Source organism: Notamacropus eugenii, chromosome 5, assembly GCF_028372415.1.
Source record: "Notamacropus eugenii isolate mMacEug1 chromosome 5, mMacEug1.pri_v2, whole genome shotgun sequence".
In the NCBI taxonomy this organism is placed as follows: Eukaryota; Metazoa; Chordata; class Mammalia; order Diprotodontia; family Macropodidae; genus Notamacropus; species Notamacropus eugenii.
In genome coordinates, this window is record NC_092876.1 from 254,668,222 (window position 1) to 254,812,400 (window position 144,179).

A 144,179-nucleotide genomic window follows, 5' to 3' on the forward strand; every position below is an offset into this window, starting at 1 on the left:
ACTTGGAATGCTGAAATGGCAGTAGGTGGTACAAGAATGGAAGAGGAGAGAGGGTCAGGTTTGGATTTGGAATTCATGAATAAAAAGACAACAATTAAACCTGAGTGATAAGATGAAGTCACCAAAAAAGATAATGGAAATAGAAGGCTAAAGCAGAGCCTTGGAGTACACCCGTGGATCAGGGGAATTACGTGGATGTTGGATGACTGAGAAGGAATGGTTAGAGAGGTAAGAGAAAAGCAAAGCGAGACAGACAGAGACACAGAGAGAGACCAAAAGAACACAGTGCCATGAAAACCCAAAAAAGGTAACAAGAAGGAGATGGTTGTCAATCACAATAAATATTGCAAAACAGTTAAACAGGATGAACTTTGAAAAAATTCCTCAGACTTGACAACTAAAAGATCACTTATGACTGAAACAGATGCTTCAGTTAAGTGGTACCTTTGGAGGTCAAACTGCAAAGGACTGAGATGTGAGTGAGGTAAGAGGTGGAGGCAATGAGTACAGAATACTTTTGTTTTTCCTCTAGCACCTTGATTTTGATTAAGAAAGGGAGAAGAAATATAGGCCAATAGTTTGAGAGGATGATAGCAGAAAGGATCTGTTAAGGGGTTTGTTTGTTTCTTTGTCTGAAAGCTAGCAGATATTTGGTTTGTAGGCAGTAGAAAAAGAGCTAACAATAAAGAAATTTGAAGTTTAAAAAGAATATGGAGGATTAAAAGAGCAGTCTTCAGAAGATGAGTGAAGAAGGGATCAAGCGTGCCTAGTGGATTGGCCTTGGTGAGGATAAGAGTCATCTCTTAATCAGATTCCATGCTTTTAATCATTATGGGTTCCTGGCACATGGGAGGTCCTTAAAAAATACTTAGGTGCTTGTTTTGTGGATCTTTCTATGACATTTGGGGGTAGGGCACTACTTAGGGTGCCTTCTACTTACACCAGTACTTTCCCATATAGCCTTCTGGAGTTTCAAGTGGTACTTCTGCTATCTTTTAGTTTCTCTTCCTTTCTCCAGCCTTCTTCCACAGAGGATGAGTTGGGTTATGCAAATTACCTCCAGCACCATCTCTGAAATTGTCTAAAATGAATGGAGAGTGGGTAGGTCAGGACTGACAACTCCCTGAGGCTATTCACAGAGCAGGAACCTTTCACTCAAAGAGAAAGAGGCAACCCCTGGGTATGAGCATATTATATAAATAATATGCGAAATTGAAGCAGGAATGCTAAGTAAACATGTTGGCATTCCTTTTATCTATAAAAATAACAGGTAGTTAAAAATGAACAATCCTCTCTAAACTTGCATTATTCATCATGTTATACAACATAACAACTTCTCCATGTCCAATTACTCCATTGTTAAAGAATCCAGAGAAGAGATCCCTGAATATTTTTAGTTTCCTTCTTCATTCAAGGTAAATTGGAGTTATTTATTTAGCTGAAGCTTCATTAGCCAATGTAAGTATGGCATGTTGTACTCGTCAACTCATCAAGCCTGCATGTCTCCATGAAGTGGTTTAAAAATAGAAGAATGCAGATAAAAAATGACAGTTAAAAGGGCTTGGGGAAGTTTAGAAATACCTAGATTCTAGCTGGTGATATAAACACATTGCAAAAAATTAAACTATTCAGGTAACAGACCCTTAAAAAGATAAAACAAACAATCTTAAGTTTAGATCAATTAACTCACATTTTGCATACAATTTTAAAATTGTATCCTATTATCTGCTATGAAAAGAAAAAATAGAAACAGTTCCTAATTTTGGCGAATTTTATTTAAGATAGAATTGCACACAGAATCTGATTATTATCTTCTTTAACGGGCACCATTTTCTAATTATCTCTCTCTGAAAGAGAGGCTTGACTGATACATGTCTGAAATCAATTCATTTCAGCCTATAAGGGAAAAAACACTCCAAAGAGTCTAGGAAGATAACTCTACCTTTATAATGTGTCTTTATGCCTTTAAAAGTCCTGTTTAAAATAATTATTTTAAAAACTTCTAAAATAAGAGATACCACATTTGGTATAAGAATTTCTCCAGATTTTTAGATAGCAAATTTTGGGTATCTAGATTATAAAGTTTGAATTATCATTCTAAATTTATTATCTAATTCAATAGGCAGATCTGATTTCTGGAGCCACTTAATTCATTAATAAGAATAGTAATTCTTTTAAAAAAAAATACTGCTGTTCCAAGAAGAATCACATTTACTTTATTAAGGATCTCGCTCCCAAGTTATTTTCTATCAAATATGACCACAACAAAGTAAAATAACATCTTCCTTCTCAAAAACACAGGACCATATTTTTTTTTACATGTTTAAAAGCCAGTTGTGATATTTGTCCTCAATATACCAGGCCTAGGAAAATAGAAGAATAAAGAAAAAGCACAACTAGAATTCATTCCACTACCTATCTATCTTGTTGGAAGGGAAATACTGATAACTATATAATGGGTGACAGGGATGGTAGGGGACAAGGAAGAAGAATTGAGAATCCATGTTTTTAATCAATATGGGTTCCCATCACATGAGGTACTTAATAAATACTATGGTGCTTGTTTGGTGGATAGAGCTTCTATTTATGATAATGTTGGGGGGGGCGCTACTGAGTTTTGTTCATGTATATTAAGCATGTTCATATGGGTCTGTCTAGATGAGGCTTTCAGGGAGGTATGAATAGATGTATCTCTTTTCTCCTCCATTGACCCTTCTCCAAAGGAAACCATGTTTCTTCCCAGGAGGGGAAGTAGGATGTTGGAACAAGAAGCTGGCTGCTCTGCACTCCTCAAAGAATGGGGATTAATCTAGAATATGTATAAACCCCTAAATATTGTTGATCTAAAGTAAATATTTTCTGGAACCAAACTAAGTTCCTGATTGCTATCCCTTAATAGGGATGCAACTATATATCCAAGGCTTGTCTCTTGACAGTTCCACAAAGAACACAAGTAGTAAATAACCAATAAATCCATTTATCAAGGCAGAAATAAGAGAAAGCAAGATGAGAATATATAATAAAATGAACAGAGTAAATGAGCTCTCCAACTGGGAGTGAGATGAGAGACAGAGACAGAGAGACACACAAAAACACAGAGAGAGAGAGAGACAGAAGACAGTTTTATGCTAAGGAGCTTTGAGCTATGGCTTATAATAGTAAACTATCTAATCCCCAGAAGACAAGATTCTTGAGTAAATCTGACCAAGAGTATTTATCCCAGACTGGCAAGCCTAATAACAAACCTCTTTGAAATTAGCAACGCCAGCCTCAGACCACAGATATGTTGATGACAAACAGACACTTCCAATTTCACAAAGTTGTTCCAAAAAGATAGGCCCTGCCAGCACTTCCCAGTATTTGAACTGTCATAGTTCTCACAAAACCTAAGGTTTTTTCCATGCCATAACAGTGCATCAGAGTAGGAGAGTAAAAATAGTTGGAAGAAATTCACATTTCAAATGTTCTGAGCACAAACCATATATTAAAAGAATTAGGGTAAGTATCAAAGTTAAGATAATGGTTGCTGTTATTCTTGTTCAATCATATCTAACTCATCATAACTGAAAGGACCATAGCATACTAATGCTTTCCATGGGGTTTTCTTGGCAAAGATATTGGATTGGTTTACTATTTCTTTATCCAGTGGATTGAGGCAGACAGGTTAAGTCACACAGGTAGTAAGTGTCTAAGGCTGAGTCTGAACTCAGATCATCCTGACTCCAGACCCAGTACTCTATCCAGTGAGTCACCTAGCTGCCCCATAGCAGTGGTACTACATCAGATAGATTAGTCCTAAAGGTAGTCAGATACTTCCAGAAATACTGCCTCTTTTTCACCTTCTATTGCCATTTAAAATTTCTTTAATTAAGTTCTCCACTCCCTTTGTATTATACACTGCTTTCTCAAAAGTCACTAATGAGTTTCTTTTTAGCAGAGGGTAGAAGCACAAAATTTCACTTCCATGATAATAAAGGTTATGATGTCATACTCAAAGAAAATTCTCTGTATACCTACCCTGATAAGTGGTCATCCTGCCTTTTCTTGGAGGCTTCAGATTGAGGCCTACCCCACTGACTCCTAAGGCAGTCTCTTCTACTTTGGAAGGCTCCAATTATAAGGAAGTTTTCTCCTTTAGCAAGCCTAAATTTTCATCTTTAAATCGTCTAACCATTGCTTTTTTATCGGACCTCTGAAACCAAATAGAGTAAGTCTACTCTCTCTTCCATCTGATAGCCCTCCAAATACTGGAGAGAGTTAATGGTTCCCTGGGTCTTTTCTGTTCCAGTCTAAGCACCCCCATTCCTTCAGCCCATATGAATATGTCATGAACTTAAGGTACTTTACTATCTGGGTTGGCCCATTCTGCACACTGTACAACTTTTACTCCTAAGATGTGTCATGCAGGGCTGAATACAATATTCTAGATATGGCCAGACTAGAACATTTGACCTTTTCTTAGTTGTTTATTTTCTTTGACTTCTTTGCTGCATGTGACCACCTAGGAACCCTTCTTAAATGTTCTCCCTTAATTTCCATTTCACAACATCCTCCTCAATGCCTCCACCTTCTTTTTCATTAGACTATTTGGACTATATGCTACATATACATATTCATATTATATATATATTTATATATATGCTTTTCCTTTGTAACTATGAATATTCAAAGGAAAAAATAATGCCCTCTGCACTCACTTTTCATTGAACTCAAGTTTTTTTGTGAGCTCATTTACTCTCATAACTTCAGCCGTCTCCTCTATGCCAATGATTCTCAGTTTTTTATTTACAATCCTGATCTCATATTCTCAACCTCCAACTGCCTAGAAGACATTAAATTTGCATATATTGACATTAACTTAACCTCAATATGTCTGGAACTGAACTAATTAACATTTCTCCTAAAGTCAACCTGCCTAACTAATTTCCCTTTCCTACTAGGAACCAACCAACCAATCAATCAAAAATTGTTTATTAAGTACCTACTATCTTCCAGGCACTGTGCTAGTTGATGGGTATACAAGCAGAAAGAAGAATGAAACAATCCTTACTTGCAAGGAGATTAGGCTTTAGACTTAGAGACAACTTTGACTCCTCTTTCCCTTTTCCACTTATATCCAATTTATCATTCAGTTATAGCCATGTTTCCTCCAAATTACTTACAAGAGTCATCCTACTTTCGCTACTCACAATATCAAAATAATAGCATTGGTACTTAAAAATAACCATAATAACTCATTTATCTGCAGATTTATTATTACATGATGAACTACATGCCTGATTTCATTTATTCTTTATAAAAACCCTGTGGAATCATAAAGTGTCAGCCCCATTTGAGAGATGAGAAAAATGACACTCAGAAAAGTGACTTTTCCAAGACCATTCATTTAATAAATGGGAGAACCTTGAATTAAATCAAGGTCATGGATTCATAGATATACACCTAGTAGAAATATCCAAAGCCATCTAAGCCAACTTGCACATTTTATAGTAGAAAACTGAGGCTCAGGGAGGCTGAGACTTGCCCAATGACAAAGAGGTAATAAATATCTGAGACAGGATTTGTATCTAGTTCCAGATCTTCTGATTCCAATAGCATTTTCTTTCTTCTAGTATTTCCTACATGCCTCTAGGATTTCTGACTATAAATTATGTTCTCTTCAGGTCACACAGTAACTTCTAATTAATCTTTCCAACCCATTTTTCTCAGGATTTTCAACAGATGCATGATCACAGCTGTTAGAGTATATAAAAGATCTATTTGCCATCAAGAAATAAAGGGAAAGTGGATGTGTGTGGCCAATGTCCTGTTCCCAGCAGAGAGATATCAGTGAGTATTTTCAAATATTTTTGTTAATTGATACTATTAATAAATGGTTCTCAGAAAGAAAAAAAAGTACACACAACACACCTTTAAGTTTAATCTGCATTATTCACATTTTCTCCATCACATTTTTAAATCTACACAATCAACAAATCAGTAAATAGAGCCCTAATTTGTCTCATTTGCTGATTTCCAAGGTGTGAATGTTCACACTAAACAGTTCAGATTGGTTAGAGTGTACCAGAGGTCCTTGCATAAGTAAGATCCATGAATATGAAAAACTAATGCAAAACCTATTTGACAGTCACTCCTTTTCCAGATCACATTCTGCTCTGGCTCTGGCTCTGGCTCTGATTCCACTGTGTTTCACTTTCCCTGGAAATTCCTTCTGCTCAGACTTTCAGTCCTTCTTTTGAATTATTTTTGGTTACTTAAAATTTAGTTAAGTTTAATTCAAAAATATTCAAATGCTTACAAAGTACAAGTCATTTCCCCAGGATTGGGTAAACAGTGGCCAAGAATAAATTAGTTCACATTTTACTTGACCTTGCTTGTAGTCTAGTCTCAGATGTCCTTACCTCTGAGTCAAACAAGGCTGACTTGACCCTGGTCTATTTTTCTTTTGTTCCACATCTCCCTACAATACTGTTCCAGCTTCCCTCAATCCCACTTGTCAGCAATTCCTGGCTTGAGGTCTAGAATTGATTTATAGTCTACCCATCTAATTGACTTTCCTACAACTCAGACTACATGTAGTTCCAGCTCTTTTTTCAAAGCATTGTCTAGGACATGAATTACTCTGAAGTATAATTTTCATCATGTCATTTTCACAAAAACCTATGTTGTCTCCCCATTGTTCATAAAATCAAATTCAAACTCCTCATTAAAGACATTTAATATTGATTAGAAAAGTGTAGAGGAGATTGGGTTTAGAGCCAAAGGAAATGAGCACAAACCCTGGTCCTGTCACTTACAACCTTGGGCGAATCATTTAACCTCTCTTGGACTGTTTTCTCCTCTGTAAATGTGAAAATTGGACTAACAGTCTCTAAGGTCACTTCCTTCTGTAAATCTATGATCTTATACTTCATATTTATTTCCCATTACTCTTTAATTGGTTTCTCATTCAATCAGGTAGTCTCTTTAACCTCTTTTACAAATTACCCCCCCCCCCTTTTTTTTGGTTCATGTTTCTTCTTCCTCAAATACAATCCTTCTTTCTCTTCATCTTGTGAAATCCTTCAAGACTCCAGTTTCTTCCAAGAACTCTTTCCTGCCCAAATAGGCTCCTTTTTCTGCACTGTCAAATTTTATTGTTCATTCCATTCATTTGACTATAAGTAAAGTGTTACTAAATGTTTCATTTGTGTATGTCTTATCTCCGCAAGATAACAGTAAATTTCAAGAACCCAAGGATTTCTAGCTTATGCTTCTTCATATACCCCAAACCCCAAGTCAGTGTCTAACACAATGCCTAGTAAGTATTAGGTACTCAGTAAATAGGTGTTCTATTTGTATTAGAAATAATAAATTCAGAAATTGTTAATGTTAAAGACCAGATTTTATAAGATGGTGAGGAGACAATTACATACTTTAGAGAAAAACAAACTTGGCTTTTATTCAGTTCTACTGAAAATTCTATCATACTAAGATGTAGTGAATAAACTAAAATACAAAATTTTATTAACTCAAGATGTTTGTATTGAACAAAGTAAAATGAAGATCAACAATCTTAGTTACTAAAGAATCAATATATTTACTATAGCTTATGTTGTATTGGTAAAAATATGGATGGAAATACTTATATTTACTGAGAATATGATTTTGTAAATAATCTTTGGATATTTTGTAAGTAAAAGTAAAATTTTATTTATAGTAAAGTTGACTGCTAATACTGGTAAGACATTTTCTATTCTTCTTTCAAAGGTTACTTCAAGCTCTAAAATTGAATAATTCTAACATAAGACATTTCCCTCCCTATGTTTCCCCACAGTTATACAGTAGGGTGAATACTATCACCTTCAGGTTCTCCATTCTCTTTGAATTTCCATATTTCAAACTGACAGCCTTCTTTTGTAATGTTGAAAAGACAAAGTGTAGCTGTTAAACTCACTAGGTTTTTGCGTGGTTCTTATTCCTGGCTAATTCTGTTGGCAAATGACCCAACCTATTATAAGACCTGAAACAGACACAGCTGAAAAGATTTCATAACATTACTCACTTTAAAAACCAAACAAAATATCTAAATGATCATTGTCAGTTTGGATAAAGACTTGAATATGACTTCATAGGAAATGCCAAGGCACAATTTAAAATCATGAATATGAAATATTATTTATATGTGCTGGCAGCTTTATAATAAGAAAATATGTTCACAAGTATTTATTTAAAATACAAAATTTTAACCCTGAGCCAGTGTTTTCTTCCAAGTTCCAAATGTGTAAAAATAGAATTTAAAAATAGAATCGTCAAAATTTTCACTCCATGGCACAGTGAAAAGCACTGCTATAGTGCAAAATATCAACAGCATGATTGTAATCTGTCCCTTTTATAAGAAGGTTCTCAGAACTGGAAAACAACAACATGTACTATATAAAAGATGGGGTCTATCTCTTTCCAATAGAAGATGAACACATTCTAACCCTTAAGAGTATCCAGCATTTACATTTATCAAATAATTTTAGTGTTACTTACTGAATCTATCCATTTTGACATTTGTAATGTCTCTAGAAGTATAGACTGAATTCTTGTAAAATAGATTTGAAACTAAGCAAATAAAAGATGGTTACCTAAAGGCAACCAGAGAGAAGAGAAAACATGAATTCGTAGTAATTGCATTTCTGCTTGATATTTGCAAATTGCTAAGTAAAAACTAGGTTAGCAACAAATCAAGACAAAATATATTTTTAAATATGTTACATATATCACAATTTGTTTATGTTTTCCCTCAATTAAAAGGGCATACCCAGCTTCTAATTATCAGATATTACAAAAAGATAAATATTTTTATACATATAAAACCCTTTCCTCTTTCCTTGATTTCTTTGTGTGATAGGCCTAGTAGAGGCAGAGTTGTGTCAAAGGGCAGTGTATACTATGTTGTAACTTTGGGGGCACAGTTCTAAACTGATTTTTTAAATTATTGGAACTATTCACCACTATACAAACAACTAACAGTGCTTATGGTTGGTTTTTTCCCACAGTCTTCAAAATTTTGTGTTCTGGGGGAGAGAAGGAGTTGGCATTTGTTTTTTTTTTTTCTTTGCATCCTTGGTCAGCTAGGCAGCTAGGTGGTACCATGGATAGAGCACCTGACCTGGAGTCAGGAAGACTCATCTTCTTGAGCTCAAATTTGACCTCAGATACCTACTAGCTGTGTGACCCTGGACAAATCATTTAACCCTTTTTGCCTCAATTTTTCTCATCTACAAAAAGATCTAGAGAAGGAAATGGCAAACCACTCCAGTATCTTTTTCAAGGAAACTCCAATGAGGTAGAACCTCTTAGTTTCTTTCATTTTCATTTCTCTAATTATTAGTGACTTAGAGCATTTTTTAAATATGATTATTGATTAGTTTTTGGAAACTGCTTTTTCATTTCCTTTAACCATTTATCTTTTGGGGGAATGGCTCTTGGTCTAATAAATTTGAAACATTTCCTTCTATATCTTGAATATGATACCTTTATCAGAAACTGTAACTGCATAATCAAAATAATTCACTGTTTTGTGTAAAATTCTCTCTATCACTTGTTAAGTCATAAACTCTTCCTCTATCCACAGATCCAATTTCTTCCTTACTACCTAGGTCATGAATCAATTTAGAGCTTTTGTTGGTATATGGCATGAGATGTTATTTTAAACATAATGTTGTTTTAATTTTTGCCAAATGTACTATCCAGTTTTTCTTGGAATTTTAGTCAGATGTGAGTCATTTCCCAGTAACTGGGGCCTTTGAATCTATCAAACACTAGGCTATTATTTCTTTCTTTCACTATGTTTTGTGCCTATGTTCCACTAAACAATTTTTTTTAAAAAAAGGGAACCAAATCAGGTTAATAATTACTGCTTTGTAGTACAGTTTGAGGTCTGGTACCAATAGGCCCATTTTCTTCTCACTTTTAAAAATTATTGTTCTTGAGATTCTTGATCTTTGCTTCTCTAGATGAATTTTTTATTTATTATTTTTCAAGTGGTATAAAGTTATTATTTGTTAGTTTGATTGCTATGACACCAACCAAGAATATTTGGGTAGTATTGTCATTTGTATCAAATTAAATTGACCAAACCATGAAGTTAATGTTTCTCTAATTATTTCAGTCTATACTTCTTAAAAGGATGCTTCACAGATATACTGCCTAGATGGGTTCTGCAGGAACCCTCAGTGACAGACACATTCTATTAGTCTTACTCACAATGTAGTACAAAGGCTGGCTGCTGTAAGAGAGTCATTCACTTTGCCACAGCAGTTCATCATGAAAGTTAGTTAGGGAATCTACCCAGTAGAGTAACAACATAATGAGAATCTTGATTCCAGAAAGTACAGGGACCAAGGAGAAATTTTCAATAACTTATAGAGTGCTATGCTTGTATTTCAACTACTGTTAAGTAAGAGCTGATGGCCCATACATAGATAAAGTCTAGGTTTGTCTTCCACTTATATTTGAAAATTAAACAGATAGAGAGACACCTCCCTATTCACCAGACCATCAGGAAAAATGAAGGATTCTTTTAAAGAATGGAAAAAAGTATTTCAAGAAACACTCAAATGCTGAAAAATATATATGATCCCATAAATGTGGAACTTCTCTTGAATGATGCAGATCAGATTCCTTCCCCATCCATGCCTCCTCCTCCTCTGTGATTCTCATCTATATCCCATAAGTCTGTGTATGGGGTTAATCCATAGTACATGGGGGGCGGGGCTTTCTAACTTTCTCCTGATATTTTAAGGCCAACCATCAAAACACATTGGCTATCTCCTATCCTTGCTCTCATCATGAGTTTATCCCAAATTCACTGATCATATATTTCTTTCTCTTATGACATCTTCTGCTCTATTTTCCCCCCAAAATTCCATACTTAACACATGTTGCTTCCTGCTAATGCCTAAAATGTATTTTTATTTCCAAGTAAAAATAAGGAAGAAAAAGAACCTAAATAGGGAAAGAAGTCTAACTTTTTTTTCAGGAGGTTGAAAAATGGATGGATGTGACATAGAGAAGGAAAGAAAAGAGAATCATTGAACATTTGGAGTTAAATAATACTTCTCCCAAGGGGCAATGGAAGGGAGTAAGGCAATACTACCTGAATTACCAGAAAGAAGCAGCTTTATGGACTCCAAAGAATAATGATGTGGCTGTATAGGTGTAATAAGGATACAGCACCATTTACTAATGGTCAAAGGAAGAAGATATGAGTAGATACAGCTGGCAACATCATGAAAAGTCTCCCTTGAGAAAACCATTTTTTTACCTGACATTAAACCAAAAGTAAGATGTATGATTTTCCCAGCACATGACTATGGGACTTGAAGTCTCCCAAGCCTTACCGTACATGTTGATCATGAGTCACTTTTGGTCATTCAATATAAAATTCAACTTTAATGTAATTGTGATTTTTGTCACTGGTATAGATTGTAACCCATTCAGACCTCATCAGTGCAACTCTGGTCCACATTTCTCTCTTAGACACCCCACAAAGGATATATCCTATGTGCTATCTTATGGAAATGATACCAGTGAAGCAACTGTACTGTCCATCTATTATCTCTCACTCTTGTCACATGACAATCTGACTCCTTTTACATTTCTTCTATGATATCCCTTATGCTACAACTTGAGCCCAGGTTATCTTTGAAGATAAATTGTAGCCCACTTTCACTCACCCTGTATATCTCTAATGTCCTTTGAACAACACAATCTTCATTAGGAAAGTTAATGTTCCAAGATTTGAAACCAGATAGCATACAGTCCAGAGGACATTTACGATGAAAAGACAAATTTGAATGGAAGGGAGCAGTGTGGGATTGCTAGGCATAGAAAAACAATCATGACCGTCTTCATGTATCTGGATATTTGCTGGCATTTTTCCTCTGTCAAAAAAGAACAACTAATAAATTCTTGATTCAGTCAATGATCATTTCATGTATTAAAACATGGAGGAAGGGGGAATAATATTATGTCATGGATTCTTAAAGAAAAAGAGAAACTGATTACTAAAGCAAAAATGATGGCCAACTTGGGGACTAAAGAAGAGGAAAAGGAGTGAATGCTTCTTGGAAATTAATGATACAGAAGAGAAAAGCCAAGTATTATATGCTGTAGAATTTAGATTTTAAGAAATCCATGTTCAAAGGATTCAGATAATATATAGGCTCTCTAATTCAGAACTTCAGGTAAATTTAGGAAAAGAGAGATGAGAAACTCACAGACTCTGAAAATGATAGTGACAAAGAAGAAAAGATGAAGCTTTGTGAGAGATGGTTGTGAATACCCAAGGAGCATATAAATAGGAGATCAAAATGCAAACCTGACCATGCAATAAGAATAGGGAGAGGTGCTGTAAAGCTTAGAATGAACTGGGACTGACACTGAATACTAAAAATGAACGAAAGGACTGTCAGCTATATTGAGTATATACTGTTAGTATAATAAAGAAAAGTGGTAGGGCTGTTATTTGGGGTATGATGATTAAACAGAAGGAAAAAACTTCTCTGACATGAGAAATGATCTTTAGACCAAGAAGAACAGAGTAAAATGGTTAACTTGGCTTTGAAATTCAAGATAAGAAAATGGCAAAATTCTTTGTGACCTCTCAGAGGTCAAGTGATAACTTAAGGTACTGAAAGATATGGCAGATTAGATTGCTGAACTGCTGGCAGTAATCTTTCAAAAATAATGAAAAAAAATTTTGAAGGACTGGAGAAGGGTAAATGCTCTCTCTCTCTCTCTCTCTCTCTCTCTCTCTCTCTCTCTCTCTCTCTCTCTCTCTCTTTCTCTCTCTCATAAGTTTAAATTCAAATCTAACAAAATTTTAGAAAAAAATATTAAAAGATAGTTTGTGAGCCTGTATGAAGAGGGGTAATGTTCACTTAGAATAGTTCTTACCAAACTAAGCTCACCTTCCTTCATTTTAAATATTACAAGCCTGGTAGATGAAGGGATTACTGTAGACATATGATATGAATTAATTTGACATTGTTGATGCCATCTTTCTGAACAAACTACAATGGTATGGATTACTTGGAGGTACTGTTAAGCAGATTTGTTTCTAGGCTGATGGCAACTTTATAGAAAGTCTCTAGTTAACCCCTGCTTGACATATTTGTCTTTGAACCACGGCTTTCAAAACTTCTCCATTTGTTGCAACCACTGGTTCTTGTATGGATGGTGTGGTGGTGGCTGATGGAACACCTATGTTTTCTTGGTGTTATTTGACCAAAAGTAGCACAGACAGAAGAGAATTGATCCATACTTTGTTGCATCTCAGCTTCAGTGGCTGCATTGAGTGCATAATCATCTGCAAACAGAAAATCATGCACCAGCACTCCTTTCACTTTGGTCTTGGCTTGTAGTCTTTTCAAATTGAAGAACTTGCCATTGGTCTGGTAGTTGACCTTGATGCCATGTTCATCCTCATTGAAAGCATTTGTCAACGTGACTGAAAACATCACGCTAAAAAGCATGGGAGCAAGCACACAGCCCTATTCAATAAATATTTATTGATCAGCTATAGCAAATATTGCTCTTCATTTGAGAAAGACTTTAATAAAATATAAAACACCAATATTAAGTACAATTAGTGTATAGAGGTACCTATATAGAATTTTTTCACTTACAGCTTCCAGTTTGTTGTTCAAACATGATTTCATCCATAGCTTAAAATATTAGACAATGTTCATTTACTATTTAAAATCACAGATGGGTTTGTCAGATTTCACCAAACTTTGGGAACTAAACTACTTTTCTTTTTTTCAAATTTTCAAATATGAGTACCTCAAAAGGTGTTAGGGAGTTAAGAGAGGGAAGAACAAGAAATGCTTTCTTCAGCTTTCTATTTTTATTGAAAAGCTCTGCAAACCCAAGAATATTTTTCTACTAATGGATGATAGGCATCATTTGGAACCAGGTCAATACATGATATAATTAGCCTCTCTTTCAAAATTGCAACATAACATATTCTTTTCACCAAAAATTTAAATTTAAAAATAAACTAGTTTAAGTGTGTGTGTGTACGTGTGTGTGTGACTGAAAGAGAGACAGAGAGAGAGAGACAGAGACAGAAAGAGAAAAAGAGAGAGAGAGAGAGAGAATGAGAGTGGAAATTCAGGCCACTAGCTGAAGCAGTTTTCTCATGCAATATTTTTAAATTTCTTTAACTTCAGCTTTAGTAATGCCTATATCATTGGGCAGATCATCAGGTTACAAGTACTTTATTAAACACAAAGATTCACAGATTGTTCCTGGGACATCAGAGATATTCAAGCTTCATTCCTTCATTTTACAGAGGAAAAGATTGAGTCACGAGAAGCAAATGACTTGCCTAAGGTCATACAACACATCAGCTGAAGAGTAGAAGATTCAGACCCAGGTATCTGGATGCCATTCTCGTGCTATGCCCACTGCACCAAGCTCTCATAAATAAGTACTCCAATATCTTAGTGCTTCAATGTAGTTAGTAATTACTTCATCAATGAGTGCACTACCTATTAAAATGCAGATTGAAATTTTCTCTTGTCTACCAGTCTCAGAATGCTATTTACCTAGCCATGTCTATCAGTCCTCACAAACTAGCCATGCCTTTGCATAAATTTGCTGTGGGGGGGGCTACAAAGAGCAGGGTGCACCCAAGGTGCAAGTTGTCTTCCTCTCATTCTTATGATACTCTCTGAATACCAATGAATCGCATGGGCTATCTACAAGTTAGACCTTTCTCCAGTGATTTCTCTAATGATATGCCTTACATTATTTCTGTATAAGTCTTCATTGGTAACTTTTCGTGATATGTTTACTCCCAACCTGTGCCTCTTTGTTGACATTTGAACAATCCTCAGTGGATATTATAGCATTTCATGACTCTCATTCATATGTTACCATGTGAAGAATATTGATGTGAAAAAGATGGATCTTGGTTTCAGGAAAAAGCTTAGAATCAATAAAAACCTATAAAATTTCCCAAAGATAAGGCAGCCTTGTTGTGGGTCAGAAAACTGATAGAACTAGGTTAACTCAGAAGCAATTAACCCTCCATATTCCCATGACACCAGCATACAGAGTTATAAGAAAGGAAGTTATGGTGCAGACCTGAAGAAGTTAGGGTTAACTTTGCTGCCATGTGGATTTATCTGGGTACCAGCTAGGGGACTTCTGGATAAGAAGAGTATAAAGGCAATTTTTAAAACTTTAATGGAGGGCTTCTTAAATCCCAGGGAACATCCTTGCCACCTGATTTTAACCATCTCATTAGTGACTTATCTCCTTTTATTTTCCTGACCTTTTTAACTATCTATAGTACTACTTTCCCTGGGGTTGAGGGAGAGGAGATTTGAATAGAATTTTATAAATGAATTGCTTGTTTGAACTCCAGGGTTCCAAGTGATCCATTCTACCAAATGTGAAAGAGTTTCTAGGACAAGCCTTTTTTTTTCAGTTCCAGGCACAGCCTATTATCCATTATCACCATATATCCAAGATATGTATACTATGTATTTACTAATGGAATAGCTCTATGGGTTGTATATTCAACTGCATATCTGGCCTAGAAAATAGTCACTTCATTTTTACTTTGTTGACAGTCAACTCAAACTAGTTTGAGTGATTATGGATCTCATTTAGGAATACTCATAATATTTCAAAGCTTTCTGTAATCAGCTCAATGTCATTTGCAAAGAACACCTGGAGGACTTCATCATCTACAGTGAATTTCTCCTCCATTTGCACTCTGTACAAATAAATGTGTCCTCCACCAAAGTGGCAAGCACTTTTGATAGGCATATAATTCATGGTTTTGTGATGTATTTTTTTTCAGTCTGTTTGCCAATAATCATTAGATGGCCATCAGGTAAAATTATCTTTGTTTTTCATTTTCCAAGGAATTTTATGTAATTTTAAAATATTCTTGAAAGAGTCCTGATGGAAAGACATCTGGAAAGTACCACTTTGCTCTATAGAATCAATTTTTTAAAAATAGTTCAGCATAGTACAATCTTGTATTCCTCAACCTTTAAGTCAATTGTGTGCTAAGAGGTGGTCTAATACAGAATACTACTTATGAAAACATATATGCTCCTTTCTTGTAACTTCATCACGAATGACATTGATGTCTATGCAAATTATTCTAAAAAAAATTGAGAGAGATATAATTAATATAAGGGTTGATTTTGTTTTGGATTTTTTTTTTTGGTCTCCCACAGGTATTTCAACTATAATTTTTAGTCTTACAGGGCACAGAGAGGTTAAGTTACAAGCCCATGGTCAAATAGCCAGTATGTACCAAAGACAAGACCTGAATTTAAAGAATAAAGAGGAGGAAGAAGAGGAGAAAGCACAATTCTGACAATGATACTACTTGAATGAAAGCTTCAATGAGTACTTATAACCATTAGGAGATAAACTACAAATTTCTCTGTCTGGCACTTTACATTATGGTTCCAAACTCATTTTCCAGACTGATTGTATTTTACTCTTGAAAGTCACTTCCAGAAAAACTAGACAATGAGTGATTCTCTATACACAGCATTTCATCTCCCAACTTTGTACCTTTGTACAGTTTATTCTTAATACTTTAAAGGCTAACCTCCCTCAATTCTACCTTGTACAATCTCCACCTTCTTCAAATAATAGCTCACATGTCACCTTCTGGAAGAATCCATTCCTCATTCCTACTCCCCTTCCCCCAGATCCTGGTTGCAAGTGCTCTCACTCTAAAATTATTCTGTATTTATTCTGTTCATAAATTTGTTACAGGGCTATGCTGATGAATGTTTAACAACCTACTCTCCAGAACTGCATAGCTTACTTTTAAGTTTAATCTGCATTATTAACATTTTATCTGCCTCTTTATAAGTTTAGATAACCAACAAAACAATAAATCAAGCCCTGATTTGTAGCATTTGCTAATTTCTGAGGTATAAATGCTTACTCTGAAAATTTAAAAATTAGCTCTCGTAAGCAAGTTAGAACTGGCTCCAGCATACCTCTAAAATTGTGTATCCTTATCTATATACATATTGCTTCCCTTACGTAGAATCTAAGTTTCAGGCACCACTTCATTTTTTTTTCTTTTGCCTTTATATCACCAGTGCCAGTCTTGTCATATAGTATTCTTACTGAATTCCAGATTCTAGGTTGACTCCACTGTTGCACTGCTATAATTATCATTTTTTGGTACCAAGATACAAGATTTATTTTTAATCCTTTGTTATCTATCTCTTTATCAAATACTTTTTATAATAAATCATTCAGGACTCTGCAAATTATGTTTTTCTCCTGTAAAAACCATTTATGTATACACTCAAACTAGCCCAACAACCTGATATATTTGTGTTTGTGTTCATTTTTTATTTTGTCCTTTCCATTTCCTCAAGTGCACATTAGGAAATGTGGTATGAGTTCAAATAGGTCCTTTCTGTGAAAAGAGTTATGGTGGGGGAAGTCAAGAAGACAAAATTCCCCCCAAATTCCTCTGAATACCTTTATATAATGTCACAAAACAATTCCTGAAGTGGCAGTACGTACAAAAGGATGGGGTAAAATAATTTTCCAGCCAACGGCAACTTAGAAGGTTGGCAGGAAAGGCCTGTCACGCTAGGGGAGAATGCAGTACAGTGCAGTGCAGGCTGTGCCATCACAGGCCTGACCCTAGCAAGCCAAGAACGGGTCATGGCATCCACTGAATCAGCAGTGGCAACAGTGGCTTCCAGGGCTCTTAACCCAATGATAGTAAGATGATCTGGTCAGAAGGAGATCACAGGGGCCTCTTTGCTAGCACTGAGGCAGTACTCCATGTTTTGTCATACTAGGATCAAGGTTGCAGTCTTGGGTGGCAATCTCAGGTTAAGGAGAAGCACTAGCACACCAGAGCTTGTGGCTACAGCAGAGCAGGGGTGCTTGTCACAGTTCTAGGTCTGAAAATAGTATGTGTGGTCACTCACAGATCAGAGGAGAGGCCATGAAAGTAGCAAACACTTTTCCTTGGAATAACTGAAAACTTACAGTTTTCTAGAAGAATCTGAAAACAGCTGTGTGAAACCCTTAAAACCTGGGAGAGTGCACCCTGTCCATCCTAGCAAAAGAGCCCTACTTTAACAATGAGTTAAAAGTAAAAAAAAAATAGCCTGGAAAAATGAACAAACAATGGGAAAAAAAATCTGATCATAGAAAGTTACTGCCGTGATGAGAAAGGTCAAAATACACTCAGAAGATAACGAAGTCAAAGCTCCTACATCCAAAGCCTCCAAGAAAAATATGAATTGGTCTCAGGTCATGGAAGGGCTCAAAAAGTATTTTAGAAACCAAGTAAGAAAGGCAGGGGGGAAATTTAGAAGAGAAATAAGAGTGATTCAATAAAATAACAAAAAAGAAATCAACAGCTTGACAAAGGAGATACAAAAAAATTCTGAAGAAAATAACACCTTAAAACACAGACCAGGCCAATTGGTAAAAGAGGTGCAAAAATCCAATAAGGAGAAGAATGCATTGGAAAGCAGAATTGTCCAAATGGAAAAAGAGGCACAAAAACTCATGAAAAAGCTCCTTAAAAAGTAGAATTGCAAGGAGAGGATTCTGGGAAGATGGTGAAGTACATCAGAAAAACCCAAGCTCTCCAGATTTTCCCTGTAAATAAGAAAAACATAACACCTCAGGCTGAAGATGTAGCAGTAAAAATAAACAAGCTTTGGCGTAGAACAGTAGTCCTCCCTGAACAACAGAGAAGAACAGAAGAAAAATCCAAGGACTGAGGTTTGGGTTCTGTGAAGTGTAAACACCACCACAGCAAGGGGCAAGCCCTGGAGCTGGCTAGGTTGGGATATAGCCTCAGCCCCAGTCGCAGGACTTTTTACCTCCTGGACAGTGTGTGGGGTTGGGCATCTTGGGAGAAGATTAAGGTAACCTTTACTCATAAGGGATTGTACTGCCAAGAAGCGTCCCTGGGTGAGAAGAAACCAGCACACATCTGGTGAGTGCAGAAGCAGTAGGGCAGGGTCTCTGCTGACTGTGCAGCAAAAAAGGTAATTATCTTATACAAATGAAGTACAAGAGGAAGAAATGACACAGAAGAATTAGATGGGGGAGGAGGGCTGGTTCTGGAATCCTACTCTCATCAGGAATGGGTTAAAAAGGGAATAACACATATACATATACATATATACATACATACATATATATGTGTGTGTATACATATATGTGTGTGTATATATATGTGTGTGTGTGTGTGTGTATATATATATATGTATGTATGTATGTATATCCAGAAAGGTATAAAAGTCTTCTAATTTCAGAAAAAAATCAAAGGCTGAAAGGATGGGGTAGGGGGATAAACACATCATATGTGGGTTAAACAGAGAACAATATATCCACTTAAAAGGGAATAAATGTCTTCTAAATTTATAAAGAAATCAGGGTGAGGGAATAGGATAGGGGTACAGAAGGGGGTCTAGAATAATGGGAATGGGATAAAGAGGAAACACCATATATATTTAGAAGGCTATGAAAGTCTTCTAATTCAGATAGAAACAGGAGGGCAAGGGGAAAGGGGAGAAGAATAAGGGAGGGATTCTTGAGAGGGGTAGGTTAAGTAATAGGAGAGCAAGGTAGCAGATAGAAGTAAAGTAGAAGAGTCAGGAGGGATAGGAAATAAGAGGTACACACAAACATAAAATAAAGATCAGGAATAGAAATTTTTAGGGAAAAAACAGTGAAGTAATCGTGATCCCAGACAAAGTTAAAGTTAAAGTAGATTTAATCAAAAGAGAATGGTAGGGAAACTATACTATACAAGCCATGTTAATCAATATAGGTTTAGAACATTTAAAGGAACTAGTCCAGGGATGGGGAACCTGAGGTCTTGAGGCCACAGGTAGCCTTCTAGGTTCTTGGGTGCAGCCTTTTGACTGAGTCCAAGTTTTACAGAAGAAATCCTTTTATTAAGGAGATTTGTTCTGTGAAGTTTGGATTCAGTCAAAGGGCTACATTTCAGGACCTAGAGGGACACATGTGGCCTCGAGGCCACAGGTTCCCCATCACTACTTTAGACAGAACAAGGACTGTTACTGTGGTGAAGGAAATGATGAGTTGATGGATTTAGAAAAATATGGAGAGACTTGGACTTATGAAGAAAGATGTTATCCACTTTCAGAGAAATGGAGCACAAACAAGTACAGCATGGTCTTACATAGATACATATGAATGTATATGTCTATGATTCTAGATATTTATGTAAATGTATATATGTTGTGTGTGTGAGAGAGAGTCCATGCTTAATTGTAGCCCTAAGAGTGGGGACATGGGGTGAACGAAGAGTGGAAAAAAGAACAAAGCAAAAATTACACCACAGAGAACAAAATAAAACCTGCAAGGAAGTAAAGAAATGATGGAAATATCTGAACAAAATGTGTATCATTTATTATATAGGTTTTCTTCTGCTGTGAATATGGCAAAAAAAATTTTCTTATTTCATATTTAAGTTTCAGTAGTCAAGCTTGTTTTTTGTTTTCTTCTTTTGTATTTGTTTCAAATTTACCTCACAAAAAGTAGAATTGGCCAAATGGAAAAGAAGGTATGAAAGTTCACTGAAGAAAATTAGAAATTTAGAATTGAGCAAATGGCAGTTAATGACTTTATGAGAAATTAAGAAACAATAAAACAAAACCAAAAGAATGAAAAAGGTAGAAGATAATGTGAAATATCTCATCGGAAAAATAAATAACCTGGAAAATAGATCCAGGAGAGATGTTTTAAAAATTGTTGGACTACCTGAAAGCCAAGATCAAAAAGAAGCCTAGATATTATTTTTCAAGAAATTATCAAGGAAAACTGCCCTGATATTCTAGAACCAGAAGCTAAAATAGTAATTGAAAGAATCCACCAATCACCTCCTGAAAGACATCCCAAAATGAAAACTCCAAGTAATATTACAAACAAATTCCAGAGCTCCCAGGTCAAAGAGAAAATATTACAAACAGCCAGAAAAAAAACAATTCAAGTATCAAGAAGCAACAGTCAGGATAATGTAAGATTTTGTAGCTTCTACCTTAAAAGATCATAGAGCTTAGAATATGATAATCTAGAGGACAAAGGAGTTAGGATTACAGTCAAGAATCACTTAGTCAGCAAAATTGAATGTAATCCTTCTGGGGGGAAACGGATACTCAATGAAATAGAGGACTTTAAAGAATTCTTGATGAAAAGACTAGAGCTAAATACAAAACATGACTCGAATACAAGACTCAAGAAAAGCAAAAAAATGTAAACAGGAAAGGGAAATCATAAGGGATTTAATAAGGTTAAACTATTTACATTCCTACCTGGGAAGATGATACTTGTAACTTAGAATTTTCTCATTATTGGGGCAGTTAGGAGTATATATAGATAGAGGGAACAGGTGTGAATTGAAAATTAAGGGATAATATCTTAAAGAATAAAATTAAGGGGTGAGACAGGAATACACTGGGAGAAACAGAAAGGGAAAGTTACAATGGTGCAAATTATCTCACATAAAAGGGGCAAGAAAAGGCATTTGCAGTGGAGGGAAAGATAGGGCAGGGGACAGAGAGTGAGTAAACCTTACTCTTATCAGAATTGGCTGAAAGAGGGAATAATATACACACTTAATTGGGTACAGATATTTATCTTAGTCTACAGAAAAATAGGAGGGGAAGTGGATAAGAGAAGGGGTTGACAGAATGTAGAGCAGATTGGAGGGAGTTGGTAGTCAGGAGTAAAACATTTTTGAGGAGGGACAAAGTAGAAGGAAAGGGAGGACAGAATAAACAGAGGGGGAAATAGGATGGAGGGAAATACAGTTAGCAATCATAAACGTGAAAAAGTTTTGATACAAGTTTCTCTTATAAAGGTCTCATTTCTCATACATATAAAGATCTAAGTCAAATGTATAAAAGTAAGAGCCATTCCTCAATTGATAAATGATCAAATATGTGAACTGTTTTCATACGAGGTAATCTAAAGTATCTATAGTCCTATGAAAAATGCTATAACTCACTATTGACTGAGGAAAGGCAAATTAAAACCATTCTGAGGTACTACCTCATACCTATTAGATTACCCAATTAACACAGAAAAAGGAAATGACAAATGTTGGAGGGCATGTGGGAAAAATTAGAAATTAATGAACTATTAGTGATGTTATGACCTGATTCAACCATTTTGTAGAACAATTTGGAACTATGCCCAAAGGGCTATAAAACCATGCATACCCTTTAACCTTGCAATACCACTACTAGGTCTGTATCCAAAAAGTGATTTAAAAAAAGAAAAAGAAAAAGTACGTACATGTACAAAAATATTTATAGCAGCTCTTTTCTGGTGGCAAAGGACTAGGAAATGAGAGGATGTCCATCAATTGGGGAATGGCTGTACAATTGTGGCATGTGATTCTAATAGAATATTATTATGCTATAAGAAATAATGAGCAGAAAACTCTCAGAAAAAATCTGGAAAGACTTATAGAAGCTGATACAAAGTGATATGTATGGTGTACAAAGTAACAGCAATATTGTAAGATGGCCAGTTGTGAATCCCTAGGGGAGAAAAGAAAAACTGATGATGTCTGAATACAGACTGAAGCATGCTTTTTTATTTTGTTTTTCTTGAGGTTTTTTTGTCTGTTTTCTTTTACAACATGACTAACATGGAAATTTGTTTTGCACAATTATACACATATAACATGTATTTAATTTCTTGCTTTCTCATGGGGGGACAGGAAAAGGAGGAAGGAAGGGAGAGAATTTGCAACTCACAGTTTAAAACATAAATGTTAAAATTTATTTTTACATGTAATAGGGGAAAAATAAAATACTAAACAAAGAGTTATAAAAATCTTAACCAATCTTTTCCATTTTTGTCTATATGTTCTTCTTTCAGTTTCACCCTTAAGAGCCTCCTTGGGAACAAGTCTGCTCCACTGAGTCCCTCACCAAACTCTCCTTAAATTTATTTTCCTTTTACTGTTTCTCATTATTTTATGAGACAATCCTGCTCATAATTTTTCACCATCCTTTCCCATTGTTTTTTATAGACGTTTATATTTGGAACCTATGTTGTCCCAGGTTACCATGTCTTGCTGCTTGACAAGTAGGTTGTATTTGATAGCTGAGGCAGTATCAATGCTCTTTTGACTCCCTCTTGATGACCATTGATATACTTTGGTTAAATTTCTTTAGCAAAAATACTAGAGACATATTTTATTGCTAATTTTGACCCAAGGGAGAGGGACAAATTATTTTTGTAGTTGTTAACTAGGATTTAAACTAAATATTATATTTATACATATATACACATATAACAAATCATATATAGCAGATTGAATATTAGTTTACATATATGTATATCAGTGAATGCATTCATAGATACCAAATATGTATGTGTACAGTCATATATACATACCTACACATGTATACATCAAATTACATAGAATCTAAATATTTAAAGGAAAAGTTAAACAAATTATAGGGAGAAGCCAACAGCAAAACTATAAGAAAAACTGCAACTATTTTCTTCAGATCTACACAAATTTAAGGACAAAAATGAAATTGGGTACATTCAATTTGAAAAGTAGGAAATCAAATTACCAATGAGCTTCATCTAAATATAAAATGGCAATTCTGAAAGTCAGAGAAAAATTAGCAAAATTATAAGCCATAGAATTGAAAAAAAATAGTTTTTAAAAAGCTAATAAAATAGATTAAATATTAACTAGTATGATTAAGACAGAGAAGAAACCAAATTGACAGTATTAAAAATAAAAAAATGGTTTGTCAACAAATGAAAAACAAAAGAAATTATGAGAAACTATTTTGTCCTGTTTTATACAAATTTTAAACATGCATCCATTTAATTTATTGAATTATAATTATTGAATTATAGAAAAAGAAATGGAGAGTTGAAATAACCCAAAAAAACCTTAGAAAAAGAAATGAAACAAGCAAGAAATAAACTCTAAAATTAAAACATCTAGGATTATATAGATTTTCAAATTAATGATTCCAAAGATTCAAAGAGAAATTATTTCTGATACTGCATAATCTCTGTTCTAAAATAATAAAAGAAGTGCTGCAACCATATTCACTCTATGATACAAATTTGTTCTTGATAACTAGCAAGAGAACATAAAAATAAAGAAAGATACAGATGAATATTCCTAATACATATTGGCACAAAAATATTCAATTATATATTAGCAAAAAGATGATAGCAACATAAGGAAACAATTAAATAGTATGAGAAGATTATATTTATACCAGGAATTCAAGATTGGCTCAGATTTGGAAAAGTATAAAAATAATAGATCATACTATTAAAAACAGTTATCATAGTAATAGGCACATAAGATGATTTTTACAAAATATTATGCACATTCCTTTTAAAAACACTAAAAATCATAGGAATAAATGAGCTTTTCTCAATATAATAAATAGCATCTCCCTAAGCCAAGTTCTATCACTATATATAATGGAAACAAATCTAAAAACCTTTTCAGTAAGATCAAGGGAAAAGCAAGGCCATGTATTACCAATAAATATAGTGCTAGAAATATTATCTATAACAATAATAAAAAATAAATGAAAGGAATAAGATAAAAAGGAAACAAAATGTACCATTAGCAGATGGGATGTTCTATTTGTTTTTGCTATTGTTGTTCAATCATTTCAGTTCTGTCTATCTCTTCATAGCCTCATTTTGGCATTTTCTTGGCAAAGAAACTTGAGTGGTTTGCCATTTCTTTCTCTAGTTCATTTTATAGATGAGGAACTGAGGCAAACAAAATCAAATGACTTACTCAGGATATAGGTAGTAAGTATCTGAGCCCAGATTTGAACTGAGAAAGATGAGTCTTTCTAATTCCAATCCCAGAGCTCCACCCACTGCACTGCCTAGCTACCCTGCTGTATATGGAGAACTCTAGACATTCAACCAGAAATATCTAAAATAAATTCAGCACAATAGTAGGATATAAAATAAAATCACATAGATCAGAAGTTTTTTCTGTATCTTATCAACAAAATCTAAGAGGAAAAGATAAAAGAGAAAATCCATTCAAAATAACTATAGAATATGCAGAATATATGAGTGTCCACCTACCAAGATACATACTGGAACTACATACACATGACTACAGAACATTTTAATAGACATAAAGATTTATGTTAATAATTAGAGAAATATTAATAGTTCAAAGTTTGACTATGGCAATATTATAACAAATGGAATGCCACCTAAATCAATTTATTCAGTCATACCAAATAAACTAATAACAAATTATTTTATGGACCAAATAAAAACAATGACAAAAGTCCTTTGAAGAAATAAGAAGAAAATTTTAAAAATTCTTAAAGAAAATAATGGAAGACAAAATTGGAAAGAAAAAGGATTTAGCAATGTTCCTTCTAAAAGTAACCTACAAACCAGGAATAATCAAAATAATTTAATAATGGTTTAAAAAGAAAGGGGTTGATCAATGGAAAAGATTAGATATAGTGCATATGAAGAAAATGAACAAATTAACATTGTGTGGAACTGAAAATTGGTTTTTAATTGTTTCTTATTCATGCCAGCATAGATTTAAATTTTCCTTCCCTTTGTGTCTAAATGTTTTATCCTTGTAAGTGTACTCAGATAACCTCAAGTCACTTGAATCATAATTTTATTCTTGTGATTCAGGTAACCTGGGATCTTTTAGTCACGATTCTGTACTTATGACTTGTACCTCCACCTTTGTAACATCACCCACAACACCCATTCTAGGGAAATTCACCACAAGGTAATGCTCATCAATCTAAACTATTGTAGCAACTCCCATTGCCTGCAGACTAATCATATCACCTGAGGACTATTCCCACTACTTGATAACTGATCTCACCTCCCAATCTTTAACAGGGAGGAACTGAGATGACACTTCCTCATTGAAATGTTTAGCCAATGAGAAGACATACCTATGGTGACTGAGATTTTGTTCTATTATCTTGTTAATCACTATAAAAAATCTGATCATCCCTAACTCTGGGTTTTGACTGCTGAAGATTCATTGACCACTTTTATTGGGAAATGCTTGTCTTGTTAATAAAGGAAACCTTCTCAGAACTTCATTGCCTAACTTTACCTTGATTTGTAATGTGACAACAACTGTATTTAATAAATTCCACAATCCTAACTACCAACATAAGGACTCATCATTCAAAATAACTACTGAGAAAACTTGATAGAAATGAGGCGTAGGCCAACATGTCATAATATATAGCAAAATAAGTTCTAAGTGAATACCTAAGATTATAAAGGGTTACATCATAAACAAATTACAGGAGTGATAAAGGAGATATTTTTAGCAACTATGGTTAAAGGATGATTTCATAATAAAAAAAGTGGGGGGATGGAATCATAAATGAATAATTTTGATTACATATAATTGAAACTTTTTTGCCCAAACAAAATCAATGCACTTAAGAACAGAAAGGAAGTACCTGGGGGAAATATTATCAGGTAGTTTCTTGGATAAAAAGTTTTTTATCCAAGATTCTTAAGAAACTGATTGGAATATGTAAGAATAAAATTAATTTCTCAACAGATGAATGACCAAAGGGTATGAATAAGCAATTCTCCAAGGAATAAAAACCAAACTGCAAACAACCATATGAAAAAGACACCAAATTACTATTACTGAAATGCCAGTTTCAAACATTTTGAGACTCTACTTTATTCCCAGTTTACTGGCAAAGATTATTTTTAAAGTAAAATATCAATTGTTACAAGGGCTACAGGATGACAGACAAACTAATGCAATGTTTGTGAAGCTGAAAATTAGTCCAGCCACTCTGGAACTAAACTACAAAAATCATTCAGCTGTACACACCCTTTGACTGTGCAGTATTGCTATTAGGCTTGCACTACAAAGAAATCAAAGAAAGAAGGAAAAGACCCACATATACAAAGATATTTGTAGTAGTAGTTTCATTGTAGTAAAAAACTAGAAGCAAAGTGATTATCTATCAACTGGGGCATAGTTAAAGAATATAGATAGAATAGAATAGTTTGTGCCATAAGAAATAATGAAAGGGAAGACAGAAACCAGAGAAGACTTCTATGAACTAATGCAGTACGAAAAGAACAGAACCAGAATAGAAATTATACAATAATTATCATATCACAAACCAAAAAGATTGAAATATTTCAGAACTCTAATCAACTAAATGACCAATGATGAAATTTGCTATCCACTGTATGACAAAGAGGTGGGGGACTCAATGTGTGTATTTAGACATTCATTTTACACATGGAAATAATGTGAATTTGTTCTATATAAGTAAGTTTATTTGTTAGAAGTTTTTTACTTGATTTAGTCTTGGTTTTGATGAGGGGGAATTAAGTGAAAGAAGAAATAAAGAACATAATGGTGCCCACCTCCCTAAGAAAGAAAAGAAAATTAACTTTTAAAAATGAACAGAGAAGAAAAAGCAGGTTAAAAGGTAGACTGATGTAAGCAGGACAGCTTTAAAACAGATATGAGATTTATTATATTATCTGGAAAAGAAATGCAACTTAGGTGTGATGAAGATACAGAGTTTTATAAGTAATCTTTTTTATTCTTTATATATGGAAATGCTCATGTTTGTCATGTGAGGAATAGCAAGTTAAGCAGATAAATTAATTAATTTATGAAAACTGGAAGAATTGAAATATACCTCCATGATGCAATGAGGAAATAGAAAATGACTTTCTGTAAGTGATAAGTTAAATAGCTTGTATAAACATTTTTCTTTATCCTTCTAGAATGTAGTATATAATGAGGCATAATTCTATACTGGAAAAAACATCTGACTGGATGTCAAAATATCTTTTACCAAATCTGCTGTGTGACTCTGGACAGCTCATCCTAGTTCTTTGGTGGTCAAATTTATCAATAAATATCAGAGGCTTTATTAAACAGTCTCTAAGGTTCCTTCCAGTTTTAATATTCAGTGAATCTAAATTAATATTACTTTAAATTGTCCATCATTGATTATTCTTCCTGGTTAAAAATATAAATGTCTTTTTTTTCCACAGCTGGTTAATACCTCCAGTAATTCATATTGAGGGGTTTTTTTTAAGTTCCAAGAAATCCCTGCATTAAAACTACTTCATATGAATCCTTTGGCTTGCAAGAAAAGTGCTGAGTCCAATCCTAGAAGTGAGAAGGGATTAAATGAGTCATATGTTGGACGTTCCATGCCAAAAATGAACTGATTCTCCCCATGACACATTTAGGCAGAGAAAGAAGCAACATTAATGCTGTCTACAGGGAAGTATTGACAAACATTTTTGTCAAAGCAGTTATCTGGAGCCTAACTCCAATAGCAAGGGGAAAATGTTTTCAAGGGTAAAAGCACAAACAAATTTTTTGTGAGTACGGTGGATCTGACCTATATAGTTCCCTAAGCCCTTAATAAATCACGAAAATCAAGTCTAAAGCCTGCTAAAGGTTATGTGTTATATTTACACAATACTTCATAAAGAGCTGCCACAATGCGATTGGTCATGTCTGTCAATCATTTCCAGATACTAACCAGATATCAAATAAGAGAGTACAAAATTGAAAGAGAATAGGGAGTGAGACCTGGTCAAACTTATTTGACAACGTTTCAAAAATTTCTGAAACAAATGGAAATTATGTAGATATAGTCTGACTAAACTGGAACCACATGACAAGCCAAATGACTTTCACTGGATGGGACAAGTTCATGCATGTGCATGTGTATGTGCAAATATGTGTGTTTATTATGAGCAATTCCCTTCTCACCAGCAGTAAAATATTTTTCCTGCTGTTTGAAACAGTGCTACATAATGAGAAAAGTACTGAGTTGTTCTCTTGGTTTTGACAACTAATAAATAGTTTTGATAGCCTAGGTAAATAACCTCTTTGGGTTCAGTTCCTCAACTTTTCAAATACTAAAAATGAACTCAATAATCAACTTCTAAAGTTCCGTTCTGATCAAAAGTTTTGTTATTCCGTGTTTTCAAATAATGTATTAAAATATTATTGTGATAATATAAGGTCATTGCACACTTTTGTTAATTAGTAAATAGCTACAGATACTAGATGATAGATGGATAGTTAGATAGGCAGATGGATAGATAGATGAATGGATATAGATATATTGTTTCAAAAGTATTCAATAAATATTTAACAAGAGAGTAATATGAAGGTACTGGATTGGATTCTAGAGAAGTAAAGGCAAGAAATGATACAGCCCCTTGCCCTTAGAAAGACTAGTTTCTATTGGAGTGAAAACATATTCAAAAATGAACATGCTACAAGGAAAACTGACAAGGGTATATCTGTAACAAGTAGAGTAGGATGAGGAGTATTATAGGAGGAAGAATGAGGCTTAACTGGTAAGAGTACTACCTCACTTGAGCCTTAAAGGAAGATGATGATTCGGCAAGTCAAAAATAATAACATGCTTGACAGGCAGAAAACACTTTTTGGAAATAAGTAGCAATAGAAAATAAAGAATCATGACGAAGAAATCATTAGTAATCTTGTTTTCATGAATTTGAACAATATTTCTAACCCCATACTGTAGATTTCTACTGGCTTCATGCTTTCTTCTCCCTATTATTAATGACAAGAGCATGTTTGTCATAAACCTAACAACTCATTCTCACTCAGAAAGCTGGGATACTGTAGAACTGCCAGCAAAAAGGCTTCTCCAATAAGGACACTCATCAAACATTCTGAAATTGAGCTTCATTCGTGACTGGACCAACAAATTATAGTACATAGAATATCACAGTGCCATCAGAATGATAAATTAGGTGAATAAAGGAACCCAGAGAAGAATTCTATGAACTGCTGCAAATGAAGAAAGCAAAATGAGAAAAATAATTTGATGACTCTAATAATGAAAATAGAAAGGATTACAATAATAATATAACTGAAGCTGAGTGTTGGAAAAAATCTAGAAAATACAGAGGTGGAAGTGGAAGTTTTAAAGTAAGCTCTTTCCCATAACTACTGTAATAAAGACCTGGAAAGAACACTGGGCTAAATCATACTTGAGAAATCCAAACAAATGCAGACAAGATGGCAGGGAAGAGGAAGTGCTACAAATGAATTCTCCTAACATTCCCCTCTAAATCATGCTAAAATTGTGCATTAAACTGAATTCTGGGGAAGTAGAACCAACAAAAGTTTGAGGTGAGAGATTTTTCCAGGCCAAGACAACTTAGGAGGTAAGATGGAGAAGTATGTGATGCTGGGATGAGGAGCCCATACAGTTGAAATACCAATCATGGGCATTAGAAGTGGTGACAGCAGCAGCAGCAGCAACTGTCAGGAGCTCTCAACCCAGATGTGGTAAGGGAATCTGGCAACTGGTAAGAAAGACATTTCTTAGGGGAGCCCTACATCAGTACTTGGCACAGACAGGGCACAATTTGGCAACTCTGTTGCCCATAGGTACTTTCAGGTCCCACTTTCAGTGCAAAAGGAAGATGGTAAATCACAAGGGAGTAGGGGCCCCAAGGAACAATAATGTTCCTGGCTATAAGGGATCAGGTGCCCTTCCCTGGGTAAGGATCAGAGTGCAGACCAGGAGAGCAGTGATCACACCTCTCCTAGGTACACACCACCCTGAAAGTACTATAAACTTTTTTTTATTTGTTTTTCTTTTCTTTTCTTTTTTTATATTTTTAAAATTAATTTATTTGTTTTCAATTTTCAACAATCACTTCCATAAATTTTAAATTTTCTCCCTCTCTCTCCCTGAGATGTCATGCAGTCTACACATACACTCTTATTAAATACATTTTCACATTAGTCATGTTGTACAGAAGAGTTAAAATGGGGGATGGAGCCAAGATAGTGGAGTAGAAAGACGCATATACTCTAGCACTTCCCCCACAGCCCACAAAATACCTGTAAAAAATGACTCTCAACTAAGTCTAGAGCAGCAGAAGCCATAGAAAAACAGAACAAAAGAGGTTTACAGCCAAAGGTAACCTGGAAGGCCAACAGAAAAGGTCTATCTCACAGGACACTGAGCAGAGTGGAGCCCAGTCCTGGCCATGCAGTACAGGGAGGAACAGGACTTTAACAAGTCTCCAGGGCAGAATCCCCCGCAGGGAGGGTCCCAGATACCTCAACCCACAAGAGACAAAGAAAGCTCCAAAGGTCAGTGTGGGAGGGCTTTCCCAGTTGAGCAAGAACGGGAGGGGATCCTCCAGCAATAATAGCCACAGCAGCAGACTGCAGGGAGCTGCAGTGGCCAGGAAGGAACCTGGGTCCATTGTCTAGGCAGCTCAGTTTAAAGCCTCTGGTGGTAGGGAGCAGCTGATCTAAATCCCAGCCGTGAGTGATGGCCCTGACCCCACCCAAAGCCCAGGGAAACCCAGCAGCTAAGTCTAATCTCTTGGCAAGGGATTCAGAAGCCAAGTAACTGGCCGGGAAAATGCCCCAAAAAGGGGGAAAAAATAATACCATAGAAGGTTACTTTCTTGGTGAACAGGTGTCTCCTCCCATTCTTTCAGATGAGGAAGAACAAGGCTTACTGTCATAGGAAGTTAAGACTCCTGCCTCTAGAGCCTCCAAAGTGAACTTAAACCAGGCTCAGGCAATGGAAGATCTTGAAAAGCAAAGTAACAGCTTACTGAAGGAGAACCAAAAAAATGCTGAGGATAATAACACCTTTAAAAACAGGCTAACTCAATTGGAAAAAGAGGTCCAAAAAGCCAATGATGAGAAGGAGGCATTAAAAAGCAGAATTGGCCAAATGGAGGAGAAGGTTCAAAAGCTCACTGAGCAAAATAGTTCTCTGAAAGACAGGAAAATGAATGACTATGAGATAAACCAAGCAGTTAAAAAATAAAACTGAAAGTTTGAAAAAATAGAATTTGAAACATCTCATTGGAAAAACAACTGACCTGGAAAATAGATTCAGGAGAGACAATTTAAAAATGATGGGACTACCTGAAAGCCATTGCTCAGGGCCTGCCCTGAGCTGTCGCCTGGAGCTTACCTCTCCAACTGCCCCAACTGCCATACCGGTCTTCCAACGGTTCCGGCCCCCTCCTGTGGGGGAGGGGAATGACCAAACAGTGCACTGGAGGAGCTGCTTACTGCACTTTATTGCTTACCCCAAATCCTCCCGACCTTCCCGTGTTCCCCCTTATATACCCTGCCATAGCTCCTCCCATGTTCCACCCTGGAGGCAGAGCTCAGCTCCAGAAGGGGCGTTCCCAGCACCCGAAGGCGGGTTCTCACCCCCGTCTCTGGGCTCACCAGGGGGCCATGGTCCAGAGCTCGGCCCTCTACAAGCCATGATGAAAAAAAGAGCCTAGACATTATGTTCCATGAAATTATCAAGGAAAACTGTCCTGATATTCTAGAACCAGAGGGCAAAATAAATATTGAAAGAATCCACCAGTCACCTCCTGAAAGAGACCTTAAAAGAGAAACTCCTAGGAATATTGTGGCCAAATTTCAGAGTTCCCATTTCAAGGAGAAAATACTGCAAGCAGCTAGAAAGAAACAATTTGAGTACTGTGGAAATACAATCAGGATAACACAGGATCTGGCAGCTTCAATATTAAGGGATCAAAGGGGTTGGAATAGGATATTCCAGAAGTCAAAGGAACTGGGATTAAAACCAAGAATTACCTACCAAGCAAAACTGAGTATAATACTTCAAGGGAATAAATGGTCATTCAATGATATCGAGGACTTTCAATCATTTATGATGAAAGAACAGAACTGAAGAGAAAATTGACCTTCAAACACAAGGATCAAGAGAAGCATGAAAAGGTAAACAGAAAAGAAAAATCATAGAAGACTTTCTAAAGCTGAACTATTTACATTCCTACATTGAAAGAAAATATTTATAACTCTTGAGACTTTTCTCGGTATTTTGGTTGGTGGAGGGATTGTACATACACACACACACACACACACACATACATATATATAGACAGAAAATATAGGCTGTGTTGAATCAGAAGAGATGATATCCACAAAAAATATAAAATAAAAATTAAAGGGTGAGGGAAGAAAATACTAGGAGGAGAAAGGGAGAAATGGAATGGGGTAGGCTATAACTCATAAAAGAAATAAAGAAAAATCTTGTTCAATGGAGGAGAGAAGGGAAAAGGGGAGAGAGGAAAAGTGAAGCTACTCTCTCCACATATGGCTTAAGGAGGGAATAATATGCTCACTAAATTTGTTATGAAAATCCATCTTATACTACAGGAAAGAAGGCGAGGAGGTGTCAAGTAGGGTGAGGGGAATGACAGGAAGGAGGGCAAATGGCAGAAGAGAGTAACTAGAAATAGACACTTTGGGGAAGGGACAAGGTCAAATGAGGGAATAAAAAATAAGAGGGGATAGAGTGGGATAGAAGACAATATAGTTAGTATTACATAATGATTATTATGGAAGTCTTTTGAAAAATAACACATAGTTAGTCTGAATTAAATTGCTTGCCTTCTCAGTGGAGATGGGTAGGGAGGGAGGGAGGAGAGAAGTTGGAATTCAAAGTATTAGAAAAGAATGTTGAGAATTATTATTGCATATAACCAGGAAATAAGAAACACAGGTAATGGAGTATAGAAATTTATCTTGCCCTACAAGAAAAGAGAGAAGATGGCGATAAGGGAAGGGTAGGGTGTGATAGAAGAGAGGACTCATTGAGGGAAGTGATAATCAGAATGCAAGGTATTGGGGGTGGGGGAGGGGAGAGATGGGGAGAAAAATTGGAAATGTTACAAAGTGATGTAAAAGCAATTAGTATTAAAACAATTGATTAAATTAATTACTGAGACTAAATCAGAGATATCTTTAGTTTGGGGAAAGGAATTTTAGTCTAAGTTACCCAGAGGCAGGTAACTTTGGGTAAAATTTGGCATTGATGGAAAAGTTAAGGTTTTAATGGTAAATTTGATTTTATGATTGTTATTTAAGCAGGAACTAGAACAAGTATGGAAAGGCATGTAAGCCATTTGAGATTTGCCTCAAAAGCTGTTCCTTAGCCAATGTGAAATTATAGTCATATTTGAAACCTGGTTATTGGAACTTGCTATTTTAAGATGCTATGGGACTATTAACTGACTCTTTTCTGAGTCTAACTCCAGGTATGGATAGCAAGAAAGGCAGTCTGAGTCTCCAGTCCATGATGCCAGTAAGCCTGTGAAATGCTGGTGTGATCTGCAAAAGGTAATCTCATGGGAAGGGTGGGAGAGCAGCTGTTCAGCCTGGGCTGAGGTAGGAGTCTCCTGACTCAATTTCCCCACTGACACCTAGCAGACTGTAAGCTTCACTGAATGGAAGCTGACAATCTACTCCTGCCTGGAACTGACATGAAGTTGGGGAGATATTGTTTCCCTGAGATGTCCCTACTCTTAGTGCAATTTCCTATAGTCAAAAGGTTTATAAGCTTAATACCAGATTCATTAAATTATAGATTGTTGGTAGGGGAAGATCTGAGGTTAAGTCTAAAATTAAGCTATTAGGCTTAGGACTTTAGACCATCAACAAGAAGTTAGGGTCCTTTAACTCTTAGTAACAGTGTGGAGACAATTAGGTCAAGGGCTTATGAAGTTAGCATACATAGTTATTATTTTTATCTCAGTTGGTTAATGTTAAAAAAAAATTTGTGGTCTATATTGTAAATGGTTTAAAATAAGTATCACCTGACCAAAAGTTGAAACTTTTATGTGATATGAACTGCATTAAAAATGAAAAATAAAAAAATAAAAGAATTAAAGTGAATGGGAGAAACCATGAAAAAAATCAAAACAAAACACAACATAACTCAAAAGAAATAGTTTGCTTCATTCTGCATTCTAATTCCATAGTTCTTTCTCTGAATGTGGATAGCATTTTGCATCAAGTGGGATTGTTTTACATCCTTGCATTGCTGTGAAGGGCTGTATATCAGAAATAGTCCTCTCACCCTGTGGCTATTACTTTGTAAAATGTTCTCTTGGTTCTGCTCATTTCACTCAGCGTCCATTCATATAAGTCTTCCCATGTTTTTCTGAAGTCTGCCTATTCATCATTTCTTATAGCACAATAGTATTCCATTACATTCATATACCACAACTTGTTCAGCCATTCCCCAATTGATGGGCATTCCTTCAATTTCAAGTTTTTGGCCACTACAAAAAGAGCTACTATAAATATTTTTATACATATGGACCTTTTCCCCATTTTTAGGATCCCTTTGGGATACAGTCCTAGAAGCAGTATTACTGGGTCAAAGGGTATGCACATTTTTGTAGCTCTTTGGGCACAGTTCTAAGTTGCTTTTCAGAATGGTTGGATCAGCTCACAGCTCCACCAACGATTTAGTGTTCCAACTCTTCCACATCTTTTCCAACATTTATCATCTCCCTGTTTTGTCATGTCAGCCAATCTGATAGGTATGATGTGGTACTTCAGAGTTGTTTTGATTTGCATCTCTTTAATCAATAGCGAATTAGAGCATTTTTTCATATGACTATAGATAGCTTTAATTTCTTCCTCTGAAAATTGCCTGTTCATATCCTTTGACCATTTATCAATTGGGGAATGACTTGTATTTTTGCATATTTGACTCAGTTCTCTATATATTTTAGAAATGAGGACTTTATCATGTAAATTTCTAAAATAAAAAAAAAACACAATTAGTTCTGAAAATAGTAATGCAAAAACATTAGAGGTTTGGTTCATTGCCCCCTAGTCCCAGGAACAGAAGCTAACTTGAACATGAAGCTTAAGGTTCAGAAATAGGAAGGAAAAAATGAGCAAAAAATAAAAAGAGAGCAAAATTCTAAAAAGCAACTCTATTGATAGGGAAGACCAGACCCAAACAGAAGAAGATAACAGTGTCAAAACAGCAACAAGCTGAACCTCAAAGTAACAATGGGGAAAAAACAAAGGGAAACATTAGAGGTAAGCAAAAAGCTTTATACAGAAAGCATGAGTCAAAAGAAACATAGAAAAGGTAAAAATGAAACAGTTATCATAAAGAACTAAACAAGGATGAAATTTTGACATTCTAATAGGGCAAAAGGATAAAATTTTTCTCCACAGAACCTTCATATCATCAATCATCATATATGGAGTTCAGTAATACAAAGCACCTTGGAGTGGTTTTGTTATGATTTAATATATTGTGAGAAGAAAATGAAGAGGAAATGGACTACATAATGGTAGAAAGGAATAGAAAGGGTAGGGAAACTTCATATAGCCAAGATAAGGGAGTAAGGGATATTTGAATCTCACTTTTATCAGAATTGGTAGAAAGGAGGGAGAAAGGGAAGGAGGAAGGAAGGAAGGAAGGAAGGAAGGAAGGAAGGAAGGAAGGAAGGAAGGAAGGAAGGAAGGAAGGAAGGAAGGAAGGAAGGAAGGAAGGGTCAATCATATCTTTTACTGATCATAATTCAATAACAATTTTAAAAAGATTAAATATTGCTTGAAGACTAACTTAATTCTAAAGAATGGGTGAATCAAAGCATACCATAGAAGCAAACAATACTTTTATTTTAAAAAAGAACAATGAGATAACATAATAAAATTTGGGGGATACAGTCAAAAAAACTCCTTACATTTATGTCTCTAAACTCCTACATTTATATCTCTAAATATTTTCAGCAAAAGAAAGGACCAATCAATGATTAATGTAATTTAAAAAAAAGATGGGCACACACAAGAAAACAATTTTTAAAAGCCCACTTAAAAACTGAGAAATGTGAAAAATCAGAGATAAACAAAATTGAAATTAGAAATGTGAATTGATAAATAAGCAGCTGTTTATTGAACAATAAAATAAAATATTACTTGTTTTTCTTTTTAAAAGGAGGAAATGCAAACTATTATTAATGAAAAGAAATAGTTTACAACAAATAAAGAACAAAGGAAATTGTGAGAAAATCTTTTGTCCAATTATATATCTATAAAAGCAATAAACTAAATGAAATCCATGGTAATTTACATATTGATAAATAATAGATGGTTGGATAAACAGATATACGGAAAGAGATGACATGGAAATTGAGATAAAATGCCCAGATTAATTGAATTTAAAATACTTAATAACCCAAGCGCAGCAAAAGAAAATAAACAAGCTATAAGTAATTCACCCCCCAAAATTTTTCATAACCAGCTGTATTTTCGAATTAATTTTTCTAACCTTAAAAGAAATTTTCTATATTACATAAAATTTGGAATAAAGAGAATAAAGAGTTCCTATTAATTCCTTTCTACGATGAAAATTATGTTCTTGATAACTGAGTCAGGGAGAATGAAAATAGAAAAAGAACACTATAGATTAATATCCCTAACATACACTTACAAAAGTATTAAACCAAATATTAGTAAGGAGACTATTGTAACATATCACAAAGGTAATACACTATAACCATGTTGGATTTATATTAGGAATGAAGGGTTTCAATATTTGAAAAATCATTAACATAATAGAATATATCAATAAGAAAAAAATCAGATCATTTTAACAATAGAGAACAAGATTTTGACAAGATGAAAACCCGTTACTCTTAAAAAAAAAAACACTAAAATAAAAGAACCAATAGAATTTTCCTCAATCTAAACCCAAAGAGCCAGCATTATTTGTAATCAGTTTAAACTAGACTCTTTTTCAGTAAGATCTGGTATAAAGTAAGAATGTCCATTGTGAACACTACTGTTTGATACAGTGCTAGAAATGTTAACTAGAATAAGAAAAAAAAGGAAAAGAAATTGAGAAAATAAGCGTAAGCAAAGAAACAAAAAGATCACTCTTGTGGATGATCTGATGATGTACTCAGGAAACTGAAAAAAATAATTGAAGCAACAATAGCAGGAAAGTTGGACACAAAAGAAATCCATGCAAAAATCAGTATTTTTGTTTATTATCAATAAAACACAAAAGACAGTGGAAATATTCCATTTAAATAACTACAAACTATAAAATATTTGGATATCTGTCTGCAAAGATACACAAAAGATCTGCAGGAATGTAGCTAACAATCACTGTTCGTGGAAACAAAAACAGACCTAATAATTATTAATTACTCTTTCATAACCCAAGCCATTTAAAAAATAGTGATACTGCCTAAACTTATTTACTTATTTGCTGACATAAGCCTCAAATTAACCAAGAATTCCATCAGATAACTAGAAAATATATTCATTTAGAGGTACAAAGAGTCAAGAATCTCAAGAGCAATGATTTTTTAAAAAGTGGGAAAGAGAGCAACTGGTAGTAACAGATATCAAACTATACTACAAGATAGTCATTACTCAGATGATTTTGTGCTGACTCAGAAAAAGAGAAGGCGTTGCATGGAATATATTAGGTATATAACAAAGAGAAGTTAATGGACACAGTAGACTAGTGTTTGAAAAATACCAAGAAAAACCAAGTCACTGGGGTATAACTCAATATCTCGCATATATATATGTACATATATATATGCATGTATGTATCTACATGTGTGCCCGCATGTGCATATTTGAAAACTTGAGAGTAATCTAGAAGATACTAGGTATAGTCTAACATCCTGTATCATATATTCCAAAAGAAACTCCACATAGATATATCATTTAGACATAAAGGTAACATCACTAGCAAAGTAAGAAAAAAATACTTTTTAGATATATGGAAAAATGAACAGTTTAAGGGCAAACAAGAAATAAAGAACATCACAGATGATAAGACAATTTTAATTGCATATGTTTGAAATATTTTCCACAAACAAATCACTTTAATTAAAATTAGAAGGGAAGCACAAAACTATGGGGGAAAAAATCTTTGTATCAAGTTTCCAAGAAAAAGTTTCATTTCAAGATATATGAGGAATTGATTTAAATTTATAAGAACCATTTCTTAATTTATAATGGTTAAGGGATATAAATGGGAAATTTTCTGAAGAAATTCAATCTAGAAATGATTATAGTGTATAAAATGCTCCAAATGAGTAATAATAAGAAAAAAAAACATAAATTAAAGCATTTCTGAGATGCCACCTCACAACTTTCCAACTAATAAAACAGACAAAAAAGAAAAATGATATGAAGGTATAAATTGGTTTAGCATTTATGGAGAGGAACTAACAACTACCAAATTTCTGAACTGTGCATATATACTGTTTGACTCAGAAATACCATTTTTTACATCAATTTGCCAAAGACACTAAAGATAAAGAATTCATACATGAAAAATATTTATATTAGTCCTTTCTGTAGTAATAACTGGAAATTGAGTGGTGTGTGTCAGTTGGACAGTGATTGAAGTTAAGTATACTATTTGAGTTCTCATTCTATAGAGAAGTCGCCAGAGTAGCATGAATACATAGCAATGGCTTTCATGATACCCAACTAAATGTGCTTATGCCTTTTCATTTTTCAAAATAAATACAAGGCTGAATATTCTGTTCTGAGAGCATAATTTAGATCACTGATTAATACATGAAATGTTTTAAAGAATCATTTTTTGCTGATTGCTGGTCCCTCTAAAAACAAAGAAACTTTCCATGTGGGATTGATTATAAGAGTTAGTAGTTACAGCTTTGCTGTTTGTTTCAAACTGAATGCAACTCCTAGCACACTGTGGGCATTCCCAATAGATACCTTGCTATTTCTGAAGAGAGTATAAGTAAGGAGGTCTTCCGGAGCAAGGCTTGTAAGGCATTAAGATGTTTCTGAGATAATTTCTGTTGAGGAAAAAAAAGATAAAGCTTTCCACGTTGCATAAAGACAGCAGATGGAACACGATCATATTTCCATCTGATCTACCACATAATGGTAGGACTGGAAGCAGTTCTAAGAAACTAACACTTTCCAAAATTCACAAATTAATTTCAAGAAGTTGTGCAAAAGTCCAGGCAAAGGATACATATGTCAATACAATTGTTTCTGACTTAATGATTGTGTATTCCCATTAGACTACTAGAACAGACCTTCCTGAGTTTTATTAGTTATTTAACGATATCATCCTGAAATCTTATGTCTGATTATATTAAATGATTGCTGGGGCTGATACAATTTTTATAAATCTCCCTTGATACCTGCAAAGAAACTAAATAAACTCTTATTTCAAGATTTATTTTTGACTTGAAGGCAGATTTCTGTTCCCCAAAGATTTAGTAGCTAATAAAAAATAACCTCAGCTAGTATTTAGCCCCTACAATGCAATAGCAGTCAAAATTAAGTTTATCCTGGAATGTGATCTCCATAGTGTTTGTAATTCTTTAAAAATAAATGTTTCCACAAAAGAATAAAGTTCTCTGGTGAAGTGACATTGTTTAGTCTCTGGAAGACTAAGGAATGGCTTGATTTCTGCCTTCCAGCTCAAGAATAGGGCTAGCCTGTTGAATGATAACAACTGGCTCAAGTCAAAGCAGAAAAACTTTACTTGGACCAAGTGCTAGTGTGCTAGAGCCAGCTCATACAAGCTCTAGTTTTAAATTTGCAGGGTTTGACTTATTGTTTTGTTGATTAAGAAAGTGATGCAAAAAATGCTAATAATGCAGATAAATAAAAATCTGTCTTCCCCCACCCTTTCCCCTCTTTGGGGTGCTAGTTGTTAATCATTTATCAGTCCACCCTGTTAAGAAACAATTTTCGATCTATAAGAAGGGTAAATATGATGGTAATAGGGTAAAGCTAAAACAAAAAAAAGGAAAATGGTAGTATTTTCTAATCTCTGGAGGTTCTGAAGAGAACACATATTGATTATTTCTTTGGGAAAAGTACAAGATTTAATCTCGCACTAAGCAGACCAATATTTGGATCCTGACATTTCCTATGATATCTTGAGGAAGGAATTTTATCACTCTGGGGCTCAGGTTGCTCATCTTTGAAATTCAGAGTTTGGACTAGGTCAGTTGATTTCAAAGCTCATTTTTACCTATAAATCTATGATTCTATGATCTGACCTGGAGATATTAGCCATTTCCTTGAGTAAAAACTGCGATATAACTCTCAAGATGTCTTCCATCTTCTTGAATTTATATGCACATATGAACTGATCTAATGAAAAGTTTTGGGTGGAAGGGTCCAATTCACAAACCTCAAAATGTGTGATCCAGGAGAACTAGTCCTCTAGGATTCTGTCACTTAGAACTTTTATTTGGTAGGAATTTGAAATAACCAAATCTTTCAACCAAACTGGTTCTTGCTATAAAATGTAGAGACCCAGTCTGTGCATGCAGGGAAACTGATTACAATGCAAGAGTTAAAATTATAGATTCTCTCTTCACAACTTTATCCTTCGATTATTCTTTTAGAACCTGCTATATGATTCAAGACAATTCACCTAACCCTGTTTGACTCAATTTCTTCATCTGTAACTTGAGCTGGAGAAAGAAATGGCAAACCATTTCAGTATCTTTGACAAGGAAACGTAAAATGAGATCACAGTTAGATACAACTCAACAACAATAGCTGTGATATTTTTAGAAACAATGAAAGTCTCAAAAGATAATAAACATCACTTTTAACCTTGTAGGAAAAATTGGTAGAGCAAGGTATATTTAGTGCAAAATATTAGGGATTCAAATGCAAACTTCACAAAGGAAGCTATAAACTTATAATACAACATAAATTTAGCAACCAAAATTAACTGAGTTCATATACGTAGGAAAACCTTTGTAGATTAAAATTTTTGAAAGTAGTGTTGCTGCAGATTGGAAATGTATATGTGAATCACCTCTCTGGTTCACTACTTCACCATGGTGAATTTTGATATTATGTTGCTGTTATTATCATCATAACTTGCTCATCTACATATGCTAGAACCTATCTGTAAGACAATATAGTCTCAGAGAATTGCCTGAAGCCCAGAGGGGTTAAACTTGTCCGGAAGCATTTGGCTAGTAAATGCCAGTGGCTAGATCTGAACTCAGAACTTCTTTACTATGACTATTCACATTCTCTCTCTAATGTCCTAATATAATAGTGTTCTTGTGTTGGGGTAGAAAAACTTCATGTAAAATACATTAAAATGTAGGAACTTAGAATTGTCATGGAATTACAATAGTTCATCCATTGATTACACTAGACAGTCTTCATATTTTTCTTTAAAAGGCAAAATGGCATTAAAAAGAGAAAACTTACTTCAGGGTAATTGAAGTTGAGGGAATTACATTATATTCTATTTCTAGATGTTACCATGGGTTTTCTAACATTTCCCTTAGGAACTGAATGCAATTGAAATAATATGGACTCAATGTTGTTTGTATTTGCTAACACTAATAATGAGATTCCTGGCTCCTACTAGAAAGAAATTAGATAACTAGAAATTTTAGAATTTAGCAATGATATTGATGTCACAAGAGATCTAATTCTTATTCCCTATGAATTTAAAAATCTTACTTTCCTTGAAAAAATTTAGTTACTTGCTGGAAAAGCAACGTTAAGAAGAAAAGGGACAGATATGAACATTTGATTTAAATAACTATTAAGTTACTTCAATCTATACCCTCATTGGTCTAGTTCATGATGCACACGTCCATTACAGAAACTATAATCTGAGTGTTGTTGTCAAGCAACTCTGTACTAGGAACATGAGAGATACTCAGTAGACAAGGGTAGAAAAGGCCTCTGGAACAAGGCTGGAAAAATGAGAAACAAAGGTCATTCATTCAAACATTTATTAAGCATCTTCTTCTTACTATGAATTAGACATAGTTTGATATAATAGGTAAGAGCCTGTTACATTCAAGAACATTTGTGTTCAAGTAACTTCTGACACTCATGATTGCTTGAATAAGTCACTTAGGCTGTTTAATATCCTACGTCAATTCTTTAAGACTTTTACCTTTGGTGATTCAGTTTCTGTTTCAGCTTGGTGATTCAGTTTCATTGTGTGCTTAAATAATCCTCAAAATATCCGAGTTTGCCATACCAAAAGCCACAGCAATAACTCTAACAGTCACTGAAATGTGAGTTTTTTAAAAGTAATGATTTTTATGTTTCCTCAGAATAATATCCATTTTTAAAACCTCATCTATTCTAATAATAATTAAGGAGAGAAAGAAAGAAAGAAAGAAAGAAAGAAAGAAAGAAAGAAAGAAAGAAAGAAAGAAAGAAAGAAAGAAAGAAAATGAAACAAGAAAGGAAAGAAGGGAGGAAGGAAGGAAGGAAGGAAGGAAGGAAGGAAGGAAGGAAGGAAGGAAGGAAGGAAGAGAAAGATGAAAGAAATCAACATTTAAAGTAGATAAAGGAAAACATTAAGGGAACACATTTTATCTTCCCTATTGCATATTGCATAGGTGTTTTTTTTTTATTTCAACAACTTATCAAATAAAGATTCCATTTAGAAACTATCACATTATTCAAAAAGAGAAAAAAACCATAATTTTCATCTGTTATATCTTGTATTTTATCTCCCCTTTCCCTAAACTCATGACTCTGCTTTTTAGGGTTAAGAGTAAAAATTGCCTCCTTTGATTTAGGTGGTAAGTGAACATGAGAAATTGTAATGGGTTACAAACTTCATTTATATGTATTTTTCCTTTATCCATGGAATCACCTGTTCAAGCATTATTCAAGTTTATTGAGAAACACCCTCTATGCATTTCTTCCCCTAGATACAGCTATAAATAGCTTAAGCAAAGAAAGAAAAATATTCCTGCTAACTGAGCTTGACAACTGGCTCTCTCTCAGTAGGACAGCAGCCAACAGACCAGTGGGCTTTTCTAACACTATATTAACAAATGGAAATTGGGTCTCTTGCAGTACAGGCATCTCATTTCTCCAACTTTGCCATGTGTCACTTGTAATTGTGCCACCCTCATCATAGAGACATACCCAGTCCTTTTGCTGTTCATTAGAAACCCTGGTCATCCAAGGCTGAGAAATGAACAATAAATCATTATGAACTCTAAATAATGATGCTCTGCTCTCTCTTCTCATGCACTGCAAATGTGAGGATCAGAGTCTCAAAGACAAGGGTTTAAATATCACAAGTTGTTTGCCTTAGTTCAAACTTAGCAGTTCATTGTTGAAAACATACTCAATTTCATTCTGTTTCTGATCTCAGCAGTATATTCTGTCTAGTGACTTGGAAATTGTACCTGTATATCATTTCGATTTGAAGTTAATCTGGTATTTATTCCAGAGTAGGTCCATTCCTGACTTAAAAGTAAAAGTTTTGAGAGCAAAGAAAACAGAAAGAATTTTTAATGACCATAAAAAAGTGAAGTGAAATGTAAACTTTATATATATATTTATATATAAATATATATATTTATATATAAATATATATATATTGCATATATATACCTCATAGATAAAAGTATATTACTGTTGTTTTGCGCAATATCCTTGAGATATTAATAGAAAGACTTTTTCATAAACTACATAATGTGATTGAAGGCATCTTGATGTATTTCCCAAATTTTCCTTTTAGTCTTTTTGATTTATCCACAAATAACCTTCAATGTTGAAATAAAATGGTCAGAATATTGGAATAGTTTTCTGTTAAACTTTAGCCAGTCAATAAGCATTTATAAAGACCTATCACATGGATTGGGATGGCATGTTATTTCTACTTGTGATGCAATGAAGATGTGTTCTAACAGCATTCATCATGGACATAAGCATCCTTACCAGAGATAGGAAATTGTGTTCCAGGAAATGAGTCCCTCTTTGCTACACCTCTAGTGGTACTCATTACCTTCTGTCCTCTAGGTGAGGAAGGTTCAGCTTGAACCATATGCATGTCCTCTCCAGCAGCGGTCTTCCATCCAATGACACAAAGACTGCACATGCTAAGGTGCGGATGAAGCCTCTCCTCCTCCTATGCGAAGAGCTTGTTCAACTACTAGGAACTTAGTCTTCTGCCAACTGGGTTGACGCCCTATTGACAGAATGTTTACCCCCAATTCTTTCTATAGGCAGCACATTTTTGTTTAAAGGAATTTTGCTTCCTTCAAATGAACATAAGTATAAGATCAGGAAATATAATTCAAGCATAAATTACTAGAAAGCAACCAAATCCACCTTGATCATTGGCTTTGATAAATGAAAAATCCTAAAACTTCTGCTGCCCTATCCAGATTTTTATATTCCTTAAACCACTCAATACAAATGTTTATTTACATAAGCCAGCAACCCTTGATATACTTCTTAATTTATCCTAACTTATTTGTCTGGGATCAAAAATCCAGTATAAAGAGGAAACCTAATATTTTGCTTTTATTCTTAGCCCTGTAGGGTTCTCCAAGGCTCTTTCCTTTAAAATAGTCATCTTCCAAGCAGATCTATGTCAAATGCGAAGCCATCCTTCCTTCGGAATCTTTTTGTTTAACATGATTGACCTTTCTGTTTAAAGATAACAATATTCAAGTGACTGCTATCTTGACAGGTGAAAGGGCTGAAAGATTAGTCCTCTTACAAATAATAAACACATATGTGCTGTTCTCTGGCTTCTGTGACTAAGATCAGTTGTATGTTTCTCTGCCTCAGACTAATTAGAGCTTTACTCAGGAAAAGTTCTCCACCTACTGATTGTTATTCACAAAATTAATTATAAATTGTCCATCCACCCTTCTGTCCCATAAGGATCTATGCCCATGTTACAGCATTCAATAGATTAGCAGAAGGAGCAAACTATTGTTCTTCAAACAAAAAAACCTTTTTCTTATAAATGCAAGGTGATTGGAATGGTTAATTCAACAGTTTCAGTCACACTTATTACATGTGACTAGAAATCACCTTCACACCTGATCTATACCTTGACAGAAGAGGAACAAAACAAGGACAGGAGATGATATGGGCAAATCTACAGTGGCTGGATGAAGTCCTAGGAAAGTAAGCAATTTTGTGAATCTGGAATACAGAGCACATGAAAGTGAATGGTACAAATTAAATCTAGAAAGACACCTTGGATCGAGATTATGGAGAATCCTGGATGCCTTGCTAAGAATTTTGAATTTTATCATTAGAACTTCAGATCCCATTTGGTCCTATGTTACTTCCCCCTTGGCCCTTCTACTCCCAAGTATCTACCAAATCCTTAACTCATATGCCTATAACCTCTCTGATTCTGAGCCTCTGTCTGTGCAGTTGTCAATCCCATTTACTTACGACCTCAGTCCATCTCATGACTACATAACTCAGCCCTATGCTTTCCTCCTCTCTCTACTTCTGCTTTGCCATCTGGAACTACATTATTATCCTTGGGCCACTTACTGTTATATTTTTCTATCTTCTGATACTAACTGAAATAAGACTTTCTCTCAAAGGTTGTAAATACCTTATTACCTTCCTCTCCCCTGTCCTTTGCACTGACTTGACAACATAAGGAATTTATCCTAGACAGGATCCTCAGGTTGCAAATTTTAAACTTTTTTTTTTTTTCTGGACAGTCCATAATCATAGCAAACACTACTCAGTAATCAGACTCTATTTCTTCCTAAATTTATACAAAAAATCCACAAAGGAAGGAAGGAAAGTTAAAGCGAGGGAAAGAAGGAAGAAAGGGAAAAAGAGAAGGAAGGGAAGAAGGGAAGGAAATTTATCTCCATGGATTTTATTTAAATGTTTATTTCCCATTCCCATAATTTTTTTCTACTGAAAACATGACGTCCTGATTTTCATCACATTATTTCACATCTCCATATATAAATTAACTTATTTCATACACAAATATAAGATGTATTCCACACATAAATATGTTATATGTGATTATATCTCCAAATTAATTGACAATTCATATACAAAATTTTCCTCAGATATTTCTAATTTCACTTTGTGCATTAGATGTATTACTAAAGAATTGGTTGAGGAAAACAATTATATTGAACTACATTTTCCTATCAAATTCCACAGATATATTTACAAAAAATAATGTATTTCCAGAATGTATTAACAGCTTTACTCATGAATCTTGAATTCTACTTCAAAGCATTGTGCCTATAGGCATTTAATTCTCCTACAAAAGGACTCTGAGGTTAGTTAAGTGGATAATCAATCCACATGATCTTTATACACTAATTAAAAGCATGTAATAATAAAGCTATTAGGCAAGAAGATCACTTTGAGACTGGTTAAATCAAAATTACCTCTTTCTTTCACATACCATTTTATTCTAATGAAATCGTTCAACCTTGTTTTTACTATTAAATGTTCTATACTTTTTAATGTCCTTATTTTCAATTTGAAAAAATAAAAAGACCAAGAATGGAAACTTAAAGTATCTCAATCTGAAATCCTACTTTCTCCATGGAAGACTCTAGTTAGATGTGAGTGTGCTGGGAAATTAAGTTTGTGCCTCAGTAGCCATGTCTTTGTCTCTTTCAAGAACAATATTTGTTTATACAAAGAAAAAACAACAACAAACACTCCAGGAGGATATGACTAATTATCAACTTATTTATAGACTATTTCTATTCTTATAGACACCATAGGTAATTTTGTTATGTCTCAAGAATTTAGAGTAAGGAAATCACCATTAAGAGATGTTGTTTGTGGTAAAAAAAGAGCATTGGACTTGGAAACTATCCCTCATTTATCCTTTACATATCTTGTTTGCGAATTTACATGTTTTCTCCACACATTATATTGTGAGCTTCATAAGAGCAAGAGCTGTCTTTTGTCTTCTTTTTACCAGTCATATTTGGCACAGTTGGAGCTTAATAAATGTTTGTTGACTTCATGTATATGTGTATATGTATTTAAAAGCATATGTACATATATGTGTGTATGTATGTATATATGCATATAAATGTGTGTGGATGCCATATATACATATATTCACATATATATGTGCTTATGTGTGTGTGTGTATGTATATATATACATATGAAATCTTCCTGGCAACTTACCTTCTTTCAAACTCTTAGACTTGCTTTAAAATTTTTCTACTCCCTAAACTGCACTTCATGAGAAAACATGGTTTTATGATGCTGGACTTTATGAACTCAGACATAAATATTTACAAGGGAATTCTCTGACAGGATAAGTTCAAACACAGTAGATGAAATATTTCATATAAATATTCTATTTTATTAATGGTCATGATTATTTGTTAAAAACTGAATGTAACCTGTAAAGAGTAATACGACTCAAGAAACTATTAGTTCTAGAAATTATTTTTATAGTCTTAGAATAGTATTAGTTCTGATTCTGAAACAAGATTTTCATTTAGAAATAGATCAAATTTTATGAGCAATTGATAAGAGATAATGAAATGTGAAAGAACCAATAAGATATGAAGATGTTAAAGTACTGAGAAAATAACGTTTAGAAACACAATAGTATCTTGGATAAGTTCAGCTCCTGTGGATTAAGAGAGAAATATTTACTGTAATTGTTCTTCTGAAATTACAAAAACTTTTTTTTCTTTTTAATATCAAACAATTGTTAAGAATTTCTATTAAGTCACTTCATTGTGATCGTCAAATCTAACCCACTGAGACTAAAATTTTTGCTTCTCTACCACCTGACTTCTATTTAAAAGTGGAAATAACTGGGAAATAAATGGTCAGGCTGAGACAGATATTCACTATTGGTCATAACCTTATAAAATGTTCATGACAATCAGATTTGACAAAGAATAACGATAGAAATTGATTTTTTTCACTCCCTAACTCTTTAATTGGTATTCTTATGTAATTCTCATTATGTGTCAGAAATAAGACTGCTTATTCATAGATAAATTTATGTAAATATGTAGCAAAAGAAGGTCACATCAATCATATTCCCTAACTACACACTTGTTATACTCCAAGCACAAAACTTATTTCAAATTATGTTCCCACACTATTATTTAATGCTGAGTGACAGTGATTTATGGATTTTTTCAAAGAAACAACAGCTGTTATCCTTTGAACAAAATTCAAAGTGTAATAAAATTCTAAAAGTGACATCTCTCTACTTTGAGAAATTCCAAAACAGGTGGGTTAGTATATCTTTTTAAGAGAGCCTGGTAACAGTTTTTACACTGATTCTGCCTGTTAAAATAATAAGAATAAATGGCTTTCTACCAACTATAATAATATCTTTATATGTATTTCAGAAGGCAGGTCCTAAGTTATCTTGTTATATCATTAATCTTCTCAGTTCTTATTTAAAATTATTTGGTGGCATGATATCACTGTCACTTTATAGATTTCAGTTTAACTTTCAATGCATAAGAAACTATTTTTTCTTTGGCACTTTTCCTGTAATTAGGGTACATTATGACCAGGGGATGGATGGTGTCTTAACTATATCTCAGGCAAACTCCACATAAATTGGTCCAACAATTAGTCTATAACAGATAAAGATTAGCTCACTCATCTTTTTAATAATTTACTCTTTTTATTAAACCAAAATTACTCCTAAAATATCTCACCATGCACCCCCTTCTTCTTGATTCCCCTTGTCATAGAACTATCTTTCCCATTAGAATATAATCTTTTTACAAATAGAGTTTGTTTCATTCTTTGTACTTGAAATATACTAGCATAGTGCCTAACACATAATAGGTACTTAATTATTGATTGATTCATTGATTTTCAAGGGGCAAGAGTGGCTGGAAGTATAGTTCAAAACACCAGAATTTTGAAATCCTTATCAAACTCATATTAACTCCATAAATCACATTTACATTCTGCAACTGTAGTATGCCACAACAATCTACTTTTAATTATACTGTTCAATCATAGTCAATCTGTGCACCAACCAGCATTTATTAAGCGCCCATCATGTGACAAGCACTGTGTTCCATGCTGGTGATATAAAAGCAGAAATTAAAACATCCTTGCAGTATTTCTTATCTAGTCTCACTGTCTTAGTTGCAAGCTGCATATCCATTCTACCTTCTCATGTACCATCATCCTTGTTTGAATCAGCCTTAACTCCTTCCTAAGTGCACATTATCTTGTTCACTCATCCCTTTACCAGCGGTATTGTGAGGCTCAAATAAAATAATGGATGTAAATCATTTTGCAAACCTTAAGGTGTTACACAGAAGTCAGATATCATTATTATCACTGTAATATTAGCTTGCAGTCATAGGCCTCCCGGCTGGTGATGTTTTCATTCCCCAGACCCTTTTCCTCTCCCAGCTTCTAACCCATTGCACTATGCTCTTTGCAATCTCTCATCTAGTATAAAAGTATTCAACCATCATTCCTTCTAGTTCTTCACTTTAAATGAAGCCTCACTTTTCCCTCAAAGGCATTCATTCAAGCTCTCTCCATTGGTGTCCACTCTTCCCACTCACCATGATTCACAGAGCCTGGAACACCAGACATGCTCCTTGTTCTCTTTTGCTGCTTCTAACCCTCTATATACTTTCCTTTTCTGAAGTTGATATAATTCATTGATACCACCCTCTCTCTCAAACTCTGTTATCATTTACACACACACACACACACACACACACACACACACACACACATACACACACACACACACACACACACACACACACACACACATACAGATTCCAGATCATTCAGTGAACATTTATACTTAGTTCAAGATCTTTCTTTCCACCCCATTCCTAGCATCCTCCTCAGGAACTTTAATACTTTTTGCACCAGGGGCAGCTAGGTGGTGCAGTGGATAGAGCATCAGTGCAGGAGTCAAGAGGACCTGAGTTCAAATCTCACCTCAGACACTTGACGTTCACTACCTGCGTGACCTTGGGCAAGTCACTTAAGCTCAATTGTCTCATCCTGGGTCATCTCCAGTCATCCTGATGAATATCTGGTCACTGGATTCAGATGGCTCTGGAGAAGAAGTGAGGCTGGTGATTTGCACAGCCCTCCCTCACTCAAAACAAAGTCAAGTGCAAGTCATGTCATCATTTCTCTGATGACATGGTCTTCTTCAGCAATGAAGAATGAACACGTTTTTTGCACCAAAGACAATTCTAACAGCCTAACCCAGTAATTCCCCAAACTCCAAGTTTGAAATGATACTCCTCAGCTATTATCTCCTATCCTTCCACCTCCCCCAAGTTTTCACTAACATTAAATCTACTCATTCTTTGCCATGGCTTCCATTCCCTGTATCTATCTCTCTCCTCCCAGCCTCTTTCCCCCATTCTGACTTCCCATTCTCCTTGCCATACTAGCTCTGATCCCATGGTGTACCATTTAATGTTTTACTAAAATTAGCTTAGAATCATTTGCCACATGAGCATATACTGTTCCCAGCCTGTTAATCTTCATTCCTCAAAGGAGATCTTAAAAAACAGTTCCACTCTCTTCTCAAGTCCACAAATAAATCCTTATCTCAATAATGACAATGAATATAGTCAATTCCTCCCATGGGAGGAGGGGGAGCCATGCAAGCATAAACAACCAGAATGACTAAGGAGTTCATCAAGTGAAGCTCCAACATCAAAGGAAATCTACCAACCCTTGATGGATTAGTTATTATTTGTCCTGCCCAAGCCATTGAGCCCTAAGGGGCTGCTTATGCTGCATGATGTTAATATTTTAAAGTACATCCATAGCCTTCAGTCATGGAGTCCAGAGTCTAGTGTATGCTGAATGCATTAAGCTTCCTTTCGGGTTTTTTTTTTTTTTTTTGGAAACCTCCCATGAACTTGCATCAAGAATGGAACTGGTTATTCTGGTGAGGACTACTGTAATTACTGACATAGATATAACCATATGTACCTGTATATGTGGCTGAATATTTATTTATATATCTTTAAGGTGTGTTAAGATTTTCATTTAGAAAAATATTGTTACATAATGAATAATAAAATGTGGAAGATCCATTTGCATCTACATATTATTGTTTACCAAGATTATTTGCCTTCCACCCTACTAAAGGAAAGATCCATAAAGACAGAGAAAGAGTTTTATCTTAAGTGTGTACCCCTCTTCCCCTCCTCTGACACTAGTACAATTCTGTGCTCACAGTAAACATTTAATAAATACCTGATGATAGGAATTCCTGCCAGTCACTGACTGATCTAAAATTGTATTTAAGTACAGGTCTGAACTGAACACCTCTTTCTAACTCACTGGAAATCCTTACTTTGGTGATGGGTCCCCTTCTATGACAGCTCTGTTGACACAGCTTCCCTCCATCACAGTCACTGACAGTACATTTTCCTCTCTTGCATGCTGGGGTTAATTAAAAGAACACCCTTCCCATTTCCTCTGATTCTTTTTCATTTTGTCCCAGAAGCTAAAGAGACCATTTGCAGTCATCTAGGGGAAATGCCAAACCAGCAGTCAGTCAATAAACATTAACAAAGCATTTACTCTATGCCAGGCATAGTATCCGAAATCCCCATAACTGTCATTTTCCAATAAGAAGGAAACAATATTTTATTCAGATAGATGTAAAGATGGAGATAATTTTTCAGGTCCTTCTCTCATCAACAACCTCTTATGGGCAATAAATAAATTTGCAGAAACTGATCCTCTATAACTTGCCTCTAGTAGGAAACTTACAGTAACAAAAATATCAGGTTCTATCATAAATGTTTTTCCCTAAAACAATATGGCATCTCTTCCATAATAAATCATGTTGGTCCAAAATTTAAAAGGAATACATATCAAAAATTTTAAACAGACCTAAACTAGCTTTTTTTGTTTTTCATTTTTGGTTATGTGGTTTTTGAAGATAGCTATGTGGTATAGTGAATACAGCACCAGGTCTAGAGTCAGAAAGACTCATCTTCCTGAATTCAAATCTGACCTCAGACATTTACTAGCTATATGACTCTGGGCAAGTTGCTTAACTCTGTTTGCTTCAGTTTCCATATTTGTAAAGTAACCGAGAGTAAGAAATGGCAAACCACTCTAGAATCTTTGCCAAGAAAACTCCAAATGGCATCACAAAGAGATGGACATAACTGAAAACCACTAGACAATGAAAAGTTAGTTTTTATCATTCTGATCCTCTCTCTTTAATCTTAAATATCCTGACTGAATGTTATACATAAAAGAAGTATTTTAACCGGAAAGTCTTGAGTTATGAATTGATATGTAAAACATCATTATGTTGGACCTTTAACAGATACCACTGTGCTGAATTGATGATTAACTATTCATAAGGATTTCCAAGTGTTCAAAAGCAAATTTATTCTTACTCTTAAATTAAAGCCTGTCAATATAATATTAGATAACACAAAAAAACTTTAACAACATAAAGAATAATTGTCCCTGATTAAACTATATCCATTTTCCATTTCTCTACTATTCCTCTGAAGTTCATCCACCTTCCCAGTATCTATGCTTATATCTTTGAAATGCTTGAATTACAGAGTGAATACACAGATACTATGTGTGTGTTATGCTTGTGTTTTGTCCCTATCTAAACTAGTTTGCGATTTATCTGAAGTCAGGAAAATTATGTATCCAAAAGAGATGCTATGAGGTTTGCATAGGTCCTTATACTTGGGGAATGAGATGGACTTTTAAACTAATTGTACATTTGCATAGTAATTTGTATTTTATTGGACTGAATAATTTGCTTTTGGAACAGCTAGGTGGTGCAATTGAATGGTGCTGGACCTGGAGTCAGGAAGATTCCTCTTCCTGAGTTCAGATCTGGCCTTGGACACTTACTACCTGTATGACCCTAGATAAGTCACTTAACCAGTTTCCTTATAGTAAAATGAGCTGGAGAAGGAAATGGCAAACCACTTCATTGTCTTTGCCAAGAAAACCCTAAATGGGGTCACGACAAGTTGGATTAACTTAAAAATGAGTGAACACACTCACAATTTGATTTTGTTGAGTTTTTATACTCACTTTACATACATCTGTGTATATATATTAGTTAATATTTATATGGCATTTACTATGTGTTAGGCACCATGCTAAGAGCTTTGCAATGGTTATCGCGTTGTTCGTCAAAACTCTAAAAGGTAAATGCTATTGTCCCCATTTTACAGGTGAGGAAACCAAGACAAACAGAGATTAAGTCACTTGCCCAGAGTCACTCAACTAGTAAGTACCTAAGGCTGGATTTAAACTTGTACACCCAGCACTCTAATACATTATGCCAACTAGCTGTGTTTTGGTTGATTGATTGGTTAATTGCTCAATTGGTTGCTGTCCTTCATTTCCAAAGAAGATCAAAATGACATCACCATGCTGAGGTCAAGGTATAATGTGTCCAGCTCTGGCTTATCAGACCAATACAAGTTTGGAAGGCTCTTCCACATGTTGGGCACAGATAGTCCATATGAGCATTTGGAATGGAGATATCTCTATATTTGTACATCTCAATTTTCTTTTGAACTACTACAATTCTGCTTTGCTCACAGAGCACAATGCCTTTTTTTGATGCAGGTACACCATGCTGGATTGTCTTGTGCCACTGTCCCCCATGTCACATAATCATTTCCAAAGTTCTTCAGAAAGACCTTGAGAGTGCCCATGTGAGAGCTTGCCTTGGGTGAGTTCTCCATAAACTAGTCCTTTATGCAAATGTATTTTTGGTATTCAAATATGGCCTCCCATCAGATTTGTACTCTCTGGAGGAGATTTTGAATGCTTGGCAGTTCAACTCGAGAAAGGACTTCAGTGTCTGGTACCTTATCTTTCCAGGTGATCTTCAGAATCTTTCTAAAATAATTCAAATGGAAGTAAATGAGCTTCCTGACATGGCACATATACTCTCCAGGTTTCACAGCCAAACAACAATCAGGTCAACACAATGCCTCTAGACCTTCAGTTTCGTAGGCAGTCTAATAACTCTTCTCGTTACACTTTCTTTCAGAGTCTCTCAAAAGCTGAGCTACCTTTGACAATGCATGTGTCGAAGTCATCTATGTGTAGAACTCTGAAAAGAACACTGCTAAGGTAAGCAAACATTCAAAATTTCTCCATTTGATGTAACTGATGGTTCCATATATGAATGATACAGTATTGACTGATGCAAAGCATCTGTTTTCTGGGTGGTAATTGTCAGGTCAAAATTAGCACAAGAGGGAAAGCATTGATCCATACTTGATTGCATCTCAACCTCAGAGGCTGCATTGAGCACACAATAATCTGTGAACAAAAAGTCATGCACCAATTATCCTATCACTTTAGTCTTGGCTTATAGACTTTTCAAGTTAAATAATTTATCAGCAGTGCAATAACTGACTTTGATGTAATTTTCATCCTCATTAGAGGCATCCAATAATATCACTGAAAATATCATGCTAAAAAGCATGGGAGCAAGTGCATAGCCCTGCTTTGCTCCACTGGTGACTGGGAAAGTGGGAAGGCATCATCCATTATCCAGAGCATATGCAAAGCATGCCTTCATGGAACTGGCATACAATACTTATGAACTTCTCTGGGCAACCAAATTTCACCATGATTTTCCACAATCCCTCATGACTAACAGAATCAAAGGCCTTGGTCAGATTAATGAAAGTTATGCACAGACCCCTGTTCTGCCCCTGGAATTTCATCTGAAGTTGACAGGCAGAAAATACCATATCAACCATTCCTTAGCCCTGATTTTAAACTTAACTTTTCCACCAAGTTCCTTGATTATGCTAAAGGAGCATAATACTAGGGAAATAGAGAAGAATTTACATGTCTCTCTTGAATGTCAACTTTGCTTGCCCTTAAATGCTGAAAAATGATATTCTAAACAATTACCCAAGAACAGTAACACTATCAAACAATTGGCCTTATGTATAATTCTAGGTAATGGTAATTCATTAGAAAAACTGCTGAATTCACATTGATTAATGAACCACATGACCTCAGAAAAGCAAGAGACCTATGGGATCATCTCATTCAACTCATACCAGAACAACAATTCCTCTTTATTGAACATAAATACCAAATGATGATCCAAGTCATTGCCTGAAGGTCTCCTGATGGAGATTTTAACATGCATATCACATCCCTCCATATTTGCCTTAACCAGTTAAGTAGAACATTGCTGATGTACCACTAAACAAAGGTGAGAAGGACTAGCAGAATATGGCTTAATAGAGTTACACTAATGAGAAAATATTCCAGAAAAATGATGATTCAGGGTAAAAGAAAACTTTTTTTAAAAACTAACTTTTCATTTTTCACAGCTCTTAAGAAGTAATTTACTGCCATCAATCAATGAATGGCATGTGTCTAAGCAGTGAGGAGAATTATTTCTTTCAAGGATTAAGAAACAAAAAGGTAATATGCTTTATGAATTTACAATGGATAAATCTAACTTACAATGTCCTCTCTCCTCAAACCTCCACATTCTACCACAGTGAACAAAACAAACCTTAGGGATGTGATTTTGGACCTATCCATGAATTTCATTCCTAAATATATTGTCAACATGCCTCATCCCTGTAACAAGTAAGGGACATCAACTTTATCCAGCCACATAGCGAGGAAGAGAAATATGGGAGTTCAGACTTCCTTTAGCATGGAATAACTTCCAGGTTAGGAAACACTGAGGAAGCAGAAATTCTGCCTGAAATACATACTCTGTCCTCCCCCAACACTGCAAAAAAAGGCAGATACTAATTCAGCCCAGCCAGAGAACTAAAAAAAAAATTAGATGGAATTGAGGGCAAGGGGATATCATATGCTCTATATAGCAAATGACTCTACAAGTCTTTAAGGAAAGATCTTGAATTTAGCTGAGGTCAGTCCTGTTTGCCTAGAAGCTATTTGGGGCTGGAATTGAAGTCAGCAAAAAGTAAATTCCTTAAATTGTGTGGAAGGTAAGAGTGTTTAGGTACAGTTCTAGGATAAAATGACCATAGAAGGGGCAAAGATCATAAAGTGACTAAAAGGGGACTATGAGACAAAAAGAAGGTTAAAAACACCAAAGATCTCAAGAAGAAAAAAATCAGTTGAAAAACCAAGAGCAGAATCAGAAAAATGAATAGAAAAGGGAAAAAGGCTACCAGAACCCAGAAAAGATTACAAACTTATCTAGATAAATATTGCAATGGAAAGATAATTGAACCAAAACCTAATGAAACACAGAAGACAGTGTATTCCTAAGAGAACATGTAATTACAGCAGGATATTTGTTCAAACAGAAATTAGAATCTTGAGAAAAGAAGTTAAAAGGAAACAAGTAGAATTTATGTGCTGCACAGCAGAACAGTACAGAATTTAAAAATGAATCCATGGTGATAAGTTCATCCAGAAAAGCAAAAAAAGAAAACAGATTAAGAATAAAAACATACTGAAGTAAAGGAAAATCTGGAAGTTGGAAAGGAATAATGTTAAAAGAAAAACAATTGCTATACAAAGAAAGCACATTGATCTCAAAGATTAGATATAAAGAGACAAGGTGAAGAGACCTCAAGGAGAATATAACAAGCCAAAAAACTTAAATATCATAATGCAAGAGATAATTATAAAAATTTCCTATAATTTCTGAATACAGAAAACAGAGTAACACTAGAAAAAAATCCATTGTTCATTTCAAAAAAAAAGAGTTCAAACTTCAAGACATTAAGTGTTTAAAATGAACAATTCAAATGACAAAAAATACTTTAAAAAACTAGGACAAAGGCATTCAAATACAATGATAAATAAATTTGTATAACAAAAGACTATTTTGCATGAGCCAGAAAATATAGAATAGAATGAAAACAGCAAAGCAAAAGAAAGCAAAGTAGGTAAAATGAAATCCTTAATACTATATTCTATAAATCTGTGTCTCATCATAAATTCAAAAAAGATGGACATTTAAAAATGCAACCATTTGAAGCATCCTTGTCAAAATAAAGTCAATAGAAGCAAATTGTTCAACTTACAACCACCTCAAGCAGCAGAAATACAAGATAAATAAATAGAACTATCAAAGAAAGAATAAGTAATAAAATTAATTTTCCCATCTCTGGAAAATAAAATTTTAAATAATCGGAAAAGAAAGATATCTATTGCCTTAAAAATGACAACAAAAGTATCATTGATAACCTTGACTTGCATTAAAACAATTTGGTACCAGTAAAAAACAACAACAATAAACAAACAAACATAAAAGTATATCAGGACAATACAGGCAGCCAGGCTGTGCCTGGAGTCAAGAAGGCTCACTTTCCTGAGTTCAAATCTGGCCTCAGACGTTTAATAGCTTTGCAATCCTGTGAAAGTCACCAAACACCGTTTTTCTCGATTTCCTCATCTGTAAAATGAGCTGGAGAAGAAATTGCAAATCACTCCAGTATCTTTGTCAAGAAAACTCCAAATGGTGTCATAAAGAGTTGGAAATGTCTGAAATGATTGAACAACAACCATATTGACAGAATACAAAGGAGCTAGAAAAATTAGATATGATAACTCTCTGGAGAAAATTAAATGGAAATAGAAAAAATATGCACCTTTTTATAGTAAAAACAAAATGATCATGTATTAGGGCATAAAAACCTCACATTCAAATGCAGAAAAACAAAAATATTAAATTTATCTTTTTCTGATCATAATGCAGTAAAAATTACATTCAATAAATGGTAGAGGAAAGATAGATTAAAATTCCTCAGAAACTAAATAATGTCATTCTAAAGAATAAGTCAAAGAACAAATCATAGAAACAATCAATATTTTCATTAAGGAGAATGAACATGATGAGACAACATGTCAAAATGTATGGGATGCAGCCAAAGTAGTAGATCTCTAAATTCTTACATCAATAAAATAGAGAAAGAACAGATCAGTGAATTGTGCCTACAACTTAAAAAAAGAACTAGGAAAAAGAATAAATTTTAAATCTCCAATGAAACACTAAATTGGAAATCCTGAAAAATCAAAGGAGAGATTAATAAAATTGAAAGTAAGAAAACCACTAAACTAATAAAGAAAAGTAGGAGCTAGTTTTATGAAGGGTGGGTGGGTGGGGAATAATATAAACTATGCATTAAATTTGTTTTAAAAAAAAGAAGAAGAAAATAAAATTACTTGTATCAAAAATGAAAGAGGTGAATTAACCACAAATGAAGAAAAAATTAAGATATTATTAGGGGATATTTTTCCCAATTATATACCAACAAGTCTGACAATCTAAGTGAAATAATTGAATATTTATAAACCTAAAAAGTTGCTAGATTAACAGAAAAGGAATAGAATACTTAAATTCATTCTAGAAAAAGAAACTGAGAAGTCAATCAATTAACTCTCTAAGGAAAAATTCCTAGGGTCAAACGAATTCACTAGTGAATTCTACCAAATTTAGTTAAAGTACAATCAATCCCAATACTATATAAACTATGTGTGAAAAATAGGCAGAGTCACAGCAAATACTTTTTTTTACACAAATATGGTGCTGATAACTAAACCTGGAAGAGCAAAAAGAGAAAAAAAAACTATAGACTAATTTCCCTAATAAATATTGATGAAAAAATTTAAATAAAACACTAGCTAGGAGATTATAACAATATATCACAAGGATTATACACTATGACAAGGCAGGATTTATGACAGGAATACATCATTAGTTCACTATTAGGAAAACTATTGATGTAATTGACCATATCAATAACAAAAGCAACAGAGATCATATGGTTCTCTCAATAGATGCAGAAAAAACCTTTGACAAAACATAACACCATGCCTATTTAAAACACTAGAGAACACAGAAATTAATGGAGTTTCCCTTATAATAATAAGTAATATTTATCAAAAATGATCAGCAAACATTATCTGTAATTGGGACACATGGAAACCATTCCAATAAAATCAAGGTAAAGAAAGGATGCTTTATCACCAATATCATTCAGTATTCTTCTAGAAATGTTAGCTATAGCAATAAGAGATGAAAAAGAAATTGAAAAACTTAGGGTAGGCAATGAGGAAACAAAACTCTCACTCTTTACAGATGATATGACAGTATACTTAGAGAATCTTGGAGAATCAACTTGACATAACTAGTAACTTTAATAAATTTGCAACATACAAAATGTCAACATAAATTAGCAGTATTTCTATATATTACCAACAGAGTCCAGCAGTAAGACATGGAAAGAAATATTCCATTTAAAATAACTGTCAGCAAAATAAAATTCTTGGGAGTCTACCTGCCAAAACCAGCCCAAGAGCTGTATGATTGTGTTTATAAAGCACTTCTCACAAAATAAAGTCAGATTTTAACGACTGATAAAACATCAATTGCTCATGAGTAGCCTGAGCCAATACAATAAGAATGGCAATTCTGCCTAAATTAATCTACTTATTTAGTGGCATACCCATCAAACTATGCAAAATTACTTTATAGAGCAAGAAAAAATAAAAACAAAATCCATCGGGAAGAACAAAAGGTTCAGGAATATCAAGGGAATCATTTTTTTAAATGTGAAGGAAGGTGGCCTAGCTACACCAGACGCTATACTGTATTACAAAGCAATAATTATCAAAAATATCTGGTAGTAGCTAAGAAATACAGTGGTGGATCAGGAGAATAGAGTACAATGTAGCAAATGACCATAGTAATCTAGTGTTTCATAAACCCAAAGATCGACGCTTTGGGGACAAAAAATCATTATTTGACAAGAACTTCTGGGAAAATTGCAAAAACAGTAAAGCAGAAATTAGATATAGACTAACATTTCATACTGCTTTCCAAGATAATGTCAAAGTGGTTACATGATTTAGACATAAAAGTAATACTATAAGCAAATTAGGAGAGCATGGAATAATGTACTTGCCAGATATTTGGATAAGTGAAGAATTTAGGACCAAACAAGATACGGAGAGCATTATGAAATGTAATATGAATCATTTTGATCATATAAAATTTTAAAAGTTTTTACCAAACAAAATCAATGCAACCAAAATTAGAAAGAAAATAGAAAATGGAGGGAGGGAATTAATAGCAAGCATCTCTAACAAAGGTCTTATTTCTCAAATACTTAGAAGACTGAGTCAAATTTATAAGAATATAAGCCACTCCCCATTTGGTAAATAGTCAAAGGATATTAACAAGTAGTTTTCAGATAAGGAAATCAAAGCTATCTAGAGTCATATGAAAAGATCACTTTGGATTAGAGGAACACAAAACAACTCAGAGGTACCACCTCATATCTATCAAATTGCTTAATATGACAGAAAAGGAAAATGATGGAAATATTGAAGGTGATGTCAGAAAACTGATACACTCATTCACTGTTGGTGGAGTTGCAAATTGATCTAACCATTCAGGAGAGCCCATAGTGCTATAAAACTATTCCTGTTCTTCAATTCAACAATACCACTACTATATCTGTATCTCAAAGAGATTTTTTTTTAAAGGGAAATGAAACTATTTGTACAAAAATATTTGTAGCAGCTCTTTTTGTGATGGCTAAGAACTGGAAGTTGGGGGGATGCTTATCAATTGGAGAATGGTGAATAAATTGTGGTATATGATTTTGATGGAATATTATTGTGTTATATGAAATAACAAGCAGGATAATTTCATAAAAGCCTGGAAATACTTACATGAATTTACACAAATTGAAAATGAGCAGAACCAGGAGAATATTGTACATAGTAATGGCAATAATGCACAATGAAGAACTATGAATGATTTACCTATTCTCAGCAATACATTGATCCAAGATAGTCCCAAAGCATGCATGAAAAGTGTTATTCACATCCAGAAAATGAATTAATGTTGTCTGAATACAGGTTAAAGCATACTATTGTAATGGTAATTTAAATGGGAAGATCTTTTCCATTCATTAATAAGCCCATGTGAGCACATGTGGTGGGAGGAGCTTGCTGAATGGGTGAAACAGGAAGACGCAGAGCTGGACCAGAGCTGACAGGAAAGTGGTCAGAGAGCAGTCAGAACTGAGGGAGAGAAAAGCAGGCAGTTGGCTAGTGTGAGTGAGAGAGCTTGTTTGTGATTTTGCTTGAGGGAGCTGGTTTGTGGGAAGCCTAGCAGAGGTAAGGCTTGGGGCTGGTTTTGCGCTCTGCATTGTTATTGTGTATAAATTTCTTTGTAACTATGATGGATCTGGCTTTCTGCTGTTGGGATTTGGATTTCTGGTGTCTGAATAAATGTTTTGGTTCTGTCTTCCACGTGGAGAGTGTGTTGAATTTCATGATTCAGAATTGTGCTGGCATATTCACGGTGGCTGTAGGTGAATATTGTGGTGCTACAACTATTCTCTCTCTCTTTTTTTTTTCTTTCATATTTACTTGAACAAAATGACTCATGGAAATGTTTTACATAATTACACATGTAAAACCATAACATATTGCTTGCCATCTGAGGAAGGGGAGTGGGTAGGAAGGACAGAATTTGAAGAACAAAACTTTTAAAATATCTTTTTTAAGTTTCTACATATAATTAGGGGGAAATAAAATATTATTTTAATATAAACCTGATAAATATGGAAACATAAAACACACAAAAAAACCTCTTCACATGAGAAAAAAACTACTGGGAAAACCATTTTACAAAATATTGCCCAAAAGCATTTTATAAAATGTTATATAATAAATTCAAAGTGGATATAAGACATAATCATTTAAGGTTATAACATAAAAATGTAAAAGAGAAGCAGAAGACCTTTCACAGCTATAGAAATAAAATGATTTCTTAACTAAATAAAGGACAGAGACAACAACAAAAGACAAAAGAGATAATTTTGATTGTATAAAATTGCAAAATTTATGCAGGAACAAAATTAATTCATATAGTATAAGGAGAAAATATTTGTACCAAATTTCCCACATAAAGACGTAATATCCAAGATACATAGACAACTAATCAAAATATAAAAGACCAAAAGTCATTTCCCAAAAGATAAGTGGTCAAAAAATATGAATGGTTATCCAAAAAACTATTAACAACTACATGAATAAATGCTACAAATAATTAATAAGAAGAGAAATGCATATCACATATACACACCCTGACCCAAACCCCTTGGAAAAAAAAAAAAACTGGTTATTTTATACTTCATGGAAACCCATGCATACTAAAACATTATTGATAGGTTTGTGCACTAACATATTCTGGAATTTTTGGAATTATTTCCATTATTTGAAATTAAGCAAGCAAAATGTCTAAACTGCTTTGCAATAGTGATGGCAATGCTAAATATTCCATATGATATCAGATTTTATGTTAGTGTCTATAAGCATATTAATCCATTTTGCTAATTTTTCCTCTTGGCTGTTTCTTTTTAAAAATTCTTCATTATGATATCTGGCTCTCTAGAAGAGGACAGGTTAAAGGATATAGAGGAAAATATAGGGAATTTAAATACCAAAGATATCCAGAGAATCTATTTTTAAGTATAACTATGCATCAGATTTTACTGAAAACAAGTACAAACAACTTTTTCCCTCTTCAAAAATGATTGTCCAAAAGTTTTGGGACACATTAAATCTGAAACAGACACAAAACTCCTTTTAATAGTCATTCTTTTCATAATGAATGTCTTATTATAGTAATAAATACCAATACAAATTGTTTACTTATATCAGGTTTTTGGAAACTCTCACATGTAAAACAATGTCCAGTGTAGAGTAGTTGCCTCACAATACTTATTAATAGGCTCACCACTACATTCTTCAGGAGTTTCTAAATTCATAAAGATAAATTTGAAATGACCAAACTTGTATTTAAAACCAAAGGAGTCAACTCCTGTGTAATAAGCAGGGCATTTCTTTAGCATAAAATATTTTGAGGTCTCTTAGCTTCCCAATAATTTTGATTGTATAAAGTTGCAAAATTTATGCAGGAACAAAATTAATTCATATAGTATAAAGAGAAAATATTTGTACCAAATTTCACTGCAGTGAGTTAAAGTATGAGTGACACACTTTATTCCAGAGTAATTTGGTTACTCGGGGCCCTTAGGCTCATGTTACCTAATGCCATTGATTTTTGTATGCTGTACTTATTACTCTAACAGAGAGCCTTCATTCATTTGATCTCCAAGATAAGTACTCAATAGATTTATTTTTGTTTAAAATCTAGACAATAATAATAAACATGTATACATATAAAGCAAATAGTGCTTTAAGACTAATAATGTACTTTGCAAATATTATCTCATTGAATTATCCCAATAATTCTGTAAAGTAAGAACTACTATTAGCCTTATCTTGGAGATAAAGAAACTAAGGCTAAGAGAGGTTAAGTGACTTGCCCAGAGTAACAAGGAAGGAGGTTTCAGGGACAGAGTTTGAACTCATATTCCTGATTTCAAGTCCAGCATGCTAATTAACCATTGTACCGCCCTTCATTTTAAGGTTTTCAAAGTGTATTACAAATGTTATTTTTATGTAAAAAAAAATTACAAATGTCAAAAAAACTGTAATGTTTTTTTTTCCTATTAACCTTAGAACACCATTGCTTTCTAGCAATCATAAAATCCTTCAGGCTTGAGGCTTTTCTTTTTTAATCAAAGTGTGATTAATGTAGTTTTTCTTTTCTTTCTCAGAAATCCTTGTCAATCAGTACCTAAAAGAGTAAGATACATCGTGGATATTAACGGTAAAACTGAATGTTAGTTTTGCCAATGCATTTTTCACTTTAGTCAGTGGACAAATTCCCAACAAGCCTTTTCACCTTAATCCATAAAAAAGTAATAATTCATAGAAAACAGATCTAGAGATGAAAAGAATTTCAGAGGCTATTTAATCCAGAAGACTCATTTTACAGATGAGGAAACTAAATGACCTGTCCAAGGTACCCTTATAGGAAATAAGATGGAATTTGAAAACCATTCCTCTGACTGCAATGGTGGTGTTCTTTTCAGCGCAACCTGCTGCCATTCACTTGTAAATTCTGCTGAGACCAGGGGACATCAGCTGGAAGGACAGTTCTAACAATGTTATTCAGTTTTTCATCATTTTTTTCGGTCACATTGAACTCTTCATGATGACATTTGGGATTTTCATGGCAAAGATACTGGAGTGGGTTGCTATTTCCTTCTCCAGCTCATTTTACAGATGAGGAAACTGAGGCAAACATGATCAAATGACTTTTTCAGGATCATACAGCTAATAAGTGTCTGAGGCTATATCTGAAATCAGGTCTTCCTGACTCAAAACTTGCTCCTCTATCGAGTGTACCACCCAGCTGCCCCAATTTCGGATCTAATTCCTTGATCTGAAATCCCAGTGGATATATTACCAGAAAAGGAAAAGGAGTAGAATAATTTTGGCTGAAGTAAAGAGGAAAGCCTATGCACATGTAGTAACATCTGACCTGGGCCTCAAAATATAATTTGGAAAGGAAGCAGAATCATGATGACAGAGTAGAAAAGCATTCAGCTGATCTCTCCCAAATCCTATACAAAACAACACTAAAATGCCAAATATTGAATTTTGGGATGGCAGAAACAAAACAAAAAATCTGGGTGAAACAACTTTCCAGCCAAAGACAACCTAAGAGGTTGGCAGGAAAGGTCTATCTCACTGCGGTGATGGTCAAACCTGGAAAGGCAGCACAGAACACACAGTCCAAGCCATGCCATAGCTCCAGCATCAGGCCTTGGAGACAACTGAATTGGCAGTGGTATCTGCTTCAGAAGCTCTGAGCACATAGACTGTGGGAGTGCTGAACTTAATGGAAGGAGATTACAGAAGACATTTGGGTTCAAGACGCTGGCACATTGCTCACATACAGTTCCACAACCAAAAAAATGATAGCAGGACAGCAGGGGCCACGGTCCTGGTTCCAGGGCAGAGAAGAGTACTTATGGTTGTTCATAGATAATAGGAACCCTGGTTTCAATACCAAGATAGAGAGGAGCACTCACAATTATGACTACAGAAGAGCAGAGTACCTGGTCACACAGCCAGTGCCAACAGGAACACTAGCACTGATCACCAAAGATACAAAACACTTTACATTCCTGGGTAAAGACCAATGTACAATCCAGGAGAGCAGTGACCACATCTCTCCCTAGATCATAATACTTTGGAATGACAGAAAACTTATAGACTCACAAAGTTATCTCTGAAAACAGCAATAAGAAAAGACTAAAGCTTAGGAAAGTCCCTTTTACACCTCAGGAGCCCAACATTAACATAAATGTAAAAGTCAAGAAATAAGCTAGGATATGAACAAACAATAACAACAACAAAAAAGAACCTAACCTTAATAAGTTACTTTGGTGACAGGGAAGATCAAAATATAAACTTAGAAGACAATTATGCCAAGGCAGCCACAAGCAAGGCCTCAAAGAAAAATGTGAATTAACTACAAACCCAATAAGAATTCCCTGAAGAGCTCAAAGGGAATTTTTTAAATCATATAAGAGAGGAGGAGGATAAACTGGGAGAAGAAATAAAGTGATTCAAGAAAATCATGCAAAGAGTCAACAGTTTGGTAAAGGAGGCCTCCAAAATTTTGAAGAAAACACCTTAAAAAGCAAAATAGGCCAAATAGCAAAAGATATCCAAACATACATTAAAGCTAAGAAGCCATAAAAAGTAGAAACTGTCAAATGGAAAAAGAGATATAGATGATTACTGAAAAAAATCAATTCCTTAAAAATCAGAATTGAGCAAGAGAAAGATAATTATTATATAAGACACCAAGAAACAATAAAACAAAATCAAAAGAATGAGAACTAGAAGAAAATGTGAAATACCTCCTTTGAAAAATAACTAATCTGGAAAATAGATTCAGGAAAGATAATCTGAGAATTATTGGACCACTTAGAACCCATCACTAAGGAAAGAAACTAACCATTATATTTCAAGAAATTATCAAGGAAAACTGCCCTGAGAGCCTAGAACCAGAAAGTAAAATAAAATTTGAAAGAGTCTACCAATTCACCTGAAAGAAAACCCAAAATTAAAACTCCTAGGGATCTTATAGCTAAATTCCAGAGGTCCCAGGTCAAGGAGAAAATATTGCAAGCAGCTAGAAAGGAACATTTCAAATATGGAGACACAGTCAAAATCACAAAAGATTTATCAACTTTCACATTAAAGGATCAGAGGGCTTGGAATCTTACATTCTGGAATACAAATGAGTGAGGTTTACAGCCAAAAGCAATCTACATCAACAAAACTGAGTATAATCCTTCAGGGTTAAAAATAGACTTTTAATGAAATAGAGAGGGCTTTCAAGAATTCCTGATTAAAAGAGCAGAGCTAAGTAGATAATATGACTATCAAATGCAAGACTGAAATGAAGCATATAAAGAAAATAATGAAAAGACCATTATAAGAAAACAAGATAAAAATGGTTTCATATAGGAAAATGATAATTGTAACTCTTAACAACTTTATCATGATTAGTTAGAAGCTAGTTTAGAGTTATAAGTTTGAAAGAGTATACATGGACAAAGGGAATGAGTATGAGAAGATTATGATGGGATAGTTTCAAAAAAAATTGAAGGGTGACAAAGGAGAATGCACTGGGAGAAGGGAACAGGAAGAAGAATGGGGAAAATGGTCTCACAAAAAAGAGGCATGAAAGAAATGCTGTTACAATAGAAGGAGTGATGAAAAGGAGTGACAAGCAATGCTTGCACCTTAGTCTGAGTGCAAGTGAGAGAGAGAATGACATAGGCACTCGTTCAAGTATAGAAATCTACAGTGAGGTAGGAGGGGAAGGGAATAAGAGAAAGAGATGGAGGCTGATGGAAGACAGGGAAGACTTTTTTTAATGATTGTTTCTTTATTTTTAGTTTTCAACATTAATTTCCACAAAATTTTGAGTTTCAAATTTTTTCCCATCTCTCCCCTCCCCCCCAAAATGCTGTGCATTCTGATTACCCCTTCCCCCAATCTGCCTTCCCTTCTATCACACCCCTCCCTTCCCTTATCTGCATTCTCTCTCTTTTCTTATAGGGCTAGTTAGATTTATATTTCCCATTACCTGTACTGTTTATTTCCCAGTTGTATGCAAAAGCAATTTTCAACATTCATTCCTAAAACTTTGAGTTCCAACTTCTCTCCCTTCCTCCTTCCTTACCCAACCCCACTGAAAAGTCAAGAAATTCAATATACACTATATACGTGTAGTTTTGCAAAAGACTTTCATAATAGTCATGTTGTGTAAGACTAACTATAATTCCCTCCATCCTATCCTGCCCCCCATTTATTCTATTCTCTCTTTTGACCTTGTCTCTTCCCAAAATTGTTTAGTTCTAATTACTCCCTCCACCCATTAGCCCTCTTTTCTATCATCCCCTCGACCTCACTTGTCCTCTTCTCCCCTACTTTTCTGTAGTGTAAGATAGATTTTCATACCAAATTGAGTGTGCATATGATTCCTTCCTTAAGCCAAATATGGTGAGAGTAAGCTTCACCTTTTCTCTCTCACCTCCCCTCTTCTGCCCTCAACTGAAAAAGCTTTTTATTGACTCTTTCATGACAAATAATTTGTCCCATTCCATTTCTCCTTTTCTCCTCCCAATATATTTCTCTCTCACCCCTTACACTGATTTTGTTATGTATCATCCCTTCCTATTTAACTCACCCTGTGCTCTCTGTCTATATGTGTGTATGGATACGTGTGTGTCTGTTCTATCCAACCACCCAAATACTGAAAAATGTTTCAAGAGTTACAAATATGATCTTTCCATGTAGAAAATGTAAGCAGTTCAACTTGAGTAAGTCCCTTATGATTTCTCGTTCTTGTTTTCCTTTTTATGCTTCCCTTGATAATCAAGTATTTGAAAGTCAAATTTTCTATTCAGTTCTGGTCTTTTCATCAAGAATGATTGAAAATTTCTTTTTTTCATTGAATGATCATTTTTTCCCCTGAAGTATTATACTCAGTTTTGCTGGGTAGGTGATTCTTGCTTTTAGTCCTAGTTCTTTTGACTTCTGGAATATCATATTCCAAGCTCTTCAGTCCCTTAATGTAGAAGCTGCTAGATCTCATGTTATTCTGATTGTATTTCCACAATACTTGAATTGTTCTTTCTAGCTGCTTGCAAAATTTTCTCCATGACCTGGGAACTCTGGAATTTGGCTACAATATTCCCAGGAGTTTCTCTTTTCAGACCTCTTTCAGGAGGTGATCAGTGGTTTCTTTCAATATTTATTTTTTCCTGTGGTTCCAGAATATCAGGGCAATTTTCCTTGATAATTTCATGTAAGATGATGTCTAGGCTTATTTTTTTGTTCATGGCTGTCAGGTAGTTCCATAATTTTTATATTGCCTCTCCTGGATCTATTTTCTAGGTCAGTTGTTTATCCAATGAGATATTTCACATTATCTTCCAATTTTTCATTCTTTTGGTTTTGTTCTGTCATTTCTTGGTTTCTCATAAAGTCATTAGCTTCCATCTGCTCCATTCTAATTTTTAAAGAACTATTTTCTTCAGTGAGCTTTTGAACCTCCTTTTCCATTTGGCTAATTTTTCTTTTTTTAAAGCATTCTTCTCCTCACTGGCTTTTTGGACCTCTTTTGCCAGTTGAGTTACCCTATTTTTAAAGGTGTCATTTTCTTCAGCATTTTTTGAGTTCTCCTTTAGCAAGCTCTTGACTTGCTTTTCATGATTTTCTTACATCACTCTCATTTATCTTCTCAATTTTTCCTCCACCTCTCTTACTTGATTTTCAAAATCCTTTTTTGAGCTTTCCTATGGCCTGAGATCATTGCATATTTATTTTGGAGGTTTTGGATGCAGAAACCTTGACTTCTGATGGTATGCATTTTTCTTTCTCATCTGAAAGGATGGAAGAAAATATGCCTTCACCAAGAAAGTAAGCTTCTATAGTCTTATTTTTTTTCTGCCTTTTTGGGGCATTTTCCCATCCAGTTACTTGATTTTTTTAATCCTTTGTCAAGAGGAGGGTATGCTGTGGAGATCTGTAAGTTCTTAGTTCCTCCAAGGTGGAACAATCAAGGTGGAAGTGTTTACTCCCTGCTGGGCTGTGCATGGGTTTGGGAGCAACCAAAAACTTTTCTGCCTAGAATCTGTGAGTGGAATTCCCTGTCCACAACTGCCTCCACCTACACCACATCAGGGTTCCTCCTCACCCCAGGGCTGGGCTCAGAGCTGAGATTCAGACCAGCTGCTCAATTTCCCCAGGGGCTCTAGGTGGAGGGCTCCAAAAACGGAAACTGCTGTTTCAGTTGCAGCTGCTGGGGGTCCAGACTGCTCTCCCCTCTCCTGGGTGAAGGAGCCCTCCCACTGACCTTTGAAGCTGTCTGTGGCATTTGTGGGTTGAGCAATCTGGGAACTGTTGTTGCCTATGGCTCTCTGAAGCCTGTTCCTGGTCCTGTCCCTACCATGTCATGCAGCCCACACTGGGCTGTGCTCCACTCCCAGTGCAATAGACCCTTCTTGTCAGCCTTCCAGGTTGTCTTGGGCTGGAAATCTCTTTCACTCAGTTGTTTTGTGGCTTTTGCTGCTCTAGAATTTGTTTAGAGTCATTTTTACGGGTATTTTATGGGTTATGTGGGAGAGCTTCTATAGATCCATCTTTCTACTCTGCTACCTTGGTTCTGCCTCCAACAATCTAGAGCTTTTTTTAATATTACTATAAATAGCTTTGATTTTCTTGTCTGAAAACTTCCTGTTCATATTTAACCAATTATCAATTTGGGAATGACTTGTCTTCTTTTAAATTTGACTCTGTTCTTTATACATTTAAGAAATGAGGTCTTTCTCAGAGAAACGTGTTATAAAAGTTTTCCCCAATTTCTGGCTTTCCTTCTAGTCTTCGATGCATTGACTTTATTTGTGTGAAAATGTTTTGTTCATCATTCCATCAAAATTCATTTTACAGAATAATTACAGTTCATATTACATCAAAATGTTTTGATGTAATAAAAATTATTCATTTTAAATCCTGTAATGCTCTCTATGTCTTGTTTGACCATAAATTCTTTTCTTATCCAAAAATCTTATAGGTAAAATATTCCATGCTCTGCTAATTTATTTGTGATATCACACTTCATGACTAATTCATGTACCCATTTTGACTTTATCTTGGTATATAGTGTGAGATGTTGATTTATACATAATTTCCTTTAAACTGCTTTCCAGCTTTTCCAACAATTTTTGTCAAATAGTGGTTTCTTGTCCACAAATCTTGGATCTCTGGGTTTGTCAAACATTAGATTACTATGGTCATTTATTATTGCGTATTGTGCACCTCCCCTGATCTATGAATCTTTTTCTTGGCCAGTTTTAGATTGTTTTGATGATTACCTTTTTGTAATATAATTTGAGATCTGGTATTAGTAAGCCACTTTCCTTCATAATTTTTTTCTTTTGATAATTTAGTATCTCACTATTTTTGATCTTTTGTTCTTCCAGATAAATTTTGTTATTTTTTTTCCAGTACTATAAAATAACTTCTGGTAGTTTGATTAGTATGGCCATGAATAAGTAAATCTATTTATGTAAAAATTATCATTTTTATATCGGCTTTGCCTATTCCTAAGCAATTAATATTTCTTTATTTGCTTATATCTGGCTTTATTTTTGTGAATAGTGTTTTGTAATTGTGTTGAAGTAATACTTAATTTTGTCTGGCAGGTAGCCTCTCATGCATTTTATAATGTCTGAAGTTATTTTCAATGGAATTTCTCATTTTATCTCTTGCTGTTGGACTTTCTTGATAATATATAGAGATTCTGATAATTTATTTTAAATGCTGCAACTTACCTGAGGTTGTTAGCTATTTCAGCTAAATCAATATTTTAGTTGATTCCCTAGGATTCTCTAAGTATAACATTTAATTATCTACAAAATGTGATAGTTTTGTTTCTTCATTGCCTACTCTTAATTTCTTCAATTTCTTTTTCTTATCATTAGTATAGCTAGCATTTCTAGAACAATTTTGAACAATAGTGGTAATGAGCATTCTTGATTCACACCTGATTATGATGGGAAAGCTTCTACCTTACCCCATTACAGATAATGCTTGCTGATGGTTTTAGATAACAATTACTTATAATTTTAAAGTAAGCTCCATTTATTCTTATGTTTTTTAGAGTTTTTGATTGGAATGAGAATTTTATTTTGTCAAAAACATTTTCTGCATCTATTGAAATGTGGATTCCCTAGAATTCTCTAAGTATAGCATTTAATCATCAACAAAAATGTGATAGTTTTGTTTCTTCATTGCCTACTCTTAATTCCTTCAATTTGGTGTTTAATTGGGGGTTTTTGACTTCTTTTGCTAGTTTTTTTAAACTTCTCTCTTTTATTGCTAAGTGTTTAGAAATATAATTTTCCTTCCTACATACTCCTTTGGCAGCATCCCATTAATTTTGGTATATTATCTCATTGTTATCACTTTCTTTAATGAAATTGTTGATTGTTTTTGTGATTTGTTCTTTTACTCACTCATTCCAATTAACTTTTAATCTGATTCCATGGCACTTTATTGACTATGATTTTTATTGCATTATGGTTCGAAAGAATGCGTTAAATATTTCTGCTTTTTTGCATTTGGTTGTGAGGTTTTTATACTCTAGTTTTTGTGAAGGTGCCATGTACAGGACACAAATAGGTATAACTTTCTATTCCCATTCAATTTTTACTATAAATCTATCATATTTAACTTTTCTAAAATTCTATTTATCTCTTTAACTTCTTTCTTGCTTATTTTATGGTTAAATTTATCTTGTTCTGAGAGGGAAATATTGAAATCCCTGACTAGTATAATTTTAATGTTTGTCTCTTTCTATAGCTGATTTAATTTTTCCTTTAAGAATTTGGATGCTCTTCCATTTGCTGTATATATGTTTAGTATTGATACTTCTTTCTTGTCTGTGCTGCTTTTTAGTAAATTTTAATTTCCCTGCTTACCTCTTTTAGGTAGGTCTATTTTTGCTTTTGATTTGTCTGAGATCATAATTATTTTTCCTGCTTTTTTTCAGACCTCAGCTGAATTATAATAGATATTGCTCCTGCCCCCTATTTTTTATGTGCATGTATCTCTTTTCAAGTGTGTTTCTTGTAAAATATATGTATATATACACATATATACATATATGTATGTATGTATAGTTGAATTCTGGTTTCCTATTCTGCTGACTCTCTTTTATTCCCAATCATAATATGTGTATTAAATGTCTGTTTTCCTTCATTATATTTTTTCCTGTTTATTCTTCTCTCTCTCTTTCTCTCTTTCTTTGTAGTCTTTCTCTCCTCAAAAGTCTGTTTTTCCTTATGAGTCCTACCTCCTTTAATCTTCCCTCCCGGGGGGCAGAGCCAAGATGGCAGAGTAGAAAGACAGACCTGAAGTAACCTCCCCCCACAGCCCATAAAATACCTGTAAAAAATAACTCTAAACACATTATAGAGCAGCAGAAGCCACAAAATGACAGAGTGAAAGAGATTTCTAGCCCAAGATAGCCTGGAAAGATCTAATGCTCTGGGCTTAGAGCTTGACCACCACACGGAGCAGAAGGAACAGGACTAGAGCAGGCCTCAGGGTGCCAATGGCAGCAGCAATTCCCAGATTTCTCAACCCACAAAGGCCAAAGACAGCTTCAAAGGTCAGTGAGAAAGTTTTGGGGAGAAAAGGGAATGCGGTTTGGCTCCTCCAGCAGCAGCATCCAGTTTTGGAACACTTGGCTTAAAGAATCTGAGGGAATTGAGCACCTCATCTGGATCTCGACCCTGAGAAGCAGTCCTAGGTTAAGGAGGAGTGCTGGTTAGTGGAGGCTCTGAAGAGGGAATCCTGCTTACAGAACAGAGCACAGGACAGGAGAGCAGTAGACTCATCTCCCTTGATTGTGCCACTTTGGAGGAACCAAGAACTTACAGGTCCCCAGAGTATACATTCCTTTTGACAGAGGACTCAAAAGTCAAGTAACTAGCTCCAAAAATGCCCCAAAAAGGGGAAAAAATAAGACTATAGGAGGCTACTTTTTTGGTGAACAGATATTTTCTTCCATCCTTTCAGATGAGGAAGACAATGCATATGATCATAGGAAAACCTAAAAGTCAAGGCTTCTGCATGCAAAGCCATCAAAATAAGCATGCAAGAGTCTCAGGCCATGGAAGAATTCAAAAGGATTTTGAAAATCAAGTAAGAGAGGTGGAGGAAAAATTGAGAAGAGAAATGAGAGTGATTTAAGAAAATCATGAAAAGCAAGTCAAGAGCTTGCTAAAGGAGACTCAAAAAATGCTGAAGAAAATGACACCTTAAACAACTGACCTGGAAAATAGATCCAGGAGACATAATATAAAAAAATTATGGAACTACCTGACAGCCATGAACAAAAAAGTAAGTCTAGTTATCATCTTTCATGAAATTATCAAGGAAAATTGCCCTGATATTCTAGAATCAGAGGACAATGATCATTCAATGAAAAAGAGGAATTTTCAAGCATTCTTGATGAAAAGACCAGAACTGAATAGAAAATTTGACTTTCAAACAAGAATCAAGAGAAACATCAAAAGGTAAATAGGAAAGAGAAATCATAAAGGACTTTCTAAAGTTGAACTGTTTACATTCCTACATGGAAAGATAATATTTGCAACTCTTGAAATGTTTCTCAGTATTTGAGTGGTTGGATAGAATACACACACACACACAACACACACACACACAGCACAGGGTGAGTTAAATAGGAAGGGATGATATCTAACAAAATCAAATTATGGGGTGAGAGAGGAATATATTGGGAGGAGAAAAGGAAAAATGGAATGGGGCAAATTATATCTCATGAAAGAGGCAATGGAAAGCTTTTTCAATTGAGAGAAGAAGGGGGAAGGTGAGAGAGAAAAAGTGAAGCTTACTCTCATCACATTTGGCTTAAGGAGGGAATCACATGCTCACTCAATTTGCTATGAAAATCTATCTTACACTACAGGAAAGTAGGGGAGTAAGGGACAAGTGAGGTGGGGTGGATGATGGAAAGGAGGGCTAATGGGAGGAGGGAGTAATTAGAAGTAAACACTTTTGGAGAGGGACAAGGTCAAAAGAGACAATAGAATAAATGGGAGGCAGGATAAGATGGAAGGAAATATAGTCAGTCTTACACAACATGACTATTATGAAAGTCTTTTGTAAAACTACACATATATAGCATATATTGAATTGTTTGCCTTCTCAGTAAGGAAAGGTGGGGAGGGAGAAAAGGAGACAAGTTGGAATTCTAGAATTAGGAACAAATGTTGAGAGTTATTCTTGCATATAGCTGCTAAATAAGCAATGCAGGTAATGGGGCATAGAAATCTATCTTGCCCTACAAGAAAAGAAAGAAGATGGGGATAAGGGAAGGGAGGGGTGTGATAGAAGGGAGGGCATATTGAGGGAAGGAGCACTCAGAATGAAAGGCATTATGGGGTGGAGAGAGAGAGAGATGGGGAGAAAATTTGGAACTCAAAATTTTGTGAAATAAATGTTGAAAACTAAAAATAAATAAATAAACATTAAAAAAATTTAAAAAATGTTCTAAATCACCATTGATTAGAGAAAGGCAAATTAAAACAATTTTAAATCATCACCCCACAGTTATCATATTGACTAATATGACAGAAAGGAAAATGATAAATGTGGGAGAGGATGTAGTAGAATTCAAATACTAATGCACTGTTTGGGGCAGTGAGATTGTGCCTATCCACTGATCTGTCTACTGAAAGAGTCCCAAGTCTTCAGTCAGGAAGACCTGAGTTCAAATGTGACCTTAGATACTCACTAACTGTGTGATCCTGGACAGTCACTTAATTCTATTTGCCTCAGTTTCACTATCTATAAAATAAGCTGGACAAGGAAATGACAAACCACTATATAACTTTGCCAAGAAAATCCCAAATAGGTACACAAAGTCAGACATGAGTGAAACAAATGAATAAAACCAATGTATTATTGGTGGAGTTGTGAACTGATCCAACCATTCTAGAGAGCAACTTGTAACTATGCCCAAAGGGTTATAAAACTGTTTATATCCTTTGATTTATCAATATCACTGTTAGGTTTGTATCCCAAAGACATCAAAGAAAAGGGAAATGGACAAATTTGGTCAAAAATAATTATAGCAGTTCTTTTTCGGTAGCAAAAACTTGGAAATTGAAGGATACACACTTGGGTGTCGGTTGAACAAGCTGTGGTATATGATTGTGATGAAATACTATTGAACTAAAAGAAATAATGAGCAGGATGTTTCAGAAAAACAGAGGAAGATTTACATGAATTCATGCAAAGAAAAATGAGAAAAATCAGAACATTTTACACAATACACAGTACAATGTTTGTTGGAAAAACTGTGAATGATTTAGCTATTCAGAGCAATACAATGATCTAAGACAGTTCCAGAGGACTTATGATGAAAAAATGCTATCCACCTCCTAATAAGAAAGAACTGATGAAGCCTGAATGCAAACTGAAGGATACATTTTTTACTTTATTATTCTTGGAATGTTTTTTTTTTGATCTGCATTTTCTCTTAAAACATGGCTAATGTCTAAATGTTCTGCATCCCTGTACATGTACAATCTATATCAAATTGCTTATATTCTCAAAGAGGAGATGGAAGAGGGATGTAGGGAGGAAGAGATTTAGAAACAAAATTTTTTTTAAATGAGTGTTAAAATTTTTGTTTATGTATAATTTAAAAAAATATTAAATGTATGTAAGATAAAATGTTATTTAGAGAGAATCAGTAGAATTAAAGATTTACCTGTGTTAACAGACCATTTCACCCAGAAGATACATTTACTCTCAAATGTTTCTCATCTAAATTCTTAATTATTTTAAAATGAGTACTACTTTGACTCTTCATCCCCTTTCACAAATGGTTTTGTCCTACAAACTCTTCTCTCTCATGGATTGAATGGATCATTCTGGGTAGAAACTCAGAGTGATAAGGACTGATCTCCCCAATCTCTAGTCCTGCATACTTTATATCTGATTGACTACTGTCTAGAACTGACTAACTGATAGGCCAGCACCCATGAGGGCATCTCTTTGTAAAGGTAATAGGTGCTTATGTAAATAAAATGTCTATCAAGTTTATAATGTTTATCAAGAAATCCCTTTTCACCTCCATCTTCAAGACCCAAATTCAAGTGTTACCTTCTCTTCTCAGAAAGGCTTCTATGATCCAACTCCAGTTATGAATGCTCTCTCCTTCCTCAAATTTCTTGCATTTCTTATCTGGGTATGTGTTTATTCCTCTAGTAGAATGAGAGCTTCTTGAAGACAAGAAATGTTTGGGGATCTTTTTGGTTTTTGTATCCCCAGTGCCCAGCACAATAACTTGCACATAGGAGGCATTTCATAAATGTTTGTTGAACTAAATTGGGTGAATCAACCAAACAACTACTTGAGGAGGTACCAGTGCTAGGGAAGAGAGATGGAAGAAAGTGAATTTCTTTGGTCCCTTGAGAAGTTCACAATCTAATTGGAAAGACACAATTTCCACAGCAATAAGAATAAAAATTAAGTGCAAAAAGTATGGTACTTAATTCAAAGTTGCTCGGAGAAGGGAAAAAATCATGAAGTGGAGTGTTAAAGGTGGCTAAGTAGTCATTAGTTAAGCGTAATTAACTCCAATATGCTCCCTTGGGCTTACCTAATCTCCTGGTTCTGTCGGAGTTGTTCTTTCAATCCAAAATTATAGTGACCAAAAGACTGTTTTTACTACAGAAAAAGTTAGATAAATATATTGAACCCTACCCTTCAACCTCTTGATATTATATGTAACCTATCAATTATCCTTTTCTGTCATATGTGATACCCATATTTTGAACTATAGTACTAAAACTGATAATTATAATGCAATGCCTAGATAGACAGACAGATAGATAGATGTGCATGTATGCACGTGTGGCAAGAGCTCAATTCCACATGTAGCAAGGAGGTGTCATTAGGTGGCCTGAAAGGAGGCAGAAAAGAAATTTATATCCTCTTCTCCTCACAATCTGCTCCAAGGGAAACTCTGTCAGAAAGAGAAGCAAAAAGGTGGGACAAGAAGCTAATCAGTTTGCTTTCCTCAAACTAGAATTATACCTAGACTAGAATTACATCTATCTGCTCATTTAAAAATTGTTAGTCTAGTGGATATGGTCTTCAGGTTCAAGCTAACTTGTGCTCATTATTCCATCAATTGTGGAGAAGCAGGACCCCAAACTTTATATATAAGACTTAACTCCCTTCCCACTAAATACCAGTTACACAATGAACATGCATATGACAAATAAAAAAAAAACTCATTTATGAAAATCGCAGCAAAAAAAAAAAAGTAGAAATCAGGCAAAGTTTACATAGGATATAATACACTGGACAATCGAAGAGTGAATTAGGTCTCCCACTGAGAATGAAGTAACTCAGCTCAATCACAGAGGGAAAAAGCCTGACACCTAAAAGGAAGTTCTCCAAAGTCTCTAACGTTAGCAAATTGGATATAGGGACATGATGGAGCCTGCCAGCTCCTTTCACACAGGCTTCTTCCCAGAATCTTTTTCCTTCAGGAACCAGAAGTAAGATTGGATCCCCAATCTTCTCTCTAAAGAATAAAGGAAGGAATTAAGAGTGAAGAATTCTCTCTGTAGCTACTGTAAAAACCAAAGAGAATTCATAGACTTCAACAACTCAGAGAAAACTGAAGCTCTCTCCTCTCTACTCCTTATTAGAGGAGAGCCCTAAACCAATGGAATTTAGTATGCATAACATGTATAACATTAAATTTATTTCTTATCACCAATCACTAAATAATCATGCATCATTTTTTTTTCTCCAAAGCTAGCATGCTCACAAAACTATACACAATTTTCGGTGGGACTAACACTCCTATGTTCTGGCTGGAATGATTCTATATGTAGAACTCCTCATCCCAAGACAATCAAAAAGCTATCCAAGTTTTGAGGCATCGGCATACACTCAAAGCTAACACTGTTTCCTTTTTAAAAAAAAATTTTTTATTTAATTTTTAATTTATGGAAAAAACAATTCTATAACAGTATAATAAAAAAGGATTGTAAATGAAACTGAAAATCTATTAAGTACAACTTGATATTTCTTTTAACCATATAATAAGATTGTCATGTAAATTTCTTTTTTCTTTTTGTATTCCTTCCCCATGCCCACACTAAAGATGACTACCATTAGACACAAATACGAACTGTGTGCATGTGTGTGTAAAATTGTTCTATACATACTTTTATTTACCAGTTCTTTCTCTGTATGGTGATAGTGTTTTCCTTCACATGTCCTTTATAATTAATTAAATGACTTATTCACTCCTTTTTTTTGTTTTAAATTTTATTTTTCCCCAATTATATATCAAGAAAATTTTTAGCATTCATTTTTATAATATCTTGAGTTTTAAATTTTTCTTCCTCCCCACCCCTCTTCTGAAAATAGTAGGCAATTTGATACAGTTTTACATGTGTTATCATATGAAACGTATTTCCATATTCATCACAGTGGTGGAAGAAAAAACAGATAAAAGGAAAAAATTAGAAAGAAGAAAGTGAAAAAATATGCTTCAGCTTCATTCAGAGTTCATTAGTTCTCTATCTGGATATGGACAACATTTTTTTCCATGAATCCTTTGTACTTGTCTTGGATCATAGTGTTGCTGAGAAGAGCCAGGCCCTTCGTAGTTGATCATCCCATAATGTTGTTGATACTTTGGACAGTGTTTTCCTGTCTGCTCATTTCACATTGCATCAGTTTGTACAAGTCTTTCCAGGTTTTTTCTGAAATCTGCCTGTTCATCATTTATTATTGCACTATAGAATTCTATTACATTCATATATCACAACATGTTCATCATTTATCATTGCACAATAGTATTGTATTACATTCATATATCACAACATATTACATTCATATATCACAACAATTGATGGGCATCACCTGAATTTCCAATATTTTCCTCCATGAATGTACATATATATATGTATATACATATATACATATATATGTATATGTATATGTATATATATATATATATATATAGAGAGAGAGAGAGAGAGAGAGAGAGATAGTATAGATATTTTTGCACATGTAGGTCCTTTCCCTTTTATGATCTCTTTGGGATACAGACGTAGTAGTGGCATTTCTGGATAAAAGGTTTTGTACAGTTTGATTGTCTTTTGGCCATAGTTCTGGCTGAGGGAAAATCTTTAGAGAGAAACATAAAGGATGTTACATTTCTGCCTTAATGGCTAGCTTTGATTTTTGTTTCAGAGAAGCTAAAAATAGAACCGTGAAAATTTGTCAGGGAAAGGAACATATTGTAATAACTGATTTTGCTTCTAATCCTACTGGAATTCTCTCTAGGAATAAGGACAGGGACTGAGTAATATAGAAATCCCAGGTGAGGAAACTCACTCTAATAATGCAGATTGGCATTGTCTCTACAATTTGCTGTCTTAGAGATTTGCCTAGAATACTGAGAAGTTAAGTGATTTGCCTACAGTAATAGTATGTGTCAGAATCAGAAATGGAACCCAGGTCATCTTGACTCTGAGGTGGATTCTCAGTATCTTCCTATCTGTTCTCCCTTCTTTTATTTAATCCGTAGGGGGAAGCTAGGTGGTGCAGTGGCTAGAGCACCAGTGCAAGAGTCAGGAGGACCTGAATTCAAATCTCACCTCAGACACTTGACACTTCTTGATCTTCTCCCCTCCTACGTCCCTGCCAGGTAAGGATTTCTATGTTCAACTGATTGTGTATATGATTTCTTCTTTGAGCCAATACTGATGAAAGTAAGGTTCACATGATACTCATTGCCTACCCTCCCATTTTCCTCTCTATTGTAATAGGTCTTTCGCACCTTTTCTTGTGAAATAATTCACCCTATTCTACTTCTCCCTTCCTGCTCTACCCAATGTACTCCTCTTTCTCATCCTTTAACATTTTTATGTCATTCTCTCAAATTCACATACCTGTACCTTCTCTGTATGTGTGTGTATATATATATATATATATATATACACACATATATATATAAATGTATGTACATATTATTATTGTATATGTATATTATGCCTTCTATCTGTACAATTAATGATGCAATTTTTTTAGGAATTGCAAGTGTCATCTCATATAGGAATGTAGTTTACCTCTATTGAATCTCTTATGTTCTCTTTTCCCTTTTTACCTGTTTATGGTTCTCTTGGGTGTTGATATTGGAGGTCAAGTTTTGGTTTAGTTTTGATCTTCTCCTTATGAAACCTTTAAATCCTTCTATTTGTTGAATTATCATTTATTTTCCTTCATGTATTATTCTTAATTTTGCCAGGTAAGTGATTCTTGTTGTAGTCATAATTCCCTTGCCTCCCAGAATATCATGTTCCACAACCTCCAGTACTTTAATGCTGCAGCTGCCAAGTCCTGCATGATCCTGATTGTGACTTCACTTCCCAATATTTGAATTGTTTCTTTCTGGCCTTGTATAGTATTTTTCCTTTCAGAACGTCAATGCAGTTTTCCTTGCTAATTTCCTGAAAGATGCTGTCCAGATCCTTCTAATTATGGCTTTCAGGTAGTCCAATGATTCTGATATTACCTCTCCTGGATCTATTTTCCAGGTCAGTTCTTTTTCCAATGAGGCATTTTAGATTTTCTTCCTTTTTTCATTTGATTCTTGATGTCTCATAGAGTCATTAGCTTCTACTTGCCCAATTCTAACTTTTAAGGTGTTGTTTTCCTCAATTAGCTTTTATGTTTTCTTTTCCATTTGGCCTCTTTAAGGAACTCTTTTCTTCAGTGAATTTTTGTACCTCCTTTTCCATTAGGCCAATCCTACTTTTTAAGCAGTTTTCAAGTGGTTAACTCTTTTTTCAGAATTCTCTTGCATCAGTCTCATTTTTTCCCATTTTTTTCTTTTACCTCTCTTCTATGATTTTTAAGACTCTTTTTTTAGCTCTTCCATGAGTTATTTCTGGGCTAGAGACCAGTTTCTGCTTTACTTTGAGGTTTTGCCCACAGATGTTTTGACATTGCTGTCCTCTTCTCAATTTGCGTATTGGTCTTCCCTGTCATCATAATAACTTTCTATGGTCAGACTTGTTTGTTGTTGTTTTTTGTTCATCTTTTCAGGCCTTTTCCTTTTCTTTCAAATTTGAGCTCTGCACCCCAAGGCAGAAGCAGCACTGTCTCAGATTTCTTTTGCTAGTGACTGCAGGTATTGGCTGTTTACCTGATGCTGCACTGATGATGCCCTGAGGCCCATGGGGAACTCATATCTGGTACTGTGCTGACAAGGTGGAGTAGGGGTTGGTTGGTGCTGCTGGAGGCCATAGGGTTTTGGCAGCTTATCTCGTGCTAAGCTGGGCTCCTATTCATGGTGTCTGGTGTGTGCCAAGACCCATTGGGGTGTTTCTGTGTTTCCCAGCAGCTACACTGAAGCGCATGGTGGTCTACCCTCTGGAGGCTGCCCGTTTACCCAAGGCTACACTAACACATGGCAGGACCAGTATTGGTTGGTAGCTTCCTATTTGCTTAAGTACCACTAAAGTTGGCATCTACCTCCTTGCCCAAGGTTATTCTGAAGCATGTGAAGGTCTGGCTACTGGAGTCTACTGCTTTCCTTGGCTATGCTAAGGCACATGGGGTATCCTTGCATTGGTGTTTGTCTGCTCCACCACACTGGGGCTCAGGATCTCTTGCTGGCTTGCTGAGGTGCTTCCCATCCTGGACTGCACTCCCCTTTCCCTTGAGTGAGATGGTCCTTTCTTACTGATCCTCCAAGTTTCTTGTTCTAAAAGATTGTTTCACATTATCTTTTTGCTGGTTCTATTGTTCCAGGCTTTGTTTGGGAGGCTCTATTCTATGGTTATTCACGGGTGAGTGATTTACTGCTTACTCCATTATCCTGGCTCCAGGAAGTCCAGTCTGTTCAAAGTCATTCTTAAAATAATATTGCTGTTTCTCTATACCATGTTCTCCTGGTTATGTTCTTTTCACTCTTCATTGTATGATGCAAGTCTTTCCATATTTTTCTAAGACCACCAAGCTTATCATTTCTTATAACACAGTAGCATTCCATTACAATCAAATACCAGAACCTGTTCAGCCAAAAACTTGGATAATCAGAGGACAAACTTAGTCAAAGCAAAAAGGAGTTAACCAAACAACATGGCAAAATATATTTCAAAATGACTTCCCCCATATAAAATAGAGAGATGACTATCATATAATAATAAGTAGCATTTATATAGCGTTTTAATATTTAATGTAATCTCATTTTCTCCTTACAAAACCTTGGGAGGTAGGTGATATTGTTATCCTTATTTTTGACAGATGAGGAAACTAAGGCAAGGGATTAGTGACTTACCCAGAGTCATATTTCTAGGAAGTATCTGAGGTAACATTTGAACTCAGGTCTTCCTGATTACAGGTGCAGCACTCTATTCATTGAGCTACTTAACAATCTATATGATTCAAGAGCAACAGATCATTTGGATGAATGAAAAAACTATCAAACTGATTATGATGCCAAGTAAGTCACACATGGGACCTTAATAATGTAAGTTTCACTGATATTTTTTCCTTTTTAATATTTTATTTTTCCCTAATTACATGTAAAAGAAATTTCTAACATTTATGTTGCTTTTGGTTTTTAATTTTTGAATTTCAGATTCAATCACACTCTTCCTTCCCTAACCTCTACCTGACATGGTAAATAATCTGATGTAGATCATACATGTGTGATCATGTAAAACAATTCTGTATTAGTCATTTTGTGGAAGAAAAACTCAAAGAAAACAAAAAAAGAAGGAAAGAAGGAAGGCAGGGAGGTTAGGCTACCTTCTTTCACATGTTTTTTCATTCCTTCCCTTGATATTCTTGAACTTTTGTTCTTCCAGATGAATTTTTTATTATTTTTTTCTATCTCTATAAAATAATTTTTGGTAGTTTGGTGGGTGTGGCATAGAATAAGTAGATTAATTTAGATGGAATTGTCACTTCATTATATTGTTTTGGGCTACCCATGAACCATTGATATTTTCTAATTGTTAAGATTTGACTGTATTTATGTGTGAAGTGCTTTGCAATTATATTCATATAGTTCTTGGATTGATCTTGGCAAGTAGACTCTCAAGTATTTTATGTTGTTCATAGTAATTTTAAAGGAATTCCTTTTTCTATTTCTTGCTGCTAGACTTTGTGGATAATATACAGAAATACTGATGGTTTATGTGCTTTTATTTTATATCTTGCAATTTTGTTAAAGTTATTAGTTATTTCAACTAATTTTTAGTTGATTCTCTAGGATTCTCTAAGTATACTATTATATCATCAGAAAGAGTGATAGTTTTTTTTAAATTGCCTATTCTAATTCCTTCAATTTCTTTTTCTTCTCTCATCATTACAGCTACAATATTGAATAATAGTGGTGACAATGGATATCCTTGCATCACCCTTTATTTTATTGAAAATTCTTCTAGCTTATCCCAATTACAGATAATGCTTACTGAGGTTTTAAATAGATATTACTTATGATTTTTAGGAAAGCTCCATTTATTCCTATGCTCTCTGCTATTTTCAATATGAAGAGCTGCTATATTTTCTCAAAAGCCATTTCTGCATCTGTTGAGATAAAATCATATGATTTGTGTTGGTTTTGTTATTGATTATGGTCAATTATATTGATAGTTTTCCTAATATTCAACCAATCCTGCATTCATGTCATAAATTCCACCAGGTCAGAGTGTATTATCCTTGTGATATATTCCTATAATCCTCTTTCTACTATTTTATTTAAATTTTTACTTCAGTATTCATTAGGGAAATGGTCTATACATATAGTTTTATTTTTCTTGTTTTACTTTTCTTGGTTTAGGTATCAGTACCATATTGTTGTCATAAAAGTAATATTGTAGGACCCTTTCACCTGTTTTTCCAAATATATTATATGGCATTGAGATTAATTGTTTTTTAAATGTTTGTTAGAATTAACTTGTAAATCCATCTGGACCTATGGATTTTTTCTTAGGGAGTTTATTGGTGGCTTGTTCAATTTCTTTTTCTAAGATGGGGTCATTTAAGCATTCTATTTCCTTTTCTGTTGATCTGAGCAATTTATATTTTTTAAATAATCATCTATTTCATTTAAATTGTCAAATTTGTTGTCATATAAATGGGAAAAGTAATTGTTTTAATTTCTTCTTCATTTGAGGTGAATTCACTGCTTTCATTTTTGATACTCATAATTTGATTTTCTCTCCTTTTTAATTAAACAATAGTTTATCAATTTTATTGGGGTTTTTCCATAAATCCAACTTTAGTTTTATTAGTTTAATGAATTTCTTAATTTCTATTTTATCAATCTCTCTTGGACTTATTTTCCTGGTCAATTGTTTTTCCAATGAGAAATTTCACATTTTCTTTAATATTTTCCTCCTTTTGATTTTGTTTTATCATATTTTGTTGTCTTGTGGAGTCACTAGCTTCCACTTGCCCAATTCTAATTTTTAAGGAGTTATTTTCTTTAGTGAGCTTTTGTACCTTCTTTTCCATTTGGCTGGTTCTACTTTTTGAGGAGTTGTTTTCTTCAGTGATTTTTTAAACATTTTTTTTCCCATTTTTATGACTGGATGTTGACCTTTTTTTCATGATTCTCTTGCCTTACTCTCAGTTCTTTTCCCCAATTTTATTTTAGATTTCTTATTTCATTTTTAAAATTCTTTATCAGTGATTTCATGAGTTCTTCAGGAGGAGGGGCTGAGACTATTTACATTTTCCTTTGTAGTTTTGCAACTAGTCATTTTGATCTAATTGCCTTCCTCTAAGTTTGTGCTTTGATCCTCCATGCTACCATAGTAACTTTCTATAGTCAGTTTGGTTTTTGCTCATTTTTTCTGATATTTTGAGACTTTGTATTTTTATATAACAGTTGGGCTCTGTTCTTGAAATGAGGCTAGGGCCTTGCTGCTGGCTTTCACTGGGTGTAGGGCCTCCCTGCTGGCTTATACTGGAGGCAGGACCTCACTGATGGCCTGCAATGGGGTGTTGAGCCTTGCTGATGGCCTGCCCTAAGGGTAGCATCTTGCTATGCTGCTGGTCCACAAGGAGCGCTGCTTTGCTTTGGGGTTCTGGTCTTGTCTCTAGTTTACAGTAGGGGGGGTGAGGTTTTGCCCAGGCCCAAGGGACTTCCTGCAAGCCTGCTGGGTTGTGACCTGCCCCTGATGCTTGCTGAGCATACTCCCTTCCTACCTCAGTGAAACAAACCTTAACTGGTGAGGCTCCAAGCTTTCCTAGGCTGATAAGTTGCTTCCCTACTCCAAAACTTTATCTGAGACATTGTTGTAAGGTTGTTTGGACATGAATTTAGGAGGGTTGCAGGGTGTTCCTTCCTCACCCCATTGTGTTGACACTGGCAGTTATCAATACTGTTTTTCCTTTTTCAACCAGGTGAATACATATGTGATGTTATGATGGAAATTTAGGACATTTAATAACAAAATATTAGCAAATGTTAATATTTATATTTAAGATATTTGCTAATGTTTTTTGTTAAGAAATGTTATAAAAGATATCTTGATTTCAACAATTAGACTCTCACTGACAAAGATGACTTTTAAAATCAATATATGTTGAATTTTTTCTAAAATGAAGATAATTTCAAAAAGCAAGATATTATGTAAAACACTTTAAAATGTCTCTAGGAATAAAATAAATGACAGCACCACAACAGTGATTTGAGTACTAATGCATGTATTTCAGACATGAAATAAAAAATCTAAAGTTTTAAAAGGCGATTGAACAATTATGGAGGTAAGAATTTTATATGTGGCAATAAGAGAGCACATGTGACTCAGAAACTTAAAAATACTTTGAATAAAATTTCCATTTTTAAACCCAGGACACATAGCAATTAGTGAATGACAGAGTTAAGGCAATCATTTCTTTTAGATTGCTTTCATTAAAAATCTAAAATAACAACATTTGAGAGAAATCATTAGACAAAAGAGTCTGAGAGTTACAGTGTATGAGCTTCATAGAATAAATTTTAAAATGATGCAAAATGGAAATTTGCATTTATGTCCTCTTTATTTCCCTTTGATTATTTAAATCAACACCTCCAACATGGAGGCACCCAGGGCAGTCTGTATTCTCCAGGAGACCAATGTTTGATAAAAAAGTAATTCTGAAATTTCACCTTAAGGTGGTAATCTTAAGAGAGTTCTTTAATATATTTGTGCCCTGTAAATCTTTACACAATGCCTGGCTGACATAAAATGTTTTTTTTTTTAAATGGAAGTATATTGTATTTATATATGGAAGTATATTTATATATTTATAAATGGAAGTATATTGCATTTATATATGGAAGTATATTTATATATTTATAAATGGAAGTATAAATGCATTTAACAAGAAGGGAAGTATAGAATCACAGACCTTCATAGTTTGAAGAACCCAGAGATCGTTGAGTCCAACTTTTGCCTGAATAGGCATCCCCTACAAAATACCTCTGAAAAGAGGTCATAAACCTCTCATATAATGGAGAAGTCAGCCGCTTTCTGAACATTTCTAATTGCAAGAAGTTTTTCCTTCTATCTACTCCAAATCTACCTCTCTTCAACTTCTGCTTATTATTCTGAAGTTAACCCTCTTTCATTCAAGCAAAAAAAAAAATCTATCCATTCTTCTTATGACAACCCTTAAAATATTTGGAAAGACTATAATCCCCCATGTGTCTTAACTTTGTAGAGCTAAACACTTCAATCCCTTTTAATTGGTCTTTCTAGTACAGTTTCTTTCTCTGTAATAATCCTGGTATCATTTTCTAGGCACACTCCAGTTTGTCATTGTCTTTACATAATTGTGGTGCTCAAAACCATACAGGATCCAGATGTGACCTCGTTAGTGAAGGAACAGTAAGAGTAAAATCTCCTTCAGAGAAGACCAAATTATTCTACATGTTGTACTTCTTACTCCTGAAACTCCAGAAAGTTATCCCTGTTTTGAGGCATTTCAAAGTTCAATATATACTCAAAACCAGAGCTCATGGAACCTCACCAATGTGCTTCCTTTTAAGGGACCAATGAGAAAACACATTATGTCAAAGTTCAAAAAAAAATCTATCAAAACAGGACAGCAAAATAAATTGCAAAAAAGATCCCTTATACATAATTAGAGATAGTGGAAAGTAGTAATGTGTTTGCCTTAGGAAATAATAGTTTCTCTCTCTAATCAAACATCTTCAGATAAGGGCTACATAGCCATTTGTCAGCTGTGTTATAAAAGGATTTACAACAGACTATATATCAACTGAGGCCTATCAACTCAAAGGCTGTGATTCTGTGGTCATTAGTCTGACTCAAACATTTCTACCACAATCCACAGATAGTAATCTAGTCTCGGCCTCAAGGAAACACATTACTTCTTATGGCTGCTCATTCCACTTTTAGGTAGTTCTAAATGTCAGAAGTTTGTTCATTTGCTTTTCCTGTCATTGACTAAACTTTCATTTTTGATATTTCAACCCATGTCTAATAATTCTGTTGTGGAGACAAAGAAACAATTCTAAAGCAGACTGTAGGAAGATGGCAAATATAGGAAGGGACCATTCTGTTCCTTCTCCTATTTCCCTAAACTTCTTTCACATATAGTATTGTTGCCCTGCTCTGGCTATTCTGATAACCTGGACATGTCCATCCTAAAATACGATGACCATTTATCTCCTAACAAGAGCAGAGCTGAGCAACATGATTCCCCTTTGCCTTGCATTGAATTTATAGTTACCTAAACCCCTATGTTTTTTTAGACAACATAATATTGTTTTGTATTAGTTTATAAAATTTTGATGAGATTAAAAAGGTGAAGTCAAGTTAACTATGATTTATTAAAAGAAAGATCACTTCAACTTAGAATGCATTTCAGATATATTAAAACAAGATGAGTAATAACAGAAAATTCAAGTCTCCAACTGGTAAATCAACTTAAATTAAAACAACATCAAATTACATCAAAATAAATTTTACTTGATCAGAAAATTAAAGTTACTGCTGACATACCCATCCTTTCCCAATTTTTTGGTGTTCCTAATTGGCATAAGAAGATAATTAATCATCGTTTCCCTATCCATGATCTATTTCAGATACTTTACTCTCAGCATCATTATTTTTCCCTATAAGTTTCCCAATTCAGGGCCTTTAGTTTTAGCATGCAATCTGCCAGTGACCTCCAAGCTTCAGGAAAAGAAAATTAGCTCTTTCTCACAAAACGTTCGGTAATCTCTGTTACTAGGGGTGGGGGGAGGAAACTATGAACAGAGGGTTTTATTGTGATGAATACTGGAAATAGGTTTGGGTTTATAATATAGTTCATGAAAATAAGCCTTAAAACAGTATTCATGTCATGGGTGGGGTGGGGAGGGAAGAAAAAAAATTCTAACTATCTCTTCCTTAACATCTTTATGTCAAATCAATAAAAGTGTGTGGTTTTCTGTGGTTGGAAATTGTTCCTTGTTTGTAACCAAAAGAGAGCCAGTCAAAACTGTAATAAGGCCATAGGACCAATGTTTCTGTCTTTATTTGTTGTGTTATGTACACATCAGAATTTCAGCAGACTGAAATTTACTTTTTGACTGAGTTTCTCTGTACCTTGGCCATAGTTTTAAACAGAATGCATATGCATTATAGGTTAGATCTTCAGTATTTGAAATCCTAGAGAATTTTATGAATAAAACAGTTATTACAAAATAAAATTTAAAGAAAAATTCACTTTGTGCTAAACACATGAGTTTTATTTTTTAATTTCCTTCATCTTGTCTTAACTATTTTGCTTCTGCACATATGACTGCTAGATAAAAATAAGTTATCATTATAATAATTTCCCTAAAAGCCCATATGTAGCAAGTACTGTACAAGCTTCCATTCCAAAAATCATTTATTAATGAATTAGATGGTTATGGAATTATTATCTTAACTAAAATCTTATTCTTGTGCCTTGCTCTGATGTGAAAGTGATCCTGGATTCTGAAATACTGATTCAGTAAGATACAAGTTCTGACAAGGTATATGATCATGAGTTTAAAGAATGTAACTTGAAGAACATCAGATCCAGAGAGGTTATGTATTTTAACCAACTGATATAAGTAGTAAAAGGAAGATTCAAATAGACTCTTCTTCCCACTATACCATACTGCCCTTCCACCAAGTTGGAAATGCCTGAAAGTACAGGTTCGATTGTGTTTGTCCTTCATTCTTGAAGAGGATCATGACATCAAGATGATGACATGACTTGCAGTTGACTTTGATTTGAGTGAGGGAGGGCTGTGCAAGGTGACTAACCTCACTTTCTTCTCCTCACAGACTCGATAATGATCTATGTATCTATTGCTGTAAGGACCAGTCTAGTTAATTTCAGAGAAACTTATTATGAGAATTTTACCAGGGTAATGAATCTTTGTGGCCAGAAAAATTCTCAAATACTGATTAGTAAGTAATGAAGAGGTTGAGATCTGCTTTGATAGAGGGAATATTCACAAAGCTGAAATTAGAGATCCTTGAAATATTGAAGTTGAGGTAAGGGGTTTAATTTTCAATTTTACATTTTTTTTTAAAAGGAGTTACCTTTTCCTTAGCTCTAAAGGAGAATCAGATGGTTCAATGGAAAGCCAGCTAGGTAATACAGTAGATAGAGCGCTGGGTCTGGAGTAAGCAAGATCTGAATTCCTGACTCAAACACGTCCTAATTGTGTGACCCTGGATCAGATCCAATCTCAGACACTTATTAGCTATGTGACCCTAAGCAAGTCATTTAACCTGTTTTCTTCAGTTTCCTCAACTGTAAAATAGGGATAATAATAATAAAATAGGGATCAAATGAAATATTTGTAAAGCACTTAGCACAGTACTTGGCAAATAATATGTGCTTAATAAATGCTTGATTTCTTCCTTTCAATACAAGGGTAGGTAGAATTAATTAATCCAATTCTTCATTGAACAAACATTTTCTAAGCAAGCACCTACTATTTGCAAGGCTATGGGGAAGACTGGAGATGATTTGGACTTAGAATATTATTTCATTGCTTTTCAAGCTAAAATTACTTCCAATCTGTTTTTAATTAAATTAAATTCAACCAATTTATTAAGTGTCAGGTACAAAGTTAGGTAATGAGTATACAAAGACAAACACATAATTATTCTTACCCTCAAGGTACTTAGATCCAAGTAGGATAAAGAATAGATACACATATAAATTAATATCAGATATGTACAAAATACAAAATCACTGCCAAATGAAGAATCAGAAAGGACTTCTTACAGGAGGACCAATCTGATTTGAGTTTAAAGGGTACTAGGAAGTGAATAATTAAAATATGGGGGGGGCACTCTGCATGGAGAGAGACAGAAAACAGAATGCTGTTCATGGAGTACGGCAAATGAGCCAGTTAGGCCAGAATAAAGAATGAGTGAAGGAGAGTGAAATAGGGCAAAATGAGTCTGTAAAGAAAGGCTGCAGCAACATCATGAAGGTTTTGTGGAGCCAAACCAAAAAGTGTGTGTGTGTGTGTGTGTGTGTGTGTGTGTGTGTGTGTGTGTTAGAAGCAAAGGGAATCACTATTTCTGGAGAAAAGAAATGACAAATCAATCTCTGAATCACCAATTTGGCAGCCCTGTGGAAAATGGATTAGAAAGAAGAGAGGGGGACTGTGGAGAAAGCAAGGGGAGGTGATTGGAATAATCCAATTTAACAACTGGACTGTTTTAGAGAAAAAGTTTCAAAGTTCAAAAGAGGGGAGAGAGGTGATCAGGTCCTGAACTGGGTAGGAATCAAAAGATGTTTTGGCAACTGATAAGATATGAATAGTGAAAAAAAAAAAGAATCTAGGATGATGTAATGGTAATTTAAGTGAGAAAATCTTTCCCATTCATTAATAGGCCTATTAAGTCCCATAGAGCCTGTGGTGGGAGGAGTTTGCTGAAGGGTTGGAGCAGGAACAGGCGGAGCTATGGCAGAGCTGAGAGAAAGTGAGTCAGAAAGCAATCAGAGCTAGGAAGGAGACTGGCAAGATGGCAGTTGGCTAATGTGAATGAAAGAGCTTGTTTGTGATTTTGTTTAATGGAACTGGTTTGTGGGAAGCCTAGCAGGGGGAAGGTTTGGGAATAGTGTTGTCCTCTGCATTGTTACTGTTGATAGATTTTTGTTACTATGATGGATTTGGCTTTCTGATGTCTGAATAAATGTTTTGGTTCTGCCTTCCATGTGGAGAGTCTGTTGTATTTCACAATTCTGAATTGCACTGGGATATTCATGGCCACTGTAGGTGCTGTGAACATCACATTGGTGCTACAGATGACTCTGAGGGGCAAACCAAAGGATCTGGAAATGTGGTATTACCCATACCTGAACAAGGGAAGATAGAAGGCAGAATGAATTTAGGAGGAAAAGTAATTAAATCTGTTCTGAACACATTGAATTTGGTATATATATAGGACATCTAAGTGGAGATATCCAACAGATACTTGAAAATGTAGGACTGAAGCTCAGGAAAGAGCTAAAGTTTAGATATGTAGATTTCAGAGTCATCTGTAGGCCAACTGCATAGACCCATGAAAGTTGATAAGCCAAATGCACTTCTTCTTCATCATCACGTCTTAGAATCCCTTGTTTCCCTCAAAGCTCAGCTAAGGCATTCATTTCTATAGAAACATTACTTCATCTCTAAAGGTGCAAGTGTCTTCCCCCAAATTCATCTTGTATTCATTTTGTGTATACTTTTCAAATATGTATATCTTGTCTTCCATAATAGATTAGAAGCTCCTTGAGCTCAGGAACTGTTTGTTTCACTTTTATCTTTCTGATCCCAACAGCCAACGTACTGCTTGGACACAGGAGGTGCTAATCACTATGTGTTTGATTAAGAGATATTTCTTTTGTGGAATGATTATAATTAGCAACTTTCCATTGATTTATCTGAATCACTACCAGTCTCAAGGCATGACCAGATAAAGTATTTATAGCATCTAAATTGAAAAATGAAAAAAGAGTATAGCAACACAAAGTTGAGGATTAGAGCCTCTGAGGGCACAAAGCACATGACAGAACATCAATAGTCCTTATTTAGTTTCAAATAATAGGCGTTTTCCTTATGTCAAATCTTTAACTGGACTATAATATTTGTTGTTATGGTTTCAGACATTGTCACTTTGTGATCTCTTGTTCCTTCATGTGTAGGAACATTTTCTTTTTATAACATACATTTCCTTTTCAATTAGTCCTTGCACTCTTCCAATGGCCCTTGCTCTTTTGAAAAATTTTCCCTTTTTTTCAAATCTAATCTCTTACTACAATGTAACAGTCATTTTTCTTAGTGATATCTCAAATTCACTTCTCTTGAGCCACTTAAATCTGACATTCCATTTTTTTGATCATTTTTATTTATTCCTTTTTTAGCTCCTTTGATGTACTTATATTGAGACAATGACCTTATGCCTTTTATGAGTTCTCTTACACCAGTCCTGAATGGTGATAGCACTTGCTTCATTTGCTTCTTTACACAAAACTTCTTTGTTGCTTTGAAATTTTCTTTAATCTTGAGCTTCTAGAAGATTATTTTATCTCCACCATATTTCAACCTACATATTCCAAGATGTCCAAATAGTCTGATGATTGCACTTGAACTCATTTTTTTCTTCAATTATACTGCCTTTAATTTTTTTTTTTTATACTACAAATTAACCAGGCTTGGTGGCACACAAATGTAATCCCTGAGGGAGATTGAGGCTGGTGGATTGCTTTGGTTTGGGAATTCTAAGCAGCAATAGTTCTAAAACCAACAAGGTCTCTGCAAGTTCAATACTATTTTGGGGAGTACCTAAAAGTGGAGGGTCACAATGAATCCTAAGCAGGATTCAATTGGCAGAGAATGGAATATGAGAGCAGGTCAAAACTTCCATATTAATCGGCATTGGGATTGGATCATGAGTGATTACTGTACTTTCAGCCCTGGAGGGAGAAGGAAATTGAATTATAGATTAGATAGACAGACAGACAGAAATAAATTAGCACACTAACTTCCTTCCTCTCATCACACTGAGTGAAATAAATTCTCTTGCTACAGAAAGATCCCACTGGTTCCTTCTTCTATTCCCCATGTATTCCATATTTATTGATTACTTTTTAAAACTGGAAGAATTCCAAAGAAATTACTGACAACCTATTGCCCAATTTACTGAAAGTAATATAATTAAAGTCATACAGAAATCATGAAATTTTGTGACTGAAGTTCATTATAACTCATATTGTTTGAATAAAAATTACTTGATCTTTTAAGATTGTTTCTCTGAGAAAGTTCATTTAAAAATCACCCCTTCATTCTTTACTGAAAAAATATGCAACTTATTTCATCCTTACACAATAAAGTATTTAAGAAAAACACTATCACATCTAGTTGTTGACATATGAATACTTTAAGGAAATGAATTCAACCTTCACTCTGTCATAGCTTCTGAGCGACATTAACAGAAGAATCTCTCATTTTGCTAGTGTGGTTGCTATCTATCTATCCTTATGACAGACCTGTACAACTTGGAAGTAGGTAGGGGTCAAAACTAAAACAGACTAAACTTCCTTGGGATGCAGATAGGTTTTTAGTGCCTTACTTTCCAAGTAAAGATTAAACTATTTTAAAAATAAGCCATACTTTTTTAAAAAAAGGAAAATTTCAATTAATATCAATTGATTACACTTAGTAAGATTTTTATATATAATGAAATAACATTAACGTTAAAAAAATTACTTTGCTAAGAGGGACGTAATTCAGAAACTACAAATATTTCTCTGTGAAGTCACTTTCAGTAAAAGACTTCAAGGCAGCAGCAATTTTTAGAAATCTGAAAACTAACCCTAGCAGCCATCTCATTTTGGGAATTTACTTTCTTGGAAAACCATTTTTCCCCACTGAGATTTTTCAACAATTTGGATGCTTTAATTTGTTTTTCATTGGTGTCCAATTTGCTTAAGTCAGGATGTTTTGATTCGAAATGGCAACAAAGATTGTATTCCTTCAGAATGTTTATTAATTCTCATCAAAGAAGGCACAATATTTTGTCTCTCATAAGTAAACAAGGATCCATTTGTCCATTCTGGATTAAACACTCTCTGTTCTGATTTGATCTTCCATTTCTTTTTATCACTATTTTACAAAGTCACCCCAAAAACTTTAACATTAGAACCAAAAGGTCTCCACAGCAACTGGTCACATACAAAGAAATACTGAATTGAGTGTCTGACCTTAGAGAGAGAGCACCAGATACTCGTAACCAGGAGGGTGGCCCTGCATTGAGGGAGGGAAAAAAGCCCTTACATTGTTATTGCTCATTGCATAGCAGACTTCAGCTGTGTTGGTGCATGGCTGCACCCACTTTGTCCCTGTTCAACACCATAATGACCAAAATCACAGCAAAAAGATATGACTCTAGCTCCTCTCAGACTAGAGACACACTGAAAGTGGTTGCTTGTCCTGGGTCACCTAACAAACAGGAGAGAGAGTACAATGACAACCCACCCACCAACTTACATATGAGTCTCAATAGTGACTAGTAGAAGATTGATTAAGCAGGATGTGCACAAAGCACTCCTTATATCTTTACTTTCTTTTACATCCTCTACATTTTTCATGGGCTACCCAAAATCCTTTGGTGGGCCACAAGTGGTCCATGGGCTGTATGTTGTACAGGCCTACTTATGAGAAGATTAAGATTGTCCCTGTGTCATTTATTTATTGATCCTATTTACAAGTAATTAATTTTGTCCAATAACTACTTCTGTTCTGTAACTGCTTAAGCCATAGTTCTTTGTCTCTGAACTTATTTCAGAATTCAGCTGGCCTGTAATGGGTTAATTTTAGAAATCCAGCTCTCTACTAATCACTGACCTATTCTTGAGTCAAGGAATTTAACTGGGAATGTGTGAGAACACAGAGGAGTCAGATCTTTTTTTTTTTTTTTTTTACTTTTTCTATTTATTTTTTTTTTTATTTAACTTTTAACATTTATTTTCACAACATTTTGGGTTACAAATTTTCTCCCCTTTTATCCCCTCCCCCCCCAAACCCAAGCATTCTAATTGCCCCTGTGACCAATCTGCTCTCTCTTCTGTCCTCCCTCTCTGCCCTTGTCTCCATCTTCTCTTTTGTCCTGTAGGGCCAGATAGCTTTCTTGACCCCTTAACCTGTATTTCTTATTTCCCAGTGGTAAGAACATTACATTTGATCCTAACACTTTGAGTTCCAACTCCTTTAGCTCCCTCCCTCCCCACCCCTTCCCTTTGAAAGGCAAACAATTCAATATAGGCCAAATCTGTGTAGTTTTGCAAAAGATTTCCATACTAGTTGTGTTGTATAGGACTAACTATATTTCCCTCCATCCTATCCTGACCCCCATTACTTCTATTCTCTTATGATCCTTTCCCTCCCCATGAGTGTCAACCTCAGATTGCATTCTCCTCTCCATGCCCTCCCCTCCATCCTCCCCCCCACCCTGCTTGTGCCCCTGTCCCCCACTCTCCTGTATAGAGGAGTCAGATCTTATATCTTTATACCACCAAGCTATCCTTCAAAGATGTAGGCTTGTAGCACCAAGCACCCTGACACATCCAGGATGGCCTGCTAGCACAGGTCCTTAGATTTGCTTTTCTAAAAGGAAAGAAACTTTTGAGGGGTCAGTAATCTTCTTTAATCACATATACCAAAAGAGAAAATACAAGCAGAGAAATAAAGACTAACAGACAGAGACTCTAACTGTCTGACCATAAGCAATATATACATCACAGATCAACAGACAGATACAACTGTCTAAAGATTACATACATACATAGTTACCAGAGAGAAAAGCACCAACATCTGGGTTTTCAAAGCTGAGGGCCTCCTTAAGAGCTACCCAGCGTCTCATCTGGCACATGAACCTTCTTCCAAAGAGTAAGCCCTGAAATAAAACCTCACCTCAGAATATGTATACACTTTTCAGAACGGGAGGGTTCACAACCCTAGTGACCCAGTGCCTCATTAGAAATTCACAAAAGATGTGGGCCTTCCTACAAAAAAAAAGTTTCCCTTAATGGGCTCCACCTGAGGCCTATTAATGGGCAGGGAAGATCTTTAACTCTCATTAATATTAAATCCCATTAACATTATACTGCTTTGTTGTCCAAATGCCTAGACTTCTATCTCACATCTGGACACAAACAAAGAACTCTTCTTAGTCTTATGAGAGAAAAGGGTAGGGTTGTTGCTGGACCCCATTACCAAACTTCCAACCAATCATATTGTTTCCTGCACCTCAGTTTTGTAACCAATCATGTTGCCCTAAATCCCATGATCTCAGCTATCCTTTTCTGTTCTTTGTTCTGTACTCCCAAAAACCTATCTAAAGGGAATTGTTCTTTTGCTTGGGGCCTTTGGCCTAAAATGTTATCTTGCTTTGAGATTTGCCCCAATCTGCCCTTTTGTTAAATTTTAATCATGACACTCAGTAGATGGTGTTTCTTCTTTCCTATGGTCCCCCAATGAATAACTATACAATCAACTTGGTGATGAGTTGCTCCAAACTTAGCAAGTCTGATTCTTGGATAGTAGACCCAAACTCATAGCCTTTTCAATTTTGTAGGACCTAAACTCTTCAAGAACCCAGGATCACATAATACTAAAATGAGAGTCAATCATTCAATAAGCATTTATTAAACTCCTATGTGCTAGGCGCTGTGCAAGTGCTAAGGATACAAAGAAAAGCAAAAAGATTGTCCCTGCCCTCAAGAATCTCACAATCTAGTTAGGGAAACAACTATGTAAAAACAAGCTATCTAGAAGATAAATATGAAATCATCAACAAAGAGAAAGATCTAGAATTTAAGAAGTATTGGAAAAACAATTGACTTATAGAGCTTTTGCCCTCCTTCAGGCCCCATCACTCCTTGCTTGGACTCTTACAATTCCCTCCTAATTTATCTCTCTACCTCTAATCTCTCTTTTCCCATCCATCGTCCTCTACACAGTCACAAAATTATTATTCCTTGTGACCATTCCACTTTCCCCTAATCAACAAATAAAAAAATATTATTTAGTATTTCAAGTCAGTCAATAAATATTTGTTAAGCACCAAATATCAGAGCAGAATCCATTCAAATTATCTAACTGTGGTTTCCAAAAATGGAACCAGGCAGAGTGAGAGCAATGACTCACCTAAGCTCTTGGACAAGCTCCTTCGGATACCTCTGAAAGGAGAATCTGACTAAATTTTGGAGGTATGGAATCCAGAGGGAGAAAGACTGTGATGGATTCAGAGCCCAGGTTAGACTGGAAGGTCCACGGGAAGGATCTGTTCTGTGGGGGTGAGCCCCCAGTGCACAGCGCAGCACGGTCAGCGCAGCAGAGGTGAAGGGACCCGAGAAACCTGACAGCGACGGGCAGAACCAGCAGAGCAGCACCAAGGGCAGGAGACAAGCCAAACCAAGCCAATGAGAGCCGCTGAGCTCCAGATATCAGCGCAGCAACTCTTGAGACCTTCAGCCCAAAGATTAAACTTTGGTAAATCACCTGCTTGAACTTCTGGGAGCCAGGATGGCAGAGTGATCAGTAAATGCTCTCTCCTCCCCGCCTTGATGACCATGAAAGAACCATAAAATATTTCCCCAGAAAAATCCTGGATCAGCAGGAACAGCAGAAGGGGGCAAATAGTCTCATAACCCCTGAGGCTAGGAAAATAGCTAAGGGGGATTCCTCCCACTGTGGTGAAGGCAAACCAGAAGGACAGAGGACCCAGGGCAGAGAAAACTTGCACTAGGACCCGGGCAAGCCTCAGCGCCAGGAAAGGAGCCCCAGGAGGCGTGGGAACACGCATTAGCATCTAGGTGTGCCTCAGCCCTCCAGGGGAAATGGGAAGACAATAGGGCAGCTGGGATCACCATTCCCTGAGCTTGCCTTTGCCTCAGTTCAGCTGAGAAGATCTCTTGTGACCAGACCACTCCTCCCCCACACTTAACAAGCCAACCCCAGGGTTGATTGGGGAAACACAAAACAAAAACCTGCTTTTAGTTTTTTCACACATCAGATCAACACAAAGTTCTGCAGCTTCTGACTGAAAGAATCAGAAGCCACAACACTCAATAAACATCATGAAGAAGAAAAACAGAAGGGTGAAAAAACCATAGAATCTTTCTATGGGGAGAAGGACCAAAACACAAACACCAAAGAGGTCAGAGCTGAGATTGTACTTCCATCTGAAACTTCAGAAAGGACTATGAACTGCTCGCAAGCACAAGCAGCTCTCCTGCAACAGCTGAAGGTGGAAATAGAAGAAAAACTGGCCAATGATTTTAAAATTATAAAAGAAGAATTCACTGATGAGAACATCTCTTTGAAAAGGAAAATTGAACAAATGGAAAAGGAAGTTCAAAAATTAACTGGAGAAAATAACTCCCTAAAAGGAACAGTTGATCAAACAGAAAAGGAAACCCAAAACCTAATTGGGAAAATTGGTAAAATGGAAAAGGAAGCACAAAAATTAACTGGGGAAAATAGCTCCTTAACAGGAAAAATTGGTCAGATGGAAAAGGAGATGCAAAAGTTAACTGAAGAAAACAATTTGATAAAGATTAGAATTGGGCAAGTAGAAACTAATGACTCAATGAGACAGCAAGAATCAGTCAAACAAAATCTAAAGAATGAAAAGATACAGGAAAATGTAAAATATTTAATTGGAAAAACAACTAACCTGGAAAATAGATCCAGGAGAGAAAATTTAAGAATTATTGGCCTGCCAGAAACCCATGATGAAGAAAAGAGTGTGGACAATATTTTCCAGGAAATTATCAAGGAAAACTGCCCCGAAGTGCTAGATTCATAGGGCAAAATAGTCATCAAAAGAATCCACCATTCCCATCCCGAAAGGGATCCCAAACTCAAAACCCCAAGAAATATCATTGTCAAATTCCAGAGCTATCAAGTGAAGGAGAAAATACTACAAGCAGCCAGAAAAAAACAATTCAAATATCAAGGAGATACAGTCAGGATCACACAGGACCTTGCAATTTCTCCATTAAAAAACTGAAAGAATTGGAACCCAATATTCCGTAAGGCAAAGAAGTTGGGATTACAATCAAGGATCAACTACCCAGCAAAGTTCAGCATAACATTTCAGGCAAGGAGAAAGTCATTCAAAGAAATAAGGGATTTCCAGAGCTTCCTGACCAAAACACCAGAACTCAATAGACAATTCAATCTCCAAATGCAGGTCTCAAGAGAATCATAAAAAGGTAAATGGGGGGAAAAAACAAAAACAAAAACTTGTTACTCAATTAGGGCAAACTGTTTACCTCACTATGAGGGAAGATGATACCTGTTAATCTTGAGAATTGTGCAGCTATTATGGTAAAAGGGATATACATAGAGGGAATGGGTATAAAGTAAATGATGTCATGTTAAAAATATGATTTAAGTATGAGAAGAGATTATAATAGGAGGTGTGAAAAGGAGGAAGCAGAAAATGACAAATTACATCACAGGAAGAAGTACAAAATTATAGTGGAGGGAAAGAGGGGAGCGAGATGAGCATTGTTTGAGAGGTACTTTCATCTGATTTGTTTAAAGGGGGGAACAATAAATTTAAGTAGATAATCCTAACTAGCTCTATAGGCAGTATGAGGGGAAGGGGGAAGAAAGAGGAGGGAGGCTAAAAGGGAGGGAAGAAGCAATAAGAGTAAAGGGGAGTAAAAGGGAGGGGGGCTAAAAGAAGGAGGGGAAGGCTACAGGAGGAGGTGGTGAAAAGTGAATACTATTGAGGAGGGGAAGGGAGATGGGAGAGCTAAAAGCACAAATGGTGGGAAAGAGGATGGAGGGAAATACACAGATTGTAATCATAACTGTGAATGTGAATGGAATGAATTCTCCCATAAAACAGAGACAGATAGCAGAATGGATTAAAAGCCATAATCCAACAATATGCTGCTTACAAGAAACACATTTGAAACGGGGGGGATACACATAGGATAAAGGTCAAAGGATGGAGCAGAATATATTGTGCTTCAGCTGATGTAAGAAAGGCAGAAGTAGCAATCCTAATCTCAGACAAAGCAAAAACAGAAATAGATCTAATCAAAAGGGATAAGGATGGAAATTATATCCTGCTAAAAGGCACCATAGACAATGAAACAATATCATTCCTAGCATGTAAGCTCCAAGTGGTATAGCATCCAGATTCTTAGAGGAGAGGTTGGAGGAGTTGAAGGAAGAAATTAACAGCAAAACTATACTAGTGAGGGACCTCAACCTCCCCCTCTCTGAACTCAATAAATCTAACCTCAAAATAAACAAGAAAGAGGTTAAGGAGGTAAATAAAACTCTGGATAAGGTAGATATAATAGATCTTTGGAGAAAAATTGAATGGGAATAGAAAGGAATATACATTTTTCTCAGTGGTACATGGAACATTTACAAAAATTGACCATGTACTAGGACATAAAAATCTCACAATCCAGTGCAGAAAGGCAGAGATAATCAATCCATCCTTCTCAGATAATAACGCAATAAAAATTACATGTAATAAAAGGCCATGGAAAGATAAACCAAAAATCAATTGGAAACTAAATAATCTAATCCTAAAGAAGGAATGGGTTAAAGAATAAATCATAGAAACAATCAACAATTTCATTCAAGAGAATGACAATAATGAGACAACATACCAAATCTTAAGGGATACTGCAAAAGCAGTTCTTAGGGGAAGTTTTATATCTTTGAATGCCTACATAAATAAAATAGAGAAAGAGGAGATCAATGACTTGGGCATGCAGCTGAAAAAGCTAGAAAAAGAACAAATTGAAAATCCCCAAGTAAATACCAAATTAGAAATACTGAAAACCAAAAGAGAGATTAATAAAATTGAAATTAAGAAAACTATTGAATTAATAAATAAAACCAATAGTTGGTTTTATGAAAAAAACTAATAAAATTGATAAACCTTTGGTCAATTTGATTAAAAAAAGAAAGAAGAAAATCAAATTACTAATATTAAAAATGAAAAGGGTGAACTCACCTCCAACGAGGAGGAAATTAAAACAATAATTAGAAACTACTTTGCCCAACTTTATGCCCACATATTCGATAATCTAAATGAGATGGATGAATATTTTTAAAAATACAAATTGCCCAGATTAACAGAAGAGGAAGTTGAATACTTAAACAACCCCATCTCAGAAAAAGAAATTGAACAAGCCATCAATGAACTCCTTAGGAAAAAATCTCCAGGGCCAGATGGATTCACAAGTGAATTCTATCAAACATTTAAAGAGCAGTTAATTCCAATACTATATAGACTATTTTTGAAAATTGGGGAAGAAGGAGTCCTCCCAAATTCTTTCTATGATACAAATATGGTTTTGATACCCAAACCAGGAAGAGACAAAACAGAGAAAGAAAATTATAGACCAATTTCCCTAATGAATATAGATGCAAAAATTTTAAATAAGATTTTAGCAAAACGAATACAGCATCTTATCATGAGATTAATACATTATGATCAGGTAGGATTCATATCAGGAATGCAGGGATGGTTCAATATTAGGAAAACTATTAGCATTTTTGATCATATCAACAACAAAACTAACAAAAACCACATGATTATCTCAATAGATGCAGAAAAAGCTTTTTTTTTTATTATTATTAAATTTATTTATTTAACTTTTAACATTCATTTTCACAAAATTTTGGGTTACAAATTTTCTCCCCTTTTATCCCCTCCCCCCCCAAACACCAAGCATTCTAATTGCCCCTATGACCAATCTGCTCTCTCTTCTATCATCCCTCTCTGCCCTTGTCTCCATCTTCTCTTTTGTCCTGTAGGGGCAGATAGCTTTCTATACCCCTTTACCTGTTTTTCTTATTTCCTAGTGGCAAGAACATTACTCGACAGTTGATCCTAACACTTTGAGTTCCAACTTCTCTTCCTCCCTCCCTCCCCACCCCTTCCCTTTGGAAGGCAAGCAATTCAATATAGGCCATATCTGTGTAGTTTTGCAAATGACTTCCATAATAGTTGTGTTGTATAGGACTAACTATATTTCCCTCCATCCTATCCTGTCCCCCATTACTTCTATTCTCTTTTGATCCTATCCCTCCCCATGAGTGTCGACCTCGAATTGCACTCTCCTCCTCATGCCCTCCCTTCTATCATTCCCCCCACCCTGCTTGTCCCCTTATCCCCCACTTTCCTGTATTGTGAGATAGGTTTTCCTACCAAAATGAGTGTGCACTTTATTCTTTTCTTTAGTGGAATGTGATGAGAGTAGACTTCATGTTTTTCTCTCACCTCCCCTCTTTATCCCTCCACTAATGAGTCTTTTGATTGCCTCTTTTATGAGAGATAATTTGCCCCATTCAATTTCTCCCTTTCTCTTCCCAATATATTTCTCTCTCACTGCTTGATTTCATTTTGTTTTAAAGATATGATCCCATCCTATTCAATTCACTCTGTGCACTCTGTCTCTATGTATGTGAGCGTGTGTGCATGTGTAATCCCACCCAGTACCCAGATACTGAAATGTTTCAAGAGTTACAAATATTGTCTTTCCATGTAGGAATGTAAACAGTTCAGCTTTAGTAAGTCCCTTATGACTTCACTTTGCTGTTCACCTTTTCATGGTTCTCTTCACCCTTGTGTTTGAAAGTCAAATTTTCTTTTCAGCTCTGGTCTTTTCATCAAGAATACTTGAAAATCCTCTATTTCATTGAAAGACCATTTTTTCCCCTGAAGTATTATAGTCAGCTTTGCTGGGTAGGTGATTCCTGGCTCCAGTCCCAGTTCCCTTGACTTCTGGAATATACTGTTCCATGCCCTTCGATCCCTTAATGTAGAGGCCGCCAGATCCTGTGTTATCCCGATTGTACCTCCACAATACTTGAATTGTTTCTTTCCAGCTGCCTGCAGCACTTTCTCCTTGACCTGGGAACTCTGGAATTTGGCCACAACGTTCCCAGGAGTTTTTCTTTTTGGATCTCTTTCAGGCGGTGTTCTGTGGATTCCTTGAATATTTATTTTGCCCTCTGGTTCTAGAATCTCAGGGTAGTTTTCCTTGACAACCCCATGAAAGATGATGTCTAGGCTCTTCCCCTGATCATGGCTTCCAGGCAGTCCCATAATTTTTAAATTGTCTCTCCTGGATCTATTTTCCAGGTCCGTTGCCCTTCCAATGAGATATTTCACATCATCCTCCACTTTTCCATTCTTCTCTCTTTGTTCTGTGATTTCTTGGTTTTGCAAAAAGTCATTAGCCTCCATCTGTGCCATTCTAATTTTGAAAGAACTCTTTTCTTCAGTGAGCTTTTGAATCTCCCCCTCCACCTGGCCAATTCTGCTTTTGAAAGCATTCTTCTCCTCATTGGCTTCCTGAACCTCCCTTGCCAATTGAGCTAGGCTAGTTTTCAAGGTGTTAATTTCTTCAACATTTTTTTGGGTCTCCCTTAGCAGGGAGCTGATCTGCTGTTCATGCTTTGACTTCATGTCTCTCATTTCTCTTCCCAGCTTTTCCTCCACCTCTCTAACTTGATTTTCAAAATTCTTTTTGAGCTCTTCCATGGCCTGAGCCCATTGGGTGGGCTGGGACACAGAAGCCTTGATTTCTGTGTCTTTGCCTGATGGTAAGCATTGTTCTTCCTCATCAGAAAGGAAGGGAGGAAATGCCTGTTCGCCAAGAAAGTAACCTTCTATAGTCTTATTTCTTTTCCCTTTTCTGGGCATTTTCCCATCCAGTGACTTGACCTCTGAATATTTTCCTCACACCCACCTCACCTCCTGATCCTCCCAGCCCGTGTTTGTGGTCTGAGATTCAAATGCTGCTTCCAGCCTCAGGGCTTTTGGCGGGGGCAGGGCTGCTATTCAGTATGAGATTATGTTCTGGTGCTGAGGTCGGGGCAGGGCCACCTCTCAGGCTCAGTTCCCTCAGGGGTTTATGCACAGACCTTCCGCAATGGATTCAGGCTCCCACCCGCTTGGGGAGCCCCTGTCTGCAGCCACCTCTCAGCTTCTACCTCCCGGGGGGGGGGGGCTGAATTATGGGGGCACCCCACTCCCCTCTCGACCCGCCAAAGAGACTCTCTCACCCACCCCTGTCACCTGTGGGTGGAGGGACTTGTGCGGCCGCTGGAGATCCCGTCCCTGAAGCCTGCTCGGATCTGTTTCTCTCGGTGCCGCAGCCGTGGCCTCAGCAGGTCTGGGCTGGGCTTTGTGTCTGCAGCGCGACGGACCTTTTGTGAGAGGTTTGCAGATCCCTCTGTGGGTGGAGGGACCCGCGTGGCCGCTGGAGATCCTGTCTGTGAAGCCTGCTCGGATCTTTTCCTCTCGGTGCCGCGGCCGCGGCAGGGCTGCACTCAGCTCCCAGTCCCGGCGCCCAGTCCGCAGCGCGAAGGACCCCCCCGCGAGAGGTTTGCAGGTCTCTCTGCAACAGAAATCTCCCTCGCTCCAATGTTCCGTGGCCTCTGGGTGCGGAATTCGCCGTGAGTTACTTCCCTGTAGCCATTCTATGGGTTGTGGGTTCAGAGCTATGTGTATGTGCGTCTTTCTACTCCGCCATCTTGGCTCCGCCTCCCAGAAAAAGCTTTTGACAAAATACAATACCCATTCCTATTAAAAACACTGGAGAACATAGGAATAAAGGGAACTTTCCATAAAATAATAAGCAGTATCTGTCTAAAGCCTTCAGCAAGCATTATATGCAATGGGAATAAGCTAGATGCATTTCCAAAAATGGAACCAGAAGTATTTAAAGAAAAAGAATTCTGCTCTGAAACTTTGATACTCAGATGGGTTCATGACTTATCAGTATGAGCATACCTCCAACTATGAGGACTACAAGACCTCCATGCTTTCTCTCCTGTGCTATTTCCATCCATGTCTCCCTATAAGCCCTTAATGGAGGACCTGCTCAACACAAGAGAAATCTGTCTCATTCTTTTCATATTTCTTCGGGATGAATGTAGCATTCATGCTGTCTGTTATCCCTCATACACACTAAATTACTCATTTGTCTTGCTAAACATAGGTTTCCTTGATGAAACTTTTGTGTGATTTCTTGTTCACAAATCACTTTTGGCAATATGCTACAGCCCACTCATACCCAACATACATCTGTCCATTGGGTCACCTGAAATTTTTATTCTTTTGAATCAAGTGTTCCACGTTTTCCAACCATATAGCAACAAACTTAGAAAATGAAAACCTATGTGAATATAGTTGATCCACAAATCATCAAGTCAGTGTCAAGAATTTTACTATCTTTTGGAAATAGTTTATAGGGATCTCGTAATTTGAATTAGGTAAAATCTAATATTCAGATAATTCCAGGGCATCATATTTTTAACAACACTTTTTAAAAGATTTGTTCTTTTACATGACTGAAATTAATGTGGCTAGAAAAAAAATGAAGCTGCACATTGTGGAGGTAACATGTCTCATCAAGGTCTCATGCCTGATATTCAAGTTATTGGTGAAATTGAACACAATATAAAAGCCATTTTCCAACAGATAAATGGTCAATGAATATGAATAGACTTTTTAGAAAATGAAAATTATTAATGACCCTATGAACTAATACTCTCAACTATGAAAAACAAGAGATCTGTAAATTAAAAGATGAAATTTTACCTTATATCTATCAGAATGGAGACAAAAGAAGAAAATTTTAAAAAAAAACTTGGAGAGTCATGGAAGATTCTGATGCATTATATGTGGAGATGCAAATTGCTCCAACTATCCTGAAAAACAGTTCAAAACCATACAAAGAAATTCACTAAATAGTACATATCTTCTGACCTAACAGAACCTTTACCAGGGACTGGTAACAAAGCTGGAAGCAAAGCAGATAACTATCAATTTGGGAGTGGCTAAAAATTGTGATTAATAATAAACTAGCATTTATATATTGCTTTAAAATTTACAAAGCATTTTGCAAATGTTATCTCATTTTATCCTCATAACAACCCTGCAATTTACGTGCTATTGTTATCCTCATTTTACAAATGAGAAAACTGAAGCAAACAGAGATTAAGTGATTTTCTGAGGGTTACTCAACCACTAACTGTCTGAGGCAAGATTTGAACTTAGGTTTTCCTCACTTTCAGGTCCAACTTTCTATCTACTATGCCACCTAGCTGCTTTGAATATGCATGTCATGGTATATTATTGCTCTGTAAGAAACAAAATGAATAATTCATGGAAACTTAGGAAGACTTGCATGAACTCATGCAGAATACATAACCAAGAGAAAAGTTTGGATAATTACTACAATAACATAAAGAAAAATAACATTGGAAGATATCAGAATACTCATCTTGACCTGAAGACTGCTAATGAAATATACATATATGTGTGTGTTTGTATATGTATATAGGTAGATAGATATATAGTGAGTTGACTTGTCCCAAACTGAATTCATTGTTTTTCCACTGCTATAACATTTGAGGGCACCACCATTTCCTAAGTTGCCCAGGCTCAAAACCTAAGTATCAATCTCACCTCACTTTCTCATTCCTCATATCCAATCTATTACTAAGACATATTGATTTTCCCCTTCAAACATCTCTCCTATACAACCCCTTCTCTTCTTTGACATTGCTACCATCCTGAGGTAGACCCTTATCTTAGTACACATGGACTATTACAATGCTAGTTGGTCTCCTTTGTCATAAATCTCTCCCCAATCTAGTTTGTTCTCCACTCAGCTGTTAAAATAATCTTCCTAATGTGCAACTCATATTTCCCTACTGTCAATAAACCCCAGCAGTTCCTTATCACCTCTGGGAACAAATATAAATCATCTGTTAGTGTTCAAAGCCTTTCATAACCTTTCTCCCACCATTACCTTTGCAGTCTTCTTAACTTACTTCAACCCCTACCCTACTCTTCCTCCTGCTGACCAATGATACTGACCTCTGTGTCATTCCTCAAATAAGACACTCCATCTCAAGACTCCAGGAAATTTTACTGGCTGTCTTCCATGTCTGGAATTTTCTCCCTCCTCATATCATACTCCTCGGTTCCTTTGAGTCTCAGCTAAAATTCTATACTCAACAGGAAATCTATCCTAATCCCTCACTTAAATGCTAGTGTCTTCTTTCTGTCAATTATTTCCAATTTATCTTGTTTGTATAAAGTTGTTTGAAAACTGTCTCCCTCATTAAACTATGAGCCTCTTGAAAGTAAGGACTGTCTTTTGTCTTCTCTTGCACCCCCAACACTTAGCACAGTCCCTAGGTGCTTATTAAATGTTTACTTACTGATCATGTCTTTGTCCTCTCAGCAAAATGTATGCCTATGGAAGCCTACAGGAATGGAAGAAATGTAGTATATTTTGTTTAACTATATTCTTATTGTTGTTAAAAAGAAGAGCTCTATTGGTGGAGGTTATCTATGGCAATTGATTGTTTTTTCTTAATCTTGTGAAAATCACTTTTTAAAACTGTTCTCAAAAATTCAATAAAATTAATTTACTTCACTGGCCCCAGACATGTACTGAAATTCCACTTTAGAACCCTTAAATTTACCCCATTCTATTTCAAGAAGCCCTTCCAAAGGAACTATGCAAGGAGAAAGAGCAGAACGAAAATTATTATACCTTATTCCATCCCATCAATGAAAAGTCAATATCCAAAGGATGTATTAATTTCTGAATTCCTTTCAGTGTATACAATATATGAACTGTTGTAGCTTGCACTACATACAGTTAATCCAGTGATGATATATCAGTTAAATGTTGTCTTCTGTCTTCATTTCATTTTAACTCAACCAATATTTAATAAGCCTTCCTAATATTCATTATGAGGCAGCAAGTTCAGGAGACAGAGCACTGGGCCTGGAGTTAGGAAAATAGGAGTTCAAATACAGCCTCAGACATTTCCTAGCTTAGTGACCTGGTGTAATGCCAATGCAATACCCACAGCAGCCACTATGGATGTGCATGCAGTATTTCTAGGGCAAATTCCCAAAATCCAAACTCTTTTCCTCAAAGATGAAACTAAGACATTGGTTCAAACACGCAAAAGCCAAGTCCATCATAGTAACAAGGAAATCTATACACATTATCAATGCAGGGAGCACAGCCATGCCTAAGCCTTCCCTCTGTCAGACCTCCCCACAAACAAGCTCCCTTAGGCAACAGCACTCCCTCTCTCCCTCACACTAGCTGCTCTGCTCTGCTCTGCTCTGCCCGCTCTCTCTCAGCTCCACCTCACTCTCTCATTCTGCTGCATCCTTCAGCTCCCCCATTCAGCAAGTTCCTCCCATCATTGTCTCCATGTGACTCAGGCTACCAGCTGGGCCAGAGCTCAAATGAGCCTATTAAGGGGCAAGAAAGATCTTCAAATTCCCTTACCAAATTACCTTACCTTGAGTCACTTAACTTCCGATTGACTGACAAAATGGCAATCCTGGAGAAAGCAATGGCAAACCAGTCTAGTATCCTTGCCATCTCAGATAGGTGTTACAAAGGTTCAGACATGACTGAAACACCTGAACAGCAACATATGAGTGATATCAAGGATAGATACAATTACAAAAAAAGTAGGAAACAGTCCTATCTTTGAGGAAATTACATTCTACTCTACCAGGAGGTGGAAATGAAGGAGGTTGGGGAGAGGAGAGGAGGAGACAGTAAATTACATTTTGATTCTGCATTGACTTTTCAGTCTCCCAATTATGTTCTGCAATTCCAGGCTAAATTACCTAACACATAAATGTAATTAACTTTTCTTTGAGTATCTTTGTTTTAGAGTCAAATAACAAGAATAAGTTAATGCAGAGATGGTCACCTATCATGTGTTACAGTCACAGATCTCTTGATACTCTATTTCTGGGATCAGTTGTCAAGGTTTTACTAAAGATCCTAAGTAGTGTTACCTTCTGTTTTTGTTTTCAAGTAGCCTGTCCTTCCTTAAGGACATAGAATTCATGCGGTGGATTAGAACTCATGTTTTGTCAAGTTTCACATCCATTCTAAAGTTTCTTACTTAAAGACATCAAGGAATCATTGTAGCCAATATGACAATCAAATCAGATTGCAGAAAGTAAATGATTTTAGGAAATACCCTGGACTTTAATAAATTGCAAGTTCACAATCATGTGATTCTATGAGGAACATAGATTAGTGTTTCAAAATGAAAAATAAGTTGAAAGTATTCACGTTCAAATTTTAAGCTACAGCCTTAAAAAATTAATTTAGAAGCTAGCAAATGACTTTGATTTTTCCACTTCTTTCTAAACTGCTTGTTTTGAAATTATGCATTTCATAACCATTTAAAAAAAAGTAATCATACTTTGCAGATGTTCTGTGAGGTTTATTTCCTTGAGAGTTAGATAAGCTCATCCAAAATTCTTGAATGTAAAATAATTCATCGTTTGTTGGGGTAGGGGAGTGATTTTTTCAGAAGAGGAAAAACTTTTTGAAAGTCCAAATTAGTTCTCCAGTTTCTTAGCCCTAAGTAATATTCAGCAATTGGTTGTGACGGTCTTAGGTGGAGATGTTCTGGACCATCTGTTCAGTTTGCTATTTGATGTTTTGAAGTAACCAGCACCTGGCATCTGAGGCAATGTTAACATCTGTGTTTTGCTTGCAGCGTGCCAGGTATTACTATCAGAACTTCAGAATATTGGTGCACCTCTGTTCTCCTGGGACCCAGTCCTAAATTAAACCAAGGTCAGTCAAATGTTCTCTGCAGTTAATTCTAAATAACAACAAATGAACATTCGGGGCAGCACTGATTGCAGAGAAGTCTTTGTGAGGGTCCATGAAGTGTTAAGTCAGGAGGAGCTCATTACCCAGAAAGTCAAGAAGGTTCTAGCGCCAGCCCTAATTTGTTTACCTACTTGAAACAAAGATACATATTTTTTTTAAATCTTCCAGTTCACTTTGTTCTATGTAAACACCAACACTATCCAGACAATGACTCCATTATCCAAAAAGTTTCACAAAAGCCTTTTATTTCAGAATGCTTTGGCCTTGCAGAGGAGATATTTGCAGATGAAGACTCTTGAATTGCTTGGGAATGAGTCATTTAAATTCACCTTCATGCTGTGACATCCATAACTGCAAGCAAATAACATTTAGGAGTAAAGTTTGAGCCAAGTCAAAAAGTATATTTTGAAAGTATTGCTTTCCTGTTGACTCAGACCCAAAAGAAAGTATTTAGGTCCAAGAGGAAAAATGTCTTGCAGAGTTCTAGGTTCTCTATCTTTTTCAACCTTAGTTCAGACATTTGCCTCCTGGTAAAAAGGAGGAAAAGAGTAGGGGGGAACTTGTTTGATTCGTGCACATGATCAAAGAATCAGGAGAAGCACAGAGTATATAATGGTTACAATTACCTAAGTTATTTTTTAAATTTTAATTCATTTTTTTATTGAGTAAAAGAAGTATTTCCATAACATAGTAGTATAGTAAAAAGATGATTGCACATTAAACTGCAAATCTATTATATAAAACGTGCTATTCCTTTTAAATATACAATAAATTCATCCTGTAAATTTCTTTTTTTTTCTTTTTCAGCTCCTCTCTTCTAGAGGTGACTACCATTAGACATAAATGTTTGTATGTGTGTATCATTCTTTGCATACTTCTTACTGGCTCTTTATTCTGTATGCAGATAGCATCTTCCTTCATATGTCCTTTGAAGCTAATTTGGGTATTGATGATAGTCAAAATGACTTATTCCCTCAGAGTTGTTCTTAAAACAATATTGCTATTACAATATATAATATTATCTTGCTTCTGTTCGTTTTCCTCTTCATTATTTTGTGCAAATCTTTTCATGTTTTTCTAAGGTTGGCAAGCTCATCATTTCTTATAGCACAGTAATATTCCATCACAACCATATGCCGCAATTTGTTCAGCCATCCACCAATTTCCAGTTCTTTACTACCACAAAGAGAACTGCTACAAATATTTAGAACACATAAGTTCTTTTCCTTTTCCCCTCATCACTTTTGGAAATAGACTTAGTAGGAATATTGCTTAGTAGGAATAGGAAGTTTAAGAACTCTTTGGACATAATTATGGACTGCTCTCCAAAATGGTTGGATCAGTTCCCGTTACAATTGCATCACCCAAATGCAGTAACTCTAGTGTCTGTTGTAGTTGTGTGGTGACAAATAAGAACATGTTTTGAAAAATTAGACTTCAGAGGAAGTTCCATTGCTTTTGACATTTAAAAGCTGCTCTGGATGAAAGGGAAACATAGCACAGTCAGTCCCCAATCCTACATTTAATACTGAGTAGCAAAAAATATAATTCTGTTTGGTTCTTTCTCTGTATAGGAAAGATAAGATAACTGGTAAGTATCAGACTTCAGATGATGGCATTCATCCTGTCCCATCTTCAATGTATATATGTATATCTATATATCGAAACTGCTCATATGTATAATTAGCTCTGATTGTTGTTTCAGTAATGAAGTAAGCCAGACCCCAAGCTTTATACCCAAAGCTTGACCCTTTTCCCACCAAATACCAGTTCCACAATGAATACATGTAGGAATAATCCAAGAAATACAGAGTGAAGGAGCTCTCCCAGTGGGAGTGAGGTTAACTCCCCTCAGTCAAGAGAAAGTCCTAAATCTTACCCAAGGACAAGTTTCCGGGGTCTCTAATGTAGCCTACTGGGAATAGGGCCATGACAGAGACTGCCCACTCCTCTTATGTCAGCTTCTTCCCCAAATCTTTTCCTTCATCAGCCTGATGTGATTGGTATCATTTATTTTCTCTCTCATGGAAGCCAGAAGCCAGAAACCGAAGTGAATGTAGCACCTAAAGATATTCTCCGCTTTCTCTTTTTCACCAACTCTACCCCGCCTCCTAAACAGGTGCACAACATTTTTATCCATCAATGCAGAGAGAGCATGCCAATTGACTTTGGGACTCAGGTTATAAAATATGTTAAGATAAACTTGAAGCTGGTAATGGTAAAAATTGCTACTATGTATCTTCATGAAAACAAAGGTCACGAAGCAATAGAAATATCTCAACGAGTACATTATTTTTGACATATCATCTTAAGGTTCCTGGGATAAGATTTTAAGGATTAGTGCACTACGAAAGCAGACACATTCAATGATATTTTTTATTAAATTGTTATTTTATACAAGGTATTATGCTAGATGTTGGAAATAAAAAGATAAAAATCCTGTCATCAAGGAATTCCTCAAAGAAATTAGGTTTTACTGAAATGATACAACATAGATACATATAGATACATATCATATGTATATACGTATATATTTTTACTATATATGCAAAATGTTTATTTTATATAATATTATTATACAAATGCCTACATCATTTCACCATTTTGTAAAAATTATATTTATTATTTTATATTATAAATTTCCATATTATTTTATGATAGAAAATCATATTTAATATAATTTTATGCATGTTCTATTTATATATAAAATAAAGTTAGAATACTAAACACTAGGGGGCAGCAGAGTGGAGAAGTAAATGCCTCCTATAAGAAGGCAGTGGCAGCTAAATTGTGCTTGGAAGAAAGCTAGAGATTCTCAGAGGAAGGAGTTCAGCCTAGACTTAGAAAACCACAATCGGAGCAAAGATATAAAAGAGGGAGATAGAATATAATATTTAAGAGGTCATATAACTAGTCAGAATACCATAATTCAAAAATACCATCAAGTCAGCATGGTATACAATCTATAGCTTCATAGCTATTAACTACAGTGATGAAGCAATAGATTCTTAGAATGTGGGGGCCAGAAAGGATCTGAAAAATCATTTTACAGGTAAAGAAACTGAGGCCCAAAGAGGATAGGGATGGAACTAATAGCATATAACTGATTAGTAAGAGATCTGACTTCATAACCTTGGGCTTCTTGATTCCTAATTCAGTGCTTTTCAACTAGGTCATAATGCCTTATTTTATCCTGTTGTTTTTGCAACCATTGTGATTTCTTAAAATCCCACAATTTTTAGCATTTTACATTAGTTTGGACCACGATATAATACACAAATACAAAACTCACTGCAAACTTAATAGCTGTAATAAATATCTCAAGGTGCTTCTTCAAAAAGTCTTTTTTTTTTTTTTTTGGCTAGGTACCAATTCATCAACAGTGGTAGAGTAAGATACAAAATAAGAACTAGAGCCTAGCAAAAAAAAAACCCTAATTAATTTTCACTGTGGTTCTGTTAGTAAATTCACATGTGATTTGGGGAAATTGATGCCTTTGGAACAAGTCAACATTACCTCTGCTGCTATACTATAATTAAAAATGCATTGGAATCATAGGAATTATAAGCCAAAATAAAATTTGCTGACCTTAAGTCATTGAAATTTTTACACTAAGAATGGCAAAATGAAAGCTTAAGAAGTGCTAGGCTACACTGTGTAAGCACATCAGCAACACTGGCAAGCCAAACAGGTGGAGATGTTATGAATTAAGATGTTGATTAGAAAAAAAATTCATGATCAGACACATCATTCGTGGGCATGGCTAACTGAATTCCTCAGGAGAATCTCGGACATCTACCTTGTATGTAATAATATCTAAGGGCTGAAGTATATGTATTTAAATTATGTGTCTGAATAAATGGGTAAATAAAGTTTAAATTGAAGTTGACAATTATTTATATGCCTTGTAAAGTGGAAAGAACAGATTTTAGTATCTGAATTTTCCACAACTTAAATACTACAATTAAAACCTCACTTATTATGGCATGGAATTGAGTCTGGCTTTTCAAAGTTGAGACCTGTGAATGCAAACTCTAACATTTTGTAGTCATCTAGAAACACTTCAAATATGAGCTTGGCCAAGGACTATCATCTGAGCCTACAAGTTAGAAGGGGTGCCTCACCAAAAGCTTGGCCAAAAGGAATAAACTGTCTTAGCCACTCAACAGCTTGGTAAGGCAAGAAGGGTTGGAATTGGTAGGGATGGAAGACTGTCTGTATTGATGAACTGCTGAATATACACAACTTGTGTAACTTTCCCTAGCCTATATAGACCTCAGTTTCTTCATTTATAGAATGAGGGTGTTAGACTAGGTGGACTGTGAGGTACTTTCCAGTTCAGAGATCTATGATTCACGTGATCCTACAAGAGACCTAGCTTCCTAAAGCACGGAGCTGAAGAAAAGAGGAAAATGAAAGCTTTAGGAAAGATCTTATCCTCTTGGGATTGTATCCACATTGGGGGCAGTATGTTCTTTGGGGATGGCCAGGTCACAGGTGCAAGTTCTCTCACAGCATTTTTATCAAGCTCATGACTATTTCTTGAGCACCAATAGTGCAAATTTCCATATGGGACCGTAGTTCCTACTCAGTAGAGCAATGAGAGAGGGAAACACAGAGATAAGTAAAAATGGAAACAAAAAGTATGTTTCTCATTTTTTAGTCATTTTAGAACAAAATATGCACAATTTGAAATTATCAATATAACTACAACTTTTTATTTAAATGAGATTATATTTGTAAAGCACTTAGCACAGTGCCTGAAACATAATAAGTGCTTAATAAATTATTGTTCTCCCCTTCCCTTTTTAAAATTCTTCCACATGTGAACAAGGAAGGTCAGTACTCTGAATTCTTGTCTCATCTAACTGACATTATGTTCCTCCTAACACCCCCTAAAAAAAGTTTAATCATTTGGGAAATAGATTTTCCTGGAACATACTGCACACTACAGTTCATTTTACAATCATGCAGTGAAGAATCTGTTTTAGTGTCTCTTCTTGCCAATGTCCAGAGGTCATCTTCCTGAATTACAGCAGAAATATGTCACTGCCTGCTCATTCTTTTTTCTAGAAAATAAGAAAGCCACTGAATTTAAAGTCACTTTATTTTGACTCAATATGAATGAAACATCTTTGTTCATTGTTTGAAATTTAGGGCAAGTCCTAAAGTAGCTTGTTAGGACCTCTCTGGACTAATCCACTTTCTATGTTTACTGTCCCAAAGTAAAGTTCCAATATTTGTGAAAGAAGCAAATTGAACCCTAATTAGGCAGGTGTGGTTACCTGGGGAGCCCCATGAGTATTGCATAATCACTACGTAATAAAATATAATTTATTGATTAACAATAAGAAGCAAATATATATATATATATATATATATATATATATATATCACAAAATATATAGACAGTCTCCAAGAAATAAGATACAATTGATCTGCAAACTTCCTGAATGTATAAAAGAAACATCAGTACCAGCAATGCCATGAGAGGGATCAGCACCAGAACTTCCTCTCTCTGAAGAGGACATGTCAAACTCATTAAACCTCAGCTGCCTGCCAGGATGGAGTCACTGCTTTTTGCAGGCCAAATTGACACTTTACTGCCAGAACATCAAAGCATTCACTGCACAGAATTTGGGCAAACTCTTCATGGCTAGGGGTATCCAAGAATACAACAGTTAACAAGAAGAAACCCATCTGGTATGATAAGCTGCCTGAGATCACCTGCGGACAGCTCTTTCAAAAAATAGTATTTTCTTAATGAAAATGACAGTACTCAGTTGAGATCGTTGACTCACTTTGGCAGTAAAAATGTTCTTACAAAAAATTGTTTTTAATATTTAAAAAATGTTCTTATTTCTTACTAACCCACTTACCAAGTCCCTTTGATCTCTTACCCTGATGGAGAGCTTCAATCACAAATATTCTTGATGAAGGAGAAAAAGGAAAGTGATAATATCTGGAGAGTGAGTGATTATAAAGATAAGAGGAGACTTGCTCTCCAAGATCACTGAAATTAGGAGGCAGATTTAATCAACATTAAATGTAATAGTCTTTCATGTTAGGCAATTTGATCATGCTCAGAGCAAACCCCTATTATATAAGGAAGTTTATTCTTGTGATACTTGTAGTATCATAAGAACAGAGCTGAAAAATATTATAAGAACCATTTAGCTACCAAATGAGACAACCAAATATAAAGAAAAAAAACTAACTACCACAAATATCAGCATTTTGATAGGACAAAGAGTTCTGGATGCCAAGCACACTACAAATGAATAATTAGGATGCAAGCAACAAAATGGAGGGCTAGATACTTTTTCTCTTCCCCAAAACTACTCTTAGAAAACAAGGAAGACTTTTCTAATTTTTAGAGCTGTCTAGAAACAGAATGAATTGTCCTTTGTGGTGAAGTTAAAAGAATGTTGGACTTGGAATCACAAGAAATCTGTTTTTGAATCCCATCTCCAACAATTCATTAGATTTTGGACTATTTGACTATGGAAAAAAATCACTTAACCTCTCTGGGCCTGTTTGCTTATCTGTAAAATGGGAATAAAGTTGGCTGTATTAGCTATAAGATACAATTATTATGAAAATCAAATGAGATAATATACATATGTGCATATATGTGTATATATATAATATTTTTTCTAAATTTAAACTGTAAAATTCTCAATATCATGAATTGTCTAACATAGAAGGTGTTTGAGTAGAGACTGCATGATCACATCTTAGGGATGTATAGAGAATAATTTAAGAGATAATAGGTTGGTCTAGATAACCTCTAAGATCTCTTCTCACTCAACAATACTTGTAGTATCATAAGAACAGAGCTGAAAAATATTATAAGAACCATTTAACTATGAAATGAGGCAACTAAAAATAAAGAAAGAAAACTAGCTACCATAAATATCATTTTGATAGGACAAAGAGTTCTGGATGCCAAGCACATTGCAAATGAATAATTGGGATGTAAGCAACAAAATGAAGGACCAGACACTTTTTCTCTTCCCCAAAACCATCTCCAAAACAGAAATTATGCACTAAAAATAAAACAACTTTAGCTATCTCCATAGTCTAAGATATTCAGAATCCAAAGGGCTTAAAAAAATGACATTGCCCTGAGCTTACTCAGCACCCGTCCCATACTTCCCTTGCTACCAGCATAAGTTTGTCCAAGAAGACTCAAGGACATAACACAAACACAACAAAACCTGTCCTCATACCCTGGTTCACTCTCATTATTTTCAGGGACTTGTAGACACTGGCTCTAGGCTGCAGAAGTTTGATCCAGTTGAGACTTCATCAGAGCCCTTCAGGAGCAAAAGTCTGCTGGGACCTACAACCAGAGATGGGACAGGATGTGTAGAGACAAACTAAGGATCATAGCTCTCCCAAAAGAATACAATAGGACAAAGAACCTAAATCACAATGAAGGAAATAATAGAATAGAACCGTCTAGAAGCTTTGAATATAGAAAATGAAATTCCAGTTCAAAGAATTTGCATATCATCTTCAGGAAAAGAAAAAAAACAAGGCTGCAAACTCCTAGATATATAGTTGTCATATTTAACAATTTAATTCAGAAGGAAAAAGTTCTGTAAGCCATCAGGAAAAAAACTTTTAAATACATTCAAATATTACAAGATGGTTCTGTACCCATTACAAAAAGAAGAAAGGAATGGAATAGTGTGCTTCAAAGAGCATTGAAGTTCAGGATATACACTGGGTGACCTATCCTGCAAATCTGAGTTTATCATATTGAAAACCCACATTATGATCTCAGTAGATTCAGAAAAAGCCTTTGACAAAGTACAACATTCTTTTAGGCTAAAAACCTTACAAAACATAAGCATACAGAGACCTTCTTAATGTCATAAAAACCACCATCCAAACAAAAGCAAACACCATAAGCAATGGAATACACCAGAATTATTTCTAACAATTTCTAACTATGGGAGTGAAGCCAGAATGCCAACCCTCTCCACTATTATTGGACATAGTTCTGGAAATGCTAGCAATAGCAATAACACAAGAGTAAGGAATTAAAGGAATAAAGTTAGTTAAAGAGGAGATGAAGCTATCTCTTTCTGCTAATGACCAGGAAAATCCAAGGGAACTGACAAAAACACTAACTGAGAAAATTAATAGTGTCTTTGAAGTTTTATGCCACAAAATAAATCCTCAAAAGCCGACAGCATTTCTAAACAACAAAAATAACATAAGAAGCAATAATGCAAAGCAAAGTCTCATTCCAAATGACTACAACTTGTATAAAATATCTGGGATCTGGGATTAACCTCCCATAATCTAAACTATAATGAACATGAATTGAATAGATCTAATTACAAAGTGTCTTTTAAAGAAATAAAGGAAAACTTTAATAGCCGGTCAGTGCTTATGGATCAATTGTGCCTATATAAGAAGGATCATACTACCAAAATTAATTTATACTTTTAATATAATAACATTTTTTAATGTGCAGGTAGGTGGCACAGTGTATAGAGTGCTCTACCTGGAGCCAGAAAGAGCTGAGTTCAAGCCCAGCCTGAGATACTTACTAGCTATGTGATTCTGGACAATGCATGTAACTCTGTTTGCCTCAGTTTCCTCATCAGCAAAATGAGTTGGAGAAGGAAATGGCAAACCATTCCAGTATCTTTGCCAAGAAAACCCAAAATGGGGTCACATGGAAGTCTGACACAACTGACACAACTGAACAACAACAATAAAATTACCAAGGGGAGGCATTACAAACTTGATAAAATAATAACAAAAATCATTTGAAAAACACAAAAGATCTAGAATATCAAAGAAAATGATGATAAGAAATAAAGCAAAGGGAGAATACCATTTCCAGACCTTAAACTATATTACAAAGCAGTCATCATCAAAAGTATCTGATATTGATTTAAAAGAACAGAGGGCTAGATCAATGGAACAGACTAGACAAGGGAGATTCAGAAACAATAAAACTCAGTAACATAACATTTGACAAAGTAGACAGCATAAGCTACCTAGGTGAAAATCCCTATTTGGCAAGAACTACTAGGAAAACTAGAAAAGAGTCTGGCAGAAAATTAAGCTTAGATCAACATCTTATACCACACCTTACAATACATTCTATATTTCAAATATTAAAGATCACACCATAAAACAGAAGAGAAATAGATCATACACCTCTCACAGCTATGGGTAGGAGATGTATACTTAAACAAGAGATAGGCACAACTACAAAAGATAAAATCAATGATATTATTTGACACTTCAAAACTTCCACACAAATATAAGGCATCTAGGATAAGAAGGGAAGTAGTTAAATGGGGGGACAAAATCTTTGTATCAGATCTCTGTGATAAGGGTTTTGTATTCAAAATATATAAACAATTAACGAATGTATATGACTATATATACATATATTAAAAGTAGCCATTCCCCAATAGATAAATATCAAAGGTTATAAACAAATAGTCTTTAAAAAATTCCAAAGTATTCACAACACCATGGAAAAAATATCCAACTTACTAATAATAAGAGAAATACAAAGAAAAATTTCACCTCATACCCACAAAAAATAATACTCCAAATGGCAAATCAATGTTGGAGGGGTTATGGAAAGATAGACCTTCTAATTCACTGTTGGTGTGAAACGGTACAACCATGGTGGAAAGCAATTTGGAATTATGCAAATAAAGTAACTAAAATGTCCATATTCTTTGAAAGAGATGCACCATTATTGGGCTTATTCTCTACCACCACCCCTGCCCAAGGAAGTCATCAATAAGAAAAAAAAAGTACCCCTATTCTCCAAAATATTTGTAGCAGCACTTTTTGTAATAGCTAAGAATTAAAAACCAAATGGATGTCCATCAGTTGGGGAATGGCTAAACAAATTCTGGCACAGGAAGATAATGGAATATCTTTGCGCTGTAAGAAATGATGTATGTGAAAGAGAAGCATGGAAAGATATATATATGTATATGTATACATCTATATATACATATATATAGATAGATAGATAGATAGATAGATAGTTAGATAGATAGATAGATAGATGCAGAGTGAAGTAAGCAGGAATAACTAAAATGTAAATTAAAGAACAACTCACCAAAAAATCAAAAGTAAAAATAATAAAATTATAAAGATCAAACAGTCCCTGAATGAAGAGAGCTTTGAAGACTCTCTACCTCTTGAAGGTGGGAGTTCCACAAGTGTTACATATGGCACATGTTTTCAGGCCTTCTCAATGTATCCAGCAGTTGAACTGTTTTTTTTTTTTTTATCTCTTAAAAAAATACTATCTGTCACATGATATGGCTCTGAAAGGGGAAGCAGGAAGGGATAATTGCAATAACTACAACGATGTAAGAAACAGAAAATATCCACAAAAACATTTTTAAATGAATGATTAGAACACAGCACCTCATTAAACTTAGAAAACTTGCCCTATTTTCTTTCAAGATTTATAACCAATATTTAACCCATCCTTTACGCATCTAGTTTTTAAAGTTAATATTCCATATTAATATTGTTTTAAGATTCTTTGGTTTCTGAACAATCAGACCCTTATATCTGGAACAGACTAAAGTAGCTTCTTTCTTCATGAAGAAACACATTCAGAGCAAAATCTCACTCCTTTGGTTTTTAGAGAAGCAAACCTTATTTTTCTCCTTTTCTCTCTTCTTTTCTTCCCTTTTTCCTCTCTTCCCACTCCTTTGTTCCTGTCCTCCTATCCCTTCTCCCTTTTCCTCTCTTGCCCTCCCTCCTTCATCCCTTTCTCTACTTCCATTTTCTTCTTCCTCTTCTTTTTCTATTCCACCCCACCAGCTTCCTTCTGTTTCCCATTTTTGGGACACCTCCATCCTTTTATTTGGAATTCCTGAGGTAATTTTAGTTTTACATTTTCTTTTTTGTACCTTGGGCTTTGTGATAGCCACTGTCTCAGCTCACCACTTGAATTAAATTTCAATTTAATTAATTTTAATTAATCAATTTTCAATTAAATCCTTCAAATTGATGATGGGTAGAAAATTTAGCAAATTGCTATTTTTAAGGGACCAGGTTAATTTTTATTTTAAAATAACATATTACATAAAAAGTTAGCAATTTTCTTCATACTGAAGACCAAAGAAATTACTTCATTAAAGTACAGCTCTTTCACTCAGCTAATTTATGTTAACTCATTACTTTCCATTAACATAGTGTTCGTATTTTTAATATGTGCCATGCACAGGCCATAAATATTGTTCAGATATAGACACATTTTTCTGTGTATTTCTGCTCAGTTTCCCAAACTAGATTTCAAAATTAGGGCCCTGAAGAATTTGAGCTTTCAATGAAGAAAATTAACAAATACACACAAGAGTGAAATGACACTATTTTCAGATAAACATTTCAACAAATGTAACCCCAAATAGGAAAAATAATTACACACAAAAATGTGGAGGATGTGATAAATCAGGGGGAATTAGATGATAATTCACCTCCTCCTACTCCTTTTCCGAACAGCTCCGTATCCATTTCACTTATCTTCTCCCATCTGCTACACCTCCACATCCCCCAAGCTACCTCTCTCTCCACTCTCCTTTCTAGCTCCCTTTCTTGTTTTGTAAGGTCCTTGAAAAAGAAAGGGACTGTCTTGTTTTTCAAATTCTCAGCAATGAGCTCAGTGGTTACCACATAGTAATCATTTAATAAATGCTTTCTATATTGATTGACACTAACATTTTCAAAGTATTGTATGTTTTCACGTTGAATCTTCAAAACGACCCTGTGAGTGAAGATTTATAGATATTATTATTCTCTATTTATAGATGAGGAATTTGCAACTCAAGAGAGGTTATGATTCGACAATCACACATACAGTCAGCATCTTGGACAGGATTCAAACTCAGGTTTTTCTGACTTGCTATGGGAAAGTTCACCTGAAACTTACTTTGATGAGATTTGACTGAAAATAGAATGGCTTCTCTGATGAGGTACAGAGACCTTCCCAACTGGAGATGTTCAAATAAAGACTGGAAACCACTTGTCAAGGAGGTTGTAAATAACTAGGTTACAGGGTGGATAGAACACTGGAGTTAAAGTCAGGAAGCCCCAGTTCAAATCCTGCCTCAGAGTTCTTAGCTGTATGAACCTGGGCAAATCCCTTAACATGCCTCCCTCAATTTTCTCATCTGTAAAATGGAAATAATAATAGCCCTCATCTTTCATGGTTGTTGTGAAGACAAAATGAGATAACGTTTGCCATATATATAGTATGTAAATGCTAGCTCTTGTTATGCTGTTTTTGTAGGAGGTAATGATGCTTCATGTTCAAGGTTGGACTGAGTAGTATCTAAAGTCCTTTCACTTCTAAGATACTGTGGACATTTTACTCTAAGATGTTTCCCACAGTCAGACAATGACACTCTTAGAAACTGAGAGGGGAAAAAAGATCTCTCTTACCTAGAGTGGGTAAGATTATATTCCATGAACTATTCCCCAAAGTTGAGAAAAAGTTTAAAGAGATGGGATTCAAAGTAAACTAGCCCAGTTATAATAAAAGAAAAAGCAGGAAGTTTTACAAATAAAGGCAGAAATGGAACTGAATAAAAACAAAAATGATACTGGAAGGATTTTTCCCTGGAAGAAGCTTAGTAGATCTCTGAAGAAACAGGAAGGGGTAGAAGAAGTGATATGAGCAAACAAAGACTTGCAAAATGCTCTTTAAGTAAAAGAGATGAGGTAAAAGCCATACATTAAAAAAAAAAGAAATAGAGGGAAAGCATTATATTTATTTGGACTTGTAAAAAATGCATCATTTTACTTTTCTTCAGCACTACTTGTCAGTAGCAAACTTAAGAGAATTTAAAACTAAACATATGAGCTTATCATATGTTAATAGCAAACTATAAATAAACATAAATGGTTATGTTTGTAATTGATGAGTTAACTAATAGACATTACATCGAAAAAATATTTCCTTTAGAATATCATGCAAAATGGGAAATTCTGTGGCAGTCACATTTCACCCAAAAGCTGAATTTACTAATCCAATAATATACCCCTTGGCGCTTTTGACTTCACAACCCACAAGCCCTTCCAAGTCAGGCTAGAAAAGCACAAACAGCCTTACAGTAACCTTTAATTTAGCAGCAGATCTGAGAGCAGTTGGAGGTCACTGAGGCCTTGTAGCCATTCATATCTCTGCCTCTAACGTCAAGAGAGATGTTCCATGAACCAAACGGGGGAGGAAAGGAGGGAGTATGGATAGGGGTGTGGAGTAGAGAAAGTTACACCTTGTCTTTTTTAATATTCCTTAAAAACCTCTGCATGGTTTTTCACCATTGCATTTGATTTAATTTTTAAAAGGGCTAGTCTGCAGTAAAATTTATGACCTTCTTATCTTCAGTAGGCTTTAGCAAGGAACCTATTTCCCCTTTCCCAGGGCTATCGTGATTTCTGTCTTTCTATCTGGAAAACCTATTACACCCCTCTTAAAATGTGTTAAGGATAAAATCTACAAGCAAAAATGAAAGAAGCAAACCCAACTAAGTGAATAAAACCTTCTTTTTTTGCACCTTCCAATTCACATAAATAACCTTGCTAAGAGGTCTGGGACTGCAGTTCTGTGGACATGGTATCACTCAACATGCAGCCACTAGATTTGGCCTCCCCAGGCACTGGAAGAGATGAAAAATTCAGGGGCTATGTCACTGTCAATTTTCATAGTAGATTGGCAAAAAGTTGGCAGCAGATTGGCAGGCTTGTTTTACCTTGAATATACTATTAACTTCTGTTATATTGAGCATTCTTCAGTTGTAGGAGGCATGGGTGTGGGCATTTATGTGCTCCAGAAGTTACAGCAATGGTATGACTTAAGGACAATAACTACAGTTGCAAGTGCGGAAGATTTTTCTGCAATAGATAGAATAATTAGCAAGAATGCACAAGAATAACCATCACAGGCTGTACTCCCTATTTCCTTCTTATCTCTATATCTTAAAATTCATAATTTCATTCAAGTTTCAGCCTAGGTACCATCTCTTGCTCCATTTTCCCTAAGTCCACACCCCTTCCCAATCAGTGTTTGGTGGTTCTTCCCCTGATTCCCTTGATTTACTCATCAGTGTATATGTTATATTTTCCTGAGTAGAATATAAGCTCTTTGAGGAGAGGGTCTGATTCAGTTTTTATCTTGTTATCCCCAATAGCATCTCATTTTTTAAAAAAACTTTACCTGTGATTTCACTAGGACAGAGAATTGCTAATAACAAAACTTAATGATTCATTCTATTTATTTTTTAAAATACATCATATAGTATTCAGCAAGGTACATTGTGGGACATGGGTCCAAATAAATTTTCTATTAAAGTAATAAACAATTTCCTCATTTAAATAATGAATTGCCTCCCTGGGTTTTTTTATTACTATTATTTTAGGAGTTTTATTTTCAAACACTAATCTATTGTGTATTTTCTCTTGGATATCTGATATCACTATACACATCCTCTGATTAGGTTTTGTATTTTTCCCCAGTAGGTCCAGGCTTTTTTTTTCATCATACTATTGAATTTTCAAAGTTCCTATTGTGGTTATTCTTCATTCTATCTCTTAACTTTATGAATAAAGTTAATCAGGAAGTAGTTATATGTAAAGAAAAAGAGATCGTTAGTGGGAAATGGCTTTATAATACTATGAGGCAGCTATGTGGCACAATAGATTAAAGAATTGGAGTCAGAATTATCTGAGTTCAAATTTGACTCCGACACTTCCTATCGGACTGACCCTGACCAAGTCATTTAACTGCTGTCTGCCTCAGTTTCCTCATCTATCCAATCGGTGTCATAATATTTTTATCAGGGTTGCCATGAGAATCAAATGAAATTATATTTGTTAATTACTTTCCAAATCTTAAAGTGCTATATAAATATTAGCTATTTTCATTATTATTTTTAACATAAAAATATGTGCAGAAATTATTGTCAGTTTTAGGGAGAAGTAGTAAATACACATTCTTTTCAGGTGCAAATATAACACTCACAAAAAATTTGATCACATATTACATCATAAATAAACATAAATAAACTCTCCAAAAGTTCATGAAGGCAGAAAATCTAAAATTTCTTTTAGAATACAATCATTTAAATTAGAATATAATTATAATTATAAGCTAGAGTTTTAAAACCACAAAGATATGAAAAAACAGTTATCATATTAAGGAAGAAACAGGAAAATAATTGTCATTTTTAAAATGACAAAAAGACATTTTTTAAAATGACAAAAGTGCCACATATCAAATTGTAGAACATGCAGCCAAATAAATTTTTAAAAGCACATTTATTTTTCAGGGCATAATAAGTAAGGGAGGAAAAAGAAACTAATACATTTATTAAAACTAAGAGCAGAAAGAAATAGAATGGAAAGAGAAATCGAATGGATAAATAAAACCAGGAGACATTTTTTTAAAAACCATTAACATTGACAAACTATTATCAAACATTACTCTTTATAAAAATGTTTATCATAAAAATAACAAATGAAAAAGAAGTGACTACAAGTACAAAAGAAATTTAAAATATTCAGAAATACTACACAAAACTATATTCTAACAAATTAGAGATGTTAAAAAAATAAATTATTGCCTACAAAGATATGAATAGCAAAAATTGAAGATAGTAGTCCAGAATATCTTGTGTTTGGGAGGAGCCAATGATTTAGTGAGATAGACTATCTCTGCCTTAGAGATGTTTCGTTTTCCTGCCTAGTACCTCTGCCCTGACTCACATTTGAAATCATTCATATTGGGAACTTTTAGCTTCCCAACTAATTGCACCTACCTATCTGTGAATCAGAGGTAGAAACCAATATGGTTATGTCTGAGACTCTACTACTCCTTATAAACATCTGGCCCACATGCATAATGTGGAATAGACCTGTTGTGTGAGATGAAAAGAATGTGCCTACAATGATGAGGGGAGTGGCAAGACAGTGGTCTAACTTGTTTTGTAGGTCTTGGGGGAGCTTCTCCTCTTGACACAGCCTGAATATTTTCTCACTCAACACCAATACATTCCCCAAAAGTGACTTAATTCCAGATATACACTATGTCTCCAAAGATTCAGGTACATTATTATCTCTGAAGTGATGATGATTTTTTATTGAATTTTATTGAATCCTTGCATCTTTCCTCTTCCCCTACCTTAGTCCCAGTAAAATCCTTCTCAAGTTAAAACGTACCAAATATAGACCTTATGTTTTCTTGTTCTCTCTCCAAGTCTCCCTGCAAAAGCAGCTACAATGTACCAGCTATTGTCACATTAACATAACAAGAAGTTAATAATGTACATGAACAAGTCATAAAGGAATAAATAAGAGATATTATGAAAGTTTTAAACTAGTCTCCTACCTTCATCCTTTATCCCTTATCCCACTTCCACTCCTGCTCAAACAAATAAACAAAAAAACACCAGGCTCAGATGGAATTCTTCCAAACATTTTAAAAATATGTGATCCATATGTCATATAGATTTTTCATAAATATAGAAAAATGTAAAATATTATTCAATACTCTTTTGGGGATAAATACTACATTGATCTTAAAGCTTGGCAAAAGTAATTCAAAAATTTGAAATCTTTGTAATGAATATAGATATAAACACACTAAATAAAAAATTAGCTGACAAAATATAGCAGTATATTAAAATATTATTCATCATAACCAAGTAGTATTTACATAGGTATGAAAGGTTGGGTCAAAAATAGGAAAACTATCAACTCACAACATGCAAATTTTAAAAAAATGCTTAAATTATATTAATTCAGGCAGAAAAGATGCGCAAAAAAAATCTATATTTATTCACGATAAAGAAAAAACACAAAAAAAGCAAAAGATTATTCCTGAGGAAAATAGAAAGCAACAAGTTTTAGAAACATTACCACCTGAAAGAGTTTGGAACCTGGAGGTACATTTTCATTATTTTTTATTTGTCATGGTAACAAACATTCTAGTAATTCAAATAGGATAAAAAAATACTCGAAGGATTCATACTGGAAATCATGAGATAAATATATCATTACTTGTAGATGATATGATAAAAACGTTCTCAAGAAATTATATAAATCATTTACATTCTATAAGAATTTCACTTTGAAATATGAAATGTTATAAATGGGTTTTTATGATTTTTAGCAAAACTTTCTTATATAACAAATAATTTTGTGTCTTTCCTGAGATTGTTTGCAACATCACATCATCTGCTTGTGTAAATAACTTGTATAACTATAAAAATGGTAATGAATAAAATAAAGACAAATAATTGGAGGAATGTTCAGTGGTCAAGGGAAGATTAAGTAGGTAAATGAAAATATTTTGAAAATTGATTTATATATTTAATATATTATCAAATATTTTAGAGATTACATATAAGACTACATAAAATTATGGTAAAATGCATATGAATAAGCAAGCAGGCTTTTTTTTCTTGCTAAAAACATAAAATTTGGCAAAGATGGTCTTACATTCACAGACTTTGTGGCAGGTGGCAAAGTAATCCATCTCCAGGCAGCACTCCTGACTCTCCCATTCATTCTCCACAAAACCACAAAAACCTGTTAATCCTGGAAGCTTATTTTGGCCCCACACTACTCAAATTGGAAGTACTCTCCATCTCTGTCACCTCTTCCTTTAATTAGCTGGTTCCTCCCTAAACCTCCATCTCAATGAGGAGGCTCAAGTCAGCCATATCTTCATTCCTCTCCAGGAATCACTCCTGACTCCCCACTTTCTCTACAACTCCCCCTATCTTCTAGTACCTTAATGTTTATTTAATAAATTCTTATTGACTTGACAAGATCATTATCAAAATATGTGGCACTGAGCAAAAAATATAGAGAAATAAATCAATGACAGTCAGTGAAGAAGAGGCTACTATGTGCCAGACATTGTACTAAGGGCTAGAGAGACAAAGAATGGTAAAAGACTATCTCTACCCTTAAGCACAACACTGAAACAACTGTGTCCAATTATATCTATATAGGAGAATTGGAGATGACAAAGGAAATTCACTAGAATTAAGTGGAATCAGGAATAGGGAAAGTCTCCCAAATAAATGTACACAAAAGAATGGTGTTTGATTAGCCTATTGAAAAAATTAAGTGGAGAAAGGGTGCATTAATTAGCAAATGTATTAACATATTTGGAGAAAGTGATTGTGAGTTCAACTAGAAATATATGTAGAGTTATGTCACACACAATGAGCCTCAATGAGTTTCAGCTGGATAATAGACATATATAGTTTTTTAAATGCTTTTTAAAGGACAGAATAGGTAGAGTAACAACTATATATGTATTTTAGTTGTGATAACAATTTTTTTCTTTAAACAAAATTAATTATTAAGAATAAGATAGGTGAGACTACATTAAAGTGAAACTTTTCTATGTAATAAAAAGTAATATAATCAATAGACAAAGAAAAGCCCCAGATTGGGAAAACATTTTTGGAAAATATTATAGGTAAAAATTTTATATATAAAATGGATAAGAAATTGTTGACTATTTACAAAGGTACTTCCCAGTCAGTAATAAAGTAAAAGGTCAAAGAATATAGTCACATAGTTGTCAAATCATGAAGCACAAATAATAATCCTTTTGAAAAAAAAATTTGACCATACTGATAATCAAATGATACAAATTAAAGCAACTCTTAGTTAATACATTGTACCCATCATTCAAACTGGCAGAAATAATTTGAAACAACAAAACAATGTTTGTAGAATTATAAAGAAATAGGAACACATTCTTTTCTGATGACATGAAAAATTACTACAATCTTTTTAGAAAGCAATTTAGCAATCAATCATGAATTACAAAACTAGGCATAATTTCTTGTTGGGAACAGACCCAGTATTGTTTTGGTTTTATTTCATAAAATGAGAACCATTTGGCTAAATATTTTTATAGTAATATTACTTTTTTTAAATTGGAAGTAACTTTTAATAATAGTGCAATGGCTAAAGAAATTGGGATAAATGTATGTAATAAAGCATAATGATGCAAATAAGATTGACAAGTATATGGGATAAATAGAATACGAAAAGACCTTTATGAAAAAATGCAAGCAGAAAAAAAGGGACAGAGCCAAAGAAACAAATTACAAACTGATCATACCACTTAAGAAGATCCATGAATAATAGACAAGCAAAGAATACTAATAAAAAGCTTTCAAAAGAAGAAATGCAAATGAGCAACAACCATATGGAAAATGCTTTGTAACTAAGAATAAAATAAATGAAAATTACAACTGAAGATTCCCCCTACGCTTGTCCTCTACTCCCTTTACAAAAATATGAAATCTGACTGCCTCACTACTCTGCTCAAGCAACTTGAGTGGATCCCTTTGGTTTCCAGTGACAAATAAAAACTCTGGTGTCTTAAAACCCTTTCTAATTTAGCTTCAGCCTGCTTTTCCCCAGTGATTGCACATTACTCTCCTTTACATACTCCCCATCTCAGTCAGACTGTTCCATACACGACATTTTATTACTTTCTGTCTCATGGCTTCTGCAAGAACTATCATCATTCATGGTATATGCTCCTTCCAGAACTCTACTTCATAGAATCCCTAGTTTCCTTCAAAGCAGTGTTAAAGTCACCTTCAGGATGACTCTCCTGCATTCCCTCTACCCAGGTGCTAGCACCATTATCAGGAATACCTTGTAAATATTTGTTAATTAATCTTCAAAGTATATGTTGTTTTCCCTTCTAAGAACTTGATGATAGCCACTTCTTCATTTTTTGGTATTTTTGCATCCTCAATAACTAATACAGTGCATGGCTTTTTTTGGTTGGGGGGAGGGAGTATAGGTAGCTCCTAGCAAGGAACTCCCTCCACCAATACAGATCTGAACCTGCCCTACAAATCACAGTCTCGGGAGTCTGATCTGGTACTCAGAGAGCTTAAACAACTTGCCCAGAGTCCCAAAGCCAGTATCAGAGATAGTACTTAACCAACGTTTATTTTACAATAACTCTCACTGAGACAAAGCCAAATAATTGCTTGTTGAATTGAATTGAATTAAGTTGACAAAGAGTGACAAAAGAAGTGAACAAAACCTGAAATAATCAACGCTAAAAGGTCAATGGGAGAACGGGCACATCAATATACTACTGGGACACCATACACTGATTGCTCCAAGCAATAAAAAAATTAAAAAGCCATTTGTTCAGTTCCTTAACAAAATATTTGCAATACTGGTCAAAGAGGTTGATGACAGAAATAAAGATTTTATATATAAAATAGGAATACCAGCAATCTTTGTGATAGTAAAATGTAGAAAACAAAGTGGATGTCTATTAGTTTTAGAATGGCTGAACAAATTATGACATAAAAAAGCAGTAGGATACTACCTTACCATTAACAAAAGTGGTATGTAAGGAATTCAGGAGAATAAGGGAAGACTTATATGAAATGACAAAGAAAAACTGAGAGCAAATTCAGTGACTTAGAAGAATGTAAATTAAAACATTATTACACACCTAGATTTAAATTAACCACAATAAATACTCTTGATTCTGAACAACAGAGGATATAGTAGAAATTCTTCCTCTCAGTAGGCAGATGAGCAACTATGGGTGTGGAATGTAGGCTGTTTCCAGAGCTTGTTGCTTTGTTGGTTGATCTTACGTGAAGCAATTTTCCTTTTTAACAAGGTAGGGTTCAATAAGGAGGTGGAGTAGATGACAAGAAATTACTGTGATTTTATGTATACATACATATACAAACATATATATCATTTATATATACACACATATGTACATGTGAATATAGATATGCATGTGCCATAGTTTTATATGAAAAAGTGAATAGACTAAGATTCCAGATGGACACAAAGGGAATGACTGAAAATTTGTTTCAACTTTTTTTTATTTAGAATTTATTTGTTGCAAAGCATCTAAATAATTATACTGACATCTAACACTGAATTTATAATGTAACTATTTTTAAAGTTTACAGGACTTTCTTTTTTCCTTGATAAGCATGTGCTGAGCAGACAATAAATCAAGTTTTCCCATGAGTAAGTTTCCCTTGGAGACTCATGCATTTTCGTAATACGCTGGATTCTTTCAAGTGATCGTCAGCATTCTGAAGCATTGTTCCTAACTCAAACACTGAGCAATATATTTTTATTTTTAGTATGGACCTGTGATTTCATTGATATGGAGTACTATCTGGCAATAGAAAGTCCCATTATTAGTCCAGATCTGCAACCTACCTATGACTTAATCTGACAGCACTGCCCAGAGCACTAAGAGCTTCAGTGACTTTCTTGCCCATGGTTAGGCAGCCTATATGTGTCAGAGGTAGAATCTAAATCTATGTCTTGTAGGACCAGTCTTTATCTTCTAAGTGAACCTTGTTTTCCTATTGAGGAATATGGCAACTGCCTAGGTACGAATTTCACATGTCAATTCTCACCAATGACCAATCTGTGCTGTAAAAAAGAAGATTGCATTTTAACAGGTAAACTTCTAATATTGGCATTTTCATTCATTTTAATTATTTTGCAAACTGAAAGATAATTTCTACAGTTGGGAAACATCATTCACAAAGATTACTCATGAAGCAGCAGCTGGCAGTTTCTCATGGCTCAGTATGACAGCCAAAAGTTGATTTAATGAAATTGATTGGGATTAATTTCCAATGAAGCCAGCTCCCAGAGCAAACCTCACACAATATCCTAAGCACTAGACCTTGACCTTGGATAATTAAACACATATAAAGTGAAAGAAACCATTTTCTTTCTTTTTTCAATTTTTTCTAACCAATTAGCAATAATTTTAAAATAAAAGAAGTGGGATTAAAGCTATGCAGGGAAAAATCAGTAGAAATAGTGCCATAGTTTTCAATATTTTAAAAGTACATAATTTTACTACATACTATTTTTTTCATAAATAAACTCTGGAACCTTCACAGAATTGATTTATCAGGTATATTTTTATAACTGTTCAATTAAAGAAACCCACACTCATAACAGTCTGAAGAAACACTCTACATAAGCAAATCTGTTTTATCAGCAAAACAGAATTGATTGTACATGATTCTGGCTACAAGTAATACTTTGAGAAGTTTATCCATAAGGCAATTTATTTAATGGTTGACAACACTTACATTCAGTTTAATGCATCTTTAATCTAGTTGTGCTAGAGCCCACAGGGTACACCAAAGAAGGAATGGAGAAAGGTTTCCTATTTTTAGGTAAAAGACCTGTAATTTAGTGACGTGTCTTATATTGGTGTCACCAGATCCAAAATGTCTGATTTCAGTTCTCCCTCTCTCTATAAGCTCTCACTGAAGTATTCTAAAACATCAACAATTAAATTCAAGATAATTGATTGGGACCACCCAATCCTTCCCTGTACTGGTTCTGTTCTCTCATGCGTTACTCCAAAATTTAATGATCAACCATCATTTCAGGTTCTAGCTTCATAATACCACACCAAAAAGATATGACTTCATCTTGCTATACTCTCCTTCTCAGTCTGAGTTTCAACCAACCATATCTATGATTTTTATTTTTACTGGAACCATCAAAGATTCATTATTGGTCAAGTGATTCTATTCAACTATTATACAGTTTTCTGATTTTAATTCATTTTTATTCTGTAATTACAAAAATCAACAAACATGATCATTTCAATAGGGAAAGATTTATTTATATATTATTTATATAATATTATTTATATTTATGTATTATATATATACATATATAAAATTTATACAACTCCTGAATTTCCTCTGAAATATAATTCTCTTCTTAAAATATATATAATATTTAACATTTTAACAACAGAACTGCCCTGCTAGTATGAATTCCCTTTTAAACTTCTCTTTGCTTTCTTCTGGTTGTTTTTGTTAGTTTCGTTGATGATCTTTTTTTCTTATATAAAAGCACAGAGCACTTAACCCTAAGGGTAGTAGTAACATGAAATATATAGAAAGATGAGAAATCAAAGAGCTTCAAATGTCAAACAGAGGAGTGTTTTTCTTTTGCTGATTAGTTTTGTCTTAGAGGTAATAGAGAGGCAGCCACTGGAGTGTCTTCAGAAAAAGTGATTTAGTCAGATCTATAAGTATTTTACAGAAAAAAAATATCAAGGCCATTCCCATAAACTCCCTCTTCCTTGTCTCCAATCATCTGATTAGTGCCTTCTGCCACCCTCTCCTCTTTTACCTCTGTTTCATATGATAAAGTAGCCTTACTCTTAACCAAGGCTAACTCCTCTACTTGTTCAAGCAATCCCACTCCATTCCATCTCCTCCAACAGATTACTCTCTCTGTTATCCCCACTCTTTCATTTATTTTCAATCTCTCCCTCTCTACTGGCTCATTTCCTATTGCTTATAAATATACTCATGTGTCCCCTATCCTAAAAAAAACCTCACTTGATCATTCTATCCCTACTAACTATCATCCCATATCTCTTCTGTCCTTTGTAGCTAAATTTCACGAAAAGGTTATCTACAATAGAAGGTCAACTTTCTTCCCACTCTCTTATTAACTCCTAATAATCTGGCTGCTGATCTTATCATTCCACCAAAATTGGTTTCTCCAAAGTAACTAATGACATCTTAGTAGCCAAACCCAGTCCTCATTCTCCTTGTCCTCTCTATAGACTTTGAAATAGTTGGTGACTCTCCTTGATAACCTCTTCTTTCTAGAGTTTTAGAACACTACAGTCTCCTGATTCTCCTCCTACCTATTTGTCTGCTCCTTCTCTGTCTTCTCTGCTGGATCATCCTCCACAACATACTCTCTAACTATAGGTGCTCCTCAAGGTTCTATTCTGGACCTTCTTCTCTTCTCTCTTTATAATAGTTCATTTGATGATCTCATTAGCTCCCATGGCTTTAATTAACATTTCTATGTTAATGATTCTGAAATCTACCTTTCCTAGACTTGGTCTCTCTGCTGACCTTCATTCTCACATTTCCAACTGCCATTCAGACATCTTGAACCATATCCAGTAGATAGTTTAATTCAATACGTCCAAAACAGAACTCGTTGTCTTTCTTCCAAACCCTCCCCACCCCTACCTTCCCTACTGCTGAGGGCATCACCATCCTCAAAATCCTTCAAGCTCACAACCTAGATGCTCTAATGAATTATTCACTATCTCTTACTCCCTATATCCAAACTATTGCCAAGGTCTGTTGATTGCATCTCTACAAGATCTCTCAAATGCACTCCCTTCTCTCCTCTAACAATGCAGTCACTCTCGTGTAGGCCCTCATCACCTCAAATCTTGATTATTATAATATCCTGCTAGTGGGTCTGACTGCCTCAAGTCTCTCCTCACTCCAATCCATCCTTCTTTCAGCCACTAAAGTGATTTTCTTAAAACACAGATATGAACATGTTACACCCTTCTACTCAACGAACTCCCATGAGTTCTTATTGCCTCCAGATACAAATGATTTATTTAACATTCAAAGCCCTTCATAACCTAGCTGCCTCCCAGCTTTCCAGGCTTCTTATATCTGACTCCTGACGCATATTCTTTGATCCAAGGATCAAAGAATCTGGGCTGTTCCACAAATGAAACAGTCTATCCCTAGGCTCCCAGTATTCCCTTTGACTGTTCCCATGACTGGAATGCTATAACTCCTGTGCTCCAACTACTGTCCTCTTGAGCTTCCTTTAATTCTCAATTAAAATCCTACTTTCTCCAGGAAGCCATCCCCATCCCCCTCTTAATTCCAGTGCCTTTCCTCTATTATTTCATAAGTGTCCTCTATATAGCTTTCTTTGCATATATTTGTTTGCATGTTTTCCCCCCTATCTGAGTATAAGCTCTTTGAGGGCAAGAACTGTTTTATGTTTCTTTTTGTATCCCCAGCACATAGTACAGTACCTATATGGTAGACACTTAATTAATGTTTACTGATTGATTGGTTTACTTTAGAGATAGTATTTTGCTATTGCTGGAAAATAGATTATAAAGTGGAGAAACTTAAGACAAGGAACCAAATTAGGATGCTATTGCTGTAGTAAAAGCTAGAGGGGATGAGGGACTTAACTACATGGCTGGCCATGTGTATGGAGAGAAAGGGACAAGTTTTGTCTCTTCATGAGGAAAGTTACTGGTAACTGATTAGATGTGGGGAATTAGGATGAGCAGAGGAAGATCTTGTTGGAAGTGGCACAAGAGTAAGGAAATGGATGGCGTAATTCTAATGGTATCTGAAAGAAGAGAGAACACCAAAGACTTAGAAAAAGTTATAGATCTTATTACCAAAAAAGATGACAGAGTATCAGTAATTATTGAACTATGTATATATTCTTTCATCTCTACAAACGTTTTGTGAAAATATCCTACATATGAGACAAAAGAATCCTGTGTAGCGATTTGAACATGGATAATGAGTGATAAAGGAAACAAGCAGCCTTTTACAAATAACATTGAATAGATCACATTTTTACAGTCACACAATTGACTGAAGTATGCCAAGAAGACAATATCCAATTGTGCTCGTTGCTTGTTGAATAACTTTACAGCTTTTTATTCAATAGATCACAATAGTGCCCTTAAAGACTCTACTCAGAGTAAATGTCCCTTGCTATATGCCAATGTCAACATCATAAAAATTCATTTAAAAATGTAACAACTGAGATAACTCTGATGACCCTCTGATTATTGACACCATTCAGAGCTATAAATCAGCCTGCAAAAGGTATTTACCATCATAACGGAATATGTCTAATGCAATGCCCAAATGGAAGAAAGGTTTCTTTTGGTGCCTGATGTGTTCCTGAATCTCTGATTTGCATTAATATTGAGGAATAGGGGAAGAAGTATGTTTTTATATGTGAATCATCTCAATTAACTACTAAGAATTAATCAGATAATTAATCTCTGCCATATAGTTATATTGGATTGTTAATGATTAAGAATATTTTTAGGATTTTGTAAGCCAAAAGATGAGTCTGAGTCCTTGTTCTGATTCATATTGATCTAAGACTTAGCCTTCAATTCTGTCCTATAAACCAAGCATTATATTGTAATATGTGAGTTACTAACCTCAAAGTGCTGTTGAGAGGAAAGCACTTTTTAAATGCTAAAGCACTATAAAAATGTCAGCAGTCACTGCTGTTATCCTCACTACTGTCTTACCTGGGGACGGTTTCCTTCACTTCAGAATTGACCAAATGAGTTTCTAGGGCACTCTCATTTTAGAAATCGCTTAACCTGCTTGCAGTCTTCTTTGGAAAGTTTCATTGTTAATGAGGCCATGTGAAGTTGCTTCAGTAGAATTTAAATGTAGCTCAGTGAAAGAAAGAAAGCAGTCTACTAAGCCAAACTCTGAGTTGATAAAGGAGGTTTTTTTCTTTTTTCTCTTTCTTTTCCTGTTTCTGTTTTATAGGGCACCACCTTCCTGAGATCCTCTGAATAATATGCCAGCTCATGCCCTAAAACTGTAAACAGCCATAAAGAAGACAGAGATTTTTCTAGCTATTTCAGTAGCAAACATTCTCAAATTTAGCAGCTTGTGGTTTCCTACTAGCATAGATAAACAAATGAGCAGATGGAAGTCCTTTCAAAATCACAGGGTGCCGTTATACACTTTATCAATTAAACATAATTCTCCAAAGCTGACAGAGGGACTCATCGTAGTGCAGACAACCTTATAAATTTTAGTGCACTTGAAAAACTGTTCTGTCCTTTACTCCTCATTGCTAAAAAGCTGACTTTGTAGATACAGTAAAGTTACATTTTCATAGAAGTAGATTTACATGACAAATTAAGACGTAATTCAGTTGGAGAGGGGGGCAAATGCTGGAGGGGAGAGAGCTAGTAAAGAAATCAAAGAAGAAAATTATGTCTGTTTCTTAATCAAAATTATACATGTTAAAATAAATGTCTGTGTAATGGAAAGAGTATTGGGCTTGGAGTCAGAGGACTTGGGTTTAAACACTGTCTCTTCCTCTTCCTCTTACTAGCTGTGTGGCCTTGGGCAAATCACTTCACTTCTTATCTGTCAAATGAAGGATTTGCACCAGATGATCCCTCTCTTCCAACCCTTAATCTATGATCACAAAACAAAAAGACAATGACAGATATTCTTTTAGATCTTAAATACTTCTCAACAACTGTCTTTATGATTTCTGATGTGAAAATATTTAGCCATAGGACATTGTCTTCTTCAATGAGATCTAATTAAATTAAATTGAGTTTCATTTTAATTAATTAAATTAAATTTTAATTAATTTAATTTTAAATTAAATTTAAAAATTAAATTAGATAAGGAAAAGTTGAAGTTAGTGTCTAGACTCAACAATTTGGGGGCAAGAGAATTGAAAATAAAGTGCTATACTTGAAGAGACATGAGAAAACTCATATAGTCCAACTCCCTCATTTTATAGGAAAGAAAACAGGCTTAGAAGAGGTTAGTGACTTGCCCAGGACTACATGGCTAATATGTGCTTAGGAATGAAAACCTAGGTGTAAAAGCAAGGACCCCAACATACAGAGGGGGCCTGCTATACAGGCTTTTCTTAAAGGAAAGGCAACTTTTGAGGGGGTCAACAGTCACTTTAATCAAGAATATGTATCATTCACTTAGTTTGGGGGAAAAAAGTCAGCACTCTGAACTTCAGAGAAAATACAGAGAAAACAAAATCAACAGACAGTGTTTCCAGCTGTCTGAAAGTAAGCAATACATACATTAAAAAAAATAGTAATATTATAAAGGCAACTTTGAATAACTTACGAACTCTGGTCAATACCAGGACCAACCATAACTCAGAGGACTCATCCTGAAACTTGCTACATACCTCTTCTGCTCTGAGGATATACATGTATATGTATATTTAGTTATACACAGATAGATAGATAGATAGATAGATAGATAGATAGATAGATAGATAGATAGATAGATATACATACACATTGCCAATGCAGGAATTTCTTTTGTTTGATGATATATGTCTGTAACAGGGGCTTTGTTTTTTTCTTACAATGGGGGAGGAGGCAATGGGAAGGAGAGGTAATTTTAAAAAAATAAAACCAAAAATATATTTTTTTAAAAAAGACAACATTGATAGTTTTGGTTTGTGTGTTGAATATAAGTCATTGCTGATAGATGATCAATCCTATCCACCCCCAAAATGTAAAGTATTAATAACTTCACTACTCATTCATAAATAAAAAATGTAAAACATCAAGATTTCTACAAATTCATTAACAATATAATGATTTTGACATGATTGGTAGGCCTAGAATTTGACATATGCTAAGCAATTTCACCAATGCATAGGAGCTAATTAACTTTCCAGCTTAAAAAAATTAAAAGAGAAGTAAACCATATAACCTTTCAAAGCTGTGGGTAGGAAATACATTCCAGTATGTTTGTTCTTCATTGCTGAAGAACACCATGCTATCAGAGAAATAATGACATGACTTGCACTTGATTTTGTTTTGAGTGAGGGAGGGCTGTGCAGGTCACCAGCTTCCCTTCTCCTCCAGATTCTTCTGAATCCAGTGATCAGATATTCATCAGGATGACTGGAGATGCCCCAGGATGAGGCAATTGGGGTTAAGTGACAAGGTCACACAGCTAGTGAGTGTCAAGTGTCTGAGGGGAGATTTGAACTCACGTCCTCCTGACTCCTGCACTGGTGCTCTATCCACTGCACCACCTAGCTGCCCCAGGAAATACATTATTAACCAAACAAAGGATAGAGGTAATTTCTAAAGATAAAATAAATAACTTTGATTACATGAAACTTAAAACTTCACAAACAAAATCAATTAAAAACAGTTAAATAAGAAAAAAAATTGTATCAAATTTCTCAAATAATGGTTAGCTATCCAAAATAGACAACTAACATATGTATGATCATATGTATATCTATATATGTATAGATATGCATATGTATATATATATACATATATATATATATACTTATGACCTGAAGTCATTTCTCAACAGATAATTGATTAAAGAATGCTAATAAGCAGTTACAAAAAGAATTTTTATAAAAAAAGGTGTTCCAAATCACTAATAATAAGAGAAATGCAAATCAAAACAACTCTGAGGTTTACTTCACATCCATCAAATTGGCAAAGAAGAGAAATGATGAGAATACTCAATGCTGGAGGGGATGTGTGAAGATAGGCACATTGGTGCATCATTTTTGGAGATGTAAATTAGTACTATGATTTTGGAAAGAAATTTGGAATTATTCTAATAATTGTGTATAAATAAACAAAATGGCTATACCCTTTGATCCAGATGCACTTAAGCTTATATCCAAAATAAGTCCTAGATAAGAAGAAAGTCACCATATACACTGAAAATATTTTTAGCAGCATTTTTATGAAAGCAAAGAATTGGAAACAAAGTACAAGCTCATCAAATGGAGAAAAGCTAAACTAATTGTAGTGCCTCAAAGTACTGGAATTAATGCTATGCAATAAGAATTATTGAATATGATAAATACAGAGATGAATGGAGAGATTTACATAATCTGATGCATAGTGAATTCAATAGTCTAGAAAACAACACACAATGACTACATTAATGTAAATGAGGACAACCGCAAAACAATTGGAAGTAGATTTTGCAAAATTAGAAAGAACAAAGCATGGACCCAATGAAAACATATTAGAAGATTTTCAGGCCCTTTCTTTGCATAGGTGGAAGGTCCATGGTGTATCACTGCATATGTCTGCAGGTTTTTTGAAGTATTTTAATAATATTTGAATTTCTTATTTTTTTTCTTTTTGCTTCTTTTCTTAAAAAAATATTATTTTTAAAGGGTGAGTGTACCACAAAAAAGGATGAAATTAAAGCAATTATTAGGGCTATTTTGCAAACAAAACTGACAATGTATGTGATATGGGTAAATATTTACAAAAATAATAGAAATTTCCCAGATTAATAGAAGAGAAAATAGACATTTAAATATCCCTATCTTAGAAAAATAAATTGAAAAAGTCATTAATCAACTCCCTAAGAAAAAATCCCCAGGACCAGATGGATTTACAAATGAATTCTGTCAAATATTTAAAGATTAATTAATTCCATTTCTATATTAGTTATTTGAAAAAAATATGTATAGTAAGAATCCAAATTCCTTCTATGATACAAATATTGTTTTAATACCTAAATCAGGAAGACAAAAAACAGAGAAAGGAAACTATATACCAAAATTTTGAATCAATATCGATACAAAATTTTTAAATACTACCAAGTAGATTGCATCAATATATCACAAAGATCATACACTATAACCAGATGGAATTCATAACAGAAAGTTAGAGCTAATTTGGTATTAGGAAAATTATAAGCATAATTGACCATAGCAATTATAAAAGCAACAAAAATCATATGATTAAATCAACGGTTGCAGAAAAAAAGTTTTTGACAAAATACAACACCATTCCTAATAAAAAACACTAGAAATATTAGAAATAGATGGAGATTTTCTTAAAATGATAAGGAGCATTTATCTGAAATTAAGAGAAAACACTATCTATAATAGGGATAAACTTGAAAAATTCACCTTAAACTTTCCTAAAAAGATCAAGGATGAAACAAGGATGTCTATTATCATCATTATTATTCAATATTATACTAGAGATGCCAGCTATAGTAATAAGATAAGAAAAACAAATTAAAGCAATAAAAAGAAGCCACAAGGGATCAAAACTATCACTTTTTGCAGATAATATAATGGTCTACTTAGAGAACCTAGAGAATTATCTTAAAAAGAATTTGAAATAATATCTTTAGCAAAGTTTCTGTATATGACATAAACCCACATATACCATCAACCTTTTTATATACCACCAATAAAACCTAGTGGGAAGAGATAGAAATTTCATTTAAAGTAACTTCAGACAATATAAAATACTTGAGGTCTACCTGCCAGGGCAAACCCAGGGATATTTGAATACAATTACGAAACACTTTTCACACAATACAGATAGATCTAAACAACTGGAGAAATATTAATTCTGCTTGCTGGCAAAGGCTACCAAAAGCCCATTGTTAAATTTTCAGTCTGAGCATTTTACATCTAAAAATACAGGCTTGATTTATTATTTGGTTGATTGACTAGATTTTTAAAAGTGATAGAGAAAATCTAAATAATGCAGATTAAACTTAAAAGTATATAATAATTGAACTTTTTTTCTTTTTAAGAATGAGGTGTTAAACGTATAGCAGCGCATCCATGAAAGGGGCGAGGTAGGTTTTTTGGTGAAAAAAGGATTATCAAAGGAGGGACGGGACCATTGCACAGGTAGACAAAGTATGATGGGGATAACAGAACTGTCCTTTTCTTATTTTCTTTGTTTTCTTTGCTAATCCAAATGCTAGTTTGGACAAAAAAAAGGATAAAACATTTAACACAGCTTATATCATGTCATCCTATTGTGTTGCTGAAAGATAAAAGGAATGAGGAAAACAAAAATTAGATCTTCTGAGCATATCAGTTTATTAAGCAATGCAAGCCAGTTGCCTACTGAAGTGGGACCAGACCTCCTCAGCTTAGGCTTGAACCCCAAATACATGGAGAGGCAGACTTTTATGGATTAAAAACAATTAAATAATAAAGACCAACCGATTAAAAGGGAACAATACATTATTAAGTAATCTGATTTCTAACTCAGTGAAAGATTAGGGACTTTCCAGTTTGAGACAGGGTGAATGAACACATCCAACTCCCTGATTTCAGAAAAGGAATTGTCCCACACCCCAAGTATCTATATACAATCAAGGAACATGGAACAAGGAAACCTTTAGTCAGTATGGGGCCAGTTTCAGATAAAACATATGGGTTGCTTGAGATGTACAATTTTGAGAAAACTCCTTGCATCAATCTTTGAATCTAACTGGGTTTCTGGTCAATATGACCTAGGTCCTTGGTTAAGGGTCTCTAAAAAGCAGGGAAAGGTGGTCTAGTTTATTGGCCACATAGGGCTAGATTCAAGCAATGTAATAAGGTTTTCTCCATTTCCCACAACTGAATAAAGTTTTCTCATAAGACAGAAATAGGACTAGACTCATAATTAAATAGAAAAGGAACTAAACTAGTTCTGGAATTGCATCACAAGATGGAGTCAGTGTAGTTCACTCAATTCTCACTACCACTTGCTATCCTAATCCCTCAATTTCCTCACTCTTGATATAAATAGTCCAGCAAAAAATGAGATTAAAAGCATTTCAAGCAAAGTTTTCTACCCCAAGAAAGTGTGTGCCTCTAAAGTTAGAGATACAGGCTTTAGGCTGGTGTGCCTGCTAAGGATGAATTACAGAAAGAGAGAGAAGAAGAGTAGGTAAAGGAAGCTTTTAATTTTTCCCAATGCAACTTCATACATATATGATGTGCTGTTTTAGTGTAAAATATAGTGAAAGCTCACCTTTTGGCATCACTCATTTGTATTATTGAGAGGGAGTATGGTATAGTGATTCAAGTGCTATACTTCGAGTTAAGAAAACTTGGATCCAAGTCCCACCTCAGACATTTAGGAGCTAGTGCCCTCCGGCAAGGCTCTTAGCCTCTTTCAGCCTGGATTACTTCATTTGTAAAATAAGGGAATTGGAATCAACCTCTAAACTCATTTCCAATGCTAAATCTAGAACACTGTGATATCCAGGTTACCCCTATTGCTTGGAGCCAAAGACTAGAAGTTATGCTTCCTAAATCTTGCCCTCATTTGCTAAAAGGCAATTTCTTATCCTACACCTGTCTTTTTCATCATTTCACACTTCATCTCCTGACTTAACCCCACTGCACTCTCCTCCTTGCTCTTTCCTAATCTCCTGGCCATTCTGACATTCTTGCTGCAGACCACACTCTGAAACCTTATCCCCACCCTTATCCCAAGCCTCAAAATTGTTTGCTGCCACTCTTGGAGGTCTATAGTATTGCCAAATGCTATACATGGGGGTGAGAGGTAGCAGCAGGTAGCACAGTCGTCAAAAGTGCTAGAAAGAATCAGGTTATGAGGCCAGAGTGTGAATCTGGGAGCCTGGTTTAGTTAAAACAGCTCCCAGCTCATTGGGACTTTGATTTGTTTGGATGATTTCCAGTTCCAATCCAAAGCTAATATGGAATGTTCAATTAACTAACCATGAATTCTTAGAACATGACTCACCTCCCATGTATAACATCAAAGTCAAACACAAATGATTTGGACATTATTTATTTGTTTTGAAATCTTTACATAAGCATCCTTCAGTAATAGAAAACTCTGAGAGTCTGTTATACCTCATTCAAAGATCTGAAGAACAGATTACTTAATCTTAAAACATTTGTTTCTCTAGATAAACTATAAAGGAAATCAATAGTGAAAGCAGGAATGACAAGATTTTTGTCTGTTTGCTTGTTTACAACCTCCCCTCAATCCTATTTCAAATGAAACAAAAGACAGTCCTAGATCACTTTAGTCCTTGGAAGGGAACACGTCCCTATTACTTCATGGACCTTTAGCTCTAAAATATAGAAATTGAAAGGTACAGTGGATTGAATTCCAGGCTTGAAGTTATTGGCTCCTAAATTTAGAGGGTGAAAGGACTTTGGAAGCTATTTAGTCTTCATTTTAAAGATGAGAAACTGAGATTCTTGGAGGGTTAAGAGGCTTGCCAAAGGTTATAAGTAGCAAAGCTAGAGCTAAACTGGAAACAAAGGTTCTCTGTGTCAGATATGTAACATTTCCAACACCCATCCTAACAGAGCAACAAGGCCCA

At 35.0% G+C, this 144,179-nt stretch overlaps 1 long non-coding RNA gene across 2 annotated transcripts; it reads left to right on the top strand.

Moving 5' to 3' along the window:
- The first annotated feature begins 32,746 nt into the window (after positions 1-32,746).
- Positions 32,747-112,036, top strand: LOC140505977 (uncharacterized). 2 transcript variants are annotated; one of them, XR_011967721.1, is made up of 9 exons: positions 32,747-32,833; positions 34,156-34,237; positions 53,868-53,922; positions 54,268-54,373; positions 54,698-54,780; positions 56,007-56,100; positions 80,285-80,404; positions 83,105-83,206; positions 110,315-112,036. It is a non-coding gene; the product is annotated as an uncharacterized lncRNA (long non-coding RNA). The 2 variants fall into 2 exon arrangements; XR_011967722.1 differs by lacking the exon at positions 54,268-54,373.
- Positions 112,037-144,179: the final 32,143 nt, after the last annotated feature.